At 40.7% G+C, this 144179-nt stretch overlaps 1 protein-coding gene and 1 pseudogene across 4 annotated transcripts; one reads left to right on the top strand and one right to left on the bottom strand.

Moving 5' to 3' along the window:
* Window positions 1-28730: 28730 nt before the first annotated feature.
* LOC129463435 (dnaJ homolog subfamily C member 7-like) lies at window positions 28731-30276 on the bottom strand (annotated as a pseudogene).
* A 14197-nt stretch (window positions 30277-44473) lies between these two features.
* Window positions 44474-127472, top strand: TXLNB (taxilin beta). Of its 4 annotated transcripts, XM_055265700.2 has the most exons (11): window positions 44474-44736; window positions 66973-67114; window positions 79602-80039; window positions 90868-90959; window positions 97148-97318; window positions 104956-105150; window positions 107282-107401; window positions 112071-112145; window positions 119791-119883; window positions 122913-123008; window positions 124254-127461. In XM_055265700.2, exons 1-11 carry the CDS (start codon window positions 44716-44718, stop codon window positions 125028-125030), a joined length of 2220 nt encoding a protein of 739 aa, XP_055121675.2. In that variant the 5' UTR covers window positions 44474-44715; the 3' UTR covers window positions 125031-127461. The 4 variants fall into 4 exon arrangements, with proteins under 4 accessions (XP_055121675.2, XP_055121680.2, XP_055121685.2 ...); XM_055265705.2 differs by lacking the exon at window positions 66973-67114; XM_055265710.2 differs by lacking the exon at window positions 79602-80039.
* The last annotated feature ends 16707 nt before the right edge of the window (window positions 127473-144179 follow it).

Genomic DNA, 144179 nt, shown 5'->3' with positions numbered 1-144179 from the left:
CCCAACGTGTTTAGCAAACGTAAGGACGATGAGGCCAGTAGGTGAAAAATGATTGAAGTGACTGTTATGTTCCTAATATGAACTTAAATATCTAAATGTTTCTAAGATCCCCTTCAGACACCATTTTTTGGATCAATAGTTCTCAGCTGGGTAGAGGTACCTCTCAGGATGGGGAGAAAGGAGAGAAAACAGTAACTTATAAAAACATATTCCATACTATATTTGGACAGATGTTTTAATACACATGCTTTTAGTAAAACAAAATGTAGAAAGACATTTCAAACTCTTTTTTTTTTTTTTTTTTGAGACAGAGTCTTGCTCTGTTGCCAGGCTGGAGTGCAGTGGCGCGATCTCAGCTCACTGCAACCTCCGCCTACTGGGTTCAAGCGATTCTCCTGCCTCAGCCTCCTGAGTAGCTGGGACTACAGGCATGCACCATCACGCCCAGCTAGTTTTTTTGTATTTGTTGGCCAGGATGATCGCAATCTCTTGACTGCGTGATCCACTCACCTCGGCCTCCCAAAGTGCTGGGATTACAGCGTGAGCCACTGCGCCTGGCCTCAAAATCTTCTTGACTGATAGGGCATAGATTTTTAAATGGTAAGAAACGCTGTTTAGACTGCATGGGATCAAATCGAAGAAATTTACCCTTCAGTCAACATCTCTTAACAAATCTCTCTGTTGACCATAAGTTTCCTGTGGCTGCCTTGGTTGAGCACTTACTATGTGACAGATATTGTGGTAGGCACTTTACATACAGAATCTCATTTAATGCTCACAATATGCTTGCAAGATTCATGATATTCTCCCAAATTTACATAAGGAAATTGACATTTAAAGAGGAAGTCAACTGCTCAAGGACGACTGAGTAGCAGATAGAGGAGCAGAGTAGTTTCCAGACCTAGCTTCTGAGTCAGTGCTCTTTCTAAGATGCAGTGCTGCTGTGATAAACCAAATGACACCTATCCTTAAATGCCACTGATTGTAAAATGATCAATTTAATAAGTGATTAAGAAAAAAACCGATTACATTACATGAACACAAGTTCTAAAATATATGAATACAACTATACCATGTATTTATCCATACAATCACACACCGTTTCCTTTTGGGATTCACAAGATTCGGGTCTACGCTTTTTCAAATTTGGTATAAAAATTCCTCCAAATTAAGTGTGACCCCTGAAAGTGCAGGAGTAGCCTCATGGTTAGCTGCTTACCCCTTCTTAACGTTTTGACCTCGTCAGCACTTCAAGTCAAATGAAAGAATATCAGTGATTTAAACTGCAGTTTTAGTTTTTTTTTCCATAATTGAATTCCTTCTTGCTGGAAATAAACACTTTCAGAAATTAAGCCAATGCCTTACCCTCCCAATTCTATACTCTATTAAATGAGAATGTTAGTTACTAAATTCTGGCACATAAATATGATCGCTTTACAACTTGCCCCACTGCCTGCCAGCAATTATGTTTTAATATTGATTATAAGATTCAGGCTGATTTCATAATGTTAAGATTTTTTTAAGTATATGTTAGAATAAAGGAAATACAATATTTAGTTACTTTACACTTAACTAATCTTCTTCAATTTATCCAAACTTTCTTGATGCAAATGTAAGCTCACATTCTCTTACTTTGGTCTTCTATGGAAATGGAGAACTCTTCTACTAATAGTTGTACTGAAAAGAATAGTAGATCAGGAATAAAAAACATAGGTCTAGTCTTAACTCTGCAACCAAATAGCTGTGTAATTTAATCGTTGTTGACTCAAGTTTCTCCATCAGTAAAATGAAGATGTTTAATTAATACATCTTGTATTCAAATTCTCATGAAGAAAACATAAGCCCGTTCCTATCATTTCTCCTCCTCTGAAAAGATGGAGTACAATATTATAAGACCACCTCAAAACCTGTTCCATCATTCTTACCATTACTTTTCCAAGCTCACCGTGAGTCTGTGGATGTGCCACAGACCTGACCCAGTTGTGTCAACTTTCCAAAGGTTGGAATCGTCTCTGTAAATATTCCCTCTCATTGCCATAATGAGAACAAATTTTGGCTACTGAGATTTATCAGCCTGCAAGCAAATACCAAAAAAACTTGCCGCCCTAGGAAATATTTCTAGAACATGACATTGCAAATTTGCTGATGCAGTTGTTTAAATTATGCGTGTGTGTGTGTGTGTGTGTGTGGTGTGTAACTTACTGGAAATAATTTGATCAATTCTTTATTTCAGGTTCTGTTTTATTTTCCTACAGATTAATTTCACTTTTCCAACCTCATAAATAACAAACTATAACTATTTGAACTCTCTTCCCTTCCAACATCTCTTCCTGGGCCACAATCATTATCATCATCATTAGCATGACTGTTAGTATTATTTACTTTCTCAGAGAAGCAATCCTATATACAATGCTAAATCAGAGGAAGCTAGTATGTGTTGAACACTATAATAAGCAGATACGTAAGGGTTTTCAAGTAGTTAAGAGGCATTTGTCTGTATCCATTTATCTATTTCTCCTTCCCCAACTTTACAACACCACATTCCACCAGTTTGGGAAATCAATTATTTAACTAGATGACAAACTAATAGATTAGTTGAAAATTGTTAAACAAAAGGAACTGTGTATCATAACACATAACTATCCAGGAAATAATTATAGACTGACATGTCAAAGTAATGTAGCTAAAGAACCATGGTAACATGTTACAAAATATTTGTTTCTTTCATCACCTAGCCACTAGATGGGGCTAAAGGGCTGTAAATTCATATTTGCACTTTTCTCCTGAGCTGCTAGACTGTCATTTCCTTAAAGAATTTGCCCCCATCCCCACTTACCATTTCCTGTTTGTATTACTGAAACATGAAATATCCTATGTGACCTATTTTAACCCGCAAAATTAAAAATATGTCAAGGTCACCCAAATACACTCTGCCCAGGCACCACTGCTGGCTACAGTCTAATAAAAATAGGAAATTGACAAAAGATGTCTTTGAGCAACTCCACTTTTTTTCTTTTTCCTTTCTTTTTTTTTTTCTTATACTTTAAGTTCTAGGGTACATGTGCGCAACGTGCAGGTTTGTTACAGAGGTATACACGTGCCATGTTGGTGTGCTGCACCCATTAACTTGTCTTTTACATTAGGTATTTCTCCTAATGTTATCCCTCCCCCTTCCCCCCACCCCATGACAGGCCCCGGGGTGTGCTGTTCCCTGCCGTGTCCAAGTGATCTCATTGTTCAGTTCCCACCTATGAGTGAGAACATGTGGTGTTTGGTTTTCTGTCCTTATGATAGTTTGCTTAGAATGATGGCTCCCACTTTCATCTATGTCCCTACAAAGGACATGAACTCATCATTTTTTATGGCTGCATAGTATTGCATGGTGTGTACGTGCCACATTTTCTTAATCCAGTCTATCACTGATGGACATTTGGGTTGGTTCCAAGTCTTTGCTATTGTGAATAGTGCTGCAATAAACATACATGTGCATGTGTCTTTATAGCAGCATGATTTATAATCCTTTGGGTATATACCCAGTAATGGGATGACTGGGTCAAATGGTATTTCTACTTCTAGATCCTTGAGGAATTGCCACACTGACTTCCACAATGGTTGAACTAGTTTACAGTCCCACCAACAGTGTAAAAGTGTTCCTATTTCTCCACATCCTCTCCAGCACCTGTTGTTTCCGGACTTTTTAATGATGGCCATTCTAACTGGTGTGGGATGGTATCTCACTGTGGTTTTGATTTGCATTTCTCTGATGGCCAGTGATGATGAGCATTTTTTCATGTGTCTGTTGGCTGTTACATAAATGTCTTCTTTTGAGGAGTGTCTGTTCTATCCTTTGCCCACTTTTTGATGGGGTTGTTTTTTTCTTGTAAATTTGTTTAAGTTCTTTGTAGATTCTGGATATTAGCCATTTGTCAGATGGGTAGATTGCAAATATTTTCTCCCATTCTGTAGGGAGCAACTCCACTTTCTTCCCCTTTTTAACCCTTTCCCTTTTTGAAGTGCTCTCCTGCCTTCCATTTGCTCAGGTGTCAGTGGCTCAATTTTCTGCCCTGCTGGACGTTTATATCTTAATAGAGAAATTTTAGAGAGAGAACATTTAAAACTAAAGGAAGAAATTTTGAATGGTAGGATTTTGTACATCAGTCAGAAAGATATTTGAAGGTCCCTAAGCCTTTCTCTACCTTTTTCTGACCCTGAAATCATTCCTTTTTCCTGTCTCTCCTACCTCTCAAGCCAGTGCTGTTCAAAATCTTATACGAGGCCCTTTGCTCCTACCTTAAATATTGGTGTTTGCCAGACTTCTTACCTCACCTCACTAGTCAATTTCATCTATTTCTAAAGGGCTCTGATACCACCTAGATATTGAGCATTTCAAAACGCAGATGTCCAGTCCAGACCTCTCCAATCTCTGCTTACTACTGAATGAACACACACACGTGTGCACACAGACACACACACACACACTCTTACGTCTGATACACATTGAAGTAGAATATGTCCAAGACTGCATTCAATCCTCCCTCATTCAATTCCTGTGTTCTCATTCCTGGTTAGTGGAACTGCTATTCATCTAGACACTGAAACCAGAAATCTAGAACTTTCTTCCATTCCTTCCCTCTTCTTCACCACCAGCCAAGCTACTTAGTTACTACATTCAACAAGCTTGCTGTGTTTGCTGTCCGCCTGCCTAAAACGTGCTTTCCTTCCTAAACTTCCCTTAGGTCTTTGCGAGAATTTGCTTCCCAGATGGCCACACTAATTAAAATGGAAAGCCATCTCCAGCTTCTCCCCATGGCATGCCCTATTCCTTTAATCCTGATCAACTTTTCCCCAGAGCACTGCTAAGAGTGTTTAAAACTGTCTGTAAAGGCCTGGCACGGTGACTCATCCCTGTAATCCCAGCACTTTGGGAGACTGAGGAGGGCAGATCATGAGGTCGGGAGATCGAGACCATCCTGGCTAACACGGTGAAACCCCGTCTCGACTAAAAATACAAAAAAAAAAAAAAAAAAAAAATTAGCCAGGCATGGTGGTGGGCGCCTGTAGTCCCAGCTACTCGGGAGGCTGAGGCAGGAAAATGGCGTGAACCCGGGAGGCGGAGCTTGCAGTGAGGCGAGATCGCGTCATTGCACTCCAGCCTGGGTGACAGAGTGAGACTCCGTCTCAAACAAACAAAAACTGCCTGTAAATTTTTTGACACTTATCTCATCAAAACAGCATTAGGCCTCTTCCCTGAATCTGAGGTTCACTTATGGACTCTCTTGCTGTGTAACTTTCAAGACTGAGTCAGAAAACACCGCACAGCTTCCCCTTGGTTCTCTTGGGATACACGCCTCTGGAGCCCTGGGCTGCAATATAAGAAGTCCAGCTACCCCAACATGACCATGCTGTAAGGAAGCCAGGCCACAGGGAAAGGCCATGTGTAGGTGTGTCCACCAGCAGCAGCAGCCAAGGTTCCTAGGTGACAGCCACTATCGACTGCCTCCAGGTGCTTCCAGGGTCCAGCTGTTGAGTGCCAGCAGCTGTAGCGTCTTCCTTGTGGAACCCCCAGGTATCAGACACTATGGAGCAGAGTCCTTGCACCAGCTCTGAATTTCTGATCCACAGAATCCATGAGCATAATCAAATGGTAAATTTGGGGGATATTTGGATAAATAGCAAGAGCACTTGAACAGCACTTATCACCATTTCACGTAACACATGTTTTGGCCGAGGTGGGCAGATCATGAGGTCAGGAAATCGAGACCATCCTGGCCAACATGGTGAAACCCCGTCTCTACTAATAATACAAAAAATTAGCTGAGTGTGGTCGCACAGGCCTGTAATCCTAGCTACTTGGGAGGCTGAGGCAGGAGAATCGCTTGAACTAGAGAGTCGAAGGTTGCAGTAAGTTGAGATCGCGCCACTGCACTCCAGCCTGGCGACACAGCGAGACTCTGTCTCAAATATATATGTATACAATATATTCTCAATAAATGTTGTTGAATGAATGAATGAATGAATGAACTTCACCTTTCTTGTATCATTCGTCTCTTCATCCCTCTCCTGTTGTTTTAGTTCAGAGATTCTTTATTTCTTATCTAGACTGCAATAACTTCCGATCTGGCCTCACTTCCTGCCAATTTACCCCCTACCATGCATGCTTCAAACTTCAGAAAGAGTTGTTCTGAAATATAGATTTGATACTGTTGCTCAGGCCAACTGAAATGGTGAATCTGGGCAGCCATGTTTATACCATAACGACCCTGTCTCCCAGTGATACAGCAGATTGGACTGTGGGCAAGTAGCTCTCAGGAAAGGCTAGCACATTGGCTGTCCTGGAAAACTCCAACAAAGAGACAGAGAAACTATAGTCAAAGAAAGCATGGAAGTGTTTTTAGTGAAATTATCTAATATTGACCCTATAATGTCCTTTGGGAGCCATGCACTCATACTGAAGAGCAGAGAGACTGGTTTGCAGAAGTCAGCAGGAGAGTGGAACTCATTGTCTGAACAAAGCAGTAGTAAGAGACCATCTGGCGCTAAATCAAGATAGATGGAGAAGGAAGACACATCCGTCCCAGGCAACTTCCTGGTTTCCTGATTAGTACCCACCATACCCACAGTTCCTGTAAGATGTCTCTATGCCTTTTGTAATTTGTCTAACTTGAGGGATTTTGAGAATATCTATTTTATTACTCTGTGCTATTGCACATGCTGCTCCCTCTGCCCAAAAGGCCCTTCCTCATCTTCATTCCTTTGCTGAAATGTCCTTCAATATCCATCTTAAGTATCTTCTTCTCTGAGAAACTTCCTCATATCCCTCCCTACTTTGCAGCACCCCTATACCTTATAAATGCCTCTGTTTGTATGGATTATGTACACAGTATTACAATTATTTGGTAATAAGCTTCTCTCTTCTACTTTGCAATTATATATATATATATATATTTTTTTTTTTTTTTTTGAGACGGAGTCTTGCTCTGTCCCCCAGGCTGGAGTGCAGTGGCGCGATCTCGGCTCACTGCAGGCTCCGCCTCCTGGGTTCACGCCATTCTCCTGCCTCAGCCTCCCGAGCAGCTGGGACTACAGGCGCCCGCCACCACGCCCGGCTAATTTTTTGTATTTTTAGTAGAGATGGGGTTTCACCGTGTTAGCCAGGATGGTCTCGATCTTCTGACCTCGTGATCCGCCTGCCTCAGCCTCCCAAAGTGCTGGGATTACAGGCTTGAGCCACCGCGCCCGGCCTGCAATTATATTTATTAAGAAATTTTTAGCTGCAAATAATAGAAATCCTGATTCTGGCTTAAACCATGAGAAATACATTCATTATCTGTCAAAAGTCAAGAAGGCAAGGGCAGGCTTCCAGGTTGATTAATTCACTGATCAGTAATGTCCACAGAGACTCAGGCTTCTCTCATCTCTCTCCTGGGCTGTGGTCAGTGTTGGCCGCACCGTGGACCGGTGACAGGTGGCATGAGCAGAACTCACGTGACATGTAGGGAAAAGAAAACTTCCTCTAGAACCATGCTTTTCTTCATGTATCATGTCATGGACCAATTTCTGAACCAACCAACCACTGGGATTGGTTTCACCATGGGGTGGAATTATCACAATTGACTTAAATTAATCACCCCAGGATGAAATGGATATTAAACTGGCAACTCCATCACCAGAAGAGTTAACAGCTAAGCAGAACTTTTCTAAAATTTGTGTTTGAAAGCATAGATTTTAAGCTGAAATTGACAGGGACTCTTTTTAAAGTTTTTTTTTTTCCAAATCTTCTTCATATAATAAAGACATATATAGCTAACAAAATTATATCATAAATCACTCAAAGAGGGTTTACTTGATTAAGGTTTAAATGTCTTCTATAAGGTGACATTTGTTAATATAAATAAATATCCTATTAAAAAGAAGTATATGGTCATTATGTCTTCATTTCTAGCCCTTTAAAATATGTTTGATATTCCCTTGCTAATATGACTAATAAGTGATTTCTCTGCACCAAGAAAATCATGTACATTTTGGCAGGTGATTAATCTCTGTGCAAAATGAACAGAATCTAATATTTATGAACAAATTACTGATAGCTATATAATCTATTTCCATAATAAATGCACTGGTCCACATGACAAAGCCAAAAAGAATATAAAATTAGCCTGGCAAGATTCAAACACAGAAGATAAGAAAACTCTAATATATGGCCGTGAACATCTTCTGTTCTGTCTACTCATTGCTTGTCCTACCCGTCCACAAAATGCCACTTTTTTACTTTAGTTACATACATTCATATGAGAATTCCCATAATCCTATGTGCCCTGGGCACGGTGAATGGCTAGAGGTGCCTAGATGGGCCCAGCTGAAACATTCATCACACCTTCATCTTACCCTCTGGCTGCAGCTAATTGGTCTGTGGATAACATTGACCCAAAAGAAACCTTCCCACAGGAGTTAGCTTTTTTTTTCTTCATAAATTTTGGGGCACATGTAGTTTTTTGTTGCACAGATGAATTATGTAGCAGTGAATTGAGATTTTAGTGCTCCCATCACCCAAGTAGTGTATGTTGTAACTAATGTGTAGTTTTTTATCCCTAACCCCCCTTCTATCCTTCCTGTTCTGAGTATCTATAGTCCAATATATCACTCTGCATGCCTTTGCATACTCACAGCTCAGCTCCCACTTATCAGTGAGACCATATGGTTTTTGGTTTTCCACTCCTGAGTTACTTCACTTAGAATAATGGCATCCAGCTTCATCTAAGTTGCTGCAAAGACATTATTTCATTCCTTTTAACGGCTGAGTAGTATTCCGTGGTGTATATATACCACATTTTCTTTATCCACTCATTAGTCAATGGGCACTTAGGTTAGTTCCACATCTTTGCAATTGTGAATTGGGCTTCTATAAACATGCACGTGCAAAGATTCTTTTCATTTAATGACTTCTTTTCCTCTGGGTAGATACTTAGTAGTGGGGCTGTTGGATCAAATGGTAGATCTACTTTTAGTTCTTTAAGGAATCTCCATACTGTTTTCCATAGAAGTTGTACTAATTTACATTCCCATCAGCACTGCATAAAAGTTCCTTTTTCCCCATATCCATAGCAATATCTGTTGCTTTTGACTTTTTAATAATGGCCATTCTTGAAGGAGTAAGGTGGTATTGCAATTGCACTGTGGTTTTAATTTGCATTCCTCCCCCTCCCCCTGGAGCATTTAACTTGACAACAGAGAGATCAAGTTTTAAGTCCTCTCTAGTGATGAAACTATGAGCCTGTAAACTGCTGTTAGCCATACTTCCAGCAGTGTGGAAGACGTGAGTGTAGGAGAATACATACTCTGTTCATCTGTATTCACACTGCTAAGAAGATATACCCGAGACTGGGTAATTTATACAGGAAAGAGGTTTGAGTCACAGTTCAGCATGGCTATGGAGGCCTCAGGAAACTTACAATCATGGCAGAAGAGGAAGGAAACACGTCCTTCTTCACGTGGTGGCAGAGAGAACCATCAGATCTCACGAGAACTCACTGAACTATCACAAGAATAGCATGGAGGTAATTACCCCCATGATTCAATGACCTCCCACCAGGTCCCTCCCACAACACATAGGGATTATGGGAACTACAATTCTAGATGAGATTTGGGTGGTGACACAGCCAAACCATATTAACAGACAATATGAAGAAAGAAGCAGAGACAAAAAGGTGATCTGTTACTATCTGAGTCCCTGAGGTCTAGGTGCAACTTTGCCCTTCCTGAAGTTTGGTTATGAGAGACAATACAATTTTCCCTTCCAGAACTAATTTGAATTGTGATCAAACACATGAAACAAAATTATCTTGACTAATCATACTAATACTAACACAACTTTCATCTCCACTGTATTTTGTTTGTTTGCTTGCTTGCTTTTAAATGTTTTCCTGAAGTATATGTTTGGGAGGAACTTCTATTTCATGTATACTTTCTTTTTTTTTTTTTTTTTTTGAGACGGAGTCTCGCTCTGTCGCCCAGGCTGGAGTGCAGTGGCACAATCTCGGCTCACTGCAAGCTCCGCCTCCCGGGTTCACGCCATTCTCCTGCCTCAGCCTCTCCAAGTAGCTGGGATTACAGGCGCCCGCCACCACGCCCGGCTAATTTTTTTTTTTTTTTTTGTATTTTTAGTAGAGACGAGGTTTCACCGTGGTCTCGATCTCCTGACCTTGTGATCCGCCCGCCTCGGCCTCCTAAAGTGCTGGGATTACAAGCGTGAGCCACCGCACCCGGCCTATTTCATGTATACTTCCAAAAGTCACTTAAAAATGATCTTTTCAGGAAACAGTATGAGAGAGATAACATGTCTTTATTAAAATTCACTTTTTTCCTCCTTGGATGAGGCTTCTAGCATCGTCTTGCACCAATATTACAGTAAGTAATGGACATTGTGAAGTGCTGCTCAAATCCCCCTTCAGGACTGAAGAACTTCTTTCCTCCATTACTGGGAATACTGTCAGCAAATGGCCCTCAACTGACACCATCTTTTGGAATTTCCTCACCACCTTGCTCAAGGTCACACCCCTTCTGGAGGCAGCCTGCCTCCAGTGTCTGGAATAAAGGCCTGGCTCTCTCGTCAAGTTGGGACAACTCTGGGAGGCCATCCGAGCTTCAGAGCTTCCCATGGATGAACTGAGGACTTTCTTGAGGCTGCACTGAAGTTCATCTTCTGCCCAATCTGTCCTTCCGCTTCTTTCCACAGGCATTGCTTCCAAGACCACTCCCAATCCACTCCCAGCATTCTAATCTTCATCTCAGGGGCAGCCCCTCCTAAAGAACTCAACCAGCAGCACAACACTTTAAAAATCATCAAACTGGGCCAGGTGTGGTGGCTCACGCCTGTAATCCCAGCACTTTAGGAGGCCGAGGCAGGTAGATCACGAGGTCAAGAGATCAAGACAATCCTGGCCAACATGGTGAAACTCCATCTCTACTAAAAATACAAAAAGTAGCTGGGTGTGGTGGTGCGTGCCTGTAGTCCCAAATACTTGGGAGGCTGAGGCAGGAGAATCACTTGAGGTGGAGGTTGCAGTGAGCCGAGATCACGCCACTGCACTCCAGCCTGGGTGACAGAGCGAGACTCCGTCTAAAAAAAAAAAAAATCATCAAACTGCGAAAATATTACGAGGTCCCCTAAGAATGGCTCCTTAAATTTTCTTAGCACTCTGCTAAGCATTGCAGAGGACAGAACAGAGGTATGAGGTATGTGCCGTGCCCTTAAGGAGCTCACAGTCTCACTGGAGACATACAGCTTAAGAAGGCATCTTCATACAGCTCAGCAGTGTGCTCAGATGAGGAAGGCTAAAAGGAAGCCAAAATTAGTGCAGAGTAGGTCATACATAAATAATGAATGAATGAATGTGTTAATTACTTAATAAGAAGAGATCTATGTGAGCTCAGATAGACGATAACATTTATTTGAGGCCAAGGTGCATTTGCCACTGCCATTTTTCTTTTATTCATGAGCCCAGTGCAGTACGGTTCTCCCAGTGGCCTTGAACCAACCCAGTTTTCCCCACTTTCTCACTTTTAGTTCTTAAGAATAACTGTAGGCCAGGCGTGGTGGCTCACACCTGTAATCCCAGCACTTTGGGAGGCCAAGGCGGGTGGATCACGAGGTCAACAGATCGAGACCATCCTGGCCAACATGGTGAAACCCCGTCTGTACTAAAAATACAAAAATTAGATGGGCATGGTGGTGCACACACCTGTAGTCCCAGCTACTCGGGAGGCTGAGGTGGGAGAATTGCTTGAACCTGGGAGGAAGAGGTTGCAGTGAGCCAGGATCACACCACTGCACTCCAGCCTGGTGACAGAGTGAGACTCCATATGAAAAAAAAAAGGAATAACTGTAGAAGCCAGCTGCAGTGGCTCGCACCTGTAATCCCAGCTACTAGGGAGGCTGAGATGGGAGGATCACTTGAGCCTAGGAATTCCAGGCTGCAGTGAGCCTGGGTGATAGAGACCCCATTTAAAAAAAAAAAAAGAATAGCTGTAGAATGCACTGGGAATGCACATCCTGAGGCAAGGAAGAACTGGCCAGAACAGCTCAGTCTCTGTTCCTTCCCCCTCCCTCTTTGACAAAGGATGTTTTTAAATGCTTTAGCCCAGCAAGTCACATTACCCTGAACTATAAAACCCAAGGCAGTTGCTCTCCAGACTTCCTCAGCTGTGATGCAGGTTGGATTCCTGCAGATAAGAGTCCATCTGCCCTAGGTAGCTTTCCTAAGTCCTGAGAGACCAGCTTGCCCTGAATCCTAGGCATCTGTTGTCCCTTGCTGCCTATCTGTGAGTAATAAACCCGCTTCATAAAACTTGTGCATGCGAGTGTTCTGTCTTGCTGGACTCAGGCAAGTAGTAAAAGCGCGGTCCAAGATGCCGTGGGCTGAAGTGGAAACCAGCACACGGTGAGCCTGCTTTGCACCCATTGCTTACTTTTCACAACAAAATATAAAATAACTAACCCAAGCAAACACAAGATCCTACTAGAAGCTCTGCTTTAGTTTGGGACAGGTCCCAAGAAAAAGAGCCTGCCCTTTTCCCATGTTCCAGAACCTCACCTCTCATTCACTCTCTGAATGGCCAAGGTGGACCAAAGCTGTTGTCACCCCAAAAATAACCTGTGAAGAAAGAGAGCTATTCTACAGCCAGTAATGATTGTAACATTGGTAATACTATCTTACATCAATATAGTATTTTATTGTCTCTGAACTGTGCCTTACTTGCTCCTCACATCATCCCAAGAGGTAAAAGGAGTAGATATCATTGTATCCCCCTTTCACAGATAGAGAAACTGAGGTTCAGAGATCCTACATGTTAGAGCTGGGCTCTGTTGAGGCCTTCTTACTCTCACTGCAACCTTACTCCTATTGCAACCCTACCAACTCTTGGTTTCTACATGTACTATATTCTTGGGGTTCTGTTTCTTATGGCTCATCCTTAACTGACGGTTATGACTTATGTCAGTAATAGGGGAATTTACGTCTTTAGTTCTAGTAGCACAATAAGTTTTGGACTCATTAAACACTAATCAAGCTTAACAAAACTGAATGTGTGTTATCTTATACATTACTAAGAAGTGATGCATTTCAAACACTATTCACAATAGCAAAGACATGGAATCAACTTAAATGTCCATCAATGGTAGACTTGATCAAGAAAATGTGGTACATATACACCATGGAATACTATGCAGTCATAAAAAAGAATGAGATCCTGTTCTTTGCAGAAACATGGATGGAGCTGGAGGCCGTTACCCTTAGCAAACTAACACGGGAACAGAAAACCAAATACCTCATGTTCTCACTTATAAGTGGGACCTAAATGATGAGAACACACAGACACACAGAGGGAAGCAATACACACTGGGGCCTATCAGAGGGTGGGGGTGGGAGGAGGAAGGAGATCAGGAAAAACAACCAATGGGTACTAGGCTTAATACCTGGGTGATGAAATAATCTGTACAACAAACTCCCATAGTACAACTTTACCTATTTAACAAACCTGCACATGTACCCCTGAACTTAAAATAAAAGTTAAATTAAAAAAAGAAATGATGCATTTGAATATAAACCTCGAATTAAAAAGCAGAGAGAAGTTTGTCCAGTTAATTATACCCATATTTGAACAAATATGTGCATTACATTCTAAAAGATAAATATCTTTAACTTTTATGTAGGGTACTATTTTCAATTATACAATTTCTCAAGAGATAAAAACTAGATTGTATTGGAAACTTCTTTTTTATTTCTATGCTGCTGCACAACATAACATTCTATTCTTAACTGAGATATACTTTTTTTGGATGTCTACATTAGCAGGTCCCTTGTGAGGTGGAGGTGGGGGCGGGGGTGAAAATTGATGGGAAAAGAAATTGTGCTGTCAGCTCCTGCGATGCGCCTTCAACTCAAATTGGCTTGCAATTTCCTCCACATGTCTTCAGCCAGCATATGGCAAAAATATCAGTTCGTTTCCTCTTCCCTTCATGAGTGAACTGAGGTCATCTCTTGTGCAGTTATTATTCTGTAAGGATTGTTCTGTAGGATGATTTGATTTCCTATTCTCTTGTCTACTCTTATTTCCACCTATATTTACATCTCATTGATTCTCAGGAATAATGTCTTACTCAGCTTCATTCCATCTGCTCATGTATTTAATGAAGATCCTGTTTCTAATGCATTCTATTCCTGAGTCTGAGCCTCATCACAGCAGTCCCACTTATGGACAATATGACCTTGGCCAAGACAATTACCTACTTACTGGCCTTATCTTCCTTCTCTGCACAAAGGGGATAATTATAACCGCCTCTTAATGTGCTTTGAAAAAAATCACAATAGATCCTTGAAATGTGTAGATTTATTGTTCATGGTTGTGCATTCACACATAATTCCTGGAAGCCCTTGACATGTACAGTAGATTGTCATTTTGGATTAGTGGATGTTTAAAGATGGTACCTGAGATAGTCATTCAGCTGATGCTGGACTTACGGGACTATCCAATGATTGTATCTTGTGGTTCCCTTCTCATCAGCGAAAACATGGAATAATAAAAACCATGTTTATTTAACATGGACCCCGAAAGCAAGCTAGCATTGAAAAAGTAAAGAGCAAATAAAGTAAACATTGTTAGCCAGAAAAATTTGGTTTTGAATAAGTGAAAGAATAAAAGAATATTGAATTGGGCAGTGACTCTGTTATGTGAGTGATTCTGCCATATTTATTCAATATGAAAGGAAGAAAGGATGATTGAAGAAATTATTTCTGCAGCGCTTTAGCCAATGCGAATATGGAAATTCGTGGGGAAAACTATATGTTGAAGTAATTTTGTAACTTGGAGGATTCTAGATGGGTTTAGATGTTTCTTTCTTGAATGTTAAGAACCTGCTACACAAGGCAGTGTGGAATTGCTGGGCATGTTATTATTGTCTCATTGGATGAGGTACTGCTGATTGTATAGGAGTTATTAATACTTAATAATATTGTTTTGACTCCTACATAAAACAACTATGTATTTTAGGCCAGTGTGGTGGCTCATGCCTGTAGTCCCGGCATTTCGGGAGGCTGAGGTGAGGGGATTGCTTGAGCCCAGGGGTTCGAGACCAGCGTGGACAACATGGCAAAACCCTGTCTCTACAAAAAAATACAAAAATTAGCCAGGTGTGGTGGCAGGCACCTGTAGTCCCAGATAGGAGGCTGAGGTGAGGGGATTGCTTTAGCCCAGGGGTTCAAGACCAGCGTGGACAACATGGCAAAACCCTGTCTCTACAAAAAAATACAAAAATTAGCCAGGTATGGTGGTAGGCACCTGTAGTCCCAGCTACTCAGGAGGCTAAGGTAGAAGGATCACCTGAGTCCGGGGAGGTAAAGGCTGCAGTGAGCTGAAATCAGGCCACTGTACTCCAGTTCATACTCCATACTTATGACTGAGAAAATAGTAAGCAGGTTGGATAATTTGTTTAAAACTATCAACTCACTTAGGGGCCGGGCATGGTGGCTCACACCTGTAATCCCAGCACTTTGGGAGGCCGAGGTAGGTGGTTCACTTGAGGTCAGGAGTTCGAGACCAGCCTGGCCAACGTGGTGAAACCCCATCTCTATTAAAAATACAAAAAAAAAAAAAAAAAAAAAAAGCCTGGGTGCAGTGGCTCATGGCTGTAATCCCAGCACTCTGGGAGGCCGAGGCGGGTGGATCACCTGAGGTCTGGAGTTCGAGACCAGCCTGGCCAACATGGTGAAACCCCATCTCTACTAAAAATACAAAAAATTAGCCAGGCGTGGTGGCAGGCACCTGTAATCCCTGCTACTTGGAGGGCTGAGGCAAGAGAATGGCTTTAACCTGGGGGGCAGAGGTTGCAGTGAGCCGAGATGGAGTCATTGCACTCCAGCCTAGGCAACAAGAGCGAAACTCCATCTCAAAACAAACAAACAAATAAACAAAAAACAGTTAGCCACACATGGGGGCATGCGTCTAATCCCAGCTACTGGGGAGGCTGAGACATGAAAATCTCTTGAACCTGGGAGGTAAAAGCTGCAGTGAGCCAAGGTCACTGCATTCCAGTCTGGACAACAGAGAGAGACTCCATCTCGAAAAAACCCCAAAACTCTCAACTCACTTAAAGGTGCCTCTGTAAATGCTCATAGCCTTTAATTTATGTTTTCCTTCTGTGAATCTATCCTAACAGAATAGTCCAAAATATAGAAAAATGTTTGAAAATGTTTGTGCGTTACAATATTTATTGCAGCTTTATATGTAGTCAAAAGCTTTTGGAAATAATCTAAATGTCCACTATTAAAAAGATGGTTTAGTAAATTATTATTTAAACATAGAAAGCTAAGTTGTGTTGCTGTTTAAAATAATGCTTAAAAAAACTTTAGTTAAAAATGAAAATGGCATGACAAAATGTTAAAAAAAATTCTAGATAAAAATCTATTTTACTGGTGGAGATCAACTATGTGATGATACGCACGTTGATAAAAGTCTGAAAATAAGTGTGCCATGATGATAATACGATGGTTTTTGAACACTGAAATTAAGACTTATTTAAATTTGATTTACTTTATAATTTTTCTATAATCCATATTATATTTGGAGTCAGAAAAAAATTGAAGAAAATTTTTAAAGAAACGGAGTTTTTTGTTTGTTTGTTTGTTTTGATGGAGTCTCACTCTGTCGCCCAGGCTTGAGTACAGTGGCACGCTCTTGGCTCACTGCAACCTCCGCCTCCTGGGTTCCAGTGATTCTCCTGCCTCAGTCTCCCAAGCAGCTGGGACTACAGGAACACACCACCACGCCCAGCTAATTTTTTGTATTTTTAGTAGAGATGGGGTTTCACTGTGTTAGCCAGGAAGGTCTCCATCTCCTGACCTCGTGATCTGCCCACCTCAGCCTCCCAAAGTGCTGGGATTACAGGCTTGAGTCACTGTGCCCGGCCTATTTTTAATAATCTATGTTCCTAACAGTTAATATTATCTGGTGGAATTTTGTGCCATGAACAAGCCAATAACCCAATATCAGAAACTAGAGTAAGTATTGATGATCTGTAGCACCTATACCATACAGGCATGTACATGTCTTGCAGTTTCTTTTCTAGCACCTGTGAAATCAGGCTGGCTATAACTTTTTTTTTTTTAGATGGAGTCTCACTCTTGTCACCCAGGCTGGAGTGCAGTGGTGCGATCTTAGCTCACTACAACCTCCACCTCCCAGATTCAAGCAATTCTCCTGTCTCAGCCTTTCTAGTAGGGGCGGGGGTTACAGGCACCCACCACCACGCACGGCTAATTTTTGTATTTTTAGTAGAGATGGCGTTTCACCATGTTGGCCAGGCTGGTCTTGAATTCCTGACCTCAAGTGATCTGCCCTCCTCGGCCTCCCAAAGTGTTGGGATTACAAGCGTGAGCCACTGTGCTCAGCCTATAACTTTTAAACATTTCTATAGTGAGCAAAACAAACTATTGACAAGATCCAGAAAAAAAATTCCCAGATGCCTTCTGTCATTACCCTACTTTGGGTAACGGTTCATTTACAAATGCCTGTCTAACTAAACACTTGATACTGTATGTGTTATGGGTTGAGAAGCAAGACAGAATAAGTAGTTCAGAGTTTAAAGTCTAATAGGAGAGGTAAATATGAAGCAAATAATCATGTAACTCAAAGCCAGAAAGATTAGTGAGAGTTCACCAAACCAAGTTGAGTAGTAAATAAGGCATGAGGCAATATATGCCCCAACTCTGGAGGCAAGAAGGCGAGTAGCTAGTGCTCTCCAACAGCCAGCTCTCCTTCCTTGGCTTGCTTACATGGGGCTCTACTTCTCAGCTCCTTTGTACTTGGGCAAGTAATGTGTCTGTTTCTGTCCACTAAAATGTGAACAGGAGTCAACATACAGCAATTCCAAGGCTAAGGCAGTCTCTTTCCTCTCCTGACCTTTAGCAGAGGGGTCCATGCCTTGTAGAGGGTACAGGTTACAGGATCATGTCTGGATCACAGAGTCCCCATATAGATAGCAGTCATCCCGGAGAGTTGCCTGGACCTGCAGAAGACTGCATTGACAAGAGATATCTTTTTGTGTATGTCTGGTTTCATAGAAGAAATGTGCATCTAGAAATGACAATATTAATTGCATCAGCTATGGCTGACATCATTATGACATGGTCCCTATGGAAATGCATTCCACAGCATTTTAAGTTGATACTCACTTGCCTGATCTCAAATCTCCCCATCACACACCTCTGGAAACATGCTTTTCTAAGCCCCATTTATTCAATTTCTGGTCAGTTTTCCCTCCCGGGTTGTAGTTGTAAGTAGAGTATACTTCTCAGTAGACTGCCACCAATCCCAAACTGCCTATTTCCACAACTCTTTCTTTGAAGCCTCCTCTCGTTAATGTAAAAATTGCATGTTAATATCCAGCATGAAGTTTCTCTGCTTCACTTTTCTTAAACCCTGACATCAAATATGTTTGCCAAACACAAAATAAACAACATGGAAAGAATCCACAGAGGGGAAAAAACTACCATGCTTGCAACACACAGTCAAACTCAGAAGAGTACAGTGGTGAGCATTTGAGGCATGCTACCCACATATGCCTTGCTATGAGCACACAGATTACAGTCAGCCCCGCTAGTTCTACCTGTCCTCATCTGTAGTAACAGCTAACATTACATAGGGCTTACTTTGTGTTAACAGGTTAGAACCAGACCAACCACCTCCATCAATCATGCCAAACTCAGAACTGGAAGAACTACTTCCAGTTCCAACTGAGAATGTCTTAGGACTCACATAAACACTTCCTTCTTCTTTCAGAACCGGAGTCGACCCCCACTTTAAGAAACCAATCAATTCAAAGACTTTCCCCACTTTTGATATTCCAAGATCAACCACTGAACAATAAAAATTATGCAGTCATTTCCCCTGCTATCACAGAATTGAAATGTATTCTCTTGGGTCTGTAAGTTTATGAAGCTCATTTGTTTATATCATAATAGTTTTTTTCTTTTTTTTTTTATGAGAAGCAGGCTTTTCCACAGTTTAGAGAACCCACCAAGGCTCAGCTGCCACCGAGGAGGACCCCTGAGCCAAACGACTTTGGCGTGCATATCTGAGGGCCCTGAAAGCCTCTTCTGTTTGAGATTCCTGGCTTATGGTGGAGAGATGAATCATATTCTGGGTCTGAGATATGATTTCATTGAAGCTTCCAAGCACTGAATCTGATTTTTTTTCCTGAGAAAATTATATTTTACTGATTGATCTCTTTGGACTTTCTGATTAGACTTCTATCACTAAAAGTTCTTGGTGATATAGCGGTTTTCGTCCGAGCTCAACTTTATCTTGCTCTGTCATCTCATAAACATTATTTGTCAATAAGAGGAAAAACAATAGAGAACGATCAACGAAGGAGTCCCAATAAATCTATGTGCTTGATCAAAAGTAGCTGCCAAAATTTGTGCTTATGGCTAAGATGGAGTAATAAGGACAGATTTACCCTCTTGCCTGAAACAACCGACACAAAAGGACAAAATATATGAAACAACATATTTCAGGTTACTAGGTGTCAGGCAGCAATAAACATTGATTGCTGGGAGATGGGAAACAAGATGAGTGATGACTGGCTTGGCTTCAGGCCACAGAACAGAAAAACAGAACCGAAGAGGAGCTTCAAAGTATCCCTGAGTTGAGGAGATGGAGCTGAGAATCTGGAGAAAACAAAGTAGCTAGAGTTTACAGGACAGAGTAGTGAAGATTGTTGCAAGAAAGGAATCATCCAAAATAATTACAGCTAATAATGGTGGGTACTCACACAGGACAGGGAATAGTGCTCACTCCCACCAGCCAAACTGAAAAACCTTGTAATTCACAAAGCATTTGGTAAAGTGTCTTGCCTTAATTGTGAAGAATAATTAACCCTGCTCTAAGACTGATGAACAAATCTTAAAAGTAAGCCACAAAAGGATCAAACTGTTTTCAAGTAGAGTTTAACTACATCCAAGAAAAATGCACAAGAATCTTTTATTATTATTATTTAATATTTTTATTTCAATAGCTTTTGGGGTACAAATGGTTTTTGGTTATAGGGATAAATTGTATAGTGGTAGAGTCTGAGGTTTTTGTGTACCTATCACCCAAGTATCATACATTGTACCCAATATGTAATTTTTTATCCCTCATCCCACCTCTGTCTTCCCCCTTCTGACTCTCCAGAGTCCTGTTATACCGATCTGTTTGCCTTTGTGTAACCATAACTTAGCTCCCACTTATAAGTCAGAACATACGGTATTTTGTTTTCCATTCCTGAGTTCCTTCACTTAGAATAATGGCCTCCAGCTCTATCCAAGTTGATGCAAAGACATTATCTTGTTCTATTTTATGGCTGGGTAGTATTCCATGGTGCATATATACCACATTTTCTTTATCCACTCACTGGCCAGTGGGTGCTTTGGTTGGTTCCATGTCTTTGCAATTGTGAACTGTGCTGCAATAAACATACCTTTTTGTATTACCATTCAAGGTACCTTTTTGACATAATGACTTCTTTTCCTTTGAGTAGATACCCAGTAGTGGGATTGCTGGATTGAATGGTAGATCAACTTTGAGTTATTTAAGAAATCTGGCCAGGCGCGGTGGCTCACGTCTGTAATCCCAGCACTTTGGGAAGCTGAGGTGGGCAGATCATGAGGTCAGGAGTTCAAGACCAGGCTGACCAACATGGCAAAACCCCTTCTCTACTAAAATAAATTTAGCCAAGCGTGGTGGCGGGCGCCTGAAGTCCCAGCTACTCAGGAGGCTGAGGCAGGAGGATTGCTTGAACCCAGGAGGCAGAGGGTTGCAGTGAGCTGAGATCATGCCACTGCACCCCAGCCTGGGCAACAGAATAAGACTCTGTCTAAAAAAACAAACAACAACAACAAAACAGAATAGCTACTTCTGCTCACTTTTGGTTTCCATTTGCATGGAGTATCTTTTTCCATCCCTTTACTCTGAGTTTCTATGAATCCTTATGTGTTAGGTGAGTCGCTTGAAGACAAGAGATATTTGGTTTGTGATTTTTTATCCATTCTGCCAATCTGTGATTATTTTGTTTTGTTTTGCTTTGTTGTTTTTTTGGCAGAGTCTTGCTCTGTCGCTCAGGCTGGAGTGCAGTGGTGCAATCTCAGCTCACTGCAACCTCTGCCTCCTGGATTCAAGCAATTCTCATGCCTCAGCCTCTGTAGTAGCTGGGCCCACAGGCATGCACCACTGTGCCTGGCTAATTTTTTGTATTTTTAGTAGAGACAGGGTTTTGCCATGTTGGCTAGACTGGTCTCGAACTCCTATCCTTAAGTGATCTGTCCACCTCTGCCTCCCAAAGTACTGGGATTACAGGCATAAGCCACCATGCCTGGCCCAATCTCTGTCTTTTAAGTGGTGCTTTTAGGCTATTTGTGTTCAACATTAATATTGAGATATGAGGTATGATTCCAGTCATCAAGTTGATTGTTACCTAGATATTTTGTTTCCTTTGTTGTGTTATTGTTTTATAGGCCCTGTGACTGTTACGCTTTTAGGAGGTGCTAGTCTGGTGCTTATCAATCTTTTGTTTCAAGAGTTAGAACTCCTTTTAGCTTTTCTTGTAGAGCTGGTTGGATTAAGTGACAACTTCTCTCAGCATTTGCTTGTCTGAAAATACTTTATTTCTCCTTCATTTATGAAACTTAGTTTTGCTGGATACAAAATGCTTGCATGACAGTTTTTTCTGTCCAAGGAGGCTAAAGACAGGACCCTGATCCCTTCTGGCTTGTAATGTTTCCACTGTGAAGTCTGCTGTTAGTCTGACAGCTTTTCCTTTATAAGTTACATGAGGCTTTTTTCTCACTGTTCTTAGAATTCTTTCCTTCACATTAACTTTGGCTAGCCTGACGACTATAGGCCTTGGTGATGTCCTTTTTCCAATTAATCTCCCAGGAGTTCTTTGAGCTTCTTGTATTTAGAATCTAAATTTCTAGCAAGGCCAAGGAAGTTTTTCTCAATTATTCTCTGAAATAAGTCTTTCAAACTTTTTGCCTTCTCTTCTTCCTCAGGAACACCACTTATTCTTATGTTTGGCCATTTTACATAATGCCATATTTCTTAGAGACTTCGTTAATTTCTTTAGATTTTTTTTTTCCTTTATTTTTGTCTGACTGGGTTAACTCGGAAACTTTATCTTGAAGCTCTGAAATTCTTCCTTTTTTTTTTTTTTTTGAGATGGAGTCTCACTCTGTCACTCAGGCTGGAGTGTAGTGGCGCAATCTTGGCTCACTGCAACTTCCACCTCCTGGGTTCAAGCGATTCTCCTGCCTCAGCCTCCCAAGTAGCTGGGACTACAGGCACGTGCCACCACGCCCGGCTAATTTTTTGTATTTTTAGTTGAGACAGAGTTTCACCATGTTATCCAGGATGGTCTCAATCTCCTAACCTTGTGATCCACCTGCCTCAGTCTCCCAAAGTGCTGGGATTACAGGCGTGAGCCACTGTGCCTGGCCTGAAATTTTTTCTTCTATTTGGTCTAGTCTATTGTTAAAGCCTTCCACTACATTCTATAATTCCCCAAATGTGTCTTTCATTTCCAAGGGTTCTAATTGGTTTTTCTTTAAAATCTCTATTTAGAAATTTTTTAAGTCATATCCTGAATTTTTAAAAATTTCTTTATGTTGGTTTTTCACCTTTCTCTTGTATCTCCTTGAGTAGCTTAATAGTCAACTTTTTGAATTCTTTATCTGGTATTTAAAGAGTTTATCTTTGTATAGATCCATTGCTGGAGAGCTCGCGTGATTTTTTGGTAGGGGGTGGTGTTATAGAATGTTGTTTTGTTATATTGCCAGAGTTATTTTTCTGATTTCTTCTCATTTGGGTAGACTATTTCTTGTAATTATTCTTGAATTTATTTTTGATATTACTCTTTTTTAAAATTTCTTTTCCCCCCATTAGCAATGTGACTTTAATGTTTATAATTTACTGTAGGCTAGTATGGCTCTTGGTGCTTTAGGGATGAAGATTCTGTTCCTTAGTTATAGAGAGTCTCTGTATGATGGCTTTCTCAGATGCTGGTTATGGTAGCAATGTGCTTGTTGTGTGAGCAAGTTCAGTGTTCTCTATGAGGTTGGAATGGCAGAGGTCTCTTGAGGTTTCTCATTCCCCCATGGGGTGCACTTTTTTATTCATTTATTTTTTCCTCCGGTATTTTATTTACTGGGTTGAATAGTTCAGGCTTCAGGCCAGTAGAGGAGGTGTCTCTAGGTAGAAACTGGTCATGACTAAAGCAGGTAGGTAAGTGCAATACCCAGTGGTGGGCAGAGGTCTCAGCCTTGGCAGAGGTGGCTGGGGTAGCTCTCGGTGAAATGCACTGAGGTCTTTTCATGGGGAAGAGTAGGAACCGCCTCAGCTCCACTGCAAGGCAAGCAGGAAAGCCATTCACCTCCCAATCACACTCCTGACCCAGTGTTTCAGTTATTCAAATCAGGCAGACACCTCTTTTCATCTGCAGGAATGTTGATGTTCCAAGTAGAGAGAGATTGTAACTCTACCCCTCATGCAAGCCTGAACCTGGAGGGTGCCCTTCCTGCAGTGATGCAGTCACCCTGAAGTTTTCTAGAAAGGCTGTCTATAGGTGCACCCATCCTAAGCTCCCATAGAAGTCCCAGATGTGTCTGCAGTGATGGACTGGGGGAAAAGAAGTCTGCTTCTCCAAGACCCTTCACAAGTGCCAGGCTGCCTGACTGTTCGGGTAGAGCTATAGACTGGTCACGTGGACGGACTCAGAACCTCCTGGTTAGCCAGGGTGCTGCATGCAATGGTGATAGCTGAGGTCACACACAAGTTTTCTCCTTCCTGGGCTCTGTGTTATTCTACCTGAGAATGCTGTAATGGACTGTGTCAGTTGGCCTCCAGCCAGGAGGTGGTGCTTGCAAAAGAGTGTCAGCTGTGGTAGTAGTGGTGGGATTTGTGCTTGCCTTATGTAACTCAGGGGAGGTATTCTAGAATCTCAGGCAATGGGTGGGTCCATAGAGCTCCCAAAAGTTTCTGTCCCTTGTGTTAAGCTACCAGGGCAAGTGGTGGAGCAAAGCCAGGTGGGGGCTGGGTCAGGCAGGTCCATGCTCTGGCTCTCCACATGCAGGGCAAGTAACCCCAGTGGGGGCCGGGGACCAGTTCTCCAGCTGCTCCGGTAATATTCCAGGAAGAAGTGCAGCTGCCTGTGTTGCACAGAAGAGTTTCACAGGGAGTGGGGAATAGCAGGCAACAGTAGGCCTACCCAGCTCCCACACGCTTAGAAAGGCAGGTGGCAGGTCACAGGCGGGGCACAGTGGCTCATGCCTATAATCTCAACACTTTGGGAGGCCGAGGCAGGCAGATCATGAGGTCAGGAGATTGAGACCATCCTGGTCAACATGGAGAAACCCCATCTCTACTAAAAATACAAAACTTAGCTGGGCATGGTGGCACATGCCTGTAATCCCAGGTACCTGGGAGGCTGAAGCAGGAGAATTGCATGATCCCAGGAGGCGGAGGTTGCAGTGAGCCAAGATCACTCCACTGCACTCCATCCTGGGAGAAAGAGTGAGACTCCGTCTCAAAAAAAAAAAAAAAAAAAGAAAAGAAAAGAAAAAAGAAAGGCAGGTCTCTCATACTTCCAGTACACTAGCACCAGCTAGCTAAGTTCCAGGCAATCTGCACTTAAAACTCAAAACTGCCCCAGCCCATAAGCCTTCCCTGTGGAGACAGTGACAGCCACTTTCAGGACATGCTCCTAGTCTTGGCTCCTGTACTTGTGGCTGTAGCACACTTCCCACTTGCCCCCAGTTCTGGCCAAGGGAGTCTGTCCCTACTTGAAATTATATCATGAATTTCAGCTGGGAGCTTCTCTCAACGTGCAACCACCACTTGAGTTAGTTGGCAGACTTCTGGGAGGTCCCTTGTGAGGTAGGACCAAAAATGACTTCCCTCAGTCTGTGCTGAAGACTGGGAATGCACACAAGGCTCTTCCCACTGCTGCCCCTGCTTTTATATGCCACATCAATCCCTAAATCAATGCCAGCACACGGTAGGGTTAAGGCCTTCCCCCATGAACTGGATTAACTGGTTCCCCAGTGGGAGTGTATATCCTGGAGGCAGTTTAATCCCCCCTTCAGATTCTGCAGACTTAGTTTTCCACCTGACTCATGGTGTAGGCTGCAGCCCACCACTTCTTTCAAAAGGCCTGTGGTTTCTTTCAGTTTTCCTGTTTAGTTCCTGTGTTGCTTCTTGGAGAAAAGTTCACAGTGTGAAACACTACACGCTATTGTGTCTTTCCAAGGAGGAGAAGCATGCTGACAATGTCTCCAATCTACCATCCAAGAAGAGAACAAGAGTCTTTTTAGGAATATGAAACTATCCAGCACCAAACAAGGAAAAAATCTGTAATGCCCAGCATTCAATCAAGGATTACCATACATCAGAATCTCAAATCTAACGAAACACAATTTAAAGAAAGAAAATAAAAGATCACCAGTAATGAAGGAAGCAAAACACCACCCTTAATGAAGAGAAAAGTCAGTCAATTGAAAACCACCTAGATGTTAAAATTAGCAGACAAGGACATTAAAACACTTATTGTAACTGTTTTTCATACGATCAAAAGTTAAGTAAAAATATGAAAGATATAGAAGAGACCTAAATCAAATTCTAGTGATGAAAATTTTAGAAATGAGATGAAAAATTAATTGGATGAAATTAGAAGCAAATTAGATGTTTCACAATAATGTGATTATACTTAACACCATTGAACTACACACATAAAAATGGATAGATAAAATGGCAAATTTTATGTAGAGTCTTTTATCTCTCTCTCTCTCTCTCTCTCTCTCTATATATATATATATATATATTTTTTTTTTTTTTTTTGAGACAAGATCTCACTCTGTCACCCAGGCTGGAGTATAGTGGCACAATCACGGCTCACTGCAACCTCAACCTCCCAAGCTCAAACAATCACCCCACCTCAACCTCCCATGTAGCTGGTACCACAGGCACATGTCACCATGCCCAGCTAATTAAAAAAAAAACTGTAGGCCAGGCACAGTGGCTCATGCCGGTAATCCCAGCACTTTGGGAGGCTGAGGTGTGTGGATCACCTGAGGTCAGGAGTTCAAGACCAACTTGACCAACATGGTGAAACTCCATCTCTACTAAAAATACAAAATTAGCCAGGCGTGGTGGCAAGCACCTGTAATACCAGCTATGCAGGAGGCTGAGGCAGGAGAATCACTTGAACCCGGGAGGCAGAGGTGGCAGTAAGCTGAGATTGTGCCATTGCACTCTAGCCTGGGCAACAGAGCAAGACTCTGTCTCAAAAAAAAAAAAAAAATTGTAGAGATGGGTCTCACATTGTTGCCCAGGCTGGTCTCAAACTCCTGGGCAATCCTCCTGCCTCAACCTGCCAAAGTGGTGGTATTATAGGTGTGAGCCACCACGCCCAGCCTAAAAATGTATTTAAGGGGTCAGGTGTGGTGGCTCAAGCCTGTAATCCCAGCACTTTGGGAGGCCGAGGCAGGTGGATCACGAGGTCAGGAAATCTAGACCATCCTGGCTAACACAGTGAAACCTTGTCTCTACTAAAAATACAAAAAATTAGCCAAGTGTGGTGGTGGGCACCTGTAGTCCCAGCTACTCAGGAGGCTGAGGAGGGAGAATGGCATGAACCCAGGAGGCGGAGCTTGTAGTGAGCTGAGATTGCGCCACTGCACTCCAGCCAGGGCGACTGAGCAAGATTCTGTCTCAAAAAAAAAAAAAAAAAAAAAATTTAAGGAGTTTAAGGAGTAGATTAGAAATTGCAGAAGAAAAGATTAGTGTATATGTGTATATGAAGACATAGCAATAGAAACTATCTAAAATTAAACAGAGAAAGAATAAACATTTAAAAAACCATGTATCATGGAGCTGTTGAAAATTTCAAGATGGTTAATATACATGTAATAGAAGTCACTGAAAAAGAAGAGAGAGGGTAACAGAAAAAAATGGGAAGAAATAATGGCCAATAATTTTCCAAATTTAATGAAAAGTATAAATCTACATATTCAAGAAGCCCAATGAACCCAAAGCACAAGAAATGTGAAGAAAACGACACTAAGGCACATCATAATTAAATTTTCCTAAACCAGTGATAGAACATTGTAAAGCAGAGAAAAAATCACAATATATATAGAGAAACAAAGATAAGAATGACAGCAGATCTCTTATAAGAAAAAATGCAAGTGAGAAGACAGTGACACACATCTTTAATGTACTGACAAAAAAATTATTAAACTGTCAAACTAGAATTTTATACCAAGCAAAAGTATGTTTCAAGAACTAAGGTGAAATAAAGACTCTTTCCCATATACAAAAGGTGAAAATATTTATCACCAACAGACTTGCTCTATAAGAAATGTCAGGCTGGGCGTGGTGCTCACGCCCGTAATCCCAGCACTTTGGGAGGCCAAGGTGGTTGGATCACAAGGTCAGGCAATCAAGACTATCCTGGCCAACATGGTGAAACCCCATCTCTATTAAAAATACAAAAATTAGCTGGGCTTGGTGGTGCACACCTGTCATCCCAGCTACTCAGGAGGCTTAGGCAGGAGAATCGCTTGAACACAGGAGTCGGAGATTGCAGTGAGCTGAGATCATGCCATTGCACTCCAGCCTGGCAACAGAGTGAGACTCTGTCTAAAAAAAAAAAAAAAAAGAAAAAAAAGAAATATCAAAGGAAGTTCTTCAACCAAAGACATGAGGAAAAGGGAAGAAAAAGAAGAGATGGGTCAAACAGAAAACAAATGGCAAGATGACAGACTTAAATCTATCAATTATCACATTAAATATAACTTTGTCAAAACATCTCAATCAAAAGGCAGAGATTGTCAAATAGAAAAGAAACACAAGGCTGGGTGTGGCAGCTCATGCCTGTAATCCCAGCACTTTGGGAGGTCGAGGCTGGTGGATTACCTGAGGTTGGGAGTTCAAGGCCAGCCTGACCAAACCCCATCTCTACTAAAAATACAAAATTAGCTGTGCGTGGTGGCACATGCCTGTAATCCCAGCTACTTGGGAGGCTGAGGCAGTAGAATTGCTTGAACCCAGGAGGCGGAGGTTGTGGTGAGCTGAGATCACACCATTGCACTCCGGCCTGGACAACAAGAGTGAAACTCCGTCTCAAAAAAAAAAAAAAAGAAAAAAACAGAAGACCAAACTCTATGCTACATATAATAAATGTACTCTCTCTCCATATATATATTTTTTCTTCTTGATCAGTCTAGCTAGAGATTGACCAATTTTATTGATTTTCTCAAAGTAACTGCTTTTGGTGCTATTCATTTTCACACACACACACAAACATACATGTTAGATGTTAAAAGACAAAAAAAGATAATCTTGCTAACCTTAACTATAAGAAAGTTGCAGTGACTATATTACTATCAGACATGATAGATTTCACAGCAAACAATATTACATGGAATTTTTCAAGTTTATTTCATAATGATAAAAGTTCATAAACAAATCTAAACATTTATGCACCGAATAATAAAATACATTAAGCAAAAACTGATAGAACTACAGGACAGGCAGACAAATTATGGTTTGAGATTTAAATATTCCTCTCTTAATAGAAATGATCTACTGATGATATTTAAACTGAGTGACTCTGCATTTTCTGGGTTCTGGATGGTTGCCTTTCATTAACCCAATTGAAGAAAGAAACTCCTTGGACCAGAAGCTTCACAGCTGAAGCCCGTAGGACCACGGAAGAATACCTTGAAGATATTGTTTGCATCAAAATCACCCAAATTCATGTCCTCCTTATCCAGGTCCTGTCCACTGTGATAATGAATCATTTTCTTGGAATCAAAGAGGATGGTAAAGACCTCGCCACTTCCTTGATCTTCTCCTCCTCCTCTTGAACCCCAGTACTGGCTCCATCAAGCTGATGTGGATGGTACATCAAGGCTGTTTCCAATAAGCTTTCTTGATCTTGCCCTCAGAGGCATTCTTGTCTACTTCCAGAACCTTGTAGTAATTATCCCTCTTACTCTTCTTCAGTTCCAGCTGTGCATTTTTTAGGAGCTGTTTGTATTCTTTTGTTTTCTCCATCTGATATACTTTTTTCATAGCCTCGCACTGTTTCTTCATACTGTTCTGTGTCCATGAAACTCTGAGCTCTTCTCAAGTAGGCTTTTATGTAAGTGTCATGAGCTTCACTGCATTTGTGCAGCTGTCTATTGCATCATCTAGTTTCCCAAGCTCGGAATTAACCATATCCTGGTTACAGTAGAGTTTAGCAATTGCTTTTATGTTGTTGAGGTCTATCCCGGGGTTTCTGTGTACAGTTCATCAGCTAGTTTGTAATTTCCTTCCCTAAATGCTTTATTCCAGTCTTGTTTCTTTGCGTTAAGTGTTCTGGCATTTCTGCACGCAAGGCAGGCCTTCTCATGGTCAGGAGCCATTCTGAGAGCCTGTACAAAAAACTGAACAACTGCCTACTGACTACAATCTTAATAATAAAGGCAAAGTCTGTGTACATACAGAGCATCCACATTGGTGGAATCCATTCATAAAATGTCACTGGCCACAGACTGTGCTTCTGGATAATGATCCAGCATTGCTAAACATTCTGCTTTGAGGGATATTGAAGTGATGGCAGACAGGGGCAAATTCTAGGGCATAGTCCATGCAGAAAACAACCTTCTGAAAAGCCCACTTCTCAAAACCTGTTTCTATGACTTTCTCCTATTCCTCGACTGCATTAGCATTTGTGAACTCCTGTTGTGAGTGAGCATTGTTATGATCCAGTTCTAGGGCTCTCTGAAAACTGCAATGTGCTGCCATGGCATTCCCTGGAGAGAGGTGGCACTTGCCCTCTCGTAGATGTCCCCGGAAGAAACCATCATCCAATTTCACTGACTGTGAAAGTATCTCCAAGGGCTTCGCAGAACCTTCCAGGCATCATCAATGTAGCTGCTCTATTACTATGATAGCCAGCATTTCTAGGGCACATATCTGTGGCTTTTGTCTAATAGTTATAAGCTTTGTTGTAATCTTGGCATAGTGTGCATTTCCTTGTTGCTTCAAAGACTCTGCTTCAGTATTTTAAATTACAAACTGGCAAAGCCACCCTCCTTTTATTGAGGCAATCCTGCCTTTTTATTCTTCTGCATCACTGTCCTGGCAAGCCGTCTTTGCTTCCTCTTCATGGAGCAGCCCTGGCTTAGTTGCCGCCATTACCACATTGCACGATGGGACGACTGACAGTTTCTTAAAAAGCTAATTATATCCCTGCCATATGATACAGCAATTCCACTCCTAGATATTTACTTAAAGGAAAACAAAGCATATTTCTATACACACAAACCTGTAGATGAATATTTATAGCAGCTTTATTTATAACAGCAGAAACCTGGGGAAAAAAGGCTTCAATGTTTATGTTCAGGTGAGTGGATAAACAATTTTTGGTATGCCCATATAACAGAATAGAAATCAATGCAAAAAGTGAATTATTGACTCACACAAAACATGGAAGAATCTCAAAATTATGCTGAGTGAAAAAAACATATATTTTTTCTCAAAAATGCATACTATATTCCATGTATGCAAAATTCTAGAACACCAACTAATCTACAGTGTTAGAAAACAGATCAGTGGTTGACTGGGGACTCAGAGGTATGGGGAGCAGGGAGAAGAAGAGGGTATTACCAAGGAGCATGAGGAAACTGATGATGCATATTTTCATTATCTTGATTGTTATGCTGGGTGTATACAAATGTCAAAGCTTTTCAAGGTTTATAGTTTAATTATGTGCATTTTATTGTATGTCAATTTGGCCTCAATAAAGCTGTTAATAAAAATTTTGTCAAGCTTATGTTCCCCAGTAAATGAAATTTACTTCAAGTCACCGACCAAAAACTGTACAAGGTCCATTTTTCCTCTGTTCTGTGTTTACAACTGACAGTTAATATGAGAGACAGAATATCCAAAAATTCTATCTGCTGAGGGCCACAAATTATCAAGTCTCTTGTCAAGGGTAGCCCACCACTGGTGAGGGGCTCAAGACACAAAACGCAGAATCAACACATTCGACTGACCATGATCATTTCTCCAGGGGTAATCTCAGTTCAAGTGTGCACTTCTGCCAGTCCAGACACCTGCTTCTTTATTATTACCCAAATGCTTGCACACATCTCACAAACTGGCACTATTTCACCAATGATGATTTGGAATTATAGTGGCCACTTTGGGAGAATTCCATATGTTTCCAAAATTGTCCATCTTACAGTGTTCTTAGAGCAAATGAAGTTTCTCTTCATTAGGACAGTAAAGTCTTAATGTTGAATGTACTGTCTTTTTTGATTGGAATAAAGAAGCTTCTAAATAAAATTCTGATTCTATAATAGCTTTAATTACAAGGAAAGCACCAAAAATCCATAGCTTATTACAGTCTGTTCTTTGATCCTGCAGCAAAGGCCTACCTTGCCTCAAGGCTACAGCAGCCACTGCCAAATTCATAGCCGTGTCTGCTGGCACAATTCCAGGGGCTTTCTGGGAGCTAATGCTACACAATTTTGGCCCTTAACTGAAAATACGCATTTCCAGCAAGCTGGTTTACTCCTGTAAGATCGTCTTACCTCTTTGCAAATTACTAGTCTTTATTATAACACTTTATACCTTCCATTCTCAGGAAAAGAAGAAATGCAAATAACTTGGGGTTACCTAATTCATAACACCTCCCTAAAGTTAGATGCCACTTGGGCTAATTGAAATTTGGGGGAAGAAGCCTAAATTGAATGATTTTACGCTGAAACAATGTCTTAAAAATCCTAATTTGGCTAGGTTTATCCTGAATTAGAAGAATTAAATTTGTCATTACCAGGTAGAAATTTAACATTTATGACAGAAATTAAATTTGGTTATAGAAAATTTTTAAAAATCTCTATTTCATGCACAATTAAGTCATAGATTGATCCATTTACATCCACTAAAAAAGCATCCACCCCTACTAAGAGGAGGATCCAGCCTCCTGATCCATCTCATTTGGGCAATGATGGAATGAATCATATAAGCTCCCAGACAAGGGTCTCAAGATAGAATTTAAAATAATTCCACTACAAGGATAAAGGAGATTATAGAATAGATTGGGACAGAAATAGGCATCCTAAGCCAGAATTCACACAGGAGTTCATTTGACTCTAAACCCATGCTCTTTTTTTTTTTTCTGATGAGACGGTTCAGAGTTTGCGTTTCAACTCACTAGGTTAGAGTCTGAACATTATTGCCTCTTATGTAAAAGAGGGATTATAGCGATCTTAAAGGGTGAGAGAGCCTCTGTAAAGGCCTGATACTAGTGTTTGGCTCATTTTTTTTAAAATTATAGCTATTTATGTAGAATTTATTTATTTACCAGAATGTCAGGTGATGTTGTGGAGAACCTGAGGAATCAACCAAAAAAAAAAAAAAAGGTTATATACCAAATGATCAGTTTTCTGACCAGAGAGAATTTGTATTGAAATTGGCAAGAAAGAGGCAGCAGGATTTTTGAACTGCCTGTACATGATTAAGTGAAAGTCAGAGGGAGTCAGAAGAGAAATTAACTTGCTTTTGCAGCTCCATTCTACAGCATTCTTCCACCACAAAAAAGCTTGCAGGTGATTTGTTCAGACCAGTTCTAAATGCCTGCAGAGGTAACAGCCCCACCTTTTGGAGATTATTACTTCACCTAACTCTGATGGGAGACAAGCTAATAGGACTTCCCATTAAGAGTATTTCTGGATACTAAATTTACTCATTTTCCTCTGTAGTCTGATTCCATTTCTTTTTATTTTCACCAATGTTCAGTGATCTTGCTTTGACTTATTGTTGCTGTTGACCTTGACTCATGGCTTCAGGTTATTCTATTCACCATCTACCTGTCCCTAGTTCTCCTTCGCCCCCTCCCTAAAAACCTCCAAAAAACCTTTCTGAGAGTATGTTTCTAAGTAACAGCCTTACCTGTATGTTACAGCCTCTAAGATTATGAAGTCAACACCGACATGCTTCTTTTGAGACAGATTTCATCATCACAGCAGTGAAAGAAACACAAGATGAGTTTTAAGGGTGACTTTTTTAAAGATGAAGATGGCTAGGGAGAAGTCTGTTGGATGGAAGATGAGCCCATTTGGCAAAGGATTAAATGAAGCAGCAAGTTTGATAAATCTGTTCAAGGTTTAAGAATATTCAGACACCTTTTCTTCCCAAGAAAATCCCCACACATCTCTTTTGGAACAAAGGCTTCTCTACAATGGTTCCAAATGATTCAGACATAACTTCCTGCATCTGTCACCAAAGGGATTTCTTCACTTTTAGTAAGACCATTAGCCAGCTTGCCAAATTCTTCGGCATAACAAAATTATACGTCATTTCTCTCTTGGGCATGCTGAAATGGTGAAAATTGCCCAGAGAAAATGGAAACTCTGATAATTGATTTTCTTACTGTTTTCAAAAGACCCAAACCTTTCTCTTATTAAATTGAATCTTTCAGGATGAACACAATCAAAACCATGGGGAATATCTCTATATTCTTAGAACACTTTCCAGCTAAAGTTTACAGATGATATTTCTTCAGACACAGATTTAGAATTAAATTATTTTTCTGAAATAGAACTCTTCTCTCTGAGCTTATGCAGAATCAGCCAATTTGACTATGTGATTTACTTTGTCCTTTTTATCTAAAGTCCAAGAATTAAAGATGAAAAAAAACCAGGTAAATATTGGCTGTAAAACAGACATTCATGTCATAAACTTGATACTGAGAAATAAATCTCTCTCCTCATTAGTGAACTACTTGAGGTAGAGACTTTGTTGACAAAATGGCTGAAATGCAGGACCTCTAGTTTCCTCATAAATTATGTTTCCAAATGACTGGATAATATTGTCAATACAAATATGTGGTGTATATATTTCCAAATCAAGATGCTTTGTGGTTGTCCATAAGATACAGACTGAGTTGCATGATACCACTGCTAGGTAGGTATGTGAGAAAACATATTGAACACTGAAAAGCAATCTTTTCTTTTTTTTTTTTTTTGAGATGGAGTCTCACTCTGTCGCCCAGGCTGGAGTGCAGTGGCGCGATCTCAGCTCACTGCAACCTCAGCCTCCTGGGTTCAAGAGATTCTCTTGCCTCAGCCTCCGAGTAGCTGGGGCTATAGGTGCGTGCCACCACGCTAACTAATTTTTTATTTTTAGTAGAGACGGGGTTTCACCATGTTGGCCAGTCTGGTCTTGAACTCCTGACCTCAGGTGATTCACCAGCCTCAGCCTCCCAAAGCGCTGGGATTACAGGCGTGAGCCACCTCACCTGGCCAAACATTTTACATTTGAATGTTCTTCCAACAGAAACACTTGACGACCTTTACTAGAATAACTCTTTATATACCAAAAGCATATCTAGGCTATGAAGACAAGTTCTTTGAATTATTCATTTCCTGAACACAACTGTATTAGTCTGCTTGTGGTACTATAATAAACTAGAGATTGGATGACTTAAATCAGAGACGTTTACTTTTCACAGTTTTGGAGGTTGGGAAGCCCAAGATCAAGGTGCCAATAGATTCAGTGTCTGGTGAGGGTCTACTGCCTGGCTTGTAGTCAACTGCCTTCTACCTGGGTCCTCACATGACAGAGAGTCAAAGTTCTTACTCTTCCACTTCTTAAAAAGCCAGTAGGGCCGGGCACGGTGGCTCATGCCTGTAATCCCAGCACTTTGGGAGGCCAAGGCGGGTGGATCATGAGGTCAGGAGATTGAGACCATCCTGGCTAACATGGTGAAACCCTGTCTCTACTAAAAATACAAAAAATTAGGAGGGCGTGGTGGCAGGCACCTGTAGTCCCAACTACTCAGGAGGCTGAGGCAGGAGAATCGCTTGAACCAGGGAGGTGGAGGTTGCAGTGAGCTGAGATTGCACCACTGCACTCCAGCCTGGATGACAGAACGAGACTCCGTCAAAAAAAAAAAAAAAAAAAAAAAAAAAAAGCCACTAATCCCACTCTCATGACCTCGTCTAATCTTAATTACCTCCAAATCCTCACCAATAAATTCCATCATATTGGGAGTTAGAGCTTCAACATGTGAATTGGAAGTAACAGGAGAGATAATGCAATTTAGTCCATAGCAATGATATGACAATATTTCATATCTCAACTGATGTTTATACCCTTCTTTTCTAAAGTTCTATATCAGAAAAAAGAATTTCATGAAGAGGTCTAGAGATTGTTGACCTTAAATTCTGACCAGCTCTGCTGCTGGAACATCTGAGTTCTACCTTAGGGTGGACATTTGTTCTTTATGCCCAGGGTATCCACTCTTCCTCACGTTGGTAACAATACCCCAATTTTGCTTTGGATCAACAACCGCATCCCCAATTCATGTGCTTAGGAAAAGGTGACTCCTCTTTACTGTGAGGTGGAGCCTAAGCAAAAGAGCTCACCTCACCACCATCCTCCACCCACCCAGACCTCAGTCACTATGATTGTTTAAAGGATGGGATGAGCACATTGACCCAATCTGAGCCAGAGAGAGAGAGAGTGTGGGAATCCCTAGAATTATGAAGAAACTGCAGGAGGCAATTCCCCCTCTGCAGAACTTGAAAGTAGAATAATATAAATTTGAATATACTATGGACCACAGTGCAGCATGTAGAAATGGACCCTAGTGGTATTCTCTAAGCACAGAATCCAGCAGTATCTAAAACTAGCTCTCTTCCTGGATGATTTCATTTCATCCAAAAGGGAATCAAATATTAAGTCAGAGTTCAATTTTTAAATGGCTGCAATATTTAAAAAATCCTAATTGGCATTTGAGCTTCTCCACTATTCGAGAAGTAACATTTTATATCTTAATTAAATAATTATTAAAGACAAGTTTTTGGCTGGGCGTGGTGGCTCACACCTGTAATCCCAGCACTTTGGGAGGCTGAGGTGGGCGGATCATCATGTCAGGAGATGAAGACCACCCTGGCTAACATGGCGAAACCTCGTCTCTACTAAAAATACAAAAAATTAGCCAGGAGTGGTGGCACACACCTGTGGTCCCAGCTACTCGGGAGGCTGAGGCAGGTGAATCGCTTGAACCCGGGAGGCGGAGGTTGCAGTGAGCTGAGATCGTGCCAGTGCACTCCAGTCTGGGCAAGAGAGCGAGACTCTGTCTCAAAAAAAAAAAAAAAAAAAAATCCTAATTTCCACTTTTTTTTTTTTTTTTTTTTTTGAGACAGAGTTTTGCTCTCTCGCCCAGGCTGGAGTGCACAGGCACGATCTCAGCTCACTGCAACCTCCGCCTCCTGGGTTCAAGCGATTCTCCTGCCTCAACCGCCCAAGTAGCTGACATTACAGGCATGATCCACCAGGTCCAGCTAATTTTGTATTTTTAATAGAGACGGGGGTTTCATCATTTTGGTCAGGCCAGTCTCGAACTCCTGGCCTCAGGTGATCCACCCTCCTTGGCCTACCAAAGTGCTGGGATTACAGGCATGAGCCACCCAGCCTGGCCTAAAGACAAGTTTTCAAAAGGAACTTTCATTAATCTGAGAGAAAACAAAACAGCTTAAAGTTATAGAGAGGTACCTAAGTGTGCAATTTATAAGTTATATACATAACTATCAATTTTATAGTTAAATTGAAATGTATTAAATTCAAATATTTAATCTACATTTCCCTTAAAAAGAGCTAGAATGAAAGGTCTTGAATATACAGAATAGGATCAATAATGAGTATAGATTTGGGGTCATGGTTGCCTATGCTATGGCTTTTACAAGAGCACCGTGAAAGTACAAATTCCAATTCTGACCAGCTGAGCTATTTTACTCAACTTTGCAGGCTTACAACAATCTCTCCTTCTTGTATAGCTCCAAGGACTCTTCCCACACAATAATTTATTGGAACAAACATTTATAGCTGGATGATGGTATCTACTCAGCTACCTGAAAAGGAATGGAGACTCAAGAGACAATCTTCAGCCTACAGTTCTTTCGAAATTATCCTGAGAGGCAAATCTCAATCCCGATCAACTGTTTACTCTCTTTAATGTCTTAGGCATAGTTTCTTCAAATTGAACTCTGTGTAGAATCAATCTTCTCCACAAAAAAGAACTCTTGTTGTTCCTCTAAGTTACAAATGCATACATCAGCTCTCTCCTCCTTTGAAAGTATAGGACAGATTTCAGACTTCAGGTCTGGATTTCTCAATCTTTTACAAGAGTTTGGAAAAAAACACAAAACACAACCATCTGACCACTGGACACTTTTATTTTTCCTTTCAGTCTCACGAAGTAGTCAAATTAATGTCATAATCATGTTTTATTTTTCCTTTCAGTCTCACAAAGTAGTCAAATTAATGTCATAATCATGTTGGTATTCACACATTTTTCCTGTGTTTTTTCCCATGTGTGGGATCTTGGTATAGAAACCAGCTTTTGAATTTTTTTTTTTTCCAGCCAGTATCTAACATTCTGGCAGAATGAGAATGAATAAGAGTGACATTGTGACAGACAGAGTTTTAATTTTAAATTTTTTACAACTTGAGTATATTTTAGTCTTTTCAACTTATATGTGTATATGTGCATGTGTAAAAGATATTCAGATCTTAGTTAAACATAAGTATTCTTCCTTCCGAATAGGAAGATGTTTTAATTAGATATTTAGTTAGATATATATTGGTTGCATGTAAAAATGAACCTAAATTGGCCTAAACAAAAATTATATTTCTCCAAACATGGCTGGATTGAGGGTTCAAAAGCTGTCATCAAGTTGTCTTTTTACTCAGACTTCCCCTGTGCCGCTCTCTGTCTTTGGCTCTTTATGGAAGCAAAATAGGCAGCAGCACTAGGCGTTCCATTCCATGAGGCTTCTTGTTCAGCTGGGAAGCTGACCTTTTCCCAGAAATCGGAAAATGTCAGCATACCTGCTTGACTCAGATTGGGTGGCTGGACAATGTCTGAACCAATCAGAGAATGCAATGTAGAGATTGGTTCCACAAATTCCTGTTACCATAATGATGCATGGATGATAGGAAGCCAGAAAAACTACCTTCTTCTATGAAAAGTCCATTACAGGACATGAGTTGTCTTTCATTTTTGAAATACTTGTATTAAAATCTATGAGGGCAGTTGGAAAGCAGCTGCACTCACTACTTATGGTCTGAAGATTCAGCTTAGGATAAGCTATACTAAAATACTTTGAGACATATTTCAAATCTACAGAGACAATAAATTAAAAACTCCACTTAACAGGTCAGTTTATGGTGTAGGTATTGGTATATTTTGCAAATAATTCTCAGAATGTAATTATAACCAAAATTAGATTTGAGTAATGCCCTACTTAACCCAGAAACTCAAGTAGGAGGCATAGGGGAAATAACTTTTTCTGCTTTATTTTAGTTCTATTACTATACATGATATTTGATAAGGACATGTTGACCTCTACTTGTTCCTTTTCTTAATAAACTTTGCCTTTCTTTTAGCTTAGTTCACCAGAAAGCAACATGCATATATTATCTTAACTCTTGCCTGAAATGCCTTCGTGAAAGTTTAATATTATCCTCTCAGAATCCATCAAAGGCTAATGCAGGAAATGGCCATTCATAGACCTTTTTAAAAATTTTACCTTACTTTAAGCATGTGCAGAATGTGCAGGTTTGTTACATAGCTATACACATGCCATGGTGGTCTGCTACACCTATCAACCTGTCATCTAGGTTTTAAGCCCTGCATGAATTAGATATTTGTCCTAACGCTCTCCCTCCCCTCACCTCCAAACCCCCAACAGGCTCTGGTGTGTGTTTTTCCCTTTCCCGTGCCCATGTTTTCTCATTTATCAACTCTCATTTATGAGTGAGAACATGCGATGTTTGGTTTTCTGTTCCTGTGTTAGTGTACTGAGAATGATGGTTTCCAGCTTCATCCATGTCCTTGGAAAGGATATGATTTCATTCTTTTCTATGGCTGCATAGTATTCCATGGTGTATATGTGCCATATTTTCCCTATCCTCATAGACCTTTTTGCACCAACCTAATATCTTCCATAAAACAAAATTTAAAGGTACTGCTTACTGCGTTATCAATTGCTTCTCTGCTCTGTATGAATCCCTGCAGGGAATTCCTCCTGGAACAGAATTCCTACCTGGCACACAATGTTTGGAATACGGAGGAGTTTTGTTTGTTGTTTGTATGTTTCTTTTATAATATTTAAAGGGACCTCTAGAACCCATTCTGTATCCTTTTTGGTCTTGTCTACAAGGAAACTAAAATATATATCTATATTGCTAAATTTATGTTAAATCTAAATCATATTTACATATAAAATTAATGATTCAGCATCAGATTTTTTTTGTTTTTTTGAGACAGAGTCTGGCTGTGTTACCCAGGCTAGAGTGCAGTGGAGTGATCTTGGCTCACTGCAATCTCCGTCTCCCCCGTTCAAGCAATTCTGCCTCAGCCTCCCAAGTAGCTGGGAATACAGGTGCCCACCATCACACCTGGCTAATTTCTTGTATTTTTCTTTTTTTTTCCTTTTTTTTTGAGATAGAGTCTTGCTCTGTCACCAGACTGGAGAGCAGTAGCGTGATCTCGGCTCCCCACAACCTCTAACTCCCTGGTTCAAGCGATTCTCCTGCCTCAGTCTCCTGAGTCGCTGGGATTACAGGCACGCACCACCATTCCCAGCTAATTTTTATATTTTTAGTAGAGACAGGGTTTCACCATGTTGGCCAGGATAGTCTCAATCTTCTGACCTCATGATCAGCCCGCCTCAGCCTCCCAAAGTGCTGGGATTACAGGAGTGAGCCACCGCACCCAGCCCATTTTTGTATTTTTAGTAGACGAAGTTTCACCATGTTGTCTAGACTGGTCTCAAACTCTGGACCTCAGGTGATCCATCCACCTCGGCCTGCCAAAGTGCTGGGATTACAGGCATGAGCCACTGTGCCTGGCCTCAACATTAGATTTCTGTAGTAATCAATTTTCTTCTCTTAAAAGCCTAACTATTGCGTTAATCTTTATACGAACTTATTTGTCTGATGTTTGAAAAATGTCTTAGTAGTATGATAGTGGCCTCAAATTTTACTTGGAAGTAAAGGTATAATAATAAATTTTAAATATACATTAACTTCTGAATTTACACATAAAGTTGAAGAAAAGTTACGTACACAAATTTTTTATTGCTAAAGTGAAAAGTGTTGTGGAAATGGAGAGTAATGTGAAAGTTCACAAATCATAAAGTGTAGGTTTAAATATTTTTTTTTTCTTTTTTTTTTTTTGAGATGGAGTCTTGCCCTGTCACCCAGGCTGGAGTGCAGTGGTGCAATCTCGGCTCACTGCAAGCTCCGCCTTCCAGGTTCACACCACTCTCCTGCCTTAGCCTCCCGAGTTGCTGGGACTACAGGTGCCCACCACCACACCCGGCTAATTTCTTTTTGTATTTTTAGTAGAGACGGGGTTTCACCGTGTTAGCCAGGATGGTCTCAATCTCCTGACCTCATGATCCGCCAGCCTTGGCCTCCCAAAGTGCTGGGATTACAGGCGTGAGCCACCACACCTGGCTGGTTTAAACTTTTTTCTAAAAACTGATGAGGAAACACGACTCCCAATTAAGTAGTGATTAATAATAAGCGAGATAACCTGAAATGAAATACCACACTGTTTCTTGATGTGGTACTCTAAATTTTGCTCCAATGTATTCATTGCTTAATTTATATTGTGTCTATACTGCCATCCAAACAAACAAAAAAAACAACAAAACAGAACAATAACAACAAAAAACCACTTTTAACACACATTGAGCTGTTAGGTCATTTATTCATTCTATTTATTCAGTCACTAATTCATTCGTTCAGCAGATATTTATTGAGCACCCACTAGGTGTTAGGCACTAAATTTTCAACCCCATTCTTATGAAACTAACAGCTAAATGAACGAAATAAACGAAAAAGTCAGCTAACTATATAGTGATAAAATAATAAGTGCTATGCAGAACTCAAAAACAGAGTGTTAGGGAAACCCAGGAGATCACTGGTATCAGAGCATCAGAGAAAGCAACTCTGAGGAATTTGACATTTAGGCTGAATTCTGAAAGAATGGCGAGAGTTAGCCAAAACAAGGAGGTCAAGAGAGAGAAACTTCCAAGCTGAGGAAAAAGCCGGAAGAGCCAGAGGCAAGAAGGAGGCTGGCACATTTGAGGAAGTGAAAGGCCAGTATGGCTGCAGCTTGAGGAGTGAGGGGGAGGTGGCAGAAATGAACACCTGTTTAAACTGCCAGATCAGTCAAATAAAGCCCAAAGCGGGGCAGACAGTATAGGGGCTGAAAAGGTCAACAAGAGAAAAGCATAACAAATTTGTTTTTTTTGTTTTCTGAGACAGAGTCTCGCTCTGTTGCCTAGGCCAGAGTGCAGTGGCGCAATCTCGGCTCACTACAACCTCCACCTTCCGGGTTCAAGCAATTCTCCTGCCTCAGCCTCCCAAGTAGCTGGGACTACAGGTGCACACCACCACGCCCAGCTAATTTTTGTATTTTTAGTAGAGATAGGGTTTCACCACGTTGGCCAGGATGGTCTCGATCTCTTGACCTCGTGATCCGCCCCGCTTGGCCTCCCAAAGTGCTGGGATTACAGGCGTGAGCCACCACGCCCGGCCAACAAATGTGTTTGATCACAGTTTTAGGTAACATGAGAGCCTTTGGAATGAAGACCCAAAAATACAGGGGAAATTATCAATTTTTATGCTTAGGTTAGACAAAGAATGGGCAGCTATGTAAAAATGTGATCAGGCCAAAGGTTTTCCCCCAAGGACTAACGTGATAGACTGAGGAGGAAACCCAGGAAGTGTGGGCTCAGATTCTTGGCTTCTCTGTGTGGCATTCCTTCCTCCAGGTATGGGGGCAGGACCCCTCTAGAATGAGGGTCTTAATTTCTTTATGGCCAGCTATTACACAGAAAGGTGGGAGAAGGTTAGAGTAACATTTTTGGTCTTTATGCTTGCTTTGGGGAAAGGGAGTTCTGGTTTCTATGACCCACCATGGGGGAGAGAAATTCTAGTTTCTATGACTTGCCTCGGGGGACTTTGAAGGATGAGAGACAGGAGGGCAGGAGAAGGTCAGAGAGAAACTTTGCTTCTGAGGCCTTCATTCTGGGGTGTCATTTTCTGAGCCCCAACAAGAGCAACAGATACGGTGAAGCAATTACCCTTAGACTCTTACTGTTAAACTATTGCATGAGAAATTAATATATGTGCTATGGTGCTGATTTTTTTAAAAGTGCATTTTAATATGAGAAAAAAATACATGACTGTTTGTTGCTAATTTATGGTGAGTTATTCCCTCATTAGTCAACACCCATTTATTGAGCACCTGCTTGGTACTGGCGCTGGGTATACAAAGATGAATAGGAGAGACATCTCTTTTTGCCTTCATGCAACCTGGAGTCTAGGGTAGATAAAGACAAACAAGCAGGCAAACACCTGGGACTTATTCACAGATCAGCAGTAGTGGAGGCAGCCATTCCACAGAGGAAGGAGGGGAGTAACCAATGGCAGACAGTGGCCACAGCAGTGTGGGTAAAGCAGTTGTGAAGAATGAGCAGGAACCCAAGACCCCATAGCACAGGAAACATTCCCCAGCCAAGAGACACGGACCCTGGCTGACCCCCACTCACTTTAGCCAGGTATCAGGGAGGAGCTGTTTTGATATCACCATGTCAGGGCTGTCAGGAGCAATTCTGTCCTAATTCTTGATTATCCAGGGATGACTGATTTTATTTCCCTCATAAAACGAAGGCACTACTGACTTGGAGAAACATGCAGCTTTAGAGGTTGGGTTTTTAAAAGAAAACGATTTATGTTTTCTAACTACAACGCAAAATATTTGACAAACGTCAAATTATTTGACGCTGTGTGTTTGCATTTGAGAAAAATTGCAGCCATCAGCATGCATAAAATTAACACCCCTTGAAAAACGAGGAAGTACTATTGCAGTTAGTAAATTGTTTCCCTCTCTGACCACAGAAGCAGAGGCTGGCAACAAATTTGATTTACAGAGTAAATATAATTTCTACAGTTGGGCTGAGCCTGTTGTTTTCTTAAAGGAAATATATTTTAGTTTGCTCTATGAAAAACACACATTAGCATTTTTCAGAACATTAGGAACCAAACACAGTATCATAAAAACATAGAAAAAAAGGAACTAATTTTATCTTCTAGTCACAGATGATGTTCAGAATCAAAACGACATGTGACTAATAGTCAGATATCAAATTAGTGGGGCTCTGCTCTTAACCACATATTACTCCATATCTGTTTTTTTATGGTAGCAGAAGACAAGACTCCAGCAGTGGTTCAGCTGTATAATGGGAATATGAATATTCCAGAACTTTCTCTCTGCCAGGTGATTGAGAACAACAGTCTCTTAATATTACCTGGCTTTGAAAAGTATTGGCATACATTTGAACTAAAGATTTTAAAAAAAAATAAAATCTGGATGGGCACGATGGCTCACGCCTGTAATCCCAGCACTTTGGGAGGCCGAGACAGGAGGATCACGAGGTCAGGAGATCGAGACCATCCTAGCTAACATGGTGAAACCCCATCTCTACTAAAAATACAAAAAATTAGCAGGGCGTGGTGGCGGGCGCTTGTAGTCCCAGCCACTTGGGAGGCTGAGGCAGGAGAATGGCATGAACCTGGGAGGCGGAGCTTGCAGTGAGTGGAGATGGTGCCACTGCACTGGAGCCTGGGCTACAGAGTGAGACTCCGTCCCCCCCAAAAAATAAATGAATAAAAATAAAAAATGAAATAAAATCTAATCTCTTAAAGAAAATTATTCTGCATTCAAGTTAAAACCATTGAAGGTAGTCCCACAGGCCCTTGTCCTGGGAAAGCCACTATTCAATCAGCAACTGTTTATGGGAGATTCAACACGGAGAAAAAACTAACAAAAATTCCTGCCTCCATGCAACATACAGGAGAGAGCAGAAGACACAGAATAAACAAGGAAATAAAACTTTCCTTTCCAGAAACAATAACAGACCAAAAAAAAGGGATTTTGTAAAACGTCATCCTGAACTAGTCACAGTAAAAAAAAAAAATTTTTAATAAAAAAATATATATATACACATTGAATACACTCCACAAAAGAGGAGGCTCCTCTCTGTCCCCAGAGCTTGGAAGGAAGCTAGAAACTTCGGGCAGAGGATTCTGAAAACAAAACTAAGCTCAAGCATTAATGGGCTGCATGTTTAACATTTGGGGCTAGGATAAGGTGGTCAAAGATGGGAATCGTAAAACAATGTCAGTATCCTCGAACACTTTTCCAAGTCAAAGTAGAGTTGAAACAGTTAAACAGTCATCTGAATAAACAGGAACCTGTTTCTATGGAGATGACAATGGGGGAGGGGCGTGACTCCCATCTACTTTCCCTTAGCAAAGCTTCTGGGGGCGTGTTTTGCTTTATGCGACCCTTTCCAAACCCTGACCACAGCAGACAGCACAGGGGTGAGCACTGACTGGAGCAATCTGTTTACTGTCCCCTGTTGTAAACCAGAGCTGCCTAATTTTGAGAAACAGAGGCCGAGCCATCAGATGTAGGGGAATGGAAGCTGATGCCAACGGAAGCCCGGAGGTAGACTAGGGCCCCGGAAAAACGAAGAGGAAACAGAAATTATGAGTAAGCAGCGGAAGTTGGTAAGTAAGCCTAGAGAACAGTGAGAAACCACGTGCCTCGTGATTCTTGGTGACTTTCCTGCTTGTCCCCAGCCCAGGTCCACATGTTTCTTCATTATTATATAAGTAAATAAAAAAACTAAACAAGCTTGGGCGCAGTGGCTCACGCCTGTAATCCCAGCACTTTGGGAGGCCGAGGCGGGCGGATCACGAGATCAGGAGATCGAGACCATCCTGGCTAAGACTGTGAAACCCCGTCTCTACTAAAAATACAAAAAATTAGCTGGGCATGGTGGCACGCACCTGTAGTCCCAGTTACTCAGGAGGCTGAGGCAGGAGAATTGCTTGAACCCTGGAGGCGGAGGTTGCAGTGAGCCTTGATCATGCCATTGCACTCCAGCCTAGGCGACAGAGCGAGACTCTATTTCAAAAAAAAAAAAACTAAACAAATCCTTTTTCTTGGGGTCACTATAATACATCTCTAGAGGTTTCTTGCAAACAAAAGAGCCCAAACCACACACTGAGCCCCATCCCTTCTTCATCTCATGCTGAGCAGCAATGTCAACACCAAGAAAATGATTTCCTATGTCTTTAAGGAAGGATAATCATAGTCACTGGTCCAAAATGAAACTTCTTACTGAAATGACAATTGAAATTTTTCCTAGTCAGTTCACAGAAATGCTAGTTTCTTATTTTAAAATGAGGACAGATCCAGAAGAGATAAAGGGATTTAGGGAAATGGACATTTAGAAAAGTGATAGCCCCATGGGCCTCTGTCCTGGGGAAGCCACTATTCAATTAGCATCTGTTTATGGGGGATTCAACAGCAGGGAAAACCCAACGAAAATGCCTGTCCCCCTGCAACATACAGGCAAGAGAAGGAGACAGAGAATAAACACAGCAAATAAGTAAAATGTACAGAAAATGTGCAGTGTGTTTTTTCTAAAGAGAAAGAAGGAACGATGGGGATATATAGCTGGGCTGGAGAGGCATCGATATTTTAGGGGAGTGGCCGGGAAGGCAGTTGTTACTAAGATAACTTGGATGAGGGGTGGTTGAACTCTGCACCGTATTGAGAATAGAACTAATGGGACTTTTGTGTTGGATCAGATGTGGGATGGAAAAGGAAGAGAGGAGTCAGGCATGAGTCCAAATTTTTGATCTTAGTAACTAAAGGATGGAGTTGCCATTTTCTATAACGGGGAAGACTGGAGGAGGAATTTCTTTGGCAGGAAGGTGGGGCCTAATGGGAGGTGTTTAGTTCATGAAGGCTCTGCTTTTATGAATGGATTAATAATGGATTAATGTCACTATGAAAAGGGCTGGCAGGAGTGGGTTCACTGTCTTCTGCCAATGTGAGGACACAACACTTGCCCCCCAACCCTTGCCCTTCTACCTTCTGCCATGTGAGGATGCAACAAGAAAGCCCTCATCAGATGCCAGGGTGTTGATCTTGATCTTCTCAGCCTCCAGGACGGTGTGAAATAAATTCCCGTTCTTTATAAATTACCCCATCTGTGGTATTCTGTTATAGCAATGCAACACAGCAGTGATAATACGTAAGTAGAGATGTCAATAGGGTGTGAAGTCAGGCATGGTGGTGCAGCTGTAGTCGCAACTCAGAAGGCTGAAGTGGTAGGATTGCTGGAGGCCAGGAGTGCAAGGCTTTAATGTGCTATGATAGTGCCTGTGAATAGCTACTGCACTCCAGCCTGGGCAACATAGTAAAACTCTGCCTATCTTAAAAAAAAAAAAATTAAATGAATCTGTAGTTCAAGAGAGTAGTCTGAGAGGCCGGGCGCAATGGCTCACGCCTGTAATCCCAGCACTTTGGGAGACTGAGGCGGGTGAATCACGAGGTCAGGAGATCAAGACCATCCTGGCTAACACAATGAAACCTTGTCTGTACTAAAAACACAAAAAAATTAGCCAGGAGTGGTGGTGGGCACCTGTAGTCCCAGCTACTCGGGAGGTTGAGGCAGGAGAATGGTGTGAACCCGGGAGGTGGAGCTTGCAGTGGGCCAAGATTGTGCCACTGCACTCCAGTCTGGGCAACAGACTCCATCTCAAAAAAAAAAAAAAAAAAAAAAGAAGAGAGAGAGAGAGTAGTCTGGGCTGGAGACATAAATGTAAAAGTTTTCAGAAGTCTCTGTATATGAAGTCTCCATAGATTTAAAAAAAAAAAAAAAAAAAGGAGAGATCTGTCATAGCCCATTTGGGCTGCTATAACAAAGTACCATAGACTGGGTATTTTATAAACAACCGAAATGTACTTCTTATAGTTCTGGAGGGTGGGAGACCCAAGATCAAGACATCAGCAGATTCGGTATCTGGTCAGAGCCCATTTTCTGATTCACAGATGGTGACCTCTCACTTTATCTTCATATGACAGAAGGCACAAGGCAACTCTCTGGAGCCTCTTTTGTAAGGGCAAGAATCACATTCATGAAGGCTCCACCCTCATGACCCATTCACCTCCAAAAAGCCCCATCTCCTAATGCCATCATCTTGGGGGTTAGAATTACAATACCCGAATTTTTTAGGGGACACCAACATTCAGACAATAGCAAGGTCCAGTGACAGAACCCTGGGGCACTTCTACACTGACAGGCTAGTATCAGGATTCAATCCATTGGATAAGGTAGAAAACCCAAATAATGGTGTCTGAAAGAACATGGATGTCTGGAGGTGAGTATTTCAGGCCTAGCAAGCAGGTGCATGACATTAACAGGGATCTAGGTTCCCTTTACTTCTCTGCTCTGCTGTCCCAAGCCCATGGCTTTCATCTTCACAGTTGCCTTAGAGGTGGAATATGGCCACTGTAGCTCTAACAAATACATCTGCTTCAGGTAGGAAGAAGGAGAAAGTGGGAAAGGGCAGAAGAGCTTTCTTAGAAGTGTTACCCAATGACTTGTGCCTACGTAGCACGGGAGAGATACAGACTCTGAATTCACCTTGTCGAGTGAGAATCATGTCTGTACTAGTGCAGAGCTGGAAAGTCTTGAGCAAGTTGATAACTTGTCTCTGCCACAGATTTGTCTTTTGAAAATGGGAATAATCACGCTGCTCACCTCTAGGTTGGTTAAAAAAAAATAAATAAATAAGATTATATGCTTAGAAAATTTTCTGCCTACAGAAAATGCCCCAAAAGTAGAGTTTTACAAATTAAGTAAATGATAATCGAAATATAAAGGAACCCATTTGATTTCCAGTGTCTCATCTCCAACCCAGTCCCATGAATTTGGATTTTTGGTGATGGTAATATTTTAGTGGAGGAAACTTGAGTTCACTGGCAACAGTTGTGTTCCTCTAGGACTGAAAATATCAACTCATAACCAGCTAGCAAGGAAGGCAATTGTCTCACTAATTTTGTAAATATTCCTTGTGGTTTCCAGAAATTATTTGGAAACAGAAACCTAAAGGAAGAATAGATTAGTGCTCAAAATCGATAATATGAATGAGAATATAATGTAATTGTCTACTCCCAAATTGATGAATTAGGACCTATGTGTCATACAAAATTTTAGAAAACATATAGGCTTAGTCCCCACTTACAAGTTACTTAAGTAACTTTTATTTAAGGGAAAGAGAAGTTAGAAACCAGGCACTAATATTTATTTTAAAGAGTTAATAATTTAATACCACATTAGATTTTAATAACTTTAACAAATTATAATTTAAAACAAGATATAAAATACATATTCAATAACCACTAAAAATTAAGAGATATTTCAGTTATTTACATATATATGGCCATAAGCTAAATATTTATAAAGTAGTAGAAATGTATTTTTTAACAACTTTTTTTTACTTTTTATCCACTTCACTATGCTGTGTATTGCTAAGCCTTTCTAAATGTCTCATTTCCTGTTGTAATTGTTAAATACTATAAATAGATTGTCATTTATTAATTCATGTAAAATACTCAATTAAAAGGATTTACTTGTTCTTATGTTGCTCCTTTTACTTATTTATTTTTTTAGAGACAGGGTCTCACTCTGTCACCCAGGCTGGAGTGCAGATGGCGCAATCATGGCTCACTGTAGCTTTGACCTCCCAGGTTCAAGTGATCCTCCTGCCTCGGCCTCCCAAATAGCTGGAACACAGGTACATGCCACCATGCCCGGCTAATTTTTAAATTTTTTTTGTAGAGATGGGGTCTCCCTATGTTGCCCAGGCTGGTCTCAGACTTCTGAGCTCAAGTGATCCTCCCAGCTCAGCCTCCCAAAGTGCTGGGGTGTGGTGTAAACCACCACAGCTAGCCTTATGTTGCTCCTTTAACAAAGGAGGTGTGGTCATGCCACCACACTTCCAACCTGAGTGACAGAATGAGACCCTGTCTCAAAAAAAAAGAAAGAAAGGAAGGATGGGTACAGTGGCTCACACCTATAATCCCAGAACTTCAGGAGGCCAAAGCAGGCAGATCGCTTGAGCTCAGGACCTTGAGACCAGCCTGAGCAACATGGCGAAACCACATCTCTGCAAAAAAAAAAAAAAAAAAAAAAAAAAAAAAAACAAATTTAAAGGGAGGAAGACATTGGCTGGGTGTGGTGCTCGTGCCTGTAATCCCAGCACTTTAGAAGGCCGAGGTGGGCAGATCACGAGGTCAGGAGTTCGAGACCAGCCTGGCCAACATGGTGAAACCCCGTCTCTACTAAAAATACAAAAAATTAGCCGGGCATGGTAGTGCGTGCCTGTAGTCCCAGCTACTCGGAGGGCTGAGGCAGGAGAATTGCTTGAACCCAGCAGGCTGAGGTTGCAGTGAGCCGAGATCATGCCATTGCACTCCAGCCTGGGCAACAGAGCAAGACTCCATCTCAAAAAAAAAAAAAAAAAAAAGGAAGGAAGACAATCTAATATCCTGAACAAAGCTTTAATTTCTTAAACTCAAAAAAAGGCTAACTACCATTTGTGAATTCATCATTTTAGTTTATTCATTTATATCAACTAATATTTATAGAGATTGCTACATCAATTTTAATGTGGATTTATTGGCAACAAATACACTCATATTTTGTCTGGAAAAAATGTCTTTACCTTCAGATGTTTGCACTGCTTATAGAATTCTAAGTTGGTTGGTATGCTAAAAATATCAGTCCATTGTCTTCCATTGTCATCTAGCTTTCATCAGTTTGTTTCTGCTTGGAAATAATGTGTTTTGTCCTCTGGATGCTTTTAATATTTTCTCTTTGTCTTTGGTTTTAAGCAGTTTTACCAAGGTACACACCTTGGTACCTTGATGTGCTGGGGTTTTATAGAGATTCTTGAATGTTTGACTTGATATCTTGTGTCAGTTTTGGAAGCTTCTCAGCCAGTATCCCTTCAATTATTGTTTATATCTCATTCTCTTCCTCTTTTCCTTTTGGGGATCTAATTACACATATGTAAGAATTATCACCATTTTTCATATATCTCTTCTATTTTTCATCTTTTTAATTTTATATTTCTTATTTAGCAGTTCCATAATCCTTTCTTTTACTGTCAAATGTGCTGTTTACATCATCTGATGAGATCTTTTTTTCTTTTTTTTAAATTTTTAAAAAAATTCTCACAGTGTTGCCCAGGCTGGTCTCAAACTCCTGGCCTCAAGTGATCCTGTTGCCTCAGTCATCTGATGAGATCTTAATTTTTATTATTTATATTTCTCAACTATAACTTACATTGGATCATTTTTATAGATTCCAGTTCTCTGGCAAAATTTTATATTTATAAATCTATTTTCTTAACTTCATTATTACCATTTAAAAGCCTCTGTCTTGGCCGGGCGCGGTGGCTCATGCCTGTAATCCCAGCACTTTGGGAGGCCGAGGCGGGCGGATCACAAGGTCAGGAGATCGAGATCATCCTGGCTAACATGGTGAAACCCCGTCTCTACTAAAAATACAAAAAATTAGCTGGGCGTGGTGGCGGGCGCCTATAGTCCCGGCTACTCGGGAGGCTGAGGCAGGAGAATGGCATGAACCCGGGAGGTGGAGCTGGCAGTGCGCCGAGATTGTGCCACTGCACTCTAGCCTGGGCAACAGAGCGAGACTCTGTCTCAAAAAAAAAAAATAAATAAAGCCTCTGTCTTTATAACTCTAATATATAGGCCATCTATTGTTTCTGCTTTAGTATTTGCCCATTTTTTTTCCTGTCTCTCGGGATGTCTGCTAATTTTTTACTTAATGCCAATCATTGTGTATGATGAGTTATAAGATCACTGGATAATATCTTCTTTTAGAGATGACTTTTTTTTCTAAAAGACAGAGAAGCTACACATCATCTTGATCCAATCAGTGACTGAACTAACTAAAATATAAGAGGTCCTTGGAAGTGTCTGAACTTAATTTTTGTCTCTCTCAAACACTGAAACTATCTCAAGTTCTGCTTGGTTTCTCAGCCTCTTAGCTTCCACTTTCTGCTTTATTGCTTATATTCTCACACTGGAAGCTCAGGAATAATCAAATTCCCCGAGGGAAAAAAAGAGTTGCAGAATATCAAACCCACTTTTCTGCAATTCCCTTTTCTCCAGTCTTGGCTCCTCAAGTACCTGACTAGTATTGAACTCCAACCTTTGCCTCCCCAGCCTTGTGAGCCTTAACCGTTCTAGGCCTTTCCTTCTGCTTTTCCTCTCACCTGGGCCACTTACATATTGAAAAATGGCTTGAAAGGACAACCCACAAAGAATGTGAGGTTTACCTCAATGCATTTCCCTTGACTCCAGAATTTGTACCATTAATTGCAACAGTCTTAGTTGTTCTCAGATGTCTCCAAAAGCTGTTTTTTAAAAAATACTTTTTACAAGCTTTTTTGTTATTCTTGTGTTAAAGAAAAGATTGTTCAATGATACTTGTTAAAGCACAGTAAGGAAGACTTTATTCAAGATCAGCAACAAATGTTTAGGGACCACTGCAACAGGGTCTTGTAGTATGAAAGATTGGGCTCAATTCCAAATACAGCCTGGGCAAGTGGGAATTTATAGCTAAGAAACAGGGTAGAGGGTCTGTGATAAGAAAAGAAAAATTACTAGCAGGAAACATCAGGGGTAAGGGAATTCTGACTAAACCAACCTAACAGGATTCTTGCTGAAGACAGGCCAGGGTGATCAAACATCACCTGTGGTGGGAGGAGAGGGATAAGAAACCTGATCATATATTAAGGGTGATCAGATATTAAAGGTAGGAGTTCTTGGTAAAATGACTTAATAGTGTTCTTTTCTAAAACTGGATTTTATCAGGAAGTGCATAGGTGGGCCTAAGAGAAGGTTCAGGACCCTGACTAAAGCTTAGCCAAGCAAAGAATCTTTGTCCCTTGTCAGAAGAGAGGAGTTAGTCTGATACAACCTACTGCCTCACAGATGCAAGTGGAAATTTTCTAACAAGATTTTTGCATTCTTCTCTGTATATTCTTACCAAATATTTTTTCTCCCTGTCATTTTTTACTTACTATTTAAACTTAATGAAGTTTTACTATTATTACTATATTATATAATTTAGTTTTCACATTTCTTATTTATTGAAATCTGTATCATTTTAAATTCTGTATCTTTTTGGCTTGTAACTTCATAATCCAAATTCTCTTTATAAGTTCTCTGTGTCTAAAATAACGTCCATTTTAAGTCTGTTGATTAAATGGCTTTATTTCTAAATTTATAAGAAAGTAATTGTGATTTTTTAAAAAGCTGGCCCACATACATTTTATTCATCTCAGCATAAATTCTTTTTCTTCTATCATTTGCTTTATTCTCATGAAGAATTTTAAACTCCCTTGTCTGAATATTCATCCTTGCCTCTCATAATTTTTATAATATATTCTACTTAAAGGGAATCTGAAACTCAAACTTGCCTGGGATATTATAAATATTCTATTTGTTTGAACTTTGTATTCAAATAGTTGTTTCTTTATTACAACATTCATGTGAGTACTATTCTCAGCCAGAGGTCTAACAAATAATTACATGTTTGCAGATTTCATTCAAAGAATGCAGAGATCCATGAATTTTACTCATAACTTATTCTCTTTTATGTCAGTAACAAGTGGAGGAAAAAACAACGTAACCGCCCAATGGGTTCACATTGCCTGCTGCCTAGACAGAGCCAATTTATCAAGACAGGGCAATTGCAATGGCCAAAGAGTAATACACGCAGAGCCAGCTGTGTGGGAGGCTGGAGTTTTATTATTACTCCAATCAGTCTCCCTGAGCAATTGGGGATCAGAGTTTTTAAAGATAATTTGGTGGGTAGGGGCTTAGGAAGTGAGGAGTATGGATTGGTCAGGTTGGAGGTGGAATCACAGGGGGTCAAAATGAAGTTTTCTTGCTGTCTTCTGTTCCTGGGTGGGATGGCAGAACTGGTTGAGCCAGATTACCGGTCCAGGTGGTGCCGGCTGATCCATTGAGTTCAGGGTCTGCAAAATATTTCAAGCACTGATCTTAGGTCCCCAGGAGCAATTTGGGGGGGTTCGGACTTTTGGAACCAAAGGTTGCATGACCCCTATGTTGTAATTTCGAATCTTGTAGCTAATTTGTTAGTCCTGCAAAGGCAGACTGGACCCCAGACAAGAAAGGGGTCTTTTCGGGAAAGGGCTGCTATCAATTTTGTTTCAGAGTCAAACCATGAACTGAATTCCTTCCCAAAGTTAGTTTGCCCTACGCCCAGGAATGAACAAGGACAACTTGAGGGTTAGAAGCAAGATGGAGTTGGTTAGGTCTGATTTCTTTCACTGTCGTAATTTCCTCAGTTATAATTTTGCAAAGGCAGTTTCAAAACTACTCAGTATTGTTCCAGATACAAGTAATCACTGTCAATGGAAAAGAGTCAACTCTGTGAAATATCTGAAGGGATTTATTCCAAGCCAAATCTAAGTGACCAAGGCCCAAGGCACAGTCTCAAGAGGTCCTGAGAACATGTGGCCAAGGTGGTTGGGTTACAGCTTGGTTTTATACAGCACAGGGAGATACAAGATAGCCATCAGTGCATGTAAGGTAGACATTGGCTTCATCTGGAAAGGCAGGATAACTCGAAGCAGGAGCTTATAGGTCATAGGTACATTCAAAGACTTCTTGATTGGCAGTTGGTTGAAAGGGTTAAGCTTTGCTTGAAGAGTGTAAGTCAGCAGAAAGAAATGTCTGTAGTTAAGACAAGCAGGGGGTTGTGGAAGCCAAGGTTCTTGTTACATAGATGAAACTTCCAGGTCATAGGCTTCAGAGGAATATATGGTAAATATCTCTTATCAGACTCTAAAAGGTCCCAGACTCAGTTAAATCTCTTCTGTATCAGGAAAAGACCTGGAAAAGGAAGGGGATTCTCTACAGGATGTAGATTTTTCCCTGCAAGAGATAGCTTTGCAGGGCCATTTCAAAATATGTCCAAGCAATGTATTTTGGGGTAAAATGCTTTGATTTCTTTCAGGGCCTGCTATCTGTCACGTGACACTATACTCAGGCCACGTTGGAATTTGGTATCTTATTGCTACAAGGAGTCTTTTTTGTCAGTCTTAAGATCTCTGTTTTAATGCTAATGCTGGTCGGCTGTGCCTGAATTCCAAAGGGAGGAGAGCAGAAAGAGGCAGGCCTGGACTCCCTCTTTCCATCACGGCATGAGCTAGTTTTAGTTTTTCGGGTTTTCTTTGGAACCCTTGGCTGAGAGGAGGGTTCATTCAGTCGGTTGGGGGGCTTAGAATTTTATTTTTGGTTTACATCACAAAGTTTGAAATCCTATTTTGTGAAGAAAATAAAATCTCATAAATGAATACTGGGGCTGCCTGCCACAGGGTGACTTAAAAAAAATAATATAGCAGCTCAATTGATAATTAAAATTTACCTTCCCAGCATAAACTTTCTAATAGCAAACTGCCCTCAGTTGTTTCTGAAAGCACACAGAGCTCTTTCTCACAGATGTTCAGCAATACCTCCTGTACCTGGTTCTTCTGCCCCAAACTCCTGGTCAAGGTACTCTTTGCTTGTCTCCTCACCTGATACACATTCTGAAATTGCTGTGATGCAAGAGCAGCTAAACTCTGTAGGGGAGGAAACTTTTTTTCTTCCTGCCTTCCTAGGTTCTTGGCTAAAGTCCATGTAACAAAAGGTAGATTAAAAAGAGAAAGGCCGGGCCGGGCGCGGTGGCTCACGCCTGTAATCCCAGCACTTTGGGAGGCTGAGGCAGGCGGATCACAAGGTCAGGAGATTGAGACCATCCTGGCTAACACAGTGAAACCTCGTCTCTACTAAAAATACAAAAAATTAGCCGGACGTGGTGGCGGGTGCCTGTAGTCCCAGCTACTCGGGAGGCTGAGGCAGGAGAATGGCATGAACCCGGGAGGCGGAGCTTGCAGTGAGCCGAGATCGTGCCACTGCACTCCAGCCTGGGCGACAGAGCGAGACTCCATTTCAAAAAAAAAAAAGAGAAAGACAAATAGAAGTTTATTAACACGTACATCACATAAATATACATTAGAGAAACTCAGGGATGAGTAACTCAAAGAGGTGGCTAGAATTTGGGCTTAAATACCATCTTCAGTTAAAACAAATAGTGTGCGAGAGGCAAGTTATTGGAAGGTGACCAGGAAAAGTACAGTAAACGAGGGTAAGATTTGTTATGCAGATTTCAGTCAGTGTCTTCTTCACGGATATGAGTCTTTCAGTCATCCTCTCCTCAGTACAGAGGGAGAAACCCTCACATGGATATTTCCTTTATAAATTATCCTTATAATTTATAAGGATATAATTTATAATTTATAAGGATATTTATATAAGGATATCACATGGATATTTCCTATATAAATTATCCTTACAAAAGGGTAACATACTGTTTTCAGAGCTTCTCCTGCGTATGCTATGTAATCAACTTAAAATAATCCTTATCCAGAGGGATGTTTTGGGGTTCATATTCAAGTGTCCTACTACTCCAAGGATGATGGCCATTGCTAACTCCACTCAGGCCTAGGGGTCAGCCTCTTCGCCTCAGTCTACATCATGCAGCTAACTTCAAACTGTAGCACTTAATAAAATTATACTGTCGTTTTTGAGGCAAGGTACCCAAATGGAAAGGCATCTTGCAAACACTACGAGAGGTGGCAACCCTCACAGTTTAATCTCAACTTAACTTCAGAATCCTCATAGAGTTGCCCCCAGCCAGCTTCAACAGAGTAAGGGTCACATTATTCCAACTAACAGGAATTTTTTTTTTTGACAATAACTGTGCCTAACAGTCCAGATCACCTAAGACAGCTTAAGAGAAAAAAAGAGATTGATTTTTACCTTTCCTCAAGTCTAATGTCCTAAGATCGGCTCTTCTTATTCAAGGAGAAGAGATGTCTCCTTCACAGGAAAGCCTACCCCTACCCATTGCAGCGTCATCTTGCATCATGACGGCATCAAAACTATGACACCAAAACATAATAGTGTAGTGTTCATCATCTTGGATTATTCACTCTTAACTCATATAGGATATAGGACATATTATGGACTGCATGTTTGTGTACCTCCAACATTCATATGTTGAAATCCTAAGTTCCAGTGACATGGTATTAGGAGGTGGGGTCTTTGGGAAGTGATTAGGTCATGAGGGTATGAGATTAGTGCCTTTATAAGAAGGAGAGAGATTAGAGTTCAGTCTCTCTATCATGTAATACACCATTTACAAAGCAGGAAGAGAGGTTTTAACAAGAACCTGGCCATCCTAGCCCCCCCTGCTCTCGGATTTCCAGAACTGAGAGAAATAAATGTTTGTTGTTTAAGCCACCCAGCCTATGGTACTTTGCTATTGTTGCCGGAACTGACTAAGACAGGCCACAAACAGTCCAGTTCAGATGGAGCTGCAGACGACGTGGTCCTGTTCTTGATTGTTTTTCCTCTGTAAGAGGTAAATATTCCTTCTGGATGTCCTTCCTTCCAGTTTCTCCAGTTTAGTACATCTCATGTAAAAACGAAACTAACAACAATAAACTGCTTAAGGCAGAACATATGCAGCATCACAAGGTCAGCTAGAGGCTTTTTCAACAGTAGACTCTAAATTCATAATCACACACACACACACACACCCCAAAAATCACAAAGTAAAGTGTCAGAATCATGGCTTGGGCTTATGGACAAGTTGCAGTTTCATCACCAAACAGAACACTCTGCAGCACCTGTCCTGCATTCAGATCTGCCCACAGATTCTTGATTTACATTTGTATAACTAAATTATCCATTCAAGATGTTTCATGCAAAAGAAAAGAAAGATATGGCTCAGAGATAAGCTGAAATCTCTTTTAGCAAGCAGACTTGCTTGCCACTTTTTGAAAAGTTTCTCCAGCTTCCACTAATCAAGATGTCAAAAAGCATTAGGGCCACATTTTCAACCAGCATTTGCAGTGACACAAAGTGCAGCATAGGCAGAGAGGGGATAGGCTGGCCAAACCAGCTCCAAACTGCAGGCTGGAAAGCTTGTGTGTCTGCCTCAGCTCCAGATGAAATGACTGACATTTAAGTTATTATTTCATCAATTATTATATCTTAGTACTTATACATAAACACAATAACGATTGTGTGGTATTGAAACAGAATGGGCCTGGCACGGTGGCTCACGCCTGTAATCCCAGCATTTTGGGAGACCGAGGTGGGTGGATCACCTGAGGTCAGGAGTTCGAGATCAGCCTGGCCAACATGGTGAAACCCTGTCTCTACTAAAAATACAAAAATTAGCTGGGCCTGGTGGCCAGCGCCTGTAATCCCAGCTACTCAGAAGGCTGAGGCAGGAGAATCACTTGAACCTGGGAGGCAGAGGTTGCAGTGTACTGGGATCGTACCACTGCACTCCAGCCTGGGCGACAGAGTGAGACTCTTGTCTCAAAAAAAACCAAACCAAAACAAAACAGAATGACATGTTTGTCTACAGTGCAACAATATTAAAATTTACTCAAAAGATATATACTTTTCCTTTTTAACAATTTAAACTCTTCTTCATTAGGTAGCTGGATGCTTTGAGCTTAATCTGAAGGCTTCGGAATTAGACAGAGAGATAGAGTGGCTATCCTTAAACTGCCAGAAATTTACTTCTAATAGGTTGTATTGTGTGAATTGTGGAAGAAGACATTTGTATGTAGGATGGATAGCTTCTGTTTTGGAAGGTATCACTTTAGTGAGTGTATAAAGTCATTCCTTATGATTAGTGATGTTGCACACCTTTTCATACACCTGTTGGCTATTTTATCTCTTCTGTGGAGAAATATCTGCTCAGGTCCATTGCCTATCTTTTACAAATCAGATTCTTTGTTTTTCTGCTATTGAGTTATAAAGAATTCTTTTACAAATCAGATTCTTTGTTTTTCTGCTATTGAGTTATAAAGAATTCTTTATAAATTTTGGATATTAAGCCCTCATCAGACATGGGGTTTGCAATTATTTTTTTCCCAGTCTGTAGGTTACTCTTTCATCCCATCAATTGTTTCCTTTGCTGGACAGAGGTTTTCATTTAATGGAGCCCCTTTTATTTATTTTTGCTTTTGTAACCTGAACTTTTGGTGTGATACCCAAAATATCATTGCCAAGGCCAATGTCAAGAAGCTTTTCCCCTATGTTCTCGTCTAGAAGCTTTATGGTTTCAGGTCTTACATTTAGGTCTTTATCTATTTCGAGTTGACTTTTGTGTGGTGTAAGACAAGAGTCCAGTTTCATTCTTTTGCATATGGTAATCTAGTTTTTCCAGCACCATTTATTGAAGAGACTGTTCTTTCCCCATTGTGTCTTCTTGATGCCCTTTTCAAAAATTTGTTGTCCATGTATGTTTGATTTTATTTATGGGTTTTCAGGGCCCTTTTATATTTTTTAATTAATTTATTTATCTAAATAGAGACAGAGTCTCACTATGTTGCCCAAGCTGGTCTCCAACTCTTGGGCTCAAGCAATCCTCCCTCCTTAGCCTCCAAAAGTTTTGGGATTACAGGTATGAGCCACTGTGCCTGGCCCTTTTTGTATTTTAATGTCAAGACTCTTTGAGGAATTAATGATGAATTCTACTTTACTAAGTGTGTAGTTTGGACAAGAGGCAATATTGACTACTTTCTTTGTACAAGGTCACATGCTAAGCACCTTTATACTTATGTTAGTGAGAACAAATAGGCCTATCATGCAACTGGGAAAGGAAAGAAGAAAGAAAAGGAATTAACATTTAATATGCATCTACAAAGGCCTGTGATGTGTACTTTGTGTGTGTACACAAGATCTACTGTTTAGAAATCTTGTTGCAAGCAAGAGAAACTGATTTGGGCATATTTAAACAGAAAGAGAATTCATAGCTAGCCTACTGAATCTAAGAAACATGGAAAATCAGGTTTGAGAAATGGTAAGGAATCATATAAATCTAAGCAGAAGAGTCCTGGCTCAGAAATAACTCTGATTAACATTTGCTGCTGAAACCTCCAGTATTGGGGCTGCAGGAAATTCTCCACCCACTGGACAGTCACCACTGCCCCAGGAAATAACCTCTGCTCCCTGAATCATTGCATAACTGCCCAGATTCAAAGTTCCAGCTGGGAGTGTGATTGGACAAGGCTAGGCCATGTGCTACTCCTAGCTGTCAAATAGGGAATGGAATGTATGCCCCTCTTTACCTTTCACAGGGGTAGACAGAACCCTGCCCATCACCAAGACTTATCCTTATTCAAGGTTTGAAATAGAAAGAAGACTTGGATGCTGAGCAGTCAACACAATGGCAAGCATTCACTGTTGTTTTACTACTTTGGTTTCCTAATTTCTATATTTGTCACTTGTCCTTTATGGTAAAAATTTGCATGTTAAAATAAATATTCCTGTTTAACATGACTCATTACCTAGTGGGAAATTTACCCACCCCCTCAAAGGGAAATGACCCAACATCTCAATAATTTCTACATTCAGCTCCAAATCTAAGATCTCTGGGTGATATTCATTTCTCCTCTAGTGACCATATAAATCGATCTTCATGTAATGTAAGTATGGACTGAATTGGAAAGTAAACCACTAACGACATAGTCCATACACAATAGTGTGGTTGGAAAACAACAAAAAACTTTTAAAAGGAGTATTAGTTGGAATATATAGCAAAACAAGGAAGTGAACACAAATAAAGGCTACAGTAGTCATATCTGTAACTCTTCACAAGATATTTTATGATGTGTGCAGTATTTACAGCTTCCCTCTTCCACTACCTACTGCATCTTGCCTTTGTTTTCAGACAGCGTCTGAGCTGGTCAGGGTTTGTCTTTGGAAGTCCTACCAATATAGTGATGCAGTTGGTCTTCATTAATTTTTGCAGCCAGGCAGGCAGTTGTATCGTTTAGGTTCCATCCATACTTTTCTCTGTCCTTCTTATATAGCAATAACCACATATGCCCATGGTAGCCAGAGTCAGTGACTCCAAACAGTTTCTTAACAACCATCAGCCCTCCCACTCTGCCTATTTGCCTCTTCGTTTGATAGCATCTAGAGCTCTAAGTAGGTAGGTGTCCATTTAGTTTTCATTTTAAAAGAGCCATTGTGGCCGTGTGGAAGCATTGATCACTTGGGTTCTGAAATCTCGAATGCAGAAGAACCCAGGTGTCAATATTATCCCCCACTTCCACTCTGGGTCCCTAGACCCATGTGTTTTAATTAATCAGGAGCAAATTTGTGTTAAAACACGTCTGGATAAAAATTCAGTTTAGCAAAATTGCTTTTAAGATATTTATGCAGATAAAATGATATAATTATTTCTTAGTCTTTCATATAATGAAGCCAACATTTAATAATAAATTCAATACTGCCTTTAAAAAGCCATTTGTTTAGATATCCAAAGAATATGCAATACTATGTTGAACAAGAATAGAATAGAAGAGGAAAAAGATGAATGGGAATAATAAGGTTGTCCTGGAAATCTCTATATAGGCAAGAAAACTATAATTTGGAAAAGTATGTTACATTCTCTTATGAAAATAATTGAAAGGGCGTAAGCTCACCTGAATGTTACTATAGACAAAAACCATGATCTACTTTTCCTCAGCCAAATTTATGATTTAATTCATAAATATTTGTTGAGGCCATGCACAGTGGCTCATGCCTGTAATCCCAGCACTTTGGGAAGCTGAGGAAGGAGGATCACTTGAGGCCAGGAATTGGAGACCAGAGTGAGCAACATAGCAAGACCTTGTTCCTACAAAAAATAAAAAATTAGCCAGGGGTGGTGTCATACACCTGTAGTTCCAGCTACTCAAGAGGCTGAGGCAGGAGGATTGCTTGAGCCCACATTCAAAGCTGCGGTGAACTACGACTGTGCCAGCCTGAGCGGCAAAGTGAGACCCTATCTCTAAAAAACAAAACAAAACAAACAAAAAACCCCAATCATTTGTTGATAACTAGTAGTGTGCTCTGGGCTCTCTGTTCAACCTGTCTTGGTCAATACTTTTGTCAGTGAAGATATAGCCATAGGCTTATCAAAAGTATAGGTGGCAACAGTGTGAGATTTAAAACATCTAATAGTAGAATCATGATTCCAGAATGTCACAATAAGCTGGAATAATGATCCAAATAGAGATACCAGTTAAATCCTTAGGTTCAAAATAGCAACTACATAAGCACAGAATTGCAGAATCATGTTTTAAAACATCACAGAAAGAAACAACAACATAAAGCAAAACACAGGGGCTCGAGTTGGCTGCAAGTATGGTGAGAGTCAAGAACATGATAACCAAACAGATAATGGCTGTTGGCTGCTATAGAAGTGCAGTGCCCAGAAGTAGAGTAGGGTCCCCTGCTGCCTACCTTGGTCAGGCTACATCCCACATGCTGTGCTAGCTTCTGCATCTTTGCAACAATACAGGGATGAACTGTGGCAGGAAAATCAGGCTGAGGAAAGGTTTGGAGACTATGTCATATGAGGAACAATTGAAGAAAGTGGGAATATTTAGATCAAAGGCCCATATGGTTTTCAGACATTCGAAGGGCAGTCATGAGGAAGTGGTTTGAAATATCTGTGACTCCTGATAACAAATGCTTAGACAGGGTCTGAAAGAAAAACTATCTTCATGCCTCAACCATTTGCCATTCAAGCCCAGTTGCTGGCAGGCACATTTTGTATAGCACATCCTTTCACAGAGAATGTCAGGGGCTGTGTCTCTGGAGCGTCCCAGAAGTTTGACCCTTTCCATCTGTGAGCCTGCCCTGGAATAAACATCAAAAACATCAGAGAAAACTTTTCCTCTGTCTCTAGTACTTTCTGAAATGGCTGCAGGAGGGAGCGTTCAAAAATAGGAGCAGCTCAGTAGGACTGTTAGGAGACAGACTTTTCTCTGATCTTTGTGGAAGGAGACGCTGATGGAAACCAAATCTCATTACAACCTTAAGGACCTCATTTACTCATTCATAGTTACTGGGCACTGACTCTGGGCCAGGCACTGTATTGAGTATACTCAGATAAAATACACCATTCTTGTTTCTAAGGAACTCACGGTTTCCTGGGGATGTAGGCAAATAAATCACTTCAATGAAAATTGTTGAAATGCTACAATCAGGGCTATTTTCCTAGGTAGATCTAGTTTCCTACTTTACACAAATATTAATAAATCATTTTCATTCCTTTAAATTGTTCTATACTTAATTCCAAATATTCTGTGGATTAAAAAAATGCAAACTCATTAAGGAAGATGAATATCTTCCTAATTAATTGAGATTATTTACTATCAGAGACAGATGGAGGATCTGGATCCTTTCCCAAGACATAATGATACATGCAAAAGTCTACTTATAGTTATTATGTTAATGATTCCACAACTCTGATAGAAGTTATCACTCAGCCAACTTCCTTGGACTTACATTATACATAGTACCTAATTCTTCTATCTTCCTATAGAAATCTACAGCTACTGTCCAGGATGATCCATTCAATGTGTTTGGGATTTTTTAAATATGTGAATATCTTTCTGACTGTAACAATTTATAAACTGGTAACATTGTAAAAGATTTAGATGCCTTTTCATTGAACTGTTTTTTATAAATGAGTCTTTGTTCCATGGTCAATCCACAGATGTTATATAACTACGTGGAAGCAATTCTTAATACAAATACCAAAAAAAAATTTAAATGCATATGGTTATAATCCATAGCAATTTTTCTGGTGCCTTTCTATCTTAAAACTTGTAGGCAAATTGTCCTTAAATAGAGGATTGTAAAAGTCAATATTTTAAAATACTAGAAAGCTGTTAGATCTCATTTCCCTCCAATTTATATTTATATACACACCACATGCTCAAAAATTTCCAATCTTTCACAACACATCAATCAAGTAATAAGAAAAACTGGACTACCACTACCAAAGATGTCAAAGTTTCAATGGGAGAGTTATGAACAAGGAGAAGGCTTTTGGGGGAACAATTCTACTTAAGAGTGAGTGGAAAAGGTAATTTAAAACATTTAAGTTACGCTGAATTCATGATTATGATTTCAAATTGCTATTTAGTTATATTTCATATTGCAGGCTATCAAAATTGCCCTTCTGCAGCCTGTGGAATGTTAAGTTGACAAACGAGACAGTTATTTACCTCTTTAAAAAACAGGATTTACACACAAAAAGGCACCCACCTAAATATGTTTTATTAAAATGGAATGAGGTGGTATTTTCTCCTTTAAATTGTTTTCCTAGAGCTACCAAAAATTTGCATTTATAGAAGAGTGGACACAAATACCTCTGGGTTGATACAAACAGATATATGGAGACCAGCGGTGAGAGTTGGTTTATGACACTCATTGGACTTCACTTCTTTTTCATTTGGCTTCATTAGAGTCTGGACTCTCTTCATTGTTAGTTTCTCTGGTTTCTGCCAGAGTCTTCTTAAGTTCTTGGATAACCGTCTCTACCTGCTTTACTTTTGTTTGCCTATTCTGTTTTGTTTGCATTCATTTTTGTCTGAAGATTGGTTCTATCCTGTTGCCTGTTGCCATTTGTTTCAGCTCACATGGGCAGGCTTGGTTGATAACCTTGCTCGTCACCTCTTGAGCCCTTCTTTTACTGCTCTTTTAGTGGAAGTGACCCCCTTTTGTGCATCGTGGTAGTGATCGCCTTTTCCATTTATCTCTAAAGACATCTGTACAGGATACATTTCTTCCTATTTCTTTGCATCATTTAAAAACTGATATAATCGAATTTTGGATACTTTCCATGGCTTTTGTCTGACTTGTAGTCACAAATTATGGAGTCTTTCTACTGATATTCTCACCTTGTGTCAGAAAATGCCTTTAACTGATATATTTATAGCATTATTCATTTCTGTATTCTTTATGGATACAATCGATGAGCCAATAATGCCAAATAAATAACAAAGCTCAGCAGTAATAACTTCTTCACCTTCTTTTCAAATACTTCCTGTTATTTCTTTTCTTTTTGTTCATTGCTAGGGAATCATGGCTGTTTAATAGATTTCAGTTGACTGGAAGATTTATTATAATTCTTAATGATACAACTTTGGCTAGTGGTAGTTTCTTTTAGGTAGGTTCTTACGTCTTTTTGATAGTACTTTAGAAAGTTTTGAAAGCTTTCTTGCTTTCTAGCACAAGGCAGTTCAAGCTATCTTGCACATTTCTGGGCCAAACAAAGACTGAGATGTTTCTCTTAAGAATCCTTAGTTTCTTTTAGTTAAAAAAAAAAAAAAAAAAAAAAAAAGACCAGGAACTGGGTGATTGGCTGCAACATGGATTGACACTGTTCCTAGATTATTTCTGTATCAAAACTACAAATGTTTTCTTTTAAATTTAATATTTATGTTAATATTTCTAATTCTGTTCTAAAATTACAACATTCCTCATTAATTTGAGGAATTCTATAATTGTAGCACATTCTCTCTTATGTAAGAATACTTATATTTACTTTATATAAATGTTGAGTAATTTATAATTACTTATATTCTTCATTTGCCTGAGTGCCAAGATGCTAACACCAACATCAGTATGAACAATAAAGTACTGAGTTAAGCTTAACCTTTTCTACATAGTTACTTTTGTTTTTAGAAGGTTTTCCAGAAAGAAAATGCATTCCATTCTTTCCTGAGCCATAAACATTTCCTTGTATAGCATGCAACATTTCCTTATTCCCTCAGGAACCTAATATATCATGGAATGTTTTATTTGCATTTCATGAACCCAAGTCATTTGCCTAGTTAGTACTATGTATATGTGTACTTCCATCCAGCGCCAGACCAGTTCAAAGTGTTTCATTTTCTTGCAAGAAGATCAAGGAGAGACTTTGTAAGCAAGTAACATTACATGCAAACTCAGGCTTTTGAGGTTTAAACTGAAAGTCTCTTCTTTGACCCAAGATCCAAAATTCATATATTTTAAATATGTTATCTGATGAATTATCACTCATCAAAAACACATTTGTTAATTACCAATGACACTACTATAGAATTCTAATTTTTCAGAGGTCTTTGGATAAATCAAAATATACATTACTTTAATATTTTATGAATTCAAAACTTTCAAAAACCACTTTGGAATATCAGAAAATAAGCAGAATGTGTCAAAATAAGACAGTTTAATACAAATACTACGTACATTTACATAAGGTAATTGCATATTTCTCTGTCAATTTTTATGCAGAAATATGAATTTGTATCATTTATCCTTATACAGAAAAACCACAAAATCGCATTAATTTTCCAGTTTTATTACACAATATAAATGTAGTTACCTTTCAAAGCTTAACACGGCTTTTTTTTGTTTTTTCTCTTTTCTTTTTTTTTTTTTTTTCAAGATGTAGTTTCACTCTTGTTGCCCAAGCTGGAGTGCAATGGCACAGTCTCAGCTCACTGCAACCTCCTCCTCCCAGGTTCAAGTGGTTCTCTTGCCTCAGCCTCCCTCGTAGCTGGGATTTCAGGTGCCTGCCACCACGCCCAGCTGATTTTTTTTTTTTTTTTTTTTGTATTTTTAGTAGAGATGGGGTTTCACTATGTTGGCCAGGCTGGTCTCAAACTCCTGACCTCAGGCAATCCACCCGCCTCAGCCTCCCAAAGTGCTGGGATTACAGGTGTGAGCCACCGCACCCAGCTAACTTAACAGGTTTTTAATACAAAATCACCCAATTTTGGAAGAAATATTATAGAAAACCCACTAGATTGATTTTTGTGGTTGCTGTTTTTCAGACTCTGTCTTTCTAGATGGGTTTCGCTGTTAGGGACTGATTTAAAACAGCTACTTTTTTTTTTTTCTCCTCTCTCTCAGACCTTTACCCAGACCCAAGTTTCTAATCCCTTTGTTGGCCTTATTTTCCTCTCACTAACACAAAACTAAATTTCTCTTCTTATGCTTAAAAATCTGACTTAAAACGTATTTGTTAAAACAGCTTAATTCATATGATATTCAACTTTATATACCTACATGTATACTACCATCTTATTTTTAGCTAAATATACAAAAATTCATCTAAGCAAAATATTCAAATACATTTTTTTTTTTTTTTTTTGAGACGGAGTCTTGCTCTGTCGCCCAGGGTGGAGTGCAGTGGCACAATCTCGGCTCACTGCAAGCTCCGCCTCCCGGGTTCACGCCATTCTCCTGCCTCAGCCTCCCGAGTGGCTGGGACTACAGGCGCCCGTCATGACGCTCGGCTAATTTTTTGTATTTTTAGTAGAGACGGGGTTTCACCGTGTTAGCCAAGATGGTCTCGATCTCCTGACCTCGTGATCCACCCCCCTCGGCCTCCCAAAGTGCTGGGATTACAGGCGTGAGCCACTGCGCCCGGCCTCAAATACATTTTTTATCATATGTTTTTACCCAATAAGGCATCGTAGTTTCAATTAAGCATATATATATATATATATAGTTTGCTTCCCCCCCAAAAAACATTCATTCTTTAGATCCTAAGATCTCTGAATTTAAAATTTTGAATTCTAAGAACTTATATTATCAGCCTGTCAAGGGTTCCTTGCTTTGCTTTTTGTTTTGTTTTGTTTTGTTTTAGGGGAAGGGACAAATCTTTTTTTTATTAATACGCACAGAGTTGCTTACTAAGTACTAAATAAATACTAAAATATGTACCATGGTCGGGGGGTGGGGATTAGTTCATTATTATCTATATCAAGTTACTGTGAAAGTAAAGGTCAGACAGTGGAAGCATTGATTTCTGTGCACAGACTTGGTGGGGGCTTGTTGCCCCATTCAGTGTGGGGCACTTGAGTACAGCACTTCCTTTGGTGAGGACTCTGATGATTCCAAACCCATTATATCTTGGGTGTGCTCTTCTAACCCATGGAAGACTTAGTGATCATGTCTCAAGAGATTACTCTTTTTTCCAGACCATCTATAGAAGATTTCTTGGCAGTCCTAGAGGAAAGATATATGGACGTTTATGGGGACTTCATAGGAAGGTAGCTTTGGAACTCAGGGGACAATGGAGGTTGCAGAGGCTTACTCAGACACTCATGTCGCCAGTAGCAGGTATTATTACTTTTAATAATAGTAATATTTTCACCCCAATAAGGTCATCTAAGATGTCATCTTTTGTATTTGGTGACACTATACAGATACCCGAGAAAATTCCCCTGCAATTTTTCCTTCATATTTTTTAATGATTTTGCAACCTCTCTTGGGTATGTATGAGAAAGACAACTAGGAGTTTGTCCTTCCCACAGAGACCATGATTTCGCCTAGCCATAGTTTCTGGTATCAAGGTCCCAAGTTGAGTCTAGGAACTCTATGTTCCATAAACCCAGGGGGTCCCACATCCATTTTGTTTGAACAGTGACCCCTGGAGTTAGGTAACAAGGCATCTCAGCCAGGATCCAACTACAATTTGGGCTCCTAACTGGCACAATTCCAAATTTACACAGAATGGGGGCCCTGACACAGTTTAAAGAAGAATAGAAGAGATGTGGTGCTTCCTTTGTAATCCTTGAGCTTGAATTAAGAAACACACAAGGGAAGTTATTCTCCTTTTTTTTTTTGAGATGGAGTCTCGCTGTGTCGCCCAGGCTGGAGTGCAGTGGTGCGATCTCAGCTCACTGCAACCTCCGCCTCCCTGGTTCAAGTGATTCTCCTGCCTTAGCCTCCTGAGTAGCTGGGATTATAGCCGCGTGCCACCACGCTGGCTAATTTTTGTATTTTTAGTAGAGACAGGGTTTCACCATTTTGGTCAGGCTGGTCTCGAACCCCTGGCCTTGTGATCCACCACGTCAGCCTCCGAAAGTGCTGGGATTACAGGCGTGAGCCACCGTGCCTGGCCGAAGTTCTCTTCTAAGGACAAACCAGTCATATAAGATATATTAGGAGCAGAAAGGCTCTGAAAGCCTTTTGAAAGGCAGATAGGTTCAGGTAATGGGCTCTCTTTAAGCCTATCAATGGACAGTTAGCCTAGGTATCCCCTCACCATGAAAGGGAGGGAAAAAAGAGACTTAATTGGGAAGATAAAGAGGCAAGGTAGCAGGAGTCTAAGCATTTGCTCACTCAGTCGCAATGCTATTGACCATCTCTGCTGTTCCCAGGGTTTGTGTTGTTCTAGATCCTATCAAAGCCATACCAAATTATTACAGAGAAAAAGACCACACATAGAATTTAAAAATTAGTCCATGCTCTTTGATAAGAACTGCATTGCAAGAAGGAAGGAGTGTCCACCAGCTCAGAACTAGGTGACCACCACACACCTGTTTTCTAACACATCAAAATGACAGGCTTTCCTTTCAACACAAGTTCAACCTTAGACCCCTCCTGAGAATTGCTTTGTGATCAGCAGGGGAGGAGGGGCTTCATGACACTCATGTAAGGGAGAGAAGAACTTCTGACCCTTAGGGAGGGGAATCAAAAGAACTTATCATACTATACAGAGAAGAGAAAAATGAACCTTATAGTTAGTTAGTTAGAAAACCTCAAAAAGGCTATTTGAAAGGGATGCTTTTATCAAACCTCTGAAAGGAGTCACAGTGCTTGTATGGTAAAACATCATGGATCTATCATCTTTAGAGACTTAACTATTTGGCAAGTAGTACTAAAAGAGCCAATTTTTTTTTTCATCAAATGTCATCTACCTAAGGACAGATCAGGGTGGCTTAGACAGGACCTCTGAGTCCTGTCTAGTATCAAGGTCCTAAGTTGAGTCTATGAACACTATGTTCCACAAACTCAGAGGGTCCCACATCTATTTTGTCTGAACAGTGACCCCTGGAGTTAGGTAGCAAGGCATCTCAGCCAGGCATCTCCCCAAGTGGGGAGATGATCTGTGAGTTCCCTTCCCTAAGATTCTGCAGACCCCACGATAGCTGGCAAACCCCAGGACAAGGAGGAATGAGAAGAGGGGAGGGAGGGAAGAAACATCCCTGTCCAGGAGGTCCCAGTCCAAAACCATGGGTGGCCTGAGGACTTCAAAGTTGGGACTATTAACATTTGACATTTCAGTTAATCTGCATTATTGCCTTCTTCTTGTCATTAGTAAGGTTCATTTGGGTATCTTGTGGCCAGAGTTCTTTCAGGTGGGATATGTTTCCCAAGTTTCTTATAGGGCACATGAGCCAAAGGAAGCAGGATGCCACAAAAAGGGTGACATGAGCCCTTCGAGTTCAGCAACTTTTGTTCCCAGGGTTGTTGACTATTCACACACCAGCTGGTCTTTCCTACCCATGTGCAGCAATAAGGCGATCCATCCCCAGGAGCAGCTGGGGGCAAGCCAATGGGAACAAGCCAATGGCAACACAGATTGTCTTAGTCTGTTTGTGTTTCAATAAAGGGACACCTGAGGCTGGGTTGTTTATTTAAAAGAAGATATTTATTTGGTTCACAGTATTGCAGGCTGCACAAGACGCATGGTGCCAGCATCTCCTTCTGGGGAGGGTTTCAGGAAGTTTCCACTCATGGTGGAAGGTGACGGGGAGCAGGCATCACATGGCAAGAGGGAGGAAGAAGGAGAGAACGTGGAGGAAGGTACCAGATGCTTTTTAGCAATCAGTTCTTGTGGAAACTAATTGAGCAAGAACTTGATTCCAAGAGACTGGCACCTAGCCATTCATGAGAGATCTGCCTCCATGACCCAAAAGCCTCCACCTCCAACACTGGGGATCAAATTTCTACATGAGACTCTGAGGGGACAAATATCCAAACTATATCACATACTTTAACTGGGACCAATCACTTGACATTCACTTCCTCTTGCTGGCATGCAGGGGTTGGAACAGTGGAGTCTGCTTTAGGGGAATGTCATTGCTGCAGCCCATAGTAGCCACTAAAATCCAACTCTACCCTCAGTGGACACTCTGGATGAACAAGTCAACATGCAGTTCTATGCTTCTGAATCTCTACTACATCCAGCAATGGGATAAGGAGGAGCTCTTCAAAGATGGGGAGGTCCAATATTCCTGCAAAATAACACACCTTATTCTGATCTTCCTTGAAGAAAATATTGACACGAGCCAAATGTCCCCTGTAGAATGCATGCAGCAGTTGTATTAATTTGAATTCAACAGAGAATTGGTATAAAGGAGCCTATCCTAGAATCTGTCTGCATTATTTATAAGAAGACTTTCATGATGAAATTGTTAATATAAAAATGTAAGAGTAATAAGGCTACTTAAGAGGTGGGACTCTTTGCAAGTACAAGTGTGGCACCCAATATTTATACAAATTTCAAACTATTTTATTTATGCAAGTCCATCTACTCTTTACTAGAAATAATATTTGCTTGCCTAATTTTGCTGAAAAGTGATAAAACTAAATTTTTTTCACAGGGTGGGAATCATAGTTCACTTTTAGTGCATATTAAAGAGTTGTCACCATGGGAATTGAATATTGTAACCTGCTGTATGGTTTTGTATTTGGATTAATACAAAATAATCTGTTTGGTTACAAGCCCACGTTTCCCTCCATTTTAGAAAGACAAAGGTGATGTCTGCTGAGTAGAAGCAGTATAGAACGATGTGCCCCCGCCACCCCAAGCCAGATCTAGCCTAGGCCAAAAATATAAATACCACAACCAAGAGATGATACAATAGATTCCTGCAACTTGGTCCTACGCAGCAACAATTTGAAAATGTTATTGGTGCAGAAAATATTAATCCCCATTCACAGGCTTTATTTAAACACATAATTATTGGAATTAATTAACAAAGATTACATGTTTATATTAAACCACATTTACTGTGTTAATTTCATAACAATCATATACAATAGGTAGTCCCCCATTCTATGGAGTAGGAAATTGAAACTAAAGAAATTAAAATATAGCCCAAGTAAAAGACAGATCTGGAATTCACGTGGAAGCTATTTGATTTTAAGGCTCGTAATCTTAATTATTTAATGATTTCTGCTTCCTTTCAGCCCATGGTAGAATAGTACAGAATTTATAAACTTGTATACTTGAAAAAGATCTTAAGTGAGTCATTTAGTTTACCCCTGCCCCCTTTCCAGTCATTTCTTTATTAGTATTCCTGAAAGAAAGAACAACCAAGTCTCTACTGGATATTTCCAATGCTGATGCTTTTTATTTTGAGGGATAGGTCATTTCATTACTGGACTGCTACAATGGTTAAACACATCTTCATGGTAAAAATCAGAAAAGAAGACAATTCTGACTTCTTTCTTCTATAAAATTCACCAATAAACAAGAAGAAGAAAAAAGGCAGAAAAAGGGAAGCTCTAATGTTAGGGAAGCCAGAAGAATTGAATCCATTAACCCCAAACCACAACGGATGAGGACTAGAACACAATACATAGTGAGTGGTAAATGATTCAACAGGAAGTGTGCTTCACAGGGATGAGTTGGATGTAAGTGGGATAGGCTAGCAGTGAGAGGCAAGCTGATTTCCCTGGTGGACTGGAAACACTAAGGAATTTAAGGTTAATACTCTGCAAGTGGAGATACTATTGAAATTAGCAGTAAAGCAGGCGACTACAAATAGTAGGATGGTTTGATGGCTGTTGGGTTTGTTTGTTTGTTTTCAGAGATGGGGCCTCACTATGTTGCTCAGGCTGGATTTGAATTCCTGTGTTCAAATGATCCTCTTGCCTGCCCCTGTCTTCCAAGTAGCTGCGACTACCAGGTGCGCACCATCACACCTGGCTTGTTTGTTTGTTTCCAGTTAGGAGAAGGAACAGTTAGAACAAAGGGTCCTAAATGCCACCCTTCAAAATCAAGCCCCTTTCAGGATACCTGAGGATTGTTCTCTGAAGAAGCTTAACCAGAAAGGCTCTGAACTGAGTGATATGAGGCTCAGAGGAGGACAAGGGTGAGCAACAATGACGAAAAAGAGAAGAGGTTAAACATCTGAGTCTCCACATTAAAACCAAGTAAGCATCCAGAATAATAAATGAAAAAAAGATCTACATCAAATTTAATCATTGTGAAACTTCAGAACATCACGATAAAGATGCCAAACAGTTCCAGAGAGGAAAAAAATGGATCATATCCAAAGGATTAGGAATAAGAATGACCTTGCATTTTTAAGAAACTTTAAAAAATAAAAGACAGGGGAAAATAATATGTCTTAAGATTTTTAATAAAAATTATTTTCAACCTAAAAAGTTACATCTAGCCAAACTATCAATCAAATAAGTATAAGGGTATCAAAAAGATATTTCAGGCACACACACAGTCTCCCATAAATGCTTTCTCAGGAAGCCACTAGAGAATATGTTTTCCTAAATGAGGAATTAAACCAAGAAAGAGGAAGAATGGGAGCCAGGAAACAGGAGAGAGGTAAAGGGAATTCCCAGAATGACAGTAGGGGAAGTGCCAGGACCACAGCTGTGTAGCAGGCCTAGAAGCCACCAGCCCAGGCTGGAGGAGGGGGGTCAAGGTTCTAAGAGTGTTTGTATGTGGGGATCATATCTCCAAAAAAATACTAGAATACATAAATTATTTGACACATTTGACCTTTGGGAATATTGTATAGAAAGATTTACAGGCCTCTTACGCTGTTTGGGAAGACAGAGTATTCTCGATACTAGGCAAATGAAAAGAAAAGGAAATTATCAACTCCAGGAAAAACAGAAAGTTGCATATGAATAGAACTATAATCACAATGCTCTACCTGGTTTAACAGTAAACATTATTTCAATAAAGACAATATAAGGTATGAATTAAACATTGAGATATAATTTTATGGGTAAAATGAAGAGAGGAGAAAAAGGGGAGTGTAAATAATGAAAATCTTCATCTACCATCGTGAGAAGACAATAAATAATTTCAAAAATTGGTGAGTTGACAGATAGCAATCCAGGCATTTTATTTATAAACGATAAAGTAAATCCCCCCCAAAAAAATATCTACAACGGTTTTATGTTATTACCTCTAGAAAGCATCACAAGGTTGGAGGAAGGTGTAGGAACAAGGAGTTATTGTTTCTTGGGATAAGCTTTTTAGCATCATTTGAATTTTCAAATTATTTTCCTGTGATATTTGCGTAAACAGTTAAATGTATTTTCAAAAAATAAATGTATTCTTTACAAAAGTTCAAAGCCTTAGATGTGTAATTTGTGTTCTCTTAAGGTTGATTTTACAATAAAACACTGAGCTCTATTAATTTGCTGTCTTTATTAACCTATCCCAGTATTTTGGGCCCCTATCAGGCCACAGATAAATTCTTGGGAGTCACAGTTTTGCATGTTTGTATTCTTTTCAATTATACTTGAAAATGCATACGCCTGTTTTGGATCTGGGTAGCCACTGTGTAAGTGTTATTTTGATACCTCCACTATCATGTGTGTATCTATTCAAGTTAGGGCCAATTAGCACTACTTAATAATTGCAGGACAATGAGAAAGAATAGGAGTTTCATCTATTCAGCCTGCTATAACAAAATACCATAAACTGAGTGACTAATAAACAATGGAATTTTTTTTTTTTTTTTTTTTTTTTTTGAGACAGAGTCTTGCTCTGTCGCCCAGGCTGGAGTGCAGTGGCACAATCTTGGCTCACTGCAACCTCTGTCTCCTGGGTTCAAATGATTCTCCTGCCCCAGCCTCCCCAGTAGCTGGGATTACAAGCATGCGCCACTACATCTAGCTAATTTCTGTATTTTAGTAGAGACAGGGTTTCACCATGATGGCCAGGCTGGTCTTGAACTCCTGACCTCAAGTGATCCACCTGCCTTGGCCTCCCAACGTGCCGGGATTACAGCCGTGAGCCACCGTGCCAGGCCAACAATGGAAATTTATTTCTCATAGTTCTGTAGGCTGGAAAGTCTAAGATCAAGGTGCAGGCGAATTCTGTGTCTGGTGACTTCCTCGTACAAGGCCTTCTTCTCACTGAAACCTCACACAGCAGAGGGGTAAGGGGTTTCTTTCAGATCTTTTTTATAAGAACAGTAATCCCATTCATAAAAGGTCTACCCTCATAATCTAATCACTTCCCAAAGGCCCCGCCTCCTCATACCCTCACCTTGGGGTTTATGATTTCAACACGTGAATTTTGGGGGGACACAAACATTCAGACCATAGCAAGCAGTAAATGATGCAGCCGTATCAAATGAAGTCCCCATGAAATCATAGCAGGCCATATGAATAAAAACTATGTAATAATTTGAATGAATCAAGTGTTGAGGAAATTCCCAAACCACATTGTAGTAGAGTACCAGAAACTCAAAAAACCCAGCAGTCAATATAGTATTCATGTTGCAAGTAGCAATTTAAGTTCAGCAAAACAGTATCTGTCACATAAAAGTAGTGTTATTAATTTGAGTCACATTTATTGATTTTGTAGGCTTTAAAATATATACATTTTAAAATTTATATAACTAATGTAAGCATAAGGAGTTTATCGTATTTTCATTTTAGTACATGTAGGTTCAAATAATAATACAATTCTTCAAATAATTTCCACATTATTTAAGTTATTCTGTTAAGTGAATCTATACATTATTTAAATTTGAAAAGCACTGACTTGTTTATATTTACTAAGAGATCTGATCAGGTCAGTTTGCTACGGTCCAGGATGGAATGCCACCCAATCTGTGGCACTCACCAAGTATTCATTAATTTAGAAGAAAGTACTTTTCTCTTTCATCAATTTTAATTCACCAACTTAATTATCAAATAATATAGTAAACAGCTTCATTGTCTTCAACACTGGAATTTCTTTATCCCGACTTCTGCTTGTTGGGTGCACTCATCTATATATAACTTATGCCTCCCCTAAACTCAGAGAATAAGTAGGACAAAACTGGGGGTGGGATGTTTTCATTTCCTTTTGTTGCCATAACACCTTATCACAAATTTAGCAGCTTAAAAACAACATAAGTTTGCTATTTTATATTTCTGGAGGTCAGAAATCCAAAACGAATTTCTTGGATCTAAAATCAGTGTCGCAGGATTGCATCCCTCTGGAGGCTCTAGAGTAGAATCTGTTTCCTTGCCTTTCCCAGCTTCTAGAAGCTTCCTGACCTATGCTGAGGTCATCAAATCTCCTTTTCTGCCTCCAACCGTACTGCCTTCCTCCCTCATTTATAAAGACCCTTATGAGGCTGAGTGCAATGGCTCACGCTTATAATCCCAGCACTTTGGGAGGCCAAGGTGGGTGGATCATGAGGTCAGGAGTTCGAGACCAGCCTAGCCAACACATTGAAACCTGGTCTCTACTAAATATACAAAAACTAGCTGGATGTGGTGGCAGGCGCCTGTAATCCCAGCTACTCGGGAGGCTGAGGGAGGAGAATTGCATGAACCCGGGAGGTTGCAGTGAGCTGAGATTGCACCACTGCACTTCAGCCTGAGTGACAGAGCGAGACTCTGTCTCAATAAATAAATAAATAAATACCCTTATGATTACATTGAGCCCACTCAGATAGTTCAAGATAACCTCCCTACCTCAGGATCCTTACTCACATCTGTAAAGTCTCTTTTATCATGTAATGAAACATATTCACAGGTTCCAGGGAGTAGGACATGGAGATCTTTTGGGTGGCATTATTCTGCCTCCCACAAGGAATGCCACTATGCCTAGCCTGTCCCCAGAGCAGAAACTGATGGAGGAATCTGCTTTGGAAGTATGGGAACACAAGCTCCAGAAAGAAAAATAAAAGGCGAATGGATGTAAATTAATAGAGAGGCATTTTATGGTGAATCAGAAAAAAATTTCTTTTTCTGAGGAGGATCAAGGAGCACGTTGAGGATTTACAAAGTGTGGGAAAGCTACCAACTAAGGAAGAAAAAGCAGACTGCTTCCCTGAGGGTTTGTTTGAGATGGGAACAGTTACCTGGGAAAGACTGTGCTCCAAGGTCACACCAATTACCACGTGCATGAAGTATACTCAGTTCAGCTCCAAAATCGCCATCTACATGTTTATTTCAAACTTTTCAAACAAACCAAACAATGACATCAGAATTAAAATGGTTCCACCACCTCCCTGTTCTTATGCCATTGTTTTTCTTTTTCCATGATTCCTATAAGAAACCTGACACTAATTAAGCTAGCGCAAGAAGAAGATGAATCATCCACCACACTGGAGATAAACCAAGAAGTAAGAAAAACTGATCTCTACCCAAAAAGGACAACAATGGTGAAAGACTGCATTTGCAAAGGGGGTGATACACTCAGAGTTTAAATTTCCGAAAGGACAAACAAAACATGGAGAGTCTGATGAGATCTTCCAGCTGCTTCTCTCTGCTAAAATATTTCCCCTGGCGACAGCTAGGGAAGCTTGGGTGTATTTTCCCCTTGCTGTGTCATACGATGTTCCTTTCCCTACCCCCACCTCCTCCAGACTGCTGCCTCCATCAGTGCCTGTGGCATGTGTGTGTGTGTGCGCGCGTGTGTGTATGTGTGTGTGTGTATTGGGTTTCTCTCTCTCTTGTAAGAACACAGCCAGCCCGCCCTCTCCTGCTGTTGCTGCAGCTCTGACTTGCTTTTTCCTGCCTCTTTCCTCTCCTCTCTCTTCTTGCTTAGCTTCTTGCCTTCTGGTAAGTATGACAAACACTCCCCCAAGTCCTGTGAGAAGATGTAGGGTGCGGTTTGCGGTGTTCGAAACTTGCAACTTTGAGATTGCCGGTGAACTGTTGGAGAACTTTTCATTGTTGTATTTATAAATAAAATGTGTTGCTTAGGGAGGGATGTGTCTGTGATAGTCATCTGGAATAGCCAACACAAGTGAAAAGTTCTCTCCCTAGGGAGGGGAAAATAAGGCAATAAAGTTTATATAAGATAAAAGTTAGAAATAATTTCTTTGCCACATAATATAAAATGGATGATTGAAAAGTAACAAAGTTCTCTGACTTTGTTTTTTTCCTTCTTGTTAACTTGTCTTGAGGCTACTTTTAGGAATTTAATTGTCCTGGGCTTTATAATGACTGTTCTGTTTTAAAGTAAATGTGGAATAGGAGTTTAAGGAATAGCTATGGAATTAAGAATTTAAAAAATCAATGATTGTGGCATCTCATAAGGAATAAATCAAATACAAACAGCCACTTGCATTTAGACTAACCGAAGTAAAACTCCTATGGACAGCTTATCTTAAATTAATTATTTTGAAGTTCATTTTACTTGAGATTTTATTTCATCCTAAAATAGTCTCCCCGACTTTAAAAACCCACGTATGGATTTAAGCCAGTAAATGTTTACTGTTTTCAATTTGACTGAAAAAGTATTCTCTTGATTTTCAAGGATGAAGTGCTAAATGGCATGACTCATTTTAGAATAGCTTAAAATAACTTCTGGATGGACAGCAGGTGCTGTGTGTCTTTCTCCGTGTTCAGGGGAGGCCTAAGTTATATATAGATGGGTGCAATCAACAAGTGAGGTCAGGATAAAGAAATCCCAGTGATGAAAATAATGAAACTGCTGCATTATTTGATAATCAAGTTGGTGAATTCAAATCAGTGAAAGAAATAAAGTACTTCCTCTAAGTTATGAGCGTTTGGTGAGCATCACAAGTCGGTGGCAATGTCTGTGTGTTGAATTTTCTGTTCTTGTTGGTGTCCGAGCATTCGATTGACATCTACTGCCCTGAGAACAGGAAAAGGAAGCTGTGCAGTTGTAGAACAGTATGATTTTGTTTTCACTTTCATGTTACCACAACAGCAAAACCTGCGAATTATGAGGATCTTGCCGTATTTTTATGCTGCTATTTAGCAGCATCACTGTTAAATATTATTTACAAATAAAATACACCGTAACTTACAGGCCTAAACCAAATCTATTGCAACCCTTGAAGTGGTAATAGTCAGAAACCCTGGAATCTCTGACTCAGTTCCATCTCTCACCCTTTCCTAAGCGCCCTTATTATTGCTGAATTATTTCTTGAGTTGGTCTCCTCCTTGTTTATGAAACATTGCTACTTCTTAAAAATCATTGTTTTTCTAGAGCTTCCTGACTTAGAAGAGAAAGTTGTAATCTGTTTTTCTCTTTTAAAAAATTGGTTTATATATTGGAATAAAAGAGTATTATAGAAATTTAAGGAATTGTTGTTATAAGCATCATCATGCTTTTGTTTTGCTTTGTTTTGTTTTTTGAGACGAAGTCTTGCTCTGTCACCCAGGCTGGAGTGCAGTGGCGCAATCTTGGCTCACTACAACCTCCGCCTCCCAAGTTCAAGCAATTCTCATACCTCAGCCTCCCAAGTAGCTGGGACTACCGGTGCCCGCCACCACACCCAGCTAATTTTTGTATTTTTAGTAGAGACAGGGTTTCACCATGTTGGCCAGGCTGGTCTCCTGGCCTCAAGTGATCCACCCGCCTCGGCTTCCTAAAGTGCTGGAATTACAGACATGAGCCACAGCACCTGGCCCGTGTTTCCATACTACTTGGTTTATTTATTTATACCTTCCCTCATTCCCTGTCTTAATCTAAAAATGATGCCAGTTTAAGCCTCAAAAAAAGCATTCGTGTTGCTTATCTGAAAGAGAAAATGCCAGAAAAGTGAGAAATGTCTCCTCTATCTGGTGTAATAATGAATTTACATCAAAATATTCATACTAAGCAAAATATTGATTTATGGATCAAATAGAGCTTACAGATGTTATTGTTATGAGTCATTCAAATAAATTCAATGGCTCTTCTATTAAATATTTTAACTGAAAGAAAACTAATGCCACTTTAGATTTAAACATTTTAAATATATACAGTCATGTACCCCCAGTGATTGTTAATCTACATAGAATTATACAGGAAAATGATAACACAAACTGACGAGTGTAAGCAAAATGACAAATACGGCCACAAAAAAAAAGCATGAATTACTTTCTTAATGTGAATAATAAGGAATACTACTGAAAATTGAAGATCAAAAGCAAAAATATGCCAGTAGCGTGACTTGATTTGGAAAAACAACTTTCCACTGTCCCTACTTTAATAATTGTAATGTAGCAGGACAAGCCACAGACAAAACCCTTCAGACACCAAGTTAAAGAAGGAAGCGGTTTAATTGGCCGGGAGCGTCAGCAAGACTCATGTGTCAAGAGTCGAGCTTCCCGAGTGAGCAATTCTTATCCCTTTTAAGGGCTCACAACTCTAAGGGGGTGCACGTGAGAGGGTCGTGACTGATTGAGCAAGAAGCGGGTATGTGACTGGGGGCTGCATGCACTGGTAATTAGATCGGAACAAAACAGGATAGGGATTTTCACCGTGCTTTTCTATACAATGTCTGTAATCTATAGATAACATAACCAAATTAATCTATAGGTTATAATTATCTAATAATCTATAGATAACATAATTAGGTCAGGGGTCGATCTTTAACTACCAGGCCCAGGGCGTGGCATCAGGCTATCTGCCTGTGGATTTCATTTCTGCCTTTTAGTTTTTACTTCTTTGGAGGCAGAAATTGGGCATAAGACGATATGAGGGGTGGTCTCCTCCCTTAGTAACATCAATGGTTTGTGAAAGGACATTCACTCTATGTTAGAGACCATAATTAGTTGGTATTCACTTGGGGGATATCCTTACCATTGAAACGTAGCATTGATATGTAGCAACTAGGTTAGCTATATAAAGCCTAACTGTGCTTACCACTAGATACTACTCCCAAGATGGAGGCTAATCACTCTGAACAGCTCTCAGCGGAAAGACAGTCAACACCTCCAGGTGACAGTTCATCATTACCCAGTCACAATGACCTGGAGAAGGAAGATGGCCAGGATTCTTCAACCCCAGTCCAGCCACCAGAGAAAGAGGCAAGTGTGCACCCCGATATCTCTGAAGAGCTGAATCGACAGCTGGAAGACATCATTAACACTTATGGGTCTGCTGCCAGCACAGCAGGGAAAGAGGGCTCCGCCAGGGCCAGTGAGCAGCCTGAGAATGCAGAATCACCTGACAACGAGGATGGGAACTGTGAGGAAACAACTGAAGAGGCTGGAAGAGAACCCGTTGCTTCTGGAGAGCCATCCACTGTGAAGGAGCCCATCAGCAATAAAGAGCAAAAATTGGAAAAGAAAATCCTAAAAGGATTAGGCAAGTAGTTATGTTCAAATATGTGACTTTTCTGTATGGTATTCCTAAAAAAAGGGGCACTTCTTCCAACCTTCACTAAAAGCCACATCTAATATTTGGATGACTGTAGTAGCCTCCTGTATTTTCCCTTGCTGTATTTGTCCCCAGCCCTTACCCCTCAATGGAGCTCAGATGAACTTTTCAGTGTGTTACCCATTGACCCTTTGTTCCATGGCCTCCTACTGCTCCAAAATCTTTAACATGTTCTCTAAGATCCTAATGATCTAACTCCAACCAGTCCCAGTTTTATCTCAGATTACTCTACCCTACAACATCACCTTCCTGAACACTCTGTCTCTATTACCACTGCCACCGCTACTGCCTAATAGCTAGTCATTCTGATCTTGTCTTTCAGGCCTTTGAACATGCTATGCTCCATCGCCCACAAAGCCTGTGTACATCCTAGTTTCTTTACCTAGAAATCTGTACCTATCTTCAAGTGCCCAATGAGTGTTTATTAATGCCTAGTCTTTGTAAGGCACTGTGCTAGGTGCACAAAGATAAATAAGTCATGGTCTTTTGGTCAAGGAGCTGTAAGTATAGAGAAACAGAAGACATGTAAATTAATTATGTAGAAGAAGTGCAAAAACGGGAAAAGGAAAATTTTTTAGAACATGGGAGATTGGTAACACCAACGATGGCTGTGAGAAAAGGGTGAGAATGTTAATTTTTTTAACTATGAGTGAAAGCATGTTACTGTACATAGGAAAGTCCCTCTGCTTGCTATTCCTGGTGCAAACACTCACTACGAATACCCCCTCCTATGTGATACTTTCCCTGACATGCCCAGGTAGAGTTAGCATCACCTTCCTTAGTTTTCCATTACATTTTCTGCAGCAATCGTTTGTTTATATACCCATCTCCCATGCTAGATGGAGAATCTATCAAGGGCAGAGACCACATCTTATTTGTTTCTGGAAGACTGTGTGGTAGAGTAAAAGATCATGAGCATTGGAGTCAGAACTGGGTTCAAACTCCAGTAACCAGATTATCTGTAAATCCAAAAATATCCCTATACTGGAGTAGAATATTTTTCTGCAGTGAGCAGGTATATACAAACCTACCCACAAAGACCAAGGGACCTGAAGGCCAAAAACAGAGGCTGACAAATCCACTTTCTCAGAAAGAAATATTTAATAGGGGCTTACAAACAGTAGTGCTGTTTTGGGCAGCAGTGAGACAGTGAATCCCTGCACCCACTCTCCAGTAAGTGTCCTTTACCTAGCAAGCTTTTAGGTAAAGTCATGTGCAGCTGGTCACATCTCAGACTTTCTTGCCAAAAGTCATGACCACTGGGAACGTTAGATAAGCATCTTTCTGAGGGATTGTCTATGTGACAAGCATTGTTTAAAGACCTTGCTGCAGAACAGCGGTCAACCTTTTTGGCACCAGGGAAGACAGTTTTTCCATGGACTGGGGAGGGGTAGTTTCGGGATGATTCAAGTGCATTACATTTATTGTGCACTTTATTTCTATTATTATTACATTGTAATATATAATGAAATGATTATACAACTCACCGTAATGTAGAATCAGTGGGAGCCCTGAGCTTGTTTTCCTGCAACTAGACGGTCCCATCTGGGGGTGATAGGAGACAGTGACAGATCATCAGGCATTAGATTCTCACAGGGAGCATGCAACCTACATCCCTTGCATGTGCAGTTCACAATAGGGTTCGTGCTCCTATGAGAATCTAATGCCACCGCTGATCTGACAGGAGGTGGAGCTCAGGTGGTAATGTGAGTGATGGGGAGCAGCTGCAAATACAGATGAAGTTTTGCTCTGTCGCCTGCCACTCATCTCCTGCTGTGCAGCCCAGTTCCTAACAGGCCACGGACTGGTACCAGTCCGTGGCCTGGGGGTTGGACATATCTGCTGCAGAACACCTTGGTATGGAGGAGTCAAACATTGGTCATCGTGGCAGGTTTGCTTTAAGACGGCATCACTCTTGCCATGCAACGGGCTGTTTTCCTACAGATATAGCTATGATGCTAAAACCCATTGCTACAGTGCTTTCAAGAAGGGCCAAATGATACATTCAGATAGCATACTTGATGCAACTAGTATAAAATTAAAAGAACCCAGGTAATAACTTTTAAGTATCTTCAAGTTCCAAAGTGCAGGGTTGGAATCACTCTAGTGTCTTGGAACATGGAAAAACATAATAAAATTGCTCTGTGTTACAGAGCAATTTTTTCTTCTCTGACCAAACATCTCAAATGTGTCCCTTTGCAAAGTTGGTCATTATTCAAGTTTCTGTAAGAAAATATACAATATCTCATTCCAGAGGTAAGCAACTTCAAGTGTTCCTAACCAGAAAAGTTATTTTTCAATCACCCTAAAACTTTTACATAGGAATTGGTGTGTGTGTGTGTGTGTGTGTGTGTGTGTGTGTGTTGTGTGTGTGTTGAGGGGAAAGATATGAAGAAAGTAGGGATAAAGTTAAAATAACCAATTTGGGTTTCTACTTTCTTCCACGAGTTATTTTGTAATCTGCATGAACCTTACAATTACCAAATAATCAGGATGATGTTTTAAAAAATTCCAACTCCCTAATTCTGCTGCTATTTACAAATTACCAAATTCCACCTGACTGTGTTTGACCAAAATCAATGCTTGTGGATTAGAGTATCTAGGTGTGTCCACTTTAATTGAGTGTGTGTGGGCTCATGACCTTTCTGTGCCTTCCCACTCACCATCATTAGCATAGTATTGTAAACACTGTGCTATTTAACAGCTACATTATGCATGAAAACAACATTTTTAGGCTAACCGCAACTTGTAACCACCATTTTAAACTTTCAGTTGTTTGCAAGTAGCTTTGGCAGCCTTCTTAGCTACTTTTCAGTTAAGTGGTACTGTGCCATTGTCTAGACTAATGGTTTTCCAACTTAACTGTTTATTAGAATCAATTGCAAAATTTGTGAAAAATGCTGCTCCTGAGCCCCCACACACAGATATTTGGAGTTTGTAGGCCTGGAGTGAACCTGATCTTGTCTCTCAGTTCTTTGAACATGCTATACTCTATCTCCCACAAGGCCTGTGCACATTCTAGTTTCTTTGCCTAGAAATTTCTACCTATCCTCAAATCCCCAATGAGTACTTATTTATTTATTTTTATTTATTTACTTTTTTTCTTTGAGACAGAGTCTCACTCTGTTGCCAGGCTGGAGTGCAGTGGCGCAATTTCGGCTCACTACAACCTCCGACTCCCTAGTTCAAGCGATTCTCCTGCCTCAGCCTCTCGAGTAGCTGGGATTACAGGCATGAGCCACCATGCCCAGCTAATTTTGGTATTTTTAGTAGAGACGGGATTTCACTGGGTTGGCCAGGATGGTCTTGATCTCCTGACCTCGTGATCCACCTGCCTCGGGCTCCCAAAGTACTGGGATTACAGGCGTGAGCCACCGCGCCTGGCCCACAATGAGTATTTATTAATGCCTAGTCTTTATGACGCACTGTGCTACATGCACAAAGATAAATAAGTCATGGCCTTTAGTCAAGGATCTCTAGGTAGAGAGGAAAAAGAAGACACATAAGCTAATTGTCATATAGTATAAGTGCAAGACCAGGAACAGGAAAATTTTTAGGAGAGCATGGGAGATGTTCACCCTGGGTAATTTTGACACAAACAGATTGTGGAAGCAATGGTTCTGATTCTTCAGAAAGTGTTTTCTCCACTTTTGGAGAAAATATAAACATCTGGCTGTGGTCTCCTTTTATAACCTATTTGGACCTCTTAGAGAATTTTAATAAGTCATTCAACCCATATCTGAAGACATATTCTTAGATTTTGCTTATGTACTTGATCAAAGATGTCTTTAATCATTGCATTTATTAGATGCTATTTGCTTTATTGGTACATTTGAGATGCTAAAATGTTTTGACTCTCTACTACAACATTTTCCAAAGTGTGTCTACTTTGGGATGCTTGAGATTTCACAAAGTTAAACAGTTTCTTTACTGCCAGAATTCTCTGACCTTTACTGTATACACAATGAAGATCTAAAATAGTGATGAGCATAGTTTCCATCATTTCCAAAACTTATTGACTGATTGGATCAATGAGAGACTTTTTTTTTTTTTTTTTGAGACGGAGTTTCGCTCTTGTTGCCCAGGCTGGAGTGCAATGGTGCGATCTCAGCTCACAGCAACCTCCACCCTCCGGGTTCAAGCAATTCTCCTGCCTCAGCCTCCCAAGTAGCTGGGATTACAGGCATGTGCCACTACTCCCGGCTAATTTTGTATTTTTAATAGAGACAGGATTTCTCCATGTTGGTCAGGCTGGTCTCGAACTCCCGACCTCAGGTGATCTGCCTGCCTCGGCCTCCCAAAGTGCTGGGATTACAGGCATGAAACACCGTGCCTGGCCAAGAGCCTTTTTTTTTTTTTTTTTTTTTTTTTTACAGAACACCTTGAATATTTGGGAAATGTCTCTACAACCTAAGCACCCAGGACTTATTTTTCCTTTTGAGGCTGCACATTCTCCTACAATAAACACAGTACTTACTGGAGCAGTTGGGGGAATATTTAAAAATCTCTCTTGTGGGTAAAGTCACTTTCCCCTTGGCATCTGAAATAAAAGAAATGAAAACGGATTTCCCATTATGCAGCACCATGCCACGTTCACATCTGAAGTATCCCCTTTGTTCTCCTACTCGCATCCTCCAGGCTCAGAGGTATCTCTCATTTATCACTTCTTTGACATTATGTGGGCTGGGAGAAAAACAAAGCTCATTCACAGGGCTATTCTGAGCTCAGAATCCATCTAGGCAACCTACTAATTTTATAGACAGGGAAATTGAAGCCTAGGGAGTTTCAGAGTCCGCCAAAAAATGTTACTCATCTAGTTGATGTGATTGCGAGATTAGTCATAAAGCAAGGGATGGACCTTGTGTCACTGACATCGCAGGACCAAAGTGGTACAGAAGCAAGCATCATATTGGTTAAGGAGCATTTATTGCAGCTCAGTTAATGAATTTTGTCTTTCTAGTTACAAGTGAGCTTCAGTGGTACCTTCTGGGAGGCTCCTGACTAGGATATCAGTATTCTGAAATGTCTTCAGACATCCATTTACATAGTCTTCCTTTATTTTTTGAGACGAAGTCTCACTCTGTCGCCCAGGCTGGAGTACAGTGGTGCGATCTCAGCTCACTGCAACCTCCACCTCCCAGGTTCAAGCGATTCTCCTGCCTCAGTCTCCCATGTAGCTAGGATTACAGCCACGTGCCACCATGCATGGCTAATTTTTATATTTTTAGTAGAGACGGGGTTTCACTATGTTGGCCAGACTCGTCTCAAACTCCTGACCTCAAGTGATCTGCCCACCTCACCCTCCCAAAGTGCTGGGATTGCAGACGTGAGCCACTGTGCCCGGCCCCTAGTCTTCCTTTGAACCATCCAGTCACTCTCCCAGATAGTTTGTTTCATAGGTTTTAGCTGGATTTCTAGTTTCTCTGAGAGAGTAATAACCTGCTGCTTTGATATTTTCTGAAGGAGATGGTATTTTCTGAAGGAGACTAAATTTTCTGAAGGAGATAAGAAGACCAGAGGAATTCAAGGGAAAGAGGAATAAGCAGAGACAAAGCTTGACAAGTAGATTCATAGAGAAGCTAGAACCTAGACCAGACCTTGATAGGGAGGAGAGTTTACAGAAGCAGATGGGAGAGAAAAGCCTTGAGGAAAATTATTAGTACTCTCTTCTGACCAAGGTAGGGAGTGGATGGATGAATATTTTACTGTTTTTTCTAATATTTTTATTTTTGTTATTGGTAATAGTGTATACACATCATCACCATTGACCTAATGAGAACTCCAGATCCACTCTTCTACTGAGCGAGAGGCCAAAGTTGCCCTACAAATATGACAAGGCCCCTGAAAGATAAGAGATAGAAAACGTCAGCCAAAGGGAACAACATCTGACAAGAAAACACAGGCTAGGTGGTATTTTTGAAACTGATAGAGGACTTAAAACCAAATGAAACAAGCAAATGAAAGCCCTGACAATGAGTGGTGACAGTGAGGAGTAAAAGAACCTTTGTAAATTTAAAAAGTGGACCATAATAGTCTAAGATAACAAATATGCCATCCAAACAATGTTGCTTTTGTTTTGTTATCTAAATCGAGCTAAAAATGGTGAAAGCTATTTTAGTTGTGAAATGACCAAATCTTAAAGATTGAACTCAGAATCCATTTAGTCAAGCCACTAATTTTATAGACAGGGAAATTAAAGCCAGAGAGTTTGAGAGTCCACAAAAAAAAAAAAAAAAATCACTCAACTAGTTGGTGGCAGAGTCAGTTCTGGAACCCAGGTCTCCTATCCTTAGTCCAGTGTGAATTTAATAATACTTTCCTTCCTATCCCCTGCATACATGAATTTTACTTCCCTTAAAAGATATCTATAGATGCTCAGGAATTATTTATCTCATGCTTATTTTTAGAAATCATATCATAGTAAAAGAAAAACAAAACTAACAGTGAAATATGAATCTAGGTCTAACATTTGAAAGAGGGACATTCACAGTCTTTTCTGGCTTTAAGTTTCTGCCACAATTCATGGAAATCAGGAAGGTGGTTAGAAAGGTACACAAGTATGTATTCATAATCAAATTTAACCTCAAAGTTCTAAAAAAAAAATTTGGAAGAGAAAAGGCATACTTTTGTTTTTGAGAGATGGAGTCTCGCTCTGTCCCCCAGGCTGGAGTGGAATGGCCAATCTCAGCTCACTGCAACCTCTGCCTCTCAGGTTCAAGCAAGTCTCCTGCCTCAGTTTCCCAAGTAGCTGGGACTACAGACGTGGGCCACCACGCCCAGCTAATTTTTAGAATTTTTAGTAGAGACAGGGTTTTACTATATATTGGCCAGGCTGGTTCTCCTGACCTCTGGTGATCTGCCCGCCTTGACCTCCCAAAGTGCTAGGATAACAGGTGTGAGCCACCACGCCCGGCCAGAAAAGGCATAGTTTTGATCACATTAAGTCTCCATAAGTTGTCACCAAACTTAGTATAAACAATCATTACTATGCTAAAAGTTTCAGAAAAATCCTGGTCCACATTTCTGCAGCTGGCTTAGTTGCCTTTAATTTCAGGTTTTTTGTTTCTTTCTTTTTTTCTTTTTTCTTTTTTTTAGAGTCTTGCTCTGTTGCCAGGCTGGAGTGCAGTGGCACAGTCTCAGCTCACTGTAGCTTCTGCCTCCCTGGTTCAAGCAATTCTCCTGCCTCAGCCTCTCGAGTAGCTGGGATTATAGGCACATGCCACAACACCAGCTAATTTTTGTATTTTTAGTAGAGGCGGGGTTTCACCATGTTGGCCAGGATGGTCTCGATCTCCTGACCTCGTGATCTGCCCGCCTTGGCCTCCCAAAGTGCTGGAATTACAAGCATGAGCCACCGCGCCCGGCCAGTTTTTTTGTTTCTTTGATGTAAAAATAATTTCTCCATCTTCCAATAAAACTGTGCCAGTGACCACAGCCTTATGCGACAGTGCTGTGTCTGCTGCACCAGTGGTTCCACTTTCATGTAGGCTTCCTACCATGCTGAGCATTTCGCAGTGTGGTGGCTACATGCTCACATGCCTTCCTAGCTTTCATGAGGAAGAAATGAAGCTTGCTTTGGAAGGACACATTAGGGAGAAGGCAGGTGATTCCTTCCTGATAAAGCGTCCCTGAATAAAGTCAGTTTTTCCTCTTGTGTTTGACACTGTCACCAAATGACCCCATTTCCATGGAGATGTAATGATAGCCTTTTGTAGATGATGAGCAAGTCTCTGTCTACTCCCCTCCTCCATGATTACTTCATACAGCACCCTAGTCCAACAACACCAATGGAAGTTTAAAAACTGAGGTCAGTGATGTTGTAATTTATGAATTCTGCACATGCCCATCTCTAGTTTCCTGGATTTTTTTTTTTTAATTAATCTCCAGTTTTAGCGCTTTTCCTGTGAGACTTACAAATAGAAATTCTGTTTTCCTGGATTTTTTGTTGAAGGGAGGAATAATTTTTGAAGGCATATTGATGCACCTTTTTTTTTTTTTTTTGAGATGGAGTCTCACTCTGTCACCTAGGCTGGAGGTGCAGTGGCACGATCTCGGCTCACTGCAAGCTCCGCTTCCCAGGTTCACGCCATTCTCCTGTCTCAGCCTCCCGAGTAGCTGGGACTACAGGCGCCCACCACCGCGCCTGGCTAATTTTTTGTATTTTTAGTAGAGACAGAGTTTCACCGTGTTAGCCAGGAAGGTCTCGATCTCCTGACCTCGTGATCCGCCCACCTCGGCCTCCCAAAGTGCTAGGATTACAGGCGTGAGCCACCACTCCCGGCCGATGCACCCGGATGTTAACCTTCTATACAAAACAACAGACTAGAGCAGAAACAGACCTCAGTGTGTGTGAAGATTAAAAAACAAAACAAAACCAAAAAGAAACCTCTTCTCACAGTTACAGAAAATAAAACCAAAAGGGAGAAGATATTTAATGTGGGAAGAAACAAGAACCTTTGAACTCACTCATTTCTATCCCTCCCAAACAAGACATGTAATGGTTTTACATGTCAGTACACACACTGAGAGGTATCCCAGGATACATAAAACATCACAGGTGAGAGTAAGACCTGTTTTTCCTCTAGTTGGTCACAAAAAAATTGTTTTCATGACAGTGTTTATTTGATTCACATGATACGAGTTTGAGCTATAGTTGGCTTTGATTTTTTTGTTTGTTTGTTTTTTGCAGTGGAGTGCAGTGGTGCAATCTCAGCTCACTGCAATCTCCACCTCCTGGGTTCAAGCGATTCCCCTGCCTCAGCCTCCCGAGTAGCTGGGACTACAGGCGTGTATCACCATGCCTAGCTAAGTTTTTGTATTTTAGTAGAGATGGGGTTTCACCATGTTGGCCAGGATGGTCTTGATCTCCTGACCTCATGATCCGCCTGCCTCAGCCTCCCAAAGTGTTGGGATTACAGGCGTGAGCCACCGCGCCTGGCCAGCTTTGTTTTATTCTATTATTATCATCATTTACTGAGCACTTGCCATGGGCCAAACACTGTGTTGCATCCTGGGCCAAGAATGATCAACAGTACAGTCCCTTGACTTTAATAGATGACACTCTAACTTGGGACTGTAGTCTTCATGTGGGCACCTTCCCTGGACTGAAGACAAGGGTGAAGGGATGGCCTGACCAATGCAAATCCATCCCTGTCACTAGAGGGATAACCCAAAGCACATGCCTGGCAGGGGCGAGGCGTCAGTGATTATTAGCTGCAAATGCCACAGGCCATAATTGGAGAGCTGGGAGGGACCCTACTCACACCCACCTTCCCCTGTTTTAGGCTAATCTGAACTGACTCACTAGGCAAAGATAGACAAAACTAACTGTTGGGAATGAGGTCATTTTAAAAAAAAGTTTCCTTCTATTTCTATAGGTTTCTCTAGCATCAGAATTCTACATGAGAGTGGAGTGACTTAGAACAAGTAGGCTAGCCTTGGATTCAAGCCTTCGCTCTGCCAGCACTAATCATGTAACTTTGGACTTTTCTGGGCCTTAAATACTAAAATCCATAAAATTAACCTGTTAGTCTGGATGCTCTTTGAAATTCCTTCTAGACCCAAAATTCCTTGGTTCCATGTAAAGCTGCCAGGTTTAGCAAAGGAAAATACAGGATGTCTAGAAAAATTAGAATTTCAGGTAAACAACGAATCATTTTTTAGTACAAATATGCCCCATGTCCTATATTTCATCTGACAATCTTAATTTCATGACATATATGCCTCTCCAAGATGAAAGCAAGTACTCTAGCCAAGGGGAAATGTCTGTTCTTGGGGGAAAGGTTGTCAAAGTTGTTAATTTTCTTAAGCAGGTTTATATCAGGAAGTGTGGGCTTTGTTGTGTGGCTTGACCACCCTACTCTGATTAAACAGAGTGGTTTTCATAGATAGGTAGGGATGGGAAAAATGCCCCACCTTTTTATGATTATTTAACAGGGTTAATCTTTTTTTTTTTAGTGTAGCATAAACTCCAACTGGAAACAAAATGAAACTGCCAACGGATATTAAGGCCCTAGGCGGGGGAAAGGAAGGCCAGAGAAGGCTGCGTCCATTATCACAGAGACACAAAAAGACTTGTGGAAAGGCTCTCCATGTCTTCGCTTGGTTTTCTTTCTATAATGAGTTTATTCTATTTGGTAGGAAATAGGATCAGAGTTATTCCCACTCCAACGCCAGGGAATGGGTTTATGTACAAAAAAGAGAAACTTGGTTCCCCCTGAAAGAGGGAAAAGAAGTACCAAAAGAACAAAAAACACGGGAAAAAATGGGCAGGCTACTTCATCAAGCTTCTCTGCTTTTGGCTGGAATCCTAGCAACTCTGTGTTCCTGTTTCATACTAGTCGGAAATTTTGATTGGCTGTTTTGCTTCCTTTTTGCTAATTCAAGTGGGAAAACGGGTGACGTATTCTTTCAGAAAGTATTTTTGATGTATTAAATCTTTTGATTCTGAAGAATACAGAGAGGAGAAATAAGAACGGATTCGTGTGATGAAAACTGGGAGACTTCTGTTATAGCAAACATTTATTGAGAGTCTGCCATGAACCTCACACCGTACCACACATTCACAAACTTCCCAACTAACGTTCACTCTGTAAGGTAGGTGTCATCATTTCTATAGGAAAGAAAATTACATCTGATAAGATGAATGGCTTAGCCAAGGTTAGGAATAATTAGCAAGTGGTCAATCTGAGACTCCAGCCCTTATCACCTGACTGTAAATTCAACACTTATTTTTTTCATGTCTTTTTTTTTTAAGGCAAAGAAGCCAACCTGCTAATGCAAAATCTGAACAAGTTGCAAACACCTGAAGAAAAGTTTGATTTTTTATTCAAGAAGTATGCTGAATTGGTAAGATCTTGGATTAGCTTCTTTTCTCAGAACGATTAGTGAGCCCAGTGCCTCTAGCTTCAAGGAACAACAAACACCTGCCAATCTGAGAATGAATTGTAAACAGCAACATCTGAGGTCTGTGCGCTAACCCTGCAGATTATGAGACCCGCAGCTAAGGTGTGGCATTCTCTCTAGTAAAGCTAGGCAGTGGCCTTCTCCTTTATTTCTGCTTCTTAAAAAATTCTTTTGAAGGAATGCCCATCAGAATCTCTATCTGTTCCATTTGGTTATCTAAATCAGGGAATGAAAATAACCCATATCACCCAATCCCAGTGACATAGGTACCTCTCCCTGAAATGCATTGTGACCAGAATCACTAGGTTAATTCTCACATGTTAGCACCTCACTAGCTCCTTTTGATTGTGTTGGTGTCATGTTGAGAAAAAGGTAAAATAAATCTTACCATACATTAAAAGTTCATACTAATAGTAGTGAAGTTAGATGGAGCAAACAATTGAACTTATTTTTATAGAAGTTACTGAGAATAATCTTTCTTTTGTACATATATGCATTTTTAGGTATATTGACATAGTTTGGGAAACTTTATTAAAGTCATTCAGTTGCCTGAGATTTTAATATTGGACTTGGCATTTATATATGTGCATCAACTCTGTTGGATACCGGAATACTATAGGAGTGGATGAGCTGTTCTAGCAACTTTCAGCATGTACTATATGGGACATATTTAAGTTATTTATAAACAAGGAAATCTATTTTATGTCGTTGTTTAGAAGAATTGCATGAAATCATGTAGTTGCAAATAAAAAGTAGTTTGAGGCAAAACAAAAATTCTTTCATTTACTTCTTTTGGAGAAACAGTGACAGGAGAATGCAACTTTAGAGACTACATATAGCATAAAATCCCTCCAGGCAGTAAGTTGAACTGCCCCCAACAGTAGATTTACCATTGCAGCTAAGGAAGCTTAAACCTCAGGACATCTCACTTGCATGGGCCCCCTTGAGGCCCGGGGCCTAATTCTCTTTAATTTTTTATTTTGAAGAGGGCCTCCAAAACTGAATAAGCTTCAGGCCCACAAACTTTTCATCCCTGTTGATGGAGTACACTTTACTAAGTGACTTGTTTTCTTTGTTTTTCACTCTGAATCTAGTCCTGTAATCTTTCTGTCCTTCTACCTAATGTGTCCTGTTATGCTGAACTACTATGCAGTAGATCCAGAAAAATTCTGAAACTCTACATGACTGGCTGTTTGCTTACCCCTGCCAACAGTATTTTTAAATTCTTTTTTAGACACACAAACTACATCATGAAGATATATAATGCTGAATACACAAACAAAAATATCTCTAATCCCTCATGTAAAATACAAACTTTGTTTTATGCATATTCTTTTCCTGTTCTACTGTGTATGAAGGTTTTTATTATAATTACAGTCATAAGGTATATATAAGTTGATATCTGGTTTTCTTACATGACAGGCATTTTTCCATATAATATATAGTCTTCACAAATATATTTTGTAAAAGTTGTGTCATATTGCATTAAGCGGCTGTATCTACTGATTCAATAATTTGAATATATTTAAATTCCTCTCACTGTTTTGCTTTACCAAATATTTCTTCATTGAACATTATCACGTATTAGCTTTGTTCTTTTTCCTTTTTTCTGATTTTAAGAAAAATTTCCAGAAATAGGATTACTAAATTAAACAAGATGAGTGCTTTCTGGTTTTTAAACTTTATGGCCATATTGCTTTCCAAAAGAGCAGTAGAAACTCACAAAGCAAGTATCAGTGTATCAATTTTCTTGCAACTTGTATTGCACTGGCTATTAACAATTTCAATACCATAAAATAAGTTAGGTGTCAAAAATAATATTTTCTCCCCAAATCTGGCCCCCACTCTCACATTTCCATGTGATTGTCACCTATCCATCCTTGCTCTTTTTAGTATTTTCCGAGTCATTTTTCCTTTACCCCTTCAATTTACCAACTCATACCAAAGCCATTCATGTTTAGTTTCCAGTGCCATGTTCTATGCTTGAGGGGACTGGGCAGCATTCTAGGCTAATACAAGAAGTGATGTATGGTGTTACATTCCCACAACAGTACACTGGGGAAGCATCACTTTTCCAGACTTAACCGATATTTTCTCCATGAGCCAGGGTTGTTCATCCTGGTCTCAGGGAACTCCCTGTGTCTACTCATCCTCCTAGCAAAGCAGTCACCCCCAATAAACAGGAGATTGTTTTTCCAGAGACCATATTCAATTCAAGCCTTACTTGCTATACTTTGGCATTTGTATCATCTCATGTAATAAACTTTCAAACCTGAGAGATCATCCTAGAAAAAATGAATAGGAGAAAATTGACCCAAAAAACTTATTACATTTCCTTTTCAGAAAAGAAAAATTATGAGGAATTTCAATTTTTTACGTGGAGACTAAAGCCTATTTCCTTGCTCACTGATTTGGATATTAATATAGAAAACGACTGAAATATAAGTGTTCACATAGAATAAATCATCGAATTCAAAGCTGTGAATCAAACTGCCACTCTAGCTCACTCATCCTTGCAGAGTCTAAATCCTGTAATATTATCTGACATTGTATTCATTAATAAATAAAGATAAGCTCATTAATAAGTAAGGACATTTCATGACTAAATTAGGAAATGGCCTGGGAGAAATATTTTTCGCATTTAATTTCCTCAATTCTTATGTAGTTAAGACAACATCAGTAATAGGATTTTAATTTAGTACTTAGCATTAATTTTACTTTTTAACTTAGTAAAAAAAGAGAAAGAAAACGAGAAATTACGGACAGAAATTCTATATGCCTATTACAATTGTACAGAAGAACTATGCTTAAGTTAAATCACAAAGCCAGCATTTGACTGAAGCTAGGCAGTAAGAACCTAGAGGGCAGGGAACGTGTATTTTTCATTGTCTTCAATGCCAAGAATCACTTGAATATTGGCTGAATTCTTTTGTTAATAATTTAAAATTTTTTAAATATAAAGGAAAGTTCTGAAGTATTATCTGGCTTAATATTAGAAACAAAATAAGCCAAGCACAGTGGCCCATGCCTGTAATCCCAGCACTCTGGGAGGCCAAGGCAGGCGGATTCCTTGAGCTCAGGAGTTCAAGACCAGCCTAGACAATACGGCAAGAACCCATCTCTACAAAAAAATTAGCTGGGCATGGTGGCACACAACTGTTGTCCCAGCTACTCAGAAGGCTGAGGCAGGAGGCTGGCTGGAGCCAGGCATTTGAGGCTTCAATGAACTATGAATGATTGTGCCACTGCACTCCAGCCTGGGTGACTGAGCAAGATGCTGTCTCTAAAAAATTAAAATTAAAAATAAAAATAAAACATTAAATGGATAATGAGCAAGCACAAATCAATTCTCTTTTCAATTTATGAAACACCTATAGGGTGTCTTCCTCCTAACACTCAGATAAAGACACATAGTGCAGAGTTCCCTAAACAGGGACAGTTTTGTTCACCAGGTGACAATAGGCATGTCTGTCTGGAGATATTTTGGGGTCTCGCAATTGGGCAGTGCTACTGGCATATAGCAGGTAGGGGCCAGGGATGGTGTTGAGCAACTTACAAGGCATAGGACAGCCCCAACAACAAAAAATTATCTGGCCCAATATGTTACTTGTGCTGGGGTTGAGAAGCCCTGACATATGGTTTAATCTTCAGAAGGTAAAGTCTAAACCAGAATGGCAATAATAATCACAATATATAAATTTATTTTCTTTTCTTTTTTTTTTTTTTTTGAGATGGAGTCTTGCTCTTGTCGCCCAGGCTGGAGTGCAATGGCACGATCTCAACTCACTGCAACTTCCGCCTCCCAGGCTCAAGCGATTCTCCTGCCTCAGCCTCCCGAGTAGCTGGGATTACAGGCGCCCGCCCCTAGGCCCGGCTAATTTTTGTATTTTTAGTAGAAATGAGGTTTCACCATGTTGGCCAGGCTGGTCTTGACTTCCTAACTTCAGGTGATCCGCCCGCCTGGGCCTCCCAAAGTGCTAGGATTACAGGCATGAGCCACCGTGCCTGGCCTACAATATATAAATTTCAAGAAAGGACAATAGTCATTTAAAATCCAAATATATGTACAAGAAATTTCATGCCTATCTAATAACTATGGTGCAAAATGAAAGGCTCACATCTATACTATGAGCAGCTTAGCATGAGAATATTTAATAACAGATTATTTATTTTCCAAGGAAGATATCTATTTCAATCAATATTTTTAGTAATATGGATCTTGTTTTTACAATGCTAATTTCCGCTAGTAGCCAGAAATTGCACATAAGTATGAAGATAGAATATCATATATACATATCCTTAGCTTTATCTGGCAAAGGGTTTAAAATGCTTATTTTAGGGTGGCAGGAGGGAGAGAGGAAAGAAATAAAATGTGAACTGAAGAAAGTGTGACAGGTGTTCATCTTGCTCAGAAAGAACAACTGCTTTTTTATTTATTATTATTGTTTTTTGAGATGGAGTCTTGCTCTGTCGCCCAGGCTGGAGTGCAGTGGCACAATATTGACTCACTGCAACCTCTATCTCCCTGGTTCAAGCAATTCTCCTGCCTCAGCCTTCCAAGTAGCTGGGATTATAGGTGTGCACCACCACGCCTGGCTAATTTTTGTATTTTTAGTAGAGATGGGGTTTCGCCATGTTGGCCAGGATGGTCTTGATCTCCTGACCTCATGATCTGCCCGCCTCAGCATCCCAAAGTGCTGGGATTACAGGCATGAGCCGCCACACCCGGCCCCAATGGCCTTTTAAAAATGGGGAAACTGAGGCATGTGTCAGGGCTCATGTGGCATCTGTATCCATTTGCATTAGGCTCTGTGAGGCACCAGAACACCTGAGGTCCAGAAGAACCAGGGCTTTTCCTTTCCGTTCACCAACAAAGTCGTTATCAGGACTAGTACTTACCTGACTTCAGCACCATCTGGACCCTAAAGGAACTGAGGCCAGTGTAGGAAATGGCACTAGACAAAGGGCTGCTGCCTGAATGTGGCCCCAGCGATGGTCAGTCTGAGATCGACACTCCTAGAGTCCACTGATCTCTCTCTGGAGGCTTCTGAGGTTGATCCCCATACTCCCCACACCAGGTCTAGAACTCCATAATAATGTTGCCAGATGTAACAAATAAAAATACAAAGTTTACGTTTCAGATAAACAACAAATAACTTTTTGGCAAAAATATGTCTCATGCAATTTTTGGAATATATTAATACTTATGCTAAATATTATTTCTTATTTATTTGAAATTTAAATTTAACTGGGTGTCCTGCATTTTACTGACAACCCTACCCTAGAACTTAAGCATCCAAGATGGAAAGTACAGTGGTAAGTTGGTTTCATGTTCCAAGGCAGTCCTGATACAGTACTTTAGTCGTGGCTGCTGGAGGAACGTGAGAAGAGTTCATCTGGGCTCAGCAGAAACCAGCAGAATGATTTATTTGTTATAAGCATAGAGCGGGTGCGGGTGGGGAGCAGCAAGGCATGTTACAGATATTTGCTATTCATGCTGTTGAATCATGCAGTAGCTATTTCTGATGCTTTGGTGAAAACCCGTCAATGCTTAGGTAGTGGAAGGGTACTTTCTCTTCTCCTTTCCCACACACAAACAATCCACACTCAGAGCCCAAAATTATAAAGAAGAGGACTTCATCTTCTGTTCACCAGGAGGCTGCATTTCTCTTCCCTATTTTTAAAAATAGCGCTAGAAGCTTGTTTCAAGGAAGAATTAGGAAAACTAAATGCAACCCAAGCAGACAGACTGTTGATCATTGCCTCAATGCAAGGCATCGTCATGAACTCTGGCGGTTTACAGATTCTGAGACATGCCTTTCTATTTTGTCTGGCTATTCAATATTGATTAGATAGACTCAGGAAAAGTATTTCTAGACCATCCAAAAGTAGATCAAAGTTAAAAGAGACTAATAAGAATGAAAAACCTATCAACGCTGTGCTCTAAAAACTATATACCTTCAAGTACTACGAAGGTGACATTTGTGAATTTCATTTACTTCCAGAGGAAGAGATAATAGCAAAAAATGTTTCCAAACAACCACAGAGTAATCTTTAGGCTTGCTTTTTTTCTATCTACTCCAAGGAGATCCCTGCCATATTCTTTCATGTTTGTATCTCCATGTGTACAGCTGGATGAACATCGTACTGAGCAAAAGAAGTTAAAGCTCCTCCAAAAGAAACAGGTACAAATTCAAAAAGAAAAGGACCAGTTACAAGGTGAACACAGCAGAGCTATCCTCGCCCGAAGCAAATTGGAGAGTCTGTGCCGGGAGCTGCAGAGACACAACAAGACTCTGAAGGTATGTCCCCACGGCTCAGAATAGCATACTTTCTTGAATGGGGCACAGAGACAGGCCTCTGCTACTCATGGCAAGAGTGTGAATTTTAGAATCAGAGAGGCTTGGGTTCAAATACTGCCTCTGCCCCTTGCTTGCTTGTGACCTTAAACAATTTTACCTCCTTGAGCTACTTTCTCCATCCGTAAAATGGAGATTAGACCAGCTTCACTGTGTGGCTGGGAAAAATTTAGATGAAGTTGAATATGTAAGGTACCCGCACAGTACCTGACACGGTGCAGGCCCTTAATAAAATGCATACCATTCCCTTTACCTTTCTATTATGTTGAGTTTGTTTATAAGATGGGCCTTAGTTCTTTTTAAAAAATACATTTGTAAAGACTCAGCATTTTTGGTGTTATAATGAATTCTGCATGACATGAGATAAATGGACACACACCAAATTGACACAATGAAGTGAGATTGAGAACCAAAATGTCAATAGTCATCTGAAAAAAAAGAAGCTATTGGAGAAAGCACTGAAGCTCTTCAGGTTTAATTATTCAATCTAAAAATAACAGACTGATCACTTCATTTGGTCTGCATGGGTTTCATTAATTACAGCGTAAGCCCTAGCAGTGTGGTTAATTTGATTACACAGAGACACTAGCTCCATTCAATATAGCAAGATGCAGAGCTCTCCAAGATGATACTGTGTGCATCCCCGATCCCCTTTCCAGTGGAAGATCCTAAAGCTTTTGACAAATAATAATTAATTAGACACCAGTGTTCCTGTGAGGTAGTTATTATTATAAGCATTTAAAAGGAGATACTTCAAGAAACAGAGTACATGAAAATCATTGTTGAATTCGTACAATTTAGTTAGGAAGAAAAATAGAAGAGAATCATGGTTCCTCATCTTCCAAATTGTTTTTTGATATTTGGGAAATGGAGAACCAGTGTGATGACGTCAAAGTCTCAAATGGCAAGTTTTAGGAGATGGGCTACTGGCATCTTGTCAACAATGGTACTGAAGACAGACACCTGGGCTGAATGGGGGCCTGAGGATGGAAGCATCGTCCTCAACTCAAGATTTGGATTCAAAGGATGCATAAATCTCTGGTGTGCCTACATAAATCCACTGTCTCTCAGTAATGTTACACAGTAAGGAGATAAAAATTAAATCAGATAGGGTGGGATCATTTCTCAACAAAGAGATACAAAGAGTAGAATGATATAGCATGGTCTTCTTGGGTAGTATTGAAAGACAGAATGTTCAGCTGGTCACAGTGGGTCACATCTGTAATCCTAGCATTTTGGAAGGCCAAGGCAGGAGGATCACTTGAGCTTGGGAATTCGAGACCAGCCTGGGCAACATTTATGATAGCGAGACGTTGTCTCCACCAAAAATCAAGAAAATTAGCTGAGTGTGGCACGATCCTGCAGTGCCAGCTACTTGGGAGGCTGAAGCAGGAGGATCATTTGAGCCCAGAAGTTAGAGCCTGCAGTAAGTTATGACTGCACCACTACACTCCAACCTGAGTGACAGAGCAATGTCTTAGAAAAAAGAGAGAGAGAGATCTTATTAATACCATCCAACTGGCTAGAGACCCTCCTCCACCAAAAAAACAAAGACAGAATGATCAAAGTAGCAGGAGACCCTGTAAGTGTGCCCATATGCCCTCAGTAATGGCTTCTCATTATGAACAATGACATTAAGTATCATTATTATGCCAGAAGTTATGCTAAGTGCTTTACATACATTATTTCATTTAATCTTCATGATAACCCAGTGAAGGTTAATATCTCCACTTTATTGATGAAGAAACTGACACTCAGCAATCCAAATCGGTTGTCCAAGATCAAGCATATTTTAAATGTCAAAATCAGAATTCAAATTCAAAATATTTTCAAATTTTCTAATTTTTTCTTCGACCCAGGGATTATTTAGAAGTATTATTTAACTTTTATAGCCTATCATACATGGTCTATCTTGATACCATATGTACTTCGAAACAATGTTTTTCAGATGTTGGGTGTAGCGTTCTATAAGTAACAATTAGCTTTAAATCATTTATGTCTTCTTTGAATTTTTTTATCTATCAATTGCTGAGAAATGAGAGTTAAAAATCTCCTCATATAATTGTGGAATTGTCTGCTTATTTTAATTATGTCAATTTCTGCTTTATGTACTTTGAAGCATTAATATTAGGCATATATACATTTATGATTATTATGTCTTCTTGATGAATTGGTGATTTTACCTTTATGAAATGTCCCTTAGTAATCTTTTTTTTTTTTTTTTTTTTTGTGAGATAGAGTCTCACTCTGTCGCCCAGGCTGGAGTGTGGTGGTGCAATCTCGGCTCACTGCAACCTCCGCCTCCCGGGTTCAAGCAATTCTCTGCCTTAGCCTCCCGAGTAGCTGGAATTACAGGCACCCGCCACCATGCCTGGCTAGTTTTTGTATTTTCAGTAGAGATGGGGTTTCACCATCTTGTCCAGGCTGGCCTTGAACTCCTGACCTTGTGATCTGCCTGCCTTGGCCTCCCAAAGTGTTGGGATTACAGGTGTGAGCCACCACGCCTGACCAGTAATAATCTTTGTCTGGATGTCTACCTTATCTGATACCAATTTAGCCACTCTAGTTTTCTTACTCTTACTGTTTGCCTGGTGTATCTCTTTTCATCCATTCACTTTCAGCCTGGGTCTTTATATTTAAAGCACATCCTTTCAAAACAGCATATAGCTAGATCTTACTTCTTTTCATTCCTACAGTATCTGCCCTTTAATTGCAGTACTAATCCGTTAACATATAATGTACTTATTGATGTGGTTTGATATATGTCTACCATTTTATTATTTGTTTATGATTTGTCACCTCTACCTTATCTTGTTCTTTTCCTGCCTTCCTTTGGATTATTTGAATATTTAAAAATTACATTTTATCTCTTGTATTTTTAAATTATGACACTACACATTATCTTTAGTAGTTGCTCTGTGATTACAATATACATTCTTAATTTTTCATAGTCTTCCTGGAGTTAATGTTGAATTACTTCACATAACATGTAGTAACACTGCAACTAAATAGATCAATTTACTCTCTCAGGCTTTAAGCTATCATCATATGTATTATATTTATATACTTTTGTAAAGCCAATGAGACATTGTTATAATTTTTACTTTAAACAATAATATGTATTTCTTCTTAAATTAAAGGCAAAACTATATCCCTTTTATCTACCCAGATGTTTACCATTCCTGATACTTCTTATTCATTCTGTAGCTTCACATTTCTGTCTGATGTCATTTCCCTCAGCCTAAAGTACTTCTTTTAGTATTTTTTATAGTACAAATCTGCTGGTAATCAATTCTCTTAGTTGTCTTTTATCTTTAAAACATCTTTATTTTTTAAAAAAAAATTGAAGGCTAAATTCATTGGATATAGAATTCTGCACTGAGAGAACCTATTCGTGGGTTTTTTCCTTTTAGCCTTAAATAAATATGCCACTATACTGGCTTTTAAAATTTCTCATGAAAATCAACAATCATTCGAATTATTGTTCCCCCGTATGTGGTATGTCCTTTTTCTCTGCCCTTTTCAAGGTCTTTGTATTGATCTTTGGTTTTCAGAACTTTTACTGCTTTATGGCCAGGAGTGGTTTTTTTCATATGTATCCTACTTGGTATTTGCTAAGCTTTTTTGTGTCTGTAATTATATGTTTTTTACCAAATTTGAATTTTTTTCAGCCCTTATTTCTTCAAATAGTTTTTCTGCTGCACTTTCTCTCCATCTTCTTTCCTTCTAAGATTCTAACTCTATGTGGGTTAGACCTTTTGATATTGTCCCACAGGTTAAGTCAATCTTCACATTCTTCACCAATACTTTTTCTCTTTTATTTTTAGATTGTCTTATTTTGATTGGTCTATCTTCACATTCAGTGATTCTCTTCTCTCTCATTTTCATTCTGCTCTAAACCCATCCAGTGATGTTTACATTTCAGATTTTGCAATTTTTAATTTCAGAATTTCCATTTGGTTCTTTTTTTACACATAATCTCTCACCTGAGATTTTCTACCTTTTCATTCATTGAGATAATATTTTCCTTTACATCATTAACCATAGTTATAATACCTGTTTTAAAATATTTGTCTGCTAATTCCACATTTGCAGCATTGTATAACAGGCCTCCTCTAATTGTCTTTTCTTTTGAGAATAGGCCACATTTTCTTGGTTCTCCATATGTCAAGCCATTGTCTATTGGATCCTGGATGCTGTGACTATTATGTTGTGGAGAATCTGGATTCTACTATATGCTGAATACTTTTTATTTTTTTAAGCAGACAATTAATTTGGTTAGATTCAAACCATAAACTTTGTCTCTTGTTGAACAGCAGCTGAAATCTCAGTTCAGTTCTTTTTTACTTAGCTAGACTGCTTTGCACATGTGTGGCTCAAGGCCAATCAGATTTGTGTAAAGTTTATTCACAGGATCTGGGCTCTATGTCTCTGACTCTCTTTTTTGGGGTGATCTTCCCCTCACTGTTGAGGGACTATAGTTGTCCAGAACTCTGTATTCTTATTCTTCCAATATGAAAGATGGTATGTTTTATATGAGAATTTTACCCACCTCATACTCCTGCCAACTGCAGATTTCCCTCAAGCTAAAAGCTATAAAAAATAGGAAACTCATGTACAAGTGCCAACTTCCCTCTAGAGTCTGTCTGATTTTGTTTACTCCCTAGTGTCATCATTGTTTCTTGCATTTCATCCAAAGTTTATAGTTGTTATTTGCAAAAGGGTCAACTTGATATGAGCTTCCTTGGCCATACTAGTGAAACAGCTTAAGTGTACCTAAATCTAAAATCCATGTGCTAGGAGCTTGGGAAGATATAGAAAGACAATGTATAACTAGGTATTTCCACCATCACAAATTTTAGCTTTTACTTTTCTTTATTAAAACCACTTCTTTAATGAGTCAAACACACACACACAGAACCTCACAATTTAGGATAACTTAAGAAAGGACTGATGAAAGTCTGAGACATGGGTTTGTTTCAAGAAAATGATACATATATTCGAAGTGATAAATCTGAGCCTCAAACTATGCTGAAAAAGAACTGCCTAGTAAGAGAGGCGTAAGTGTCTCAGGGAGTACGATTTTCCTAAAGAAATGAGAAGCATTTGTTGTCAGAATATCACAGAATTTTAATGTGGAAAAGACTGTAGGAATGATCTAGTCCAAGCTACTCACATGTCTGTACATAAATTAATAATTCATTGATTCATTAAATAAACATTTACTGAATACCTATGGATTATGTGCCAGGCACAGCACCAATTGTAAGATGCACAATGATGCTTGCAAGGTTTTTTTCTTTGTTATCTCAGACTTCGTCCCTCAATTTTATTGACATTATTTTGACTTTGAATAATGTATTTGATAAAGAAAAGATAATTTTATCTCAGACACTGTCCAAATGATTGAAAATCCTTTAACAATGGACTCAAATTTTGTAAGATTTTGCTAGATTTCTTTTGGTCTCATTGAAAAACAATATAGGCCAGACACAGTGGCTTAACGCCCATAATCCCAGAACTTTGGGAGGCCAAGGTGGGCAGATTATCTGAGGTTGGGAGTTTGAGACCAGCCTCACCAACATGGTGAAACCCCATCTCTACTAAAAATAAAAAAATTAGCTGGGCTTGGTGATGCGTGCCTGTAATCCCAGCTACTCAGGGGGCTGAGGCAGGAGCATCACTTGAACTCGGGTGGTGGAGGTTGCAGTGAGCCGAGATTGTGCCACTGCACTCCAGCCTGGGCGACAGAGTGAGACTTCATCTCAAAAAAAAAAAAAAAAAAAAAAATATATATATATATATATATATATATATAAATGCAAGATTACATCTTTTGGGGCCAGGATTGGGGGTTATGATTGTTTGTTTGACATTTATTTAGTGCCAATCCTAACATCTGTACCTTCTTTCTATAGCCAGTTCCCAATTTTAAAAAAAAAAACAAAAAACAACTCAGACTTGCATGGGGTGGTTCATTTATTCATTCATGGAATATTTGTAAATACAAATGGAATTCAAATCATGGTCTGTAGTTCTGATTCCAAACTTGCTGACTTCTAAGCTAATCAGGACCAACGAGGAAACAATCGCAATCACACATATATTTAGTTGCTCCTAACTGGTAGCCATAATCATTTTTAGCGAAACACATATAGTGTTAGTATACAAAGTTCAGGGAAATAACATCTCGGATAGTTTGTTTCTTCAGTTTAGGAAGTACAGAGATCTTCAATACTCCTGAGAAGTTGTTGCTTAATAAAGGTTTATAACATGAATAAACTATGATTCTGACATCAGGAGTCACATTAGAGTTAGGAAATGTGTCGTTACTGTAGAGGAAAGAAGAAACCTAATGATAAAATATTTTCAGAGCATATATTTTCAGCATCAGTTTTTATTTGGGTCACATTATTCTGTTATGATAAAGGTCTGTACAATTACTTCTGTTAAAAATTATTTCTTTTAAAAAATCTTGTTACATAATTTGAACTTGGTAGGCAATCAAATGCAGTATAATTTTACTTGCCAACAACGAAGCAAGCTTTCATATTAACAATTAATCAGAACTGAAAGGAATCCTAAAATGTCTGTATCATTTGTCAGCCACGTAAATGTCTCTATCTTTGGTAGGATGTAGCAAGATTAAACTCTTTTATTCAAAAAGAATAAGAATAACAATCACAAAGCAATTCTCAATATAGATATGGAGGAAATTGGAGCTCATTGTTAGTGGCTAGCAATGAATGGAGAGTTTTGATTTAGGAGAAAAGAGAACAGAAATGATATAAAAGTTAATTTGCAATTCTTCAATGCAAAGCGGAAGAAGGAAAATTAGACGTTTCACTTTGGAGTTAAAGAAGATTTGAAACTTAATATTGCTTTCAGATTCAAAATTTACATTGAACATTTTAATTACCCTATGTGACACATTTAATGATTGTTCTTTAAAAAACAAAATAATATCCAGCATATTTGGAAAGATTCCCTTTTATATTCTTGAATGGCTATAATTGAGCTATGCTATCTTAGTTTCCTTTTTTAAAGCTTTTTGATGAAAGTTTTTTCTCAGGAAGAGAAATTTTTATTGTGATCACTCATATTTACAAAACTTGGTAATATAATTATGTGGTTAATATCCATGGTTTCTATAGAGAAATATAAGATCTATTGTTCTCCCTTTACCAAACCAGAGAAACACATGATCTGTCTCATCTATCAGTAAACTCAAGGGGCCTTTTTTTCAGGCCACAGCCAAGAGATCGAAATCGTGTGGCTGTGTGTTTGTTAGAAATCGCTGCAGTTCATTCACTCAGCAAGAGACCCGTCATCTTTAAAACAAGTCTATTCATCACTGACTACAAATTCAAGGCCTTCACAGCACCTGTTCTGAGTAATTATGTACTCACAGCTGAAACCTTTACTCATACATTTATTTTGGGGCTGAGCAGCTTTAGCTCTAGAGAACTGAGAAAAAACATCCCATCTACTCTGCACACTAATCTCCTTTAGGTGACCTAATCCTGAGTTCTATAAACCTGGGGTGCATTTAAACAAAATGTTTTGCTTTTTATCCGCAGGAAGAGGCGCTTCAGCGGGCACGTGAGGAAGAAGAGAAAAGGAAAGAAATCACAAGCCATTTCCAGAGTACCCTCACGGACATCCAGGGCCAGATCGAGCAGCAGAGTGAGCGAAATATGAAGCTCTGTCAGGAGAACACAGAGCTTGCAGAAAAGCTGAAAAGTATCATCGATCAGTATGAGCTTAGAGAGGAGGTGAGAACCACATCAAACAACTTAGAACAGTACATAGATCCGGATCTGTGTGCTAAAGGTGGGAACTTGGTTAATAAGACAGTTACGGCCAGCCCTCTCAACTGATTAATGTTCAGGATTGGATTTCCTTGACTAGCCAAAATGAAGACAGATGGTCTTACAAAATACCTGACTGAAAGTTATATGGGATTTCTTCAAAACTGGCATCACTGCAAAGTAAAGGCAATAAATAGAAAGTGATAGGCTGTGGGCACAGTTTTCCTTGAAAATAATATTTCTCAGCCTTTTAAAAATCCTCTCTGTGTAGCCAAAAATAATTCACGCACTCTCTCTTAAGAATTGCCATGTCATCTAAATTAAGAGTCTGTATTCTGGCTGGGCGCAGTGGCTCACACCTGTAATCCCAGCACTTTGGGAGGCCGAGGCAGGCGGATCAAGAGGTCAGGACTTCGAGAACAGCCTGGCCAACATAGTGAAACCCCGTCTCTACTAAAAATGCAAAAAAAATTAGCCAGGTGTGGTGATGGGCGCCTGTAATCCCAGCTACTAGAGAGGCTGAGGCAGGAGAATCTCTTGAACCCAGGAGGCGGAGGTTGCAGTGAGCTGAGATCACACCACTGCACTCTAGCCCAGGCAACAGTGTGAGACTCCGTCTCAAAAAAAAAAAAAAAAAGAGTCTGTATTCTATGTACCCTACCAGGCCAATAATAGTATTAATAATGTAATCATTGTAATAATAATGATATCATTTATTAAGTGCTTAGTTTGTATCAGGCAATGTGCTAAGTGCTGTACTTTACATACCATATGGCATTTAATTGTCTCAACAATCTTATGCACTAGATAATAATATATTATCCATATCTTATAGATGAGAAGCAGAAGCTACGAGATTAAACCACTTACCCACAGTCACAAGAGGCAAAAGCCTTTTACTTTGAATAGGTTATATTAGGGGGATGATCAAGGTCTTTTGTTATCCCCTTATATTTTAATATTTAATGTATTTTTAAGATTCCAGACACCCTCTCAGGATTTTGATACATCATATTCCTTTCCCTATCCCACCCAAATTTTAAATCTCTGCTTTAAAATGTAACATAACATAGTCAAAGCGGTTCTGTTGGCAACATGCTAAGATTTTATCAAGCACAAAACTGAGCCAACAGCATATGGTCGCAGTGGTTAGGTAAATCAAGAAACTCCTCACAGTAAGCCAAAATGCCATGCTACCATTTTATCTTGTCACGAGGATCAATCCTGCTCCAGAATGGAGGTTCAGACTAAAGAAGAAAGGAAGGAGTGAAAGGAAAATGTCCATACTTTTCAGAGAGATCTCAGATGGGAATGGGCTGCTATACTAGTTGTATATTCCTGGGACTGGTTCTAAGTAAAGCCCAAGGGTAGAATTCCATATTCTGTTTCTGATGGGACCTCCCAGTGACCAGGAAGTTATCCATCCTGAGGTAGAGTTGGAAGTTTCTCTTCACCAAACTAGTCCAGAGGTCAAAAGGTGTGGCGAGGTCTGCACATCTGCAAATCAATTTCTCTATGACCCTTGGCCTTGTCATCCCCACCAGAGCAACAGAGTAGAATTCAGGGGGGCTCAGGCCTCACTCCCAGACCTCGGACCACATGCTGGCACCCCAAGGCTTTCTCACAACACCAGAGGCAAGAATGCGGAGAATTCATCATGATACATTGCACAAATGTTGCGATTAAAAGTGGTTTTATATTCACAGAAAGAGCCAAAATACCAAATGATACAACTGCAGCCCCTGTATATTGTATACTGATACATCATTGTCTGTGCTGTCTAGCATAAATAGCATCATATCTAATAGTTACCAAATGTAGAAAAATATTGTATGGATCTTTTGGCGTTGACACTGCTGAACTCTGGTGCCTCTACCTTTTATAGCTACCTTTGTGTGTGTGGTGCAAAGTTGGGGGGAGGGGTTCACCAATTTACAGCTTTAGTATAAAGCTGTAAGTGATGCCAATGCATTTATCCCTCTCTTTTTAAAAATTTTAAAACCTGGGGAATGTGTATTAATGTGAATTATTTTACTCTGCATTTTTAAGCACCAATAATAAACCAAGCTTTCTATGTATACTTTATTTTTCTTAGCATCTGGACAAAATATTTAAACACAGAGAACTGCAGCAGAAGCTGGTGGATGCAAAGCTTGAGCAGGCCCAAGAAATGATGAAGGAAGCAGAGGAGCGACACAAACGAGAAAAGGAATATGTACTTATTATTTTAGTCATTGTGCATATCTGGTCTACCTCAGTGTCAGAGATACTCTGAGCAAGTTGTTTTGTATTTATTTATTTGAGACAGAGTCTCGCTCTGTCATTCAGGCTGAAATGCAGTGGTGTGATATCGGCTCACTGCAACCTCGGCCTCCAGGATTCCAGCGATTCTCCTGCCTCCCGAGTAGCTGGGATTACAGGTGCCCACCACCACGCCAGGCTACTTTTTTTGTATTTTTAGTAGAGACGGGATTTCACCATGTTGGCCAGGCTGGTCTTGAACTCCTGACCTCAGGTGATCCGCTTTCCTCGGCCTCCCAAAGTGCTGGGATTACAGGCGTGAGCCATTGCGCCCGGCCGAAAGTTGTTTTTATAATGGTCAAAGAGCACTAGACTGATGGAGAAAGAGCCCCAGCTTCTATGGAGAACTAAATTAGCCAGCCCAGCCTGAGGCACTGTATCTACATTACTTTCTACATAAAATAGTTATTCATCCATTCCACACATATTTTTCAAGGGCCTGTTATCTACTAAGCACCGTGTTAGGTGTTGGGACATAGCCGTGAACAAGACAGACAAGGGGCATCTCCCACTATGGAGATTAGAGTCTAACTGGAAAGAGACAGGCAATAGACAAGCAAACAAGGGAGGGTCATTTCAGACAATAATCACCACTACTAAGGAAGTAAGGAGAAACTGAGAAGGGGCCAATGGGGACGTACTTTAGATTGAGTGACCAGGAAGGCCTCCTGGAGGGGAGAATGCTTGAGCTAAGCCTTGCCCGATGAGGAGCTGCCACTTGGAGCATCGTCTCCAGCATCTGCAGCAGCAACAAACGCCCTAATGCTGGAACCAGTTTGGTGTGCTCCAGAAACAGGAAAAGGTCAGGGAAGCAAAAGCATGGGGGAGAGGTTCAAAATGAAGTAGGAGAGGTAAGCAGGGGCCAAACTGTGTAGCTTTGTAGGGCTTAAAAGTCATTTGGATTTCATTCTAAATACAATGGGAAAGTACTGGGTGCTTCTGCAAAGGAAATGATGGCATGATCTGCTCTGCATCTGCTAAGATTAATTTGGCTCCTGGATGGAAAATAGACTGCAGAGGGACGAAAGAGCAAGAAGACAGTTAGGAGGCCACTATAGCAATCAGACGAAATATGACGATGACTTGGTTTAGGGATATGGCAGCAGAAAAGAGGGGTGGAGATGGATGAAAGTTGTTTTCAATGTGAAATCAACAGGCAGTGCTACAGACCTGAAGCTGGTGACAAAGAGAAAAGGAAAAAGTCAAGGATGACTCCTAAGTTTTGGGCTGAGGAAACTGAGTGGCAGTGTTTATTGATATCTCATTAACCCCAAGCACTCCCCAAAAAGCTGTAGGGTCATTCTACAGATGAGAGAATTGAGGCTCCAAGAAGATACACAACTTGTTAAGGTCGCACACTGCTGACTGAGCAAGATGTGTTTTGATCTTATGTGCATCTGTTCCCAAAGCCCACACTCTCTGTGATGGTGCATCACACCCAGACGTGTGTTTCAGAGTTATAAGTTGACGCATATATCTGTTGCTGGGGTAAGAGAGAAGTAAAACATGGTCCATGGACCAATTATTCAAATTTGGCCATTTCACATTTTGATCTTGAGCTTTTCATTTACTTAAAATCAGACCAGAATCAATTCAATTGATTAGAATAGTAATTTTAAAATAATTTTTCAAACATGGCAACAAAAAGACAAATTTTGGGCAACATAATCTGGTGGACATTGGATAATTTCAAATCAGAAGTCCATGTTCTCTTAAGAAAAAGATTAATTTATGAAATCCATCTACAACCTAGCTCTGAAAGCAAGAAATAAAACATTCAATTATTTATTCACAATCCAAGAGAACAGAAATTCCACCATTGGTGTAATTACCCTCTTGGGTAAAATATGCTTCCCACAGGATATCGATACTTTGCTATATAAGACGAGACATGAAAGAGAAAGAACTAGACAAAGATGCACATGAGAGACATTGGAGAGCAGGTTTGAGACGACCCAGCCTTAGCAGGAAACTAGCACCTGTTTTGGTTCAGCAAAACAGATTTGAGTCAAAGAGAGGGAGCTCATCTCAATTCTTAGAAGCTAGCCACTTACCTACCTGGGTTGCAGCTCGGACACCTGCTTTTGGAAGCAATGAGATATCAGGTCACTCAGGCAGAATAGGCAGCCACCAGCCTCCCTCGAGGTTGGGGGTCACCAATCACAACAAAGCTGCATAGCCAGCTCACAATAAGCAGGCACAGTGCCACCACTCCCCTCAGATGGCCAGAGGGGACACTGTAGGGCTTCTAATCCACAGCTGCCCCAGTCCTCTCATAGGACCAGTTGGTTGCACTTCTATGAGAATCAATCTTCATTGCACCCTAGGAGGCATAGAGGAACAAATGCAACCCATTTTACAAATGGAGAGGTTGGGTCATGGGAAAAAGACAAACTTACATGAGGAAAAAGAAGCTTTCCAGTTTTAAAAAATAATGATTTTATTGTTAGTTTTTTTCGTTCTGATTATATAAGTAATACATAGACCTCGTGGACTTTTTTTACAATAGGGATAAACTAAAAGTAGGAAATTTTAATCAGCTTATCTTCAAATACAAGAGAAACTTCTTAATTGATAGCCTCCAGACTGACTAGCCAGATTGATCTCTATGTTCACTATTCTCTCTGTAAAACGCACTGACCGATGCCCACAGTATGCTGACTCGCAAGTGTACCAAGCCACTCTCTGGAAGGGCTACAAAATTTGCCCCAGTTTAGTAAGGTGGAGCTTACCAAGAATCAGCTCTTTGCACAAACCTTTTCTTTCCAATTGCACTTGCTTTTGTGTAAATCAACAGGATGTTACATAAACTGATGAAATATAAGTATGAAAACAAAAAACTGTGCAAATTATGCTTAGTGCTTTGAAAGACTAAATGCAAGCAAATGGCAAAAAACAACTGTCAAACTAGATATGAGTAGGTATAAAAGACTGGGGGGAAGTGGAAAACTCTAGAGAATTATCCAGACAAGCTGCTTCATAAGTATTTTTAGGTTCTAGCACTATTGCTAAACACACACACACACAAGCCTAACAACCTGGAAATCTTATATGGCACACTATGGATGTGATTTTTAAAAATAATAACAAAAACCAAACAAAAAACCCTCTGAACTCTAATCAGAAGATCCATACCCAAAACAAAGACCACAGCCCTACCTCAAAATTGATAAATAGACATTCATCTTAAGTTAAAATTGCAAGCTTATATATGAATGTGTCATTGTATGCCCAAATCACCTTTCCAATTTAACCCATCAGCTCTCAGGGGCCAGCATTTAGACCAATAGGTCAAACTTCTAACCCATATTTCTCAACATGTAATCCACAGGCCACCGATATCCAGACCATTCTGGGTATTTTCTTTAAGCACAGAATTCAGTCACACTCTGTACTTCCTAAATCGTATTATCTGAGAGGCATCTGCATTTTAATATGTTCCATAGGAGATTCTGATGCATGTTAGAAGCTCTGTGTCAGGAATCAGGGACAAAGACCAAGGATATACGTATTTCTTATTGTATCACATGTGCTACGGTGGAGAACAGTCTAGGAGAATGACTCTGGGTGTACTATAAAGAAACAGTTGTTGGCTGGGCACAGTGGCTCACGCCTATGATCCCAGCACTTTGGGAGGCTGAGGAGGGCAGATCACGAGGTCAGGAGTTGGAGGCCAGCCTGGCCAACATGGCAAAACCCCGTCTCTACTAAAAATATAAAAATTAGCTGGGCATGGTGGCAGGTGTCTGTAATTCCAGCTACTGAGAAGGCTGAGGCAGGAGAATTGGTTGAACCCAGGAGGCAGAGGTTGCAGGGAGCTGAGGTCACACCACTGCATTCCAGCCTGGGCGACAGAAGAGAAACTCCGTCTCAAAGAAAAAAGAAAAGAAATAGTTGCTGACAAAAGTGCACCAAGTGGGGATGTTCTGGAGAGGTTCCAGCAGAGGCTGAATGATTGTTGGCCAGGATTGCTAGAGAAGGTTCCAGAATGTGGTGGGAAGTTGAAATTTTTTGTGATTCATACTTGAGCTGGAGACTTTTTTTTTTCATTAAAACCACTAGTTTATAGTTGAGAATCCAACTTTTTTAGACCAATTATTTTCCTAGCTTTCTTTTTCTTTTTCTTCCGTTTTTTTTTAGAAATGGAGTCTCACTCTGCTGCCCAGGCTAGAGTGCAGCAGTGCCATCATAGCTCATTGCAACCTGGGATTCCTGGGCTCAAGTGATCCTCCTGCCTCAGCCTCTCGAGTTGCTGGGACTGCGGGCATGCACCACCACCCCTGACTAATTTTTGTATTTTTGTATTTTTTTTCAGTGACAAGGTCTCCCTATGTAGCCCAGGCTGTTCTCAAACTCCTGGCCTCCAGCAATCCTCCCAGCTCAGCCACCCAAAGTGCTGGGATTATAGGCATGAGTCACCATGCTGGGCCTGGTTTTTTAAGCTTTCTTAGATTCTTTTCAAAGTTCCAAAAACTTACTTAAGGAGGTTAATGAGCAGGTTAAGTTTTGTAGACAAATTACAGCCAAATAGTAATCTAAAAGGCAAATCTGACCATCTTTCCACACACCCTCTCTTCTCATAGTTGCTGAACCAGGCGGCAGAGTGGAAACTTCAGGCGAAAGTGCTGAAGGAGCAAGAGACAGTCCTGCAGGCTCAGGTGAGGCCAGGCGGACGAGGTATGGGGGCGCTGTCCTCACTGTCCCCAGATAAAAAGGCTGAGGCCAAAGGTGGGCAGCAGAAGTCCTCCTATGTGGCAGGGGATTGGGGGATGGAGTTGCAAATGAAGAACAACTTCACATTTATTCGTATTTTTAAGTAAAAATAAAAGCACAGTATTATATCTATGAAAAAGAAATGTTCTGCGCCAGCAACATCCCGTCAAAGGTTTGTTGACAGGCAATGGGTGACAGTACAATGGTCAACAGAGTCAGCCAATGTCCAGGTTCCTATCTAGGGCTTCTTATTTCCACTGTGTTTCCCCTCTCATTGCCCTGTTAAGAAGAAAACGTAAACTGCTCAGATGCACCATCTATGACTGGCTATTCTTAAAATGTCCTCATGTTTTGATATTATTTATCATAAAAAGAAAATGAGGCCGGGCACGGTGGTTCATGCCTGTAACGTCAGCACTTTGGGAGGCCCAGGTGGGCGGATCACCTGAGGTCAGGAGTTTGAGACCAGCCTGGCCAACATGGTGAAACCCCATCTCTATTAAAAAAATACAAACATTAGCCAGGCGTGGTAGCATGTGCCTGTAATCCCAGCCACCCAGGAGGCTGAGGCAGAAGAATCACTGGAACTCAAGAGGCAGAGGCTGCAGTGAGCCGAGATCACACCACTACACTCCAGCCTGGGCGACAGAGTGAGACTCCATCTCAATTAAAAAAAAAAAAGAAAGAAAAGAAAAGAAAATGAGAAAAATAGTCACCACTCAAGTTTCTGTGCCATCAGAGGTTGACCTTGTCAGTGGTGAATGGATAGAAGTGGCAGGCAAGTCAGGAACCATTTTGATTTGCTGCATGGCAACTTTTATGTGCTTCTATTAGACTCTGGGGGTTCCTATTTCAGACTCGAAAAAAGGGGGGACCATTCTGGACATTTATGCCACAGCTGACTCTGGAAGAAAGCCAGACCTACCCATCTTCCCCCTACCTGGGGCTCTGCCTGTCCTAAATAATGGTCCCTGTGGGTTCCAGGAGTACCATGCTGCCACAGGCCACAGACTTCCACTGCCCTGGGAAACACCCAAGTGCTAAAGGGACTGTGAGGTCACAGGGAGAAATTCACTGAAGGCACGGAAATCAGAAACCTTCCAAGTTGGGCAGCATTAATTTAAGATTTGTAAATGTTTATATGCTGACAGCTGAGTACTTGTTCATTGTAAACATACACACACACACACACACACACACACACAAATCGTGTTCATTGTAAAAGATAAAAGCAAAAAAGAAATTTAAAATCACAGATCATACTACTACATAGACAAAAATACAGGGAACATTTTCATATCTAGCCTTCTTAAAGTATATTTCTGCAATGTATATATAGCAAAGCAATAATAAATTATTTTCTCCAGTATGAACTACTCTCTGATAATAAAGAAGAATTGTCTTAATACACTAGATACATAGAAGTTAGAACTATAATGTGTCTGAAGCAAAGGGCCCAGAGTTACAAACTCAAGATCATCCTTGAGGCAGTCACGGAACTCATCACATCATGGTGTAGGATGGGTAGCTGACTGCTGGCTGTCTAGCAGAAGGAAAAGGGGTGTGACCTCAAGGAATCAAACCAAGGCCTCTAATTCTATCTGTGCCTCATTCACCACACAGAGCCTTGAGGGGAACAATAAATAATACTTGAAGCTGTGCACTGTTCACATCATCTGCCACATGCAATCTCTACTCCTCCATGCAAAATGAAGACAATCAACTTGAGCAGAGTAGATTATAATGTTAAACTGTGGGCTACAGAGTGATTCACTCAGCTGGCATCAGAATTGAGGCCTCTAATGACCTGTACAATACAAATATAAAGGTTTTGATCTAATTTCCCGCTTATACCCCCTCAAACTTAAAAAACCATCAACCAGGGGTTCTAGATTCACTGTTGTTCCTCATTCATCCCTGAGTCCAGGCACCGGGTTAGAGTCCTGGCTCTTTTACTGAGAAGCTGTGTGACCCCATGCAACTCACCTAAACCTCTGTGGAAGTAAATTTCCTTGTCTGCAAAATGAAAATGCTATAATGAATCAATGACCCTAGCCTGGAGTCCTGCAACCCCTGAGAGGCCTATGACTTTTCAGCGTTTCCAAAACATCAGCATATAAGGTAGCAGCTAATATCTAAAATGTAGTTGTTTCTGATATTACTTCACCTCTTGCTCAGCAACTGTGGATGGAAATTATGCCTATGTTTAAGTTTTTAAAAGGAAAATCAGTTAATGCATATGTAATACATGTAGTTGGTTTTCAAATCATGCATGCAAAGCATTTTGCTCAGTGTCTGGCCCAAAATAAGCATAATTAATTCAACCAGTATTTACTGAGCATCTACTAAGTGCTAGGCATGGTTCTAGGTTTGGCAATATAATCATCAATAAGAGAGAGAAAAATCTCCGCTTGACTATTAATTAGTGTATGAACTAGTAGTATTATTTCATAGGTAAGGATTCAAATAAGGAAATATGGAAATATGAGAGGGAAATATGAGACAACAGGAGTCCTTTTTTGTTTGTTTGTTTTTGAGACGGAGTCTCACTCTGTTGCCCAGGCTGGAGTTCAGTGGCATGATGTCAGCTCACTGCAAGCTCCACCTTCCGGTTTCACGCCATTCTCCTGCCTCAGCCTTCTGAGTAGCTGGGACTACAGGCACCCGCCACCACATCTGGCTAATTTTTTGTATTTTTAGTAGAGATAGGGTTTCACTGTGTTAGCCAGGATGGTCTTGATCTCCTGGCCTCGTGATCAGCCCACCTCGGCCTCCCAAAGTGCTGGGATTACAGGCGTGAGCCACCGCGCCCGGCCCAACAGGGGTCTTAAGTTGCAAAAAAGTTGAAGAACCACTAGAAAAGATGATCTCAAGATGCTATTCAGCTGTAGTTCATGAGCATAGAGAACTTCCAGAGCTGAAGAAGTGTTGCCCTAACCTAAGTTGACCCCGCCTTCTCCATTGCCTGCAGTGTTCCACAGTGCAGGCAGCCTCACTAATTGCAAGAACCCTCCTTTGTCTTTCTTTTTTGTCTCCAAGTTACCTTTGAAATTCCAATAATTACTTAAGCCTCAAGAAGAAAATAGAGGTCCTGAATCCCTATGTGTAATCATGTTTAAACAAGCTCCTCATTAAAAAGTATCAACATTATATTTCTAAAACTTCTGAACTTTGAAAACAAACTCTATCACAGATTCTTTTACATAACACTCCAACACTTCCTTTGGTTTTACGCTGTCTTTAAAGGGGTGGGAGTAGCAGGAGGCCAAGGCCAAGGCCTCATTTCTAAGGTCTGGGCAACAGAATTATCAAGGACAGATTATGTTATTTTCCTGGAAAAGTCACTTTTCAGTCATAAGACAACTGCTGGCCAACTGGGGGCAGGCTTCTCACTTAAGGAAGCGATGTCTGGCTTTCAATTATACAAGCCAAGGCAACAGAATTAATGTCAGAGATGATCAATGGGATACAATTGTCACTACAAAATAGTGTTCTTTGGATCAACAAGGATGAAGACAGTAGCAGATGTGGGAAGTTAGCAATATCTGATGTGGACACAAAATACTACCCAAGGAGAAAGATGAGTGGGTAAATTGTGGAAAGCATGTAATCAGAGTCTTTAAAGTCTGAAATCCTCCCCATACCTCTACAGGTGAGAGGAGAGCACTGCTGCACCTGTTCTTGTCATAGGACTTACTCCCAAACCAAATCTCACAGGTTCACCAAGACGATTCCTGGACACAGTTGTTTCCCATCTCCATGAATGTCTGTAATTAAAATTTGGTGCTCAGTGAAAAATTGATGCAATTTTTGTTGTTGTTCTAATCATAGAAGAGTTTGTTTCTATTTCTGCCTCTGGCAGGGGAAATGCTGGGCATGACCTCTGGATGTCCTTCCCTGGCTCTGTGAAATACCAAAGTGAGACTGGGAACATGACACACGAAACCAAACATGTATCCTGTCAGCACGATAGTGAGAGGGAAGACACTACCAAACAAATATCCATTTAGTAAACAAGAAGTACAAACATTTAGTAAGTAGGAGAGTGTTAGAGTTATCTGAGAAATCCATAGTTTTTGCCACCAGACAGAGAGGTCAAATAGGAAGAAAAGCAAAATGTTAGACTGGTCACTGGAAGGAAGAAATGGGGAATTGTTGTTTAATGTGTATAAAGTTTCCATTTTGCAAGATGGAAGAAGTTCTGGAGACTGGTTGCACCACACTGGAAATATACTTAGCAATTCTGAACTATACACTTAAAAATGGTTAGGATGGTACTTTTGTGTTATGTGTATTTTACTACAATTAATTTTTTTAATAGAAAGCAAAAATGAAAACCATAACTAGAAAAAGCATAGAAGAGCTGGTGATGAATCAAGACACTGCTTCTCAGAACTCTGGGTGTGTCTGTCTTCTCCACGCTCATGAGCCAGCAACAAGAAAACATAAGAAAAGGAAACAAATTAATACACCCAGTTAATACACCACAAAGAACATTCTGCCTTTTTCTTTTTTAAAGCCTTTGCTTTGAGACATGATGGAAAAATGTAACAGGTACAAATGGAAAAGTAAGACATGATGACAGCCTTACCCAGTTAAGTGAAGACAATCAAAGCCGAGGGCTTTTAATGCCTGTTAGCTCATGTTGAGGCTGAAGTCCTGGGGGTGGTTGTTCTTGCTGATTCCAACAAGGCTGCATCTGTGAGATGGACTAGACACGTGCTCACTCCTGCCCCGTCTGTCTGCAGCCCGCAACTACAGTGCTGCAAGAGGGATTGGGAGGACCAGCTCAGGAGACCACAGTGTCTGAGGCCTCTATGTAACTCTGCTAGAGTTACTGATAAGTTGGAAAAAGAATGGGGAGAAATTAAGGAAAAAGTTAACAAAAGAGGCCGGGCTGAGAATACAAATGAAAAGATTTTTGTGATAGAAGGTGACCAGAATCTGCTGGGGGTAGTTGTTCCCACCCTAGGCCAATGGATGATGTACAGGATAGGTAGCCAGTCCCCAAGAGCTAACCTAACCCTAGGGCACAGTGTCTCAGACCAAGAGGTCTGACCCATTTGTGGGCCCTGAAATTAATTCTGGCCCACAGTGGATTCCAAGCAGTATTTTGAAAAAAAAGAAAACACAGTTAAACAGAATACGTCAGAGTGCCTCGCACATGATTGGCTGGGTACAGTGGCTCATGCCGGTAATGCCAACACTTTGGGATGTTGAGGCAGGAGGATTGCTTGAGGCCAGGAGTTTGAGACCAGCCTGTGTGGAAAAAAAAAAAAAAAAAAAAAAAAGCCAGGCATGGTGGCATGTGCCTGTAGTCCTAGCAACTCTGGAGGCTGATGCAGGAGGATCCCTTAAGCCCAGGAGGTTGAGGCTGCAGTGAGCTAGAATCACACAATTGCACTCTAGCCTGGGTGACAGAATCAGACTGTCCCTTAAAAGAAAGAAAAAAAAAAAAACCACAGAAAATATTGTCTTATGCACCATGCGTGTGTGTGTGTGTGTGTGTGTGTGTGTGTGTGTGTGTATGTGGGAGAGAGAGAGAGTGTGTGTCTCTCTGTGTGTAAAACCCGAGAGCCCCTTCTTGGCCATGAATTCCTTGATGCCCCTTTACTCTGTCTTCTTTAATCTGTGTGTCAAGGAATCATGAGAAACAAATTTTGGTTCTATCACATACTCACAGTACTAAATGAGAGATTTCAAAATGATGATCAGCTGTCATTTGGCTTTTCTTTGGATAATCTGTATTCTATGGAAATGATTTATGTTATCATTGCTGTCTACTGCAGTAAAATCTCCACTACTCCAAATTACTGGGGAAAACCCATTCTAGATAAGCAATTTTCTGGGCTCTAGGGGTTGTTTGACTCATACATATTCCCTCTCACACCCACACCCCAAGACTGGAAACTCTCCAATCTGCCAGCTTTCATTCAGGGTGCTTTCTGTACTTTAAAAAAGACGGTCTCACTGATAACACCAGTCGGTGCCTTCCTTCCAGCTGATAACCCAGCCTTCCTGGTCTATCCAGTGCAGCCAGGGCCCTGGTTTATTGATGGATGCTGCAAGTCTGCTTCTTCATACAAAAAAAATATGTTGTATGAAAATGTTATACCCATTTGAAGACCTGGGACTATTCTGGACACTCAAGAGTACCAAAGATTCATTTGAAAATTGAGGCTTGACCAATCTGACTCATCCATACTAAATCCTCTCTCATTCAAAACATGCTACCCTAATATTATTTTCAAAGACAAGATTTTATTATTTTATCACTGTCATTAACGATCAAGTATTTACACACTTTCCTTCCCTGTGTTGCCCCATTTCCACCCCGAATGCAAGCACTGGAATTAAGGACTTGGCAATACAAATGCTCCTTGCTATATCTCTATGGTGAGCCACACACTTGGCAAATGCAAACCCATACAATGCTTCTCTGCAAATTAAAAAAAGGCATCTCTTTTTCAAGACTCATTACTTCCATCTGTGGAAAACTGATGTAATAAACTGATTTTGATAAAAAGGGACATTTAACTGCTATTGGCTAGAATGCTATATTCATAAACATACAAAACTCTGATGTCTGAAACAGAAATGGCAACTGCCTAGAGTGGCGTACAACCTGCATCACGGCAACGGCCCTCGTCCGTGTCCAGCCCACACTGCCTTTATCACGTCTTTTCATTTGTCTATTTTTCCCCTTCCTTCAAGACCAAGTTCCAGGTTTACCTTCTCCATAAACATGTGGCTCACATGATCACCTGCCACGCTCACCTTCTCCGATCACCCACTGTCCTTAACTGACTTCACTTTGTAGCCATTGTCCCATAGTCAAGTTGTCTTTGAGATGGTCTTCCCATTAGAAGTGCAGGTCCCTCAAATGCAGATCCATGGGTTAAATACTTTTGTACATACAGTCCATGCACGTAGTACTCAATAAATGTTGATAAAAGTTTTAATATAATGAAATAACATTTCTTTTTCTTTTTTTTTTTTTTTTTGGAGACAGAGTTTTGCTCTTGTTGCCCAGGATGGAGTGCAATGGCGTGATCTCGGCTCATTGCAACCCCCGCCTCCTGGGTTCAAGTGATGCTCCTGCCTCAGCATCCCAAGTAGCTAGGATTACAGGTGCCCACCACCATGCCCGGCTAATTTTTGTATTTTTAGTAGAGACGGGGTTTCACCATGTTGGCCAGAATGGTCTCAAACTCTTTTTTTTTTTTTGAGACGTAGTCCCACTCTGTCGCCCAGGCTGGAGTGCAGTGGCATGATCTCGGCTCACTGCAAGCCCCGCCTCCCAGCTTCACGCCATTCTCCTGGTCTCAAATTCTTGACCTCAGGCGATCCATCTGCCTTGGCCTCCCAAAGTGCTGGCATTACAGGCATGAGCCACCGCGCCTGGACTATTTTTCCATTTTTCTTTAAAGAAGCATTTCAATCATGCTCACTGGCCTAGGTTAATGTTGTAGTAAATAAAATAATTAAACATATTACTAATACTATATTGAGAATTCCTTTAAATAACAAACAATGACATGTTTTCTTCTGGAAGTATTCTGAAAGATCCACTCTTTCCTCTGTTCACAGCTCACTCTCTACTCAGGAAGGTTTGAAGAATTCCAGAGCACACTAACTAAAAGCAACGAGGTGTTTGCCACGTTCAAACAGGAAATGGACAAAGTGAGTGTTGCTTATCACCAACAAAATATTGACATTTTCTATTTTGACAGGCAAATTTCCTTTGGTTTCCTTTTCTCTCACTAAGATATTTTGGTGCATTTTGCGAAGTAATGAAATGTTTATAGGTAGGAATGAGGTTTGGGCTGTATTTTTAAATTGGTAAGTATCTAGTGAATTAATCTGAGCAGGAGTCCAAAAATTCTAGGTTACATTTTCACTCTGAGGAAGAATAGTTCTTTTTCTAACCCATGGATAACTTAAAAAAAAAAAAAAAAAAAAAAAGACCAGAGCTAGCAATTTAACAAAACTTTTGGCCAGATGCGGTGGCTCACGCCTGTAATCCCAGCACTTTGGGAGCCCAAGGCATGTGGATCACAAGGTCAGGAGTTTGAGACCAGCCTGGCCAAGATGGTGAAACCCCGTCTCTACTAAAAACACAAAAATTAGCCAGGCGAGGTGGCATGCGCCTGTAGTCCCAGCTACTCAGGAGGGTGAGGCAGGAGAATCGCTTGAACCTGGGAGGCAGAGGTTGCAGCGAGTGGGATCATGCCACTGCACTCTGGCCTGGGCAACAGAGCAAGACTCTGTCTCAAAACAAAAACACAAAAAACCAAAAATCTTTTATATAAATATCCAAAAGTAGAATGTTAGAATAGGAAATACCATCTTATAAGAACCTTCTTAGAAGAGAATTTAACTTATGTAATGTAATGTAACTGACAGAGCCTTGAATGAGAAGATGAAAGCCTGAATTCAATTCTGGTGTGTTCTTTCTCATCAAGTGGTCTTACTCATCAATTCACTTAACTTCCGGAATCTAATTTTTTTTTTTTTTTTGAGATGGAATTTCGCTCTTGTTGCCCAGGCTGGAGTGCAATGGTATGATCTTGGCTCACTGCAACCTCTGCCTTCTGGGTTCAAGCAATTCTCCTGCCTCAGTCTCCCGAGTAGCTGGGATTACAGGCATGTAACACCATGTCCGGCTAATTTCATATTTTTAGTAAAGACGGGGTTTCACAGTGTTGGTCAGGCTGGTCTCGAACTCCTGACCTCATGTGATCCACCCACCACGGCCTCTCAAAGTGTTGGGATTACAGGCATGAGCCACCATGCCTGGCCTCTAATTTTTTTAAATCCATGCGGATACTACTTTCCCTGCCTAACTCACAAGATTGTGAAGTTAAATTATACATTTTGGAAGGGATTTTAACTTTTTACGTGTATTTTTCAAATATAAGGTGCCAGTATTATAATTTAATGTAATGTTTAAAGCTTGTTCAGTGTCTTCCCAATACAAAATCAGCCATCAGAACTGTGTTTCTAAACAGGGATAGGCATTAATCGTTTTGAAGTGTAGAAAACATCCTCTTAAAATATATTTTTAAAATATTATGATAAATTTTACAATGAGCAATCTGAAGAAGATTGACACTTGTTAAATGTTACAGTTCTCCCACTTCAGAATGGAACTATCCATTTTCTTAATTTTTTTTTGAAATTCTAGCATTTTAAGATTGGAATAAATTAGAACAGGAAAAAGTGTTTTTCAAAATTATGTAGTTTTAAGAGTGGAATAAATAGTAAATCAGGAGTTCTTAATCTTGGGTCCATTTATGGACATTAGTAGTTTATCTGAGAACTCTCTAGAAATTACACAAAAAAATGATGCACATCTGCACATTTTTGTGAAGTGTGGTCCCATAGCTTTCACCATTCTTAAAAAGATTGATGACCTTAAAGTTTACAAACAACTGGCTGGGCGCAGTGGCTCATGCCTGCAATCCCAGCATTTTGGGAGGCTGAGGCGGGTGGATCACTTCAGGAGTTCAAGACCGCCTGGCCAACATGGAGAAACCCTGTTTCTACTGAAAATACAAAAAATTAGCCGGATGTGGTGGCAGGCGCCTGTAATCCCAGCTACTCAGGAGGCTGAGGCAGGAGAATCGCTTGAACTCGGGAGGCAAAGTATGCAGTGAGCCAAGATCACGCCATTGCACTCCAGCCTGGGCAAAAGAGTGAAAAACAAACAAACAACAACAACAACAAAAACAAAAAACAAGAAAACAAAGAAGTTTACAAACTACTAACTAAATTAAAATATGATCAAAATTAAAAACCTAGCTTGTCTATAGAGCCAGGGGCTGACAGTCTTGGGCGCAGCCTCTGGTCTCCGTGGGTACCCAGCTTCAGGCAGCGTGGCACCAAGCAGCGAGTGCCCAGCTATGTTTCATACAAGAAAACTGCACCTGAGTACATGCCTTGTTCTCCACTTCATCCAAGCAAAGAAGAGATCCTACAAACAAGAATGTGAGTAGCCTCAGGTTCGAAAAAGACAGGCTGCATTTTATTCACTTCTTACTTCCTCGCACCCAGCCCAGGGCCTGGTGATCACCAGACATTCTATATGCTTCACTAAATGAAATAAAATAATGGCAGCCCCACTATTCTGTTAATTCACCTAAATATTACTCTACCTCTCCAAACTTCGGTTTCTCCATTTATAAAATGGGGGTAAAATAAATAATGCATGTAATCACATTTTGTGAACTCTACCTCACTCTATAAATGTAAAGACCCAGAAAATACAGAGACTGCTTTTGTGTAGCTACTTCTCAGATGTGCCCAGGTATTATCAACATTTTAATGGCTAAAAAGGCCATACCAGCTTTCCCACTGTGATAGTCTTCTATTCAATACAGTAAATATCCTAAATTACAGGCTTGTTCATGGAACTCCATAAAGATATTCTTCTTTTAAATGAAAGAAAAAGCAGTGACAAAACCATGTGCCCCTAAGTCATTTCCTGTTTCCTGAATTGGCTCAGGTGCAAATAAGTTTGCTCACCACTGCCCTAGATGGCTCAGAAATAAATCATGACTCTGCTGCAATCTTCATTCTTGACATTGAACATTTGTTTGCTTCAGCAGCTGGTAACAAAAGGACTTCTCCTGGTCTCACATGTGGAGCTAATAGCTTCCTTGATATGTTAACTCTTCAAGATTAACACACACTCACTCTAATTTCTGTAGACAACTAAGAAAATGAAGAAGCTGGAAAAGGACACAGCCACATGGAAAGCCCGATTTGAGAACTGTAACAAAGCTCTGTTGGACATGATTGAAGAGGTGAGGAAGTTTCTCCCTTAGCTTTAATCCTCTCTGTCTAGTCAAAATATTCAGACTTATAATACAATTATAACCTAATAGTACAAATGGTTATGTGTGAAAAAGAGCTGAATTTGGTGTGGCAGGATGTGACATTTTAAATTGTAATAAGTATAATAAGAGCAAAGGTCATTTAGAATCAGGTCCAGACTCACAAAGAGTTTTGTGACCCTAAGTCACATGCTTACCTGTTGATTCTATAGCTGTACCCAGGGCAGCTGTCCCCTTTAAGGGTTGTGAATTCCTTAAAGGTAGGATGAGTGTCTTATTTTACTTTAAATTTCCCCAGTGTCTGACACATAACAGGTGCTGAATAAATTAATTAGTTGATTTGAACATACTGTGAGAAGACACCAGCCCAAGCGTCCAGTGCACGTGCTATTTTCTAATATAAACAGATATGGAGATATCTTTTTAATTCCTCCAATAGACATTTAAATACTGATCTCATGCCAGGCTCCAAGTAGGTTTTGAGAGTACAAAGGCAAAGATACATGGCCCCTGACCCGAGAGGTAGGGCTTACAGGTGAAGGTCTCTCCATGTATAACGAGTGGAGAAAAAAAGGTCTCAAAGGGACAGAGTAGCTCAGAGGTGACGTGAAGGAGTGAGATAATCAGGAACATTTTCATGCACAAATAGACATTTCTAGAGGAAAAAATTGAACCGTTTGAGCAGCCAGCATCATGAATTAGTATATGGTGAATTTCTATGGTTATAATTACTGTTCTAACAATTCTTCTCAAATTGCAACCAATTCCAAAGAGATATTACTCATCAACATAAATCAAGTGGCCGCTGGGATTAGCACATAGCAGTTTATTCATAGAATAGATAAGGAAGGCATTGCTGAAACCCAAGTCCCAATCCATCTCATTTATCTTGCCACAAGTCTTGCTTCTACCTTCTAAGTCTTAGAAGCAGAAAATTCATCCATAAGATTTGAGAGGCTATGGACCAAAGCAGAAGGAAGCCTGACCATCTTTCTTTCCCAATGAATAGGCTATGGTGATTAAAAAATCTACCAGTCTAGTACACAATGCCAAAAAAAAAAAAGGAAGTGACGTCCATGACCAAGCGTCTGTTCAGCCTCTAGTAGACAAATTCTGGGACAAATAGTTTTGCTTGTTTCCAGAGAGCATCCTAGACATTTTGCTTATCATGTCATTTCATGTGTGTGTGTATGTGCGTGTGTTTTCACATCACAGAAAGCACTGAGAGCTAAAGAATATGAGTGCTTCGTGATGAAAATTGGGAGGCTAGAGAACCTCTGCCGTGCTTTACAAGAAGAGAGAAACGAACTCTACAAAAAAATTAGAGACGCAAAAATATCTGAAAAGGATGACCAAAGTCAGCACACCTCCGATGAAGAACCAGAGTCAAATGTCTCTGTGGATCAAGAGATTGACGCAGAGGAGGTTAATAGTGTCCAAACCGCTGTGAAAAATCTGGCTACAGCCTTCATGATAATTCATCATCCAGAGTCAACCCCGCATCAGTCCAAAGAAACCCAACCCGAAATCGGCAGTTCTCAGGAGAGTGGTGACGCCGCTCTCAAGGAGCCAGAGCAATCCCCTCTGATCCCTTCACGGGATTCAGAGAGTCCCCTGCCTCCCTTAACTCCTCAGGCTGAAGCCGAAGGAGGCAGTGAGGCTGAACCTCCCTCCAAGGCCAGTAATTCTCCTGCCGTGTTGGGAGCAGAAACCCAATGCGAGGGTCTCCCTGTTGGAGCACAGGCTGATCAACAATCCTGGAAGCCAGAGGCAGAAGCTTCTGCTCAGGCCCCACAGGCTCCCACCGACGCCTCCCTACAGGAGATGGAGGCAGATGTGCCTGCTCCAGCATGCACAGCAGAAGAGCACGTTGCAGCCATGGTGCCCGCATGCGAGCCCAGTAGGCAGCCCCCACCAGCAGCAGCAGAGGAGCTGCCAGCAGGGGCCCAGCCGCGCAATGTGGCTGACACCAATCTGCAAGGCGTCGACTAAGCCTCACCGTGCCTTCAGAGGCTTCTTCCTGCCTCTTTGCCTATTCAGCATAACAGATTGACTTCTGAAAAAGGCATTAAGGGCTAGAGATGTCAAATGGAAGAGAATTAGGATCAAGACATTTTTTAATGTTAGGCAGAACATATTGATTCAGACTTTGCTATTTGTTGTCAATTTATAACTGATTTGAAGGTTTTCTATTTAACACTGGTTGACAGTATAATTTTCCCAAAGGGCAACAAAACATACAGATGGCAAATTTATATTACTTTTCTGTTAAGATAATATTTAAATTTGTTAATCACCAGTAAGATTTGATGTTTAAAGACTTCCACTGCGATATATAAATACTGAAAATGTGATGTTCTGCTTATTTGGATATATGGTTTAATAAGTTCCATAGTAATTTATGGATGTCCAGGTTACATTTAAACTATACATATACATAATATATACATATGTGTGTATTTATATGTATATATACACATACGTATAGATGTGTGAATATGTGTTTATATACATATATGCACGTATATATTTATATGTATACATAAATGCATTATTACACATACATTTCTCTCACCCCTTAATGCATTTTTCTCAATGCAGAATATTTAGATGCTAATCAAAAAATGATCTCTTACTTGCACTTGGGACTATGGTAGACTAATGCTCTATAAATCCGAAGTGAGTTTGGACTGTACTTAGACTATCATTATGTTGGGCAAAAATAAGTAACCCAATGGTAGACAAATGAATTCAACCAGTTGATCAAATGGCAGAAAAGCAGACTGCAATCTGTGCAGACAGCATGGACACAACGATGGCCACAAGGGGCCCCAAAACAGAGAAGAGAAACACAAGCTCACCTCTTGCAGCTGCTTCTCCTACACTTCTCAGCCCATTGCTTTGCCGCCCCCTCATGTGCCAGGGCATCCCATTCCAGGCTTCCTGCAAGGAAAGGGTTGGAAGTGGGAAACGGAGCTAGGGACTGAGGGGTTAAGGGACTTCACACTAACAAGGGCCTGTGCTTTGATCCCCTACCTCTTGCACTACCAATGTCTCAAGACAGAATATTCATATCTTGCTGTCAGACCCAGTCTATATTCTAAAAGCTTCTGCTCCTTCCTTCCCAATTTCTCCTTTGCAGCAGGAAATTACACCCAGCCCTCATTTCAATTAATGCTAAATAAACCTATTGTTTTTCCGAAACAGATATCTACACTGGGTCTCAATATCAGTGATGAGGCTTACAAACCAACACTTTTTCTGCCATGAGGATTTCTCTTCAGGCCAGAAGTACAAAACAAAAATCCAATGGATCTTAATCAAAATGATTTGAAATATAGGTGAGGATTCAGGAGAAAGCAAAAGCTAGAAACACTTGGGGTTGTCAACATGAGTATTACATTAACATTGCTTGATGAGAACCTCTAATGATATTGACAACATAAATTACCTAGGGTGAAGGATAGCTGCAACAATGAAACAGGAAAGGAGAGAGGAAAGGGAAGGAAGAAAGGAAGGAAGGAGAAGGGAAGAAAGAAACAACGTCTAACCCAACCCTATCTTAAAAGTTGAACTCAAGTAGAAAAATGGATAGAAACAAAATTCTCTAGTACTCATCCAAGAAACCATTCTTCAATGTTGCATGTGGCTGTTTGCCAAGGCACACAAAGTGCTTGTAGGCAGCAACCATATGCTACAAGAATTGTAAACTGCATACAGTTTGTTTGAAGTAGACAGTGAGGATAATAGCAAAGTTGCTAGGCAGGAAAAAAAATCAGGAAAAAAGCTTGTCGCTATTTGAGAATCTGTATATTTTTAAAGGCTTAAAATATTATAACCACAGGGTAACCAGCCAAATTCAACATTACTGCAAGTCTTAGAGATTTAAACATTCATTTGATTCAGAGCTAAATATTCACCATAATCCGGGAGGGTCTCCTTCCCCACTGCAGAGGCAGAATGTCCAAGAATGGAGTAAGATTAGTCATAGTAAAGTCTCAGTCTGAATGTTTAGCAAGAGAAACAGGCAGGAGAGGAACCCAAAGGCAGTAAATCAAATATTCTAAAACCCAAAGTTCATTATTTTCATCCAAAAGACTTTCACAGAAACACATTACTCACAGCCACGTATATCTTGGACAGAGTTTCAGATGGAATGACTTAGCCTGAAATTTGTAAAGCTTAATATAGGTTTTGGGGGAATTATTTTAATATTCAAAGAATGTTTTATTATAGTCCTTTGTGTTAAAATTCAGCCTTACTAATTATAACAATAACTCATAAAGTTCTAAATTCAGAAGGAATATCTGTTCTTTATCAAGTGTATGTAACTATTTTTTAGAAATGCCATCTACTTTCTAGAAACACTAAAGTTATTGTTTTCTAAATAACTATAATTTATGTATCTATTAAAAAGGTACTTCTCTTCCCAAATTCTCTAGTAGTCATTTTTTTAACTTTGATCTATTTTTATTACTTCTATGTTTCAACAATACCTAATGAAAATTATGGTTTTATTCTGTAGTTAATTTTTTGGTCACTAAATAGAATTACGTGTAGTCAACACTTTGAAGACATTGGGGTGTGTGTGTGTGTGTGTGTGACACAGAGAGAGAGAAAGGGAGGGAGAAATAACAATGAGGCTACAGTTAAAAATCACGGAGGCCAGGCATGGTGGCTCACGTCTATAATCCTAGCACTTTGGAAACTAAGGTGGGAGCATCACTTGAGCCTGGGAGTTCAAGACCAGCCTAGGCAACATAGTAAAACCCCCATCTCTACATAAAATTTTTTTAAAAAAATTAGCCAGACATAGTGGCACACGCCTCTGGTCCCAGCCACTTGGGAAGCTGAGGCAGGAGGATCGCTTGAGCCTGGAAGGTTGGGGCTGCAGTGAGCCATGATCATGCCACTGTACTCCAGCCTGGGTGACAGAGTGAGACCCTGTCTCAAAAAAAGAAAAAATCTCACTGAGACCTACAAGAGAAAAGCACTGGAAACGGAGTGCCCAGGGCTAATAAGAAAACAAAACCCAGACTTCTCTGCCTGGCCCTGCAGCGCTGGTGGACAGTGCTCACGTGGCTGATCTGTTTCTCAGTACCAACCTCCCATTGTGTCCGGAATTAGTGGGTTCTTGGTCTCACTGACTTCAAGAATGAAGCCGCGGGCGGACCCTCGCGGTGAGTGTTACAGCTCTTAAGGGGGCGCGTCTGGAGTTTGTTCCTTTTGATGTTCAGATGTGTTTGGAGTTTCTTCCTTCTGGTGGGCTCGTGGGCTCGCTGGCTTCAGGAGTGAAGCTGCACACCTTCGCGGTGAGTGTTACAGCCCTTAAGGCAGCGCGTCTGGAGTTGTTCGTTCCTCCCGGTGGGCTCATGGTCTCGCTGGCTTCAGGAGTGAAGTTGCAGACCTTCGCGGTGAGTGTTACAGCTCTTAAGGCAGCGTGTCTGGAGTTGTTCGTTCCTCCCGGTGGGCTCATGGTCTCGCTGACTTCAGGAGTGAAGTTGCAGACCTTCGCGGTGTTACAGCTCTTCAGGCAGCGTGTCTGGAGTTGTTCGTTCCGCCTGGTGGGCTGGCTCATGGTCTCGCTGGCTTCAGGAGTGAAGTTGCAGACCTTCGCGGTGAGTGTTATAGCTCCTAAGGCAGCGGGGACCCAAAGAGTGAGCAGTAGCAAGATTTATGGCAAAGAGGGAGAAAACTAAGCTTCCACAGTGTGGAAAGGGACCCCAGCAGGTTGCCTCTGGGGCTCGGGCAGCCTGCTTTTATTCTCTTATCCGGCCCCACCCACGTCCTGCTGATTGGTAGAGCCCAGTGGTCTGTTTTGGCAGGGCGCTGATTGGTGGGTTTACAATCCCTGAGCTAGACATAAAGGTTCTTCACATCCCCACCAGATTAGCTAGATACAGAGTGTGGACATAAAGGTTCTCCAAGGCCCCACCAGGGTAGCTAGATACAGAGTGTCGACTGGTGCACTCACAAACCTTGAGCTAGACACAGGGTGCTGATTGGTGTGTTTACAAACCTTGAGCTAGATACAGAGTGCCAATTGGTGTATTTACAATCCCTCAGCTAGATATAAAGGTTCTCCAAGGCCCCACCAGACTCAGGAGCCCAGCTGGCTTCACCCAGTGTATCCTGCTCCGGGGCTGCAGGTGGAGCTGACCGCCAGTCCTGTGCCGTGCGCCTGCACTCCTCAGCCCTTGGGTGATCGATGGGACTGGGCCCCGTGGAGCAGGGGGTGGCGCTCGTAGTGGAGGCTCGGGCCGCACAGGAGCCCATGGACGGGGTGGGAGGCTCAGGCATGGCTGGCTGCAGGTCCCGAACCCTGCCCCACAGGAAGGCAGCTAAGGCCCGGTGAGAAATCCAGCGCAGCGCCGGTGGGCTGGCACTGCTGGGGGACCCAGTACACCCTCTGCAGCCGCTGGCCCGGGTGCTAAGCCCCTCATTGCCCGGGGCCAGCAGGGCCGGCCGGCTGCTCCGAGTGCAGGGCCCGCCAAGCCCACGCCCACCCGGAACTCCAGCTGGCCCGCAAGCGCCGCGTGCAGCCCAGGTTCCCGCTCACGCCTCTCCCTCCACACCTCCCTGCAAGCTGAGGGAGTGGGCTCCAGCCTTGGCCAGCTCGGAAAGGGGCTCCCACAGTGCAGCGGTGGGCTGAAGGGCTCCTCAAGTGCCGCCAAAGTGGGAGCCCAGGCAGAGGAAGCGCCGAGAGCGAGGGAGGGCTGTGAGGACTGCCAGTATGCTGTCACCTGTCACCATGAGACCACGTTTTCCACAGGCTTGTCTGCCGTGTGTCCTCCTGGAGGAAGGGCGGAAGCGTAGAAGGTGCCGGTGCACTTTTCCTCTCTCCAGCCCTCCTGACTGCTCCAAGAATTTCATCGAACAAGACTCAAAGAGGCCCAGCTGCTCTGCGTTTTGATTCTTCTCCCTCTCTCAGTCCACACTGACCTGGGAGGAGCTTCTCAAGCACCACATTTCCTAGCATGCTGTGAGAACAAGATTGTGAGCTAGGAAGGGAGAAAAGGTAAGACCTGCCCGTAAGGCTGATTTTGCTCCTTTTGGCCTGGTATTGACGTACACGTTTTAAATACCCCCTTTTTTGAGATTATAAAAGTAACGTGTTCGTTGTAAAATTGATGCTGCTTTTCAATAAGACCAACAAGAAACAGGAGAGGCAGATGGTTTCAGGACAATTTTCCCAGCCCATTCTCCTCTAACCAGTAGTTAAATCCAGTATTTGGGAGAGTAAAATAATTTAAAATGTAAAGAATTTGCTAATGGAAGATGTGAAATGAAAATAAGGACTCTGGCCCCCGAAGTTCATTCTCATCATAAAGTGGTGAGGAGGATTTCACAGGGAAGTGGGGCATAAGAGTTCAATTTTCACAAGGTTTAAATAATTTCCATTTCTGTATTTTAGAACTTGAAAATTAAGGTTATCATCCATGAGAGCACTCTGTTGGAACAGAAGCTTTCATGTGATAATAATGAAGATTTTTCTCAGCGCTATTAAGTTGTATCCTCAATACTGAAGTTAAGTCTCTTTGGTGGTATCTCTTGATAAAAGTTCTACAAATGCTAGCTTCTGTCACATGTGCATGTGAATGCACTCACACATACATATACATAAATACAGAGGTATAAAATTTGACCTAAGTTTAATTCTGGTCCCATAGATGAGTATTTACACCAATATTTTCTTTTCTTTTTTCTTTTTTGTGAGACTGAGTCTCACTCTATTGCCCAGGCTGGAGTGCAGTGGCATGATCTCGGCTTACTGCAAACTCCACCTCCCAGGTTTAAGCCAGTCTCGTGCCTCAACCTCCTGAGTAGCTGGGATTACAGGCACCTGCCACCATGCCCGGCTAACTTTTGTATTTTTAGTAGAGACGGGGTTTCACCATGTTGGCCAGACTGGTCTCAAGCTCCTGACCTCAAGTAATCTGCCCGCCTCGGCCTCCCAAAGTGCTGGGATTGCAGGCATGAGCCACCATGCCTGGGCTCACACCAGCATTTTCAAAGGATACTTAGTATTATCTTTCCTGACAAGAAAAAACTATAAAAAAGAATCGTTTCCACCGAATAAGGATATTTGGTAGAAACATTTAACTAGCAAAATAAGCCTAGAAATTCATTGATCTATGGCACAAAAATTATTCACGAAGCTACTTCACCTTGCCAGGAGATAACAAAAAGGATAAATTATTTCAACAGCACAGTCAAGCTCGGCTAAACCCAAATGCAAGTCCTTCTTCCTGCTGGATTTTAGAGCCCAAGATTTCTATTCATGCCAACATCTATTCCACTTTGACTTTTTTTTTAAGTGATATAATGTTCAATTACCTCAAATCATAACTAAAACATAGTGACATGTAAAACTCATTATTTCAGAACTGACAGTCAGTTGATGACATTTTATGTCAAATAACACAAAAACTACTTGCTAGAAGCCAAGCAAGAAGACAATATAAGAGGAAAAAAAGGAAATACTTTCAATCTGATAGCTATTGTATCTATTACATATGTATATATGTTATAGGTAAAATATCTAGAATAGACATATTACATCATTTCTTTTTCTTTTTCTTTTTTTTTTTTTTTTTTAGATGGAGTCTCTCACTCCATCCCCCAGGCGCTGGACTGCAGTAGCACGATCTTGACTCACTGCTACCTCCGCCTCCCGGGTTCAAGCGATTCTCCTGCCTCAGCCTCCTGAGCAGCTGGGACTACAGGCATGTGCCACCACACCCAGCTAATATTTTGTATCTTTAGTAGAGATGGGGTTTCACTGTGTTAGCCAGGATGGTCTTGATCTCCTGACCTCCTGATCCACCTGCCTCAGCCTCCAAAAGTGCTGGGATTACAGGTGTGAGCCACCGCACCCGGCCAATACATTACATATTTTCAAAAATAATGTGAAAGAGTTCAAATCTATAAGCTATCATATAGAGGGTAAGACCTTAAGATAAGATATGACACATAAGATAAAACCGTAAGACTATTAAGAACAATGAAAGGAAGAGGGACATAAACTGGTGAGCCCTTTTGGGGAAGCAGAATAGCAATAAAAAGCCCAACCCACGATGACCTTAATACACTTTAACACCACAGCTCCAACCTGGAGAATTTTTACACACAGGGTTTGTAGGGTTGCTGCCTTGTTTTCTTATTTGTGTTTCTTTTAGAATAATAAAGGTGGTCAGGCACAGTGGCTCAGGTCTGTAATCACAGGACCTTGGGAGGCCAAGGCGGGTGGATCAGGAGGATCACTTGAGCTCAGCAGTTGTAGATCAGCCTGAGCAACATGGCGAAATCCCATCTCTATAAAAATTACAAAATTAGCCAGGTGTGGTGGCAGGCACCTGTGGTCCCAGCTACTTGGGAGGCTGAGGCAGGAGGATCGCTTGAGCCTATATATTAGTCTGTTTTCACACTGCTATGAAGAAATACACGAGACTGAGTAATTTATAAAGGAAAGAGGTTTGACTCACCATTCTGCATGGCTTGGGAGGCCTCAGGAAACTTAAAATCATGGTGGAAGGCAAAGGAGAAGCAGGTGCCTTCTTCACAGGGCAGCAGGATGCAGTGAGTTCAAGCAGGGGAAATTGCAGATGCTTATAAAACAATCAGATCTTGTGAGAACTCACTCACTATTGAAATGGGAAAAGTTTCCTTATCCCCATTGCAGGGCATGTGATGGGGGTGTGGCTCGCTTCTTATCCCCATTGCAGGGCGTGCCCTTCTGCATGCTCCCCTAAGGGTATGTGTGTGTGGTTATTTGTGTGTTCATGTATTTATGTGTCAGTGTGTACTTGTGTGTGAGGGTGTGTATGAGTATTTGTGTGTAAAACATGCCGGTATGGTAGTTTTCTGGGAGTGCATTGTATGTATGTAGTTCTATATGAATGCCTATAGTTGCATGTAACTGTATTTATGCATAATAAAGTAATGGAGCCGATGTAAGGGTAATGATTATGTGCAAGTTTACAATGGGTATGTGTTGGGGCTGGGAACTGAAAAGCTGAAACACTGCAGGTGTAATTTGAGTCATGTGGCTACCTACTTTTTCATAGGATCCCATCTTGCTGCAGACTTTTGTTTGCTTAACTAATCCTCTTTTGCTTACAGTGTCACAAGGCTCTCACTATTTTTGCTTCTGAACAAACAGGCAGGTGTGTGAGGCTGCAAGTATAGTGTCAGCTATTCATGAAATAATTGCATGTACCGCCAGCCCAATGTGACAGTCATCATGGACTCACAGCTCCATCCCCAGGCAAGGCAAGGAGTACGTCTTGAGAAATTCTCCACGCCATTCCTCACAGAGACCAGCTGCAGAGCACGGAGTACAAGAACTGGTAGCAAACAGGCTAAATTGATTCCGGCCTGCCTAAGCGGAGAGGAGCTCTTCAGATGGTTACTATCTTTAACTAGGGTGACGTCCTTGGAGGCAGAGTCCCAGTCTCCTTTTTCTCTGCTATTATCCAGCTGAAATCAAGCCCCTGAATAGTTTCCCTGAACCAAAAGCCAAAGAGAAATAGTGTCCAGTCCATTTATGTTTTAATCAGTGAGTCAGAAGGTAGCAAACCAGGACTGATTGTAGATCCTACTGGCCCATCAGCCATGCCCATAACTCATTCTTTGTGCCAAGAGATTTTTTGCTGTGATACAATTCATCTCCCCAAAATATTTAGCACTGACTAGCTATATAGTTGTAGGTGGACCATCTGGCTTCTCCCTTGCCCATTATTAGAAAACTGATATTGAAGTCCTTCAATTCAGTCTGGGAGTAATTTAAAGCAATACCCAGAGGAAGGAGAAGGAGAGCTTTTTATAGCAAATTAATTGTCTGCCATGCATGTTAATTAATAGTCTTCAAAAGTTAAAGGGAGCAAAATAGGTAAACATAAATAAAAGTCAAGGATAGAGTGGGAGAATATAGTCACAGTAAATACAATGAACCATTAATGTCCAGAAAAAAAAAGAAATAGTACAAAATAATAAGAAAAGACAAACAACTCAGAAGAAAGTGGGCAAGGGGAATGGAAGATGGGGTGGGAGGTGCATTGTCTATCAGAGAATATTTGATGGTAATAAGACCAACCACAAGCCAGTCTGCTTTTTATTGTCATCATGCACAGCAGTCCCAAATAATGTGAGTGGTAGTTTTCCTCCCCACCAGAGATGATCACTCCCGCTGTGTGTCCCACCGTCATTTGTAAGCTCCTGGCAGGGGATATGAATGGGCAGTTTGTAGAAGAAGAAATACAAATAACTAAAACACATCAGGTAAATAAAAATAAACAGGCCAGGCATGGTGGCTCACACATGTAATCTCAGCACTTTGGGAGGCCAAGGTGGGCAGATCACCTAAGGTCAGGAGTTTGAGACCAGCCTGGCCAACGTGGTGAAGCCCCGTCTGTACTAAAAATACAAAAATTAGCTGGACATGTGGCAGGTACATGTAATTCTAGCTACTTGGGAGGCTGAAGCAGGAGGATCACTTGAACCCGGGAGGTGGAGTTTGCAGTAAGCCGAGACCACGCCATTGCTCTCCAGCCTGGGCAACAAGAGAGAAACTCCATCTCAAAAATAAATAAACAAATAAATAAAAAATAAATAAATAAAATTTAAAAATGACACACAATCACTTTTGCTCATTAGCCTGACAAAACTTTCATACTGATAATACCCAGTATTAGAAAGGATGAGGGCAAACGGGTATACTCAGAAACTGTCAGTATGGTATTGGGTCATCTGTCCTTTTCTTGTACATTTATAGGAGTTCTTTCAAAGGGCAATTTGGAAGTATTGATTATCTTTCCCTAATGTGCAAAAATAAAAATTATTTAGCAAAGAGCAGACATACCGCTTTTTCCTGCCCACGTCACTGCCTCGGAAAAAATACTTTCTCCTGGATACATGCAGTCTGGATGGGGCCGTCAAGCACAGAGCCCTACCCACTCACCCAGTCCTGGCCTCAAGGGACAGGCCTAAAACAGTGTAACACGAGGGGTGGAGCCAAGATGGCCGAATAGGAACAGCTCCGGTCTCCAGCTCCCAGCCCCAGCGACACAGAAGACGGGTGATTTCTGCATTTCTGCTTGAGGTACCGGTTTCATCTCACTAGGGAGTGCCTAACAGTGGGTTCAGGACAGTCGGTGAAGCGCACTGTGCGCGAGCCGAAGCAGGGCGAGGCATTGCCTCACTCGGGAAGCGCAAGAGGTCAGGGAGTTCCCTTTCCTAGTCAAAGAAAGGGAAAACAGACGGCACCTGGAATATCGGGTCAGTCTGGTCCTAATACTGCGCTTTTCCAACGGGCCTGGAAAACGGCACACTAGGAGATTGTGTCCCGCACCTGGCTCGGAGGGTCCTATGCCCACAGAGTCTTGCTGATTGCTAGCACAGCAGTCTGAGATCACGCTGCAAGGCGGCAACGAGGCTGGGGGAGGGGCGCCCGCCATTGCCCAGGCTTGCTTAGGTAAACAAAGCAGCCAGGAAGCTCGAACTGGGTGGAGCCCACCACAGCTCAAGGAGGCCCGCCTGCCTCTGTAGGCTCCACCTCTGGGGGCAGGGCACAGACAACCAAAAACTCAGCGAGAACCTCCACAGCCTTAAATGTCCCTGTCTGACTGACAGCTTTGAAGAGAGTAGTGGTTCTCCCAGCACGCAGCTGGAGATCTGAGAACGGACAGACTGCCTCCTAAAGTGGGTCCCTCACCCCTGAGCAGCCTAACTGGGAGGCACCCCCGCAGTGGGACAGACTGACACCTCATTCAACCGGGTACTCCTCTGAGACAAAACTTTCAGAGGAACTATCAGACAGCTGAATTTGTGGTCTCACGAAAATCCGCTGTTCTGCAGCCACCGGTGCTGACACCCAGCCAAACAGGGTCTGGAGTGGACCTCTAGTAAACTCCAACAGACCTGCAGCTGAGGGTCTTGTCTGGTAGAAGGAAAATTAACAAACAGAAAGGACATCCACACCAAAAACCCATCTGTACATCACCATCGTCGAAGACAAAAAGTAGACAAAACCACAAAGATGGGGAAAAAACAGACCAAAAAAACTGGAAACTCTAAAAAACAGAGCACCTCTCCTCCTCCAAAGGAACGCAGTTCCTCACCAGCAACGGAACAAAGCTGGATGGAGGATGACTTTGATGAGTTGAGAGAAGAAGGCTTCAGACGATCAAACTACTCTGAGCTACGAGAGGAAATTCAAAACAATAGCAAAGAAGTTAAAAACTTTGAAAAAAAATTAGAAGAATGGATAACTAGAATAACCAATGGAGAGAAGGGCTTAAAGGAGATGATGGAGCTGAAAGCCAAGTTTCGAGAACTACGCGAAGAATGCAGAAGCCTCAGTAGCAGATGCGATCAACTGGAAGAAAGGGTATCACTGATAGAAGATGAAATGAATGAAATGAAGAGAGAAGGGAAGTTTAGAGAAAAAAGAATAAAAAGAAATGAACAAAGCCTCCAAGAAATTTGGGACTATGTGAAAAGACCAAACCTACGTCTGATTGGTGTACCTGAAAATGATGGGGAGAATGGAACCAAGTTGGAAAACACTCTGCAAGATATTATCCAGGAGAACTTCCCCAATCTAGCAAGGCAGGCCAGCATTCAGATTCAGGAAATACAGAGAACGCCACAAAGATACTCCTCGAGAAGGGCAACTCCAAGACACATAATTGTCAGATTCACCAAAGTGGAAATGAAGGAAAAAATGTTAAGGGCAGCCAGAGAGAAAGGTCGGGTTACCCACAAAGGGAAGCCCATCAGACTAACAGCTGATCTCTCAGCAGAAACTCTACAAGCCAGAAGAGAGTGGGGGCCGATATTCAACATTCTTAAAGAAAAGAATTTTCAACCCAGAATTTCCTATCCCGCCAAACTAAGCTTCATAAGTGAAGGAGAAATAAAATACTTTACAGACAAGCAAACGCTGAGTGATTTTGTCACCACCAGGCCTGCCCTAAAAGAGCTCCTGAAGGAAGCACTAAACATGGAAAGGAACAACCGGTACCAGCCCCTGCAAAAACATGCCAAATTGTAAAGACCATCGAGGCTAGGAAGAAACTATAGCAACTAACGAGCAAAATAACCAACTAACATCATAATGACAGGATCAGATTCACACATAACAATATTCACGTTAAATGTAAATGGGCTAAATGCTCCAATCAAAAGACACAGACTGGCAAACTGGATAAGGAGTCAGGACCCATCAGTGTGCTGTATTCAGGAAACCCATCTCACGTGCAGAGACACACATAGACTCAAAATAAAGGGATGGAGGAAGATCTATCAAGCAACTGGAAAACAAAAAAAGGCAGGGGTTGCAATCCTAGTCTCTGATAAAATAGACTTTAAACCAACAAAGATCAAAAGAGACAAAGAAGGCCATTACATAATGGTAAAGGGATCAATTCAACAAGAAGAGCTAACTATCCTAAATATATATGCACCCAACACAGGAGCACCCAGATTCATAAAGCAAGTCCTCAGTGACCTACAAAGGGACTTAAACTCCCACACAATAATAATGGGAGATTTTAACACCCCACTGTCAGCATTAGACAGATCAACGAGACAGAAAGTTAACAAGGATATCCAGGAATTGAACTCAGCTCTACATAAAGTGGACCTAATAGACATCTACAGAACTCTCCACCCCAAATCAACAGAATATACATTTTTTTCAGCACCACACCACACCTATTCCAAAATTGACCACATAGTTGGAAGTAAAGCTCTTCTCAGCAAATGTAAAAGAACAGAGATTATAACAAACTGTCTCTCAGACCACAGTGCAATCAAACTAGAACTCAGGATTAAGAAACTCAGTCAAAACCGCTCAACTACATGGAAACTGAACAACCTGCTCCTGAATGACTATTGGGTACATAATGAAATGAAGGCAGAAATAAAGATGTTCTTTGAAACCAACGAGAACAAAGACACAACATACCAGAATCTCTGGGACACGTTCAAAGCAGTGTGTAGAGGGAAATTTATAGCACTAAATGCCCACAAGAGAAAGCAGGAAAGATCCAAAATTGACACCCTAACATCACAATTAAAAGAACTAGAAAAGCAAGAGCAAACACATTCAAAAGCTAGCAGAAGGCTAGAAATAACTAAAATCAGAGCAGAACTGAAGGAAATAGAGACACAAAAAACCCTTCAAAAAATTAATGAATCTAGGAGCTGGTTTTTTGAAAAGATCAACAAAATTGATGGACCGCTAGCAAGACTAATAAAGAAGAAAAGAGAGAAGAATCAAATAGATGCAATAAAAAACGAAAAAGGGGATATCACCACCGATCCCACAGAAATACAATCTACCATCAGAGAATACTACAAACACCTCTATGCAAATAAACTAGAAAATCTGGAAGAAATGGATAAATTCCTCGACAAATACACCCTCCCAAGACTAAACCAGGAAGAAGTTGAATCTCTGAATAGACCAATAACAGGTTCTGAAATTGTGGCAATAATCAATAGCTTACCAACCAAAAAGAGTCCAGGACCTGATGGATTCACAGCTGAATTCTACCAGAGGTACAAGGAGGAACTGGTACCATTCCTTCTGAAACTATTCCAATCGATAGAAAAAGAGGGAATCCTCCCTAACACATTTTACGAAGCCAGCATCGTCCTGATACCAAAACCTGGCAGAGACATAACCAAAAAAGAGAATTTCAGACCAATATCCTTGATGAACATTGATGCAAAAATCCTCAATAAAATACTGGCAAACCGAATCCAGCAGCACATCAAAAAGCTTATCCACCATGATCAAGTGGGCTTCATCCCTGGGATGCAAGGCTGGTTCAACATACGCAAATCAATAAATGTAATCCAGCATATAAACAGAACCAAAGACAAAAACCACATGATTATCTCAATAGATGCAGAAAAGGCCTTTGACAAAATTCAACAACCCTTCATGCTAAAAACTCTCAATAAATTAGGTATTGATGGGACGTATCTCAAAATAATAAGAGCTATCTACAACAAACCCACAGCCAATATCATACTGAATGGGCAAAAACTGGAAGCATTCCCTCTGAAAACTGGCACAAGACAGGGATGCCCGCTCTCACCGCTACTATTCAACATAGTGCTGGAAGTTCTGGCCAGAGCAATCAGGCAGGAGAAGGAAATAAAGGGTATTCAATTAGGAAAAGAGGAAGTCAAATTGTCCCTGTTTGCAGATGACATGATTGTATATCTAGAAAACCCCATTGTCTCAGCCCAAAATCTCCTTAAGCTGATTAGCAACTTCAGCAAAGTCTCAGGATACAAAATTAATGTACAAAAATCACAAGCATTCTTGTACACCAATAACAGACAAACAGAGAGCCAAATCATGAGTGAACTCCCATTCACAATTGCTTCAAAGAGAATAAAATACCTAGGAATCCAACTTACCAGGGATGTGAAGGACCTCTTCAAGGAGAACTACAAACCACTGCTCAATGAAATAAAAGAGGATACAAACAAATGGAAGAACATTCCATGCTCATGGGTTGGAAGAATCAATATCGTGAAAATGGCCATACTGCCCAAGGTAATTTATAGATTCAATGCCATCCCCATCAAGCTACCAATGACTTTCTTCACAGAATTGGAAAAAACTACTTTAAAGTTCATATGGAACCAAAAAAGAGCCCGCATCGCCAAGTCAATCCTAAGCCAAAAGAACAAAGCTGGAGGCATCACGCTACCTGACTTTAAACTATACTACAAGGCTACAGTAACCAAAACAGCATGGTACTGGTACCACAACAGAGACATAGATCAATGGAACAGAACAGAGCCCTCAGAAATGATGCCGCATAGCTACAACTATCTGATCTTTGACAAACCTGACAAAAACAAGAAATGGGGAAAGGATTCCCTATTTAATAAATGGTGCTGGGAAAACTGGCTAGCCATATGTAGAAAGCTGCAACTGGATCCCTTCCTTACACCTTATACAAAAATCAATTCAAGATGGATTAAAGACTTATATGTTAGACCTAAAACCATTAAAATCCTACAAGAAAACCTAGGCAATACCATTCAGGACATAGGCGTGGGCAAGGACTTCATGTCTAAAACACCAAAAGCAATGGCAACAAAAGCCAAAATCGACAAATGGGATCTCATTAAACTAAAGAGCTTCTGCACAGCAAAAGAAACTATCATCAGAGTGAACAGGCAACCTACACAATGGGAGAAAATTTTTGCAACCTACTCATCTGACAAAGGGCTAATATCCAGAATCTACAATGAACTCAAACAAATTTACAAGAAAAAAACAAACAACCCCATCAAAAAGTGGGCAGAGGACATGAACAGACACTTCTCAAAAGAAGACATTTATGCAGCCAAAAAACACATGAAGAAATGCTCCTCATCACTCGCCATCAGAGAAATGCAAATCAAAACCACAGTGAGATACCATCTCACACCAGTTAGAATGGCCATCATTAAAAAATCAGGAAACAACAGGTGCTGGAGAGGATGTGGAGAAATAGGAACAATTTTACACTGTTGGTGGGACTGTAAACTAGTTCAACCATTGTGGAAGTCAGTGTGGCGATTCCTCAGGGATCTCGAACTAGAAATACCATTTGACCCAGCCATCCCATTACTGGGTATATACCCAAAGGACTATAAATCATGCTGCTATAAAGACACATGCACACGTATGTTTATTGCGGCACTATTCACAATAGCAAAGAGTTGGAACCAACCCAAATGTCCAACAACGATAGACTGGATTAAGAAAATGTGGCACATATACACCATGGAATACTATGCAGCCATAAAAAATGATGAGTTCGTGTCCTTTGTAGGGACATGGATGAAACTGGAAAACATCATTCTCAGTAAACTATCGCAAGGACAAAAAACCAAACACCGCATGTTCTCACTCATAGGTGGGAATTGAACAATGAGAACTCATGGACACAGGAAGAGGAACATCACACTCCGGGGACTGTTGTGGGGTGGGGGGAGGGGGGAGGGACAGCATTAGGAGATACACCTAATGCTCAATGACGAGTTAATGGGTGCAGGAAATCAACATGGCACATGGATACATATGTAACAAACCTGCACATTGTGCACATGTACCCTAAAACCCTAAAGTATAATAAAAAAAAAAAAAAAAAAAAAAAAAAAACAGTGTAACACTTGATACAGTGTTTAGTTCGAAGACAGTGGCAGCTCCAGAACTGCCATAGAAGAGGACTTATGGACTGCAATTGGGTTGAAAGTGGGGCAGGAGACTATTTGGCTTGTCATGAAGTTGCACTTTCACACTAATTTTATTCATACGTTATCCGGGGGTTTGTGTGAACTGAAGCCACTCTGATCCAGTGTGCCCACATGTACCAAGTGGGGTCCAGTCTAACCTAGCTATTGGGTTTTTTTCTGCTGTAATTCTGCCTACCAAGAGGAATCACCTGCAGATAGAATCAAGCCAAGAGGTGAGTGGAGTTGCAAGAAGAGAAACAATCCTGGTAACCATATTTCAGCCCCTGGAACATGTTGGTCTTTTTAGATCCATTAATTTCCCTTTTTTTTTTTTTGAGATGGAGTTTCATTCTTGTTGTCCAGGCTGGGGTGCAGTGGCATGATCTCAGCTCACTGCAACCTCCGCCTCCTGGGTTCAAGTGATTCTCCTGCCTCAGCCTCCCAAGTACCTGGGATTACAGATGCCCACCACCATGCCCAGCTAATTTTTTGTATTTTTAGTAGAGATGGGGTTTCACTATGTTGGCCAGGCTGGCCAGGCTGGTCTCAAATGCCCGAACTCAGGTGATCCACCCGCCTCGGCCTCCCAAAGTGCTGGGATTACAGGTGTGAGCCACTGCGCCCAGCCTAGTTTCCCTTTTTAAGAGGGTGTGTTTGCATTGCTGGATGGGTTGCTGTCATCTGCATCCAAACAGCAATGAGTGGCAGAGATGAGAAGAAGCATGAATGGCTACACCATGGTGGCACACCAAAAGAAAAGGGGTCTAAATTCTAAAAATTAACTTCTATGGAAATAGTTCCAAAATCTCATTTCTCATTTTAATTTCTCAACATACCTTTAAAAACTCTATTGCAAAAATGATGATTTATTGCAAAGTGAATTCTCTCATGTAACCCACCACCTGGGTCAAGAAATAGAGCATAGTCAAGCATCCTACAGGTTACCCCTCCCTCCTTCTTAGAGAAAAGCACATTTGTTTTGCCTATGTGTGTATATGAGTGCATGTGTATGTGTGCATTTGTGTGTGTAAGGGGGCTGTTTTTTGTTTTTGTTTTTACTTTGTGAAGGTATCCTTTTATGTCTGGCTTCTTTTGATCAAAACTATGTATGTGCAATTCATCCATGTTTTGGCTTGTAGGAGTAGTTCATTGATTTTCATTGTCATATAGTGATCTATAGTATGAATATACCACAACTTATCTATTCCAATGTTGACTGACATTGGAATTGTTTCCAATTAGTGTCCACTACAAATAATGTTGCTGTGATATTTCCTATGTGTATATGTAGGAGATAAATTGGTGGGTTATATGACATGTGTCTATTTCAGATATAGGAGATACTACCAATCAGTTTTCCAAATAGATTGTAACAATTATTTCAATACCAGTGTATGAGTGTTCCCATTGATCTATGTCCTCCCCACACATCATGTATCAGTTGTTTTTATTTTAGCCATTTGGAAGTATATAGGAATATGTCACTGTCGTTTTTTTGTTTGTTTGTTTTGTTTTGTTTTGTTTTTGAGACAGAGTCTCACTCTGTCTCCAGGCTGGAGTGCAGTGGTGTGATTTTGGCTCACTTCAACCTCCGCCTCCCGGGTTCAAGCGATTCTTGTGCCTCAGCCTCCTGAGTAACTGGGATTACAGGCACACACCACCACACCTGGCTATTTTTTGTGTTTTTAGTAGAGACGGGGTTCTGCCATGTTGGTCAGGCTGGCAAAACTCCTGACCTCATGATCCGCCCTCCTCAGCCTCCCAAAGTACTGGGATTACAGGTGTGAGCCACCACGCCTGGCGTCTCACTGTAGTTTTTTTTGTTTTGTTTTGTTTTGTTTTGTTTTGAAACAGAGTCTTGCTCTGTCTCCCCAGCTGGAGTTCAGTGGTGCAATCTCGGCTCACGGCAACCTCCATCTCCTGGGCTCCAGCAATGCTCGTGCCTCAGCCTCCCGAGTAGCTGGGACTATGGACGTGTACCACCACGCCTAGCTAATTTTTGTATTTTTTGTAGAGATGGGGTTTTGCCATGTTGCTTAGGCTGGTCTTGAACCCCTGACTTCAAGTGATGCGCCTGTCTCAGCCTCTTAAAGTGCTGGGATTACAGGCATAAGCCATGCACCTGACCCTCATTGTAGTTTTAATTGGCCTTTCCTGATGACTAATGAGGTTGAGCACCTTTTTGTATAGTTATTGGTCAAGTGTATAGCCTCTTTCGTGGCATGCATATTCATGATTTTTTTTCCCTCATTTCCTATGGTTTATCTGTTTTTTCTTGTTCATGTGTAGTAATGCTTTATATTTCTGGAAAGTAGTACTTTATTACTTAACACAATTACAAATCAGTTCTCCTATTCTGTCGTTTACCTTTTTATTCTCTTAATGATATACTTTGATAAAAAGAATTTATCAATTTTAATAGTGTTCAATTTATCAATCTTTTACCTTTTTTGACAAATACATTTGTATTTTGTTTTTGTCATCTTTGTGCTACTTTAGTCATAAATTGAATGTTCATGTATATGTGTGTCTTTTTCTCTTTTTTTTTTTTTTCTTTGAGACAGGATCTCACTCTGTGGCCCAGTCTGGAGTGCAGTGGTGTAGAGCAATCTCAGCTCACTGCAAACTCTGCATCCTGGGCTCAAGTGATCCTACCACCTCAGCCTGGGTAGGTGGGACCATAGGTGCGCATCACCAGCCTGACTAATTTTGGTATTTTTAGTAGAGACAGGGTTTCTCCATGTTCTCCAGGTCAGTCTTGAACTGTTATGCTCCAGCAATCCACATGCCTCGGCCTCCCAAAGTGCTGGGATTACAGGTGTGAGTCACTGCACCTGACCTATGTGTGTCTTTTTTCTAAACTCTATTCTGTTCAGTTGATTTGTTTAT

The sequence above is a fragment of the Symphalangus syndactylus genome, chromosome 2, assembly GCF_028878055.3.
Source record: "Symphalangus syndactylus isolate Jambi chromosome 2, NHGRI_mSymSyn1-v2.1_pri, whole genome shotgun sequence".
Taxonomy (NCBI): Eukaryota; Metazoa; Chordata; class Mammalia; order Primates; family Hylobatidae; genus Symphalangus; species Symphalangus syndactylus.
The sequence above is the reverse complement of the archived record's forward strand: the minus strand, read 5'-3'. Positions and strand labels throughout refer to the sequence as shown.

Coding starts and splice junctions, on each gene's coding strand:
- TXLNB (XM_055265700.2), top strand. CDS start 44,716: ATGAGTAAGCAGCGGAAGTTG. Junction 90,960..97,147: donor TCAAGAAGTATGCTGAATTG/GTAAGATCTTGG, acceptor CCATGTGTACAG/CTGGATGAACATCGTACTGA. Junction 119,884..122,912: donor TCAAACAGGAAATGGACAAA/GTGAGTGTTGCT, acceptor TAATTTCTGTAG/ACAACTAAGAAAATGAAGAA.